Source organism: Pogona vitticeps, chromosome 2, assembly GCF_051106095.1.
Source record: "Pogona vitticeps strain Pit_001003342236 chromosome 2, PviZW2.1, whole genome shotgun sequence".
Taxonomy (NCBI): domain Eukaryota; kingdom Metazoa; phylum Chordata; class Lepidosauria; order Squamata; family Agamidae; genus Pogona; species Pogona vitticeps.
Window position 1 is genome coordinate 212,267,203 of NC_135784.1, and position 144,179 is coordinate 212,411,381.

At 42.8% G+C, this 144,179-nt stretch overlaps 1 long non-coding RNA gene across 1 annotated transcript; it reads right to left on the reverse strand.

The window, feature by feature from the left end:
• Nucleotides 1-25,290: 25,290 nt before the first annotated feature.
• LOC140704820 (uncharacterized) lies at nucleotides 25,291-92,971 on the reverse strand. Its single transcript, XR_012084264.2, has 2 exons — nucleotides 91,964-92,971; nucleotides 25,291-25,987 (listed from the first exon to the last, which is right to left on the reverse strand). It is a non-coding gene; the product is annotated as an uncharacterized LOC140704820 (long non-coding RNA).
• Between the last annotated feature and the right edge of the window lie 51,208 nt (nucleotides 92,972-144,179).

The window sequence follows — 144,179 nt, forward strand, 5'->3', positions numbered from 1 at the left end:
TACATTTTCCTATATTGAAACACATTTGCCATTTTGCTGCCCATTCTCCCAGTTTGGAGAGATCCTTCTGCAGTTCTTCACAATCCCTTCTGGTCTTCACCAACCGGAAAATTTTTGTGTCATCTGCAAACTTGGCCACCTCACTATTTATCCCTGTCTCTAGGTCATTTATGAACACGTTGAAAATCACTGGTCCCAGGACATACCCCTGGGGCACACCACTTTTCAGCTCTCTCCATTGGGAAAATTGTCCATTGACACCTACTCTCTGTTTCCTGGTTCTCAACCAATTCTCAGTCCATAACAGGACCTGCCCTCTTATCCCGACTGGAGTTTTCTCAGCACCCTTTGGTGAGGGAAAGCATCAGACGCCTTCAGAGAGACAGTATCCACTGGTTCGCTCACATCCACACTCTAACCATTCCCTAATGCAGATAAATGGGACATAACCTTATCAGCAAGCTTGAACACGCTGGACAAATTTGCAATCCCCATCTCCATCAGGGGCCCTTCAACTGTGGAGAGCATTCACATACATGAACACACAGACAGAATAGAAGGGGAAGCAAGTCATAGTTCCAGTTTTCCTCTACCATTCACTGCCACCAAGGCCCATCCCTGCAGAAGTGGCTATGAGTACTGATACTGAACTGATGTCTTCCAATACTGGAGCCCAATTAATTGGGATAGTGGAATGCACACAGATCCCTACCAATTATATCTTAGGTCTGTTCTCCTCAGTCCCCTAAGAAGAGGCTGCTTTTGAGCCCACTAGACCCAGCCTAGATAACCCCCTTGACTCCTGCAGCTGTGCTGCCATTCGTTACCCTCACAGGACCACTAAGCAGCCCATAAGAAGGCTATAGAAGACTTCCTCATGGCCAAGCTGTTCCCTGTCACACAGCCAAGCAGCCCCAAAAGAAATATTGTGACCTTGCTGCTGAATAGCTACATGTCACTTGTTGAAGCACCATCAACCACAGTCCCCCTCCCCCCTCAGTTCATTGCTCATTCAACTAGTTACCCCTCTGTAAGAGTTACCAGTCCCAAACAATTCCAGCAGTACTTGGTGCACACTTTCAATACCACACACCAACAAGGCAGGGCCTGACTCATAAGCTCTCCTCTCTTCACTTCAAAAGATGGGTAGAGAAGGAGGCCGTCCCCTACCTGGCAGCTGGCCAGATGTGCAATGTCAACAAAGATAGCTATTGTTTCTGTTTTGTTTTTGTTTTTTGCCTCTGTTTGCAGCACAAGGTATTAATACTAGACACTGCCTGTGTACTGAAAGCCAGGAGCTTTTGGCGTTGTTTGTTTTGCTAACCTCATCTTCCCCTAATGGCTCAGAATTTGCCTGCACACGAAAACAGTCACAACAAAATCCTCCACATGCCCCCAGCTTCCGTACACATCAGAGGTACGCATATGCATAATCTCATTATTCTTCAAGACACAGAGTTTTTTTTCCCTGCCACTGGTTGGTAGAATTTAGTGTAAATTATACTTAATACGAACTCCCTACCGTGTGATGGTGACTTAAGAAAAGTAATGAAGCTCATAATTCCATGTAAATATAGGTAACCGTGGATACTGCTGACACAAACGGCGGTGGGGAAAATGAGGGAAAGAAGCTATCCGGCCCAACAATGCCAGCAGAGCATCTAATGAATTGCTCTGCCGTTCCTTTTTCGCCAGGGTTTAGAAGTGTATTTGCAATCATATGGCCAGCTCCAATTAAAGGTCTGTGATTAATTTAATCCTTAGAAAAGATTAGGGGATTCTCAATCTAAAAGACAGAGAAAGAGAAAAGGATGAATCCCTCGCCCCATATGGCATATTTTGCCAGCAAACAGCTTTCAGGACTGGCAGGGTTCCTGCATTTTAGAGAGATGAAAGTATTTCATCGGTGTGTCGCTTAATACACAGGTTTCTGATGCTGAGCATATTATTTTTAATCCAGGAGAAAGTATTTGAATCTACTTATTCCCACTATCTATAGCACCTCCAGAATTTTGATGCAGAAAAAGAAAATCAAGAGACACAGCATTTACAAACTTTGGCAAGGGCACCGGCATACCTGCAAGAAAAGAGAAACCAAAGCCGGGGGGGGGGGGGGAAGGAGAGGGAAAGCAATAGATTTCTCATCAGTAGAGGACAGTGAGGAATTTCTTGGCACACTCATGGACTTTCTGTATCAATGCACATCTGTTGCGAATTTTGCACAACACCATCCATTTTTATAAGAAAATGATGAAACGCAAGCCATGTTGTGAATCATGTGCGCTGCATGTATTTCCGTAAACTAGGACAATATTTAACTTGGGTGGGTTGTTTGCATCTTTCTTAGCGAGCAGACTTTCTGTGCTTTCTGCCTGTGCATTTTGCTTCCCAGTGGGAAAGGGCACAGGAGATATTTTTATTGTGACACTTTAAAAATTCAGGTCAAGGCATCTCATCATGCCAAGACAGCCTAAATAAAAGCCAGTGAGGGATGAATATCAAACATGGATGGATCTTGAAGCTCAAGCAGAATTCTTCCATTTTCGATGGGTTCTGGTTCTTCCCAAGGCAAAGTGAGCTTTCTTCTTCAACTGCTAGAACTGATGCTGGATGCAGTCTGAGGGTAACATGGAGGAGGGGGGCTACTGATACTGAGGTTTAGAGATTCAGGCATTTTGAGATGACCCTAGTCATGCATGGATTCAGTCTGTGCAATGTTGACAGAAGTCTCCCACTCTGGACAACATGAAAAAAGATATGTGGAGAGCAACGGTTACAGCCAGGGAACGTCCCTCAGAGAGACTCAGAGACAGCTATCAGTCCACTCCTTTGGACAGGGCTAGCTTCTTCCTTATAAGGTATTGATGTTTCTGATACTGTTGAGTCCCTTTCCCTTGTGATGGCAGGATAGGATTTACATGAAAGATGGGTGGGTGCTTTTTATACTGCCTTGTGATTGCCTTAGAGATGCTCAGAGAAGCCCTGTTCAGTCTGTATTTACACATTTGTCTGGAGGCAGTGCAGGTCCTTAGTATTTGCAATTTTCTTATTATTGAAGAGACTCAGGGAGCTGATAAAAGAGGAGATCATCCTAAGCCGAGGGTGAACAGAAGCCTGGTTCACTTCTTGTTCATTTGGCCTCTGCAATGAGTGTGTAAACATAGCCCTATGTTTCGGAGGTGCTAAATCCATTAATGTCGAATTGCCTCTTCATCCTTGCTTACCCTCCATCTGTACCTATTTAATTGCTATGCACACCAGATGCTCCTGTAACTAATACAGAGTCATCAGAGGAAAGCCACAAAAACAGGCAAAATTTCACTGCTCTTCCAAAGTTTGTTCACTTCATCTGAGGCCTGTCTTCAATTATCAGACTTTTGTTTGCTTGTTTTTGTGTTTTTAATTGTTTGTGGGAAATAGAGACTCTTCCTGTCTATCCTGTGTTAACTCATTTGCAGGCACATGAAGACTAATCTGTGAGGCATTCCCAAGGTAAACTTTGATGTATGTCAGCAGAATTTTGATTTCTAGGAAATAATATGGAATAGCATTGCAAGTTGCACCATATGACTTACCCCTACACCCACCCTGCTGAACTGATTCATGTTATGGGGTTTGCTCCCAAGATAACCTTGAGGGTGTTTTATCCCCCTCCCCTGATGAGGTCATGTCAAGTTATATTGTATACCTGGCCAGATACTAGATAGTGCAGAGTACTGAGGGGTTTTGTAAGTTTTGACCATATGGGAGATGGTATCCTGTAATCAAATGTAGGTACAAAAAGAGGTGTTTGGGACAGGGAGGAACCTTTGCATTCCTTGCTTCTGTGATGTCAGCAACATGCAAACAGAAGTTGGATTATATAAGAGGTAAGACCTCTTGAAAACATAAGGAGACCGAGATGCCCTCTAAGTAACAGTACTTGGCACACAGTATAACCATATATATGCCTGGCTTCTCTAGTGTAAAGACTCACTGAATGAAATAAATAGCATTTGCTTCTGTACTGGGGTTTCAGACCTCAGTACATGGCAGAATGCCAGCTTTATTTATTTATTTATTTATTTATTTATTTATTTATTTATTTATTTATTTATTTATTTATTTATTTATTTATTTATTTATACCCCGCCTATCTGGACTACTCATCCACTCTAGGCAGCTAACTGGTTCTGCCCATCCTGCTTATGTAACGCAGGCAGGATGGCTGAGGATGCTAATTCTGAGGGAAGTCAGGAAAGAGAGAACAAAGAACTGGGCCTTCTCAGTCATTATTCCTCAGCCCTGGAATGAATTACCATCGGAAATCCGCTTGGCTCCTTCCCTGGCCATTTTCAAGAATTTAATGTTTTAACTCTGCCATTCCGACAGGGTTTCCAACATATCTTACCTGAGGAGACCACTGTATCTACCAGCTATTAACTTGTTTTAAGTGCCACCTGCCTCTTTATGTTTCTTAATATATTTAATTGCATTGTTAGTTTTGATTTTACTTTAATGTTTGGTTTATTGCTTTTGTGTGTTACTGTTACTATGGTTACTTTTATTTTTTGGTTTGGTGTAAACCACCCAGAGTGACCACTGGCCAGATGGACAGTATAGAAAATGAATGAATGAATGAATGAATGAATTTTAGGATATCATCCTGATCCCCTTGAGCTTCTGTTGCATGAAGAAATGCATTGTCCATGGACATATTGTCCAAGCATAAGCCTCACAATTCATTTCAATTTTTCCTTCAGATAGTTCTTGGTTTAGTGAGATAAAATGACTAAAATATTTTGCATATATGATGAGAAGATAACGCTCACAGGAAAAGACAATGATGCCAGGAAAAATAGAAGGCAGTGGGGAAAGAAGAAAACCAAACAGGAGATGGATTCACTCATTAAAGGAAGTTGTGGCTTCAGTTTTTCAAAACCTGAGAAGGGCAAGTAATGACAGGGCCTCCCAGAGGACATTAGTTCATAGAGTCACCATATGCTGGAAGTGACTTGATAAAACATAACAAACAACATTCTTTGATGCAATTTTTTCTAGGAAATGTAGCTGGGTTAGTAGCATCTATAGAGGAAATCATGAGACAAATTCTTCCCTCAAGGAAGAGTTGCCTTTCTCTCCTTTAGACAACTAATAAATTTCTCTGGCAGATCCAGGAGGAGCATGGAATGAAAATCTCAGTGATGACATGTATCAATTTTGTTAAAGCAAAATATCCTCATAGCCGAGTTTTAAATCTTAATTAGATGTAGATATCTATCTTCTCTGGAACTACTTATTCATTATCTATTAGATGTTTATTAAGTCCTTGCTCCATACAGAGCTTGGAAAAATTATTTTGTTTAGACTACAACTCCCAGAAACGCTCACCCAACATGGCCCGTGGGTGTCATAGTCCAAAATATAATGCTCCCAAACTCTGCCAAAGTGATTAAGATGCCTGTCTTCTAAACTTATGGCAGGCCCACAAGGCAGGTTACACCACAGTGGTGGCTGGTCCAAGGTCACTGAATGGGTGTTCAGTCTAAAAGCAGTTGAATTCCATTTCCAGTATTTTCCCACCTCCATCTCACTGGCGATTAGTGTTAAGAAAAATGGCCTGGTTGGAAAGTCTTCAGTAAAATAAACTCCCCCCCTCCTCTATGGATCAAAGTATAATTAATTTAAAGTGACTCTGAAGATTATTTCAGAAGGTCATTGCAAAAAATATGATTCCGATGGTTTCATCTTTTTCCAAGCTGACGTTCTCGAGAAGGCAAGGGGTTTGCGGCTTTCTGATAAAACTGTGTGGAAATGTTATCTCTAAGCCAGTCTTTCCACACTAATCTCAGTGGGCACACTGTGGAAAAAAAACACACATCTTTTATTTCATGCTGACAGTCCTCGTCAAAAGCACAGTCGAGTTTCTTTTATTAACAGATGAGAAAATAAGGATTCCTGTTCATGTTTGTGTCTGTCTTGTCAGCTTTTCTGAAAGCCTTCTTTGCCTCAGAATCTGTTCTAATAGATTTTTAAATGCAGATATAAACATGTCTGGCTTTAGACAGAGAAGGGCCTCTCAAGCATTTAAGACTAGAAATTTCTAAAGCATAGTTTAACATACTGATAAATGACAGCAGCAGCAGCACTTTGATTTTTAAATGCCTAATTTGCTTCTGACAACTAGAGTTTCGGCAACCAGATTTGTTTGTTTGTTTTTGACATGATAAAATAAAATAAAAAGTAAGCAAATACAGTACATGCCTTAAAATCCCAATAAGCTAGAATGACAATAGGAATAGCTTCACATCTCGGGAACATTGCAACGAAACAAAGTAAAACATGGGGAGGTTCAGGCCCAAATCTCAAGTCCAAGTCCGAATCTTTGGGCCCAGTCCTGAGTCCCAAGCCTTGAGTCTCAAGTTGTTTGCCCCACCCCGAGGCTTAGGACTCTGACCTAAAAACTTGAACTGCACATGTGCTGCTCAGCTCATAGGCCAACTTCCATTCCCAGAGTCAGCCCCTGCCTCTGCGCATGCACCAACCTATCAGCTAGGAGGCAGATGTGTGGACAGAGGCAGGAGCTGGCTCTTGGAAGGAAAGCCAGGCCTAATGCCTCTGAAGATGATGGCAATGATGGTGGTGGCGGCACAGGCAGTAAGTAGGGAAGCCCATTCCTTAGGGATTCAAAACATGATTTGGAAAAATGGTTCCAAGTTGCAAATCGAGTCTGAGTTTGCCCCCCAATCCCCCTCCCCCACATCAAGTCTGAGTTGAGTCACTAAGGTGATTTAAGTTGGACTCAACAATGAATGACGACATGCAAGTCCCCGTCCCTGGTAAAACAGACTACGTTTCCATTGAAACATCATTCCCAATGTCCCCTCCCCCTATCCACGATTCTAACTTCTGATAAGAAAGAGGTTTTGACCCCTTGGATACACTTAGAGCTCATATAGCAAATTGTACTTTGGTCAGTCTTCTGAAGCCACACTATTCGTTTCTTCCTTCCCTTTGTCTTTGCTCTCATGCTGCTAAAATAACAATAACTGTGTGCTGTCAAGTCAATTCTAACATATGGCAAGCTTCTTCAGGGTTTTCTAACTGGAGAGTACTCAGAAGTGGTTTGCCATTCCCTTCTTCTGGGGCTGTGGAGCTTGCCCAAGGCTATACAGGCTGAATATTCTGGGATGTTCACTGGAGAACAGGAACTCCCAAACTTTGTCTCTGCAGCCAGATGTCTAACTCACTGAGCTATCCAGCCTGTTAAAGGTAAAGGTTCCCCTTGACATTTTAGTCAGTCATGTTCGACTCTAGGGGACGGTGCTCATGCCCGTTTCCAAGCCATAGAGCCAGCGTTTGTCTGAATACAGTTTCCGTTGTCACATGGCCAGTGCAGCTATACATGGAACGCTGTTTACCTTCCCACCGAGGTGGTACCTATTTATCTACTCGCATTTACATGCTTTCGAACTGCTAGGTTGGCGAGGAGCTGGGACAAAGCGACAGGAGCTCGCTCCGTCACGTGGATTCGCTCTTACGACTGCTGGTCTTCTCACCCTGCAGCACACAAAGGCTTCTGCGGTTTAGCCCACAGCGCCACCACATCCAGCCTGAGCATCCCATTAATGTGTATATAAACTTGCAGCCATTACTTTTCTATAGGCACTTACAACACTGCCTGCAGATACATCAGCTCACTCTCTCTTCATTTTCAGGAACTAAGTCCTTCAAAAGAACATGTCATCAGGGAACAGGTAACTCAAATATGCTAATGGCACAATGTCTCACTGTAGTTGCTAAATGTATCCCCCATTTGCAGGGGAGAAGGTTCTCTCTGAGGTAGAACCAGCCATGAAACTTGCAAGTCTTCCAAACGTACAGAAGTACAACGTGAGGAATTTAAAATAATGCTTTGGGGGCAGCTACACTGGCCATTTCCTTTGCATTGGATCTGGCAGAGATTAAGTTGAATTAAAAATCAGCAACAACATGGTGCATAAGGCAAAGCAAGGAAGCCCAATGAAGATAGTTTCTTTTCAGTGGAGAATTGCCTTCTGTTTGGCCAGCAGAGGTGGTTTAATTGTGCTCTGATGGGCTGGCACTGCTTTTCTCTGCTTTCTGTGATGTGTGATCACCTGATCCAAAAGCAAGGGGACCCTTGTGGGGAGGTCAGTTCCCTTCAACTGGATGCCTCTGGAATCCAAACAGCATTGACTCTCATAGACAGTATGTCAGCTTGGAATAAAAGAAAGGCAAAGGGAAGGGGTGTTGTATGTTCTTGGACTACAACTCCCAGAAATTCTGGACAGCACAGCTGGTGGTGAAGGCTTCTGGGAGTTTTAGTCCAGGAACATCTACAGAGCCAAGGCTGGGAACCACTGGTTTAGCAGAAACAAGTTCAGGTCTCCACTGGATGCCTTCAACAGCTTTTACCTGTGGAAACCAGCAGGGGACTCAATTTAAAAACGTCATGTCAAAGCAGGTTTCCGCTTGCTGTGTAATCACACCCTTAGGGAAGGTACTGGAGTACAGTACACTCATAAGATACCTGAGAGAGTAACCAAGCTTACAACTTTTGCAGGAAGGGAATGTTCTGTAGAGAGCAAATAAAAATAGGCATGTCCCCTAAACCCTCTCTCCCTTCTCCCCACCAAAAAAAGTGATTGAGAATTACAGCATTTTAGAGGGAGCGCCGGGCAGGTAGATGGCGACTGGGTCTCTCAGTGGCTGCTGGGCATGACAGTTGGCTGGAATCTGGGAACATACAACTCTCACACTGAACTAGGAAGAGAGGGGGAGAGAAAGATTCTGGTCTGAGCCAGCAGGGCTATTTTGTGCTAAAGAACATGACCTCACTCTCAGCTGCGGATCACTAATGGAGGAAATGGTGGTATTCTTTCTGAGGGCCTTCTAGATTTCAGCCCTTCTTATTATTCAGCCAGCTTGTGGTATATGATTACTGTATCACTGAGTGTTTTAGAAGTTAATTAAAAAGGGCTCTGTGTTGGCTTTCAAGAAAGGCAGTAAGGAGCTTTCACTGGCAATATTGCTAAATAGTCCAGAACAATCTCTGGGATATCATTTTTTTACACCTAGTTCTAAACAATTAGACTCCCCCCCCCCTTTGTTGATCTTCCCAGTGTTGAAACATCCCAATTAATGTTTCAACTTTACACCCAGGTCCTTTGTTACCTCTCATTGCTGTCAGAGCAATATTTAGATAATGCACACCCTGCATGTTATCCTGCCCTGACAAAATTCAAGCAAGGAGCCATCTATTTCAAAGCATCAACGTTTGCAAAGGGTGTGTGTGTGTGTGTCAGACTGGTTTGTGCTGTCATGAGCAAGGCCGATAAGACAACTGGGCAGCTTTTTCCTAGCTATGCTGCCGTTTTGGTGCAGATGGTCAGTAGGAAAACAAAGCCAAACAAAAGAAAGACTAAAATCTCATAATCAACTGCATTTTACTAAAAGTTTATAATGTGCTAAAAGCTTATATTCATTGATGATGTATATCTTTCCTCTTTAGAAGAGCTCAAAACAATGACCTATAGTGTTTAGCTTTCTTTTCACCACCAGGTCTGCAGAACAGTCTCCTTACAGGTGGTAGATGGGGCAGCACTATATGATTTTCTCTGCCTCCCATCTTCAGTACAGGGGAATAATAGCAGACCTCACAAATACTTTGCACAGATTACCGTTAGTTACATGAAGGTCTTGAAGTGCTTGAAATATACCGGTATTATGCAGGTGCTGAGTGTCAATATGGGCTACAGTGACATTTTGCTTCAATTTTTCCCCACCATGGAAAGTGTTGGTAAAGGGCAGAGGAAGGAATGGCAACATAACTAAGACTGGATGGAAGTACATTTTGGTTCATATAACACAAGGGTATGGTTCTAAGAGCCAGGAGCTAGGAGATGTGCCCCCCAAGAGAAAAGCCAGCCCAGATCACTCCGAATGTGTGTTGCTGATGGGGTTCCATGGAATGCACTCCCCCCTCCCTTCTTTAGTGGGATAAAAAAGCTTGCTTTTAATAGAGACTCAGACTTGGGACTTAGTACCAAAGACTTGCCAACAACCAAGCAGTGGAGGGGGTGGCTAAGGTAGGGAGAGGAAGGGGGCGGGGGATAGGCTGTGGGGGGTGGTGGCTGCCTATTGACTCGCCCATCAGCTTATTGGTGGCCAGTAGGCAAAATGGGAAAGCCATAGGAAGAGAGGGAAGTCTAGCCTTGTATGGGGGATGATAAAAATTGGGAAATATTCATCCCTTCATATTCGTGGGGGTCTCTGGAACCCACAAATATGAAGTGATGAATATTTAAGAAATCAGTGATTTCTGACAAATATCACGATCCATTTTTTTAATTCCTTCCCATGTCTACTCACATGTGCTTTGCCTTCTACAGCTGCCTCATACTCTGTGGTAGATGGTGGGGTGATAACAAGGTGGACAGGAAACATGTTTTCTATCATAGGCAAGCAGTTTCCTTGTAAGAAGAATGCCAACAAGCTAGAGCAAGTTCAGAGGAGGGCAACAAAGTTTATTAGGGGCTTGGAAACCAAGCCCTATGAGGAAAGACTGAAAGAATTGGGCATATGTAGCTTTGAGAAAAGACTGAAGGGAGATACGACAGCATTTTTCAAATACTTGAAAAGTAGCCATACAGAGGAGGAGTGGGATCTGTTCTGGATCATCCCAGAGTGCAGGTACCCAATAATGGAGCTCAAGCTATAGGAACCCAGATTTTGGCTGAATATCAGGAAAAAACATCTTAACTGTTATAGAAGTATGACAATGGAACCAATTGCCTTGGGAGGTGGTGAGCATTCCAGTGCTGGAAAAATTCAAAAGAAAATTGATCATCTGTTGGATCTGCTTTGATTTAGAACTTGAATTTGTGCCTTAAGAAGGGGTGGACTTGATGGCCTTATAGGCTCCTTCCAATTATTCCATGATTCTATAACATTTGGATTTTTAAAAAGGATCTAAATCGGAGCTGTTTTAGTTACCTTTTGGAAACATGGAAGTGATGTCTGACTGATGGTTGTTGTGGGTTTTTCAGGCTCTTTGGCCATGTTCTGAAGGTTGTTTTTCCAGTCTCTGTGGCCAGCATCTTCAGAGGACAGCACTCTGTGCTCTGGTGTCTGACTGTTTAAAAGCAGTAACTGAAATGGATGAGTGAGAACCATGTGGCTTTCATGCAGAGCCCAAGCTTGTTTTCACACCCAGTATATCCTTTTTCAGTGAGGAAAAATGATTCAGGTGGAAAATTATAGAGCCTTCTGGAATGGCAATTTGCTTTTTGAACAAGTTGCAGACCCCCCCCCCCTTTTATCTTTAAAAAAGAAAATGAAACAAAAAAATCAGGACCAAACTCTGCGACCAGAGACTGTGCCCTGACTCAGCTTGAAATGTTTTTGCACACATACTTGTTTAGGAGATAGTTTGGGAAATCCATGCTGTTTGTCTGCCTGTCTCTACCTCTTTCTGATACACACATCCATTATTCTGCAATTGTCACACAAAAGCCCCTTCTAGTGACATCACAAGGGTTTCTATCTTTGAAATCACAAGGGCACAGTGATTGCTCTCAGAGCTGGTCTTGAAATCTTGAGGAATGGAAGCTGCTCACCTTACTAAGTGGATGCTTTAGAAAGGACCATTTTAGAAGCTACCGTTAGTGGTCTACTTGTTGCTTCTACTCTGAATTTGCTGTATCAGTAACATAATTGTATAATATAAAACTTCAAGCTATCTGATTCCAGTGGACTGTCTGTGCCATCACTGCATGAAATAGCAACCATGTCTTTCGATCTCTTGATCACAATTCGTAGCCATAAATAAAGCTTACTTTCTCCCTTGTACTTGATCGATTTTTTTAGATTTATATGGTGTGCTCCATGTAGCAAGGACAAAGCTCACATATGAGAAACACTTTGCATCTTTGGCCTCTTTCTTGGCTGGGGCCTCTGAGCAGTTACTTCAAAAATATGGGATTGTAAACAGCTTGATGGCTCTTGGAGTACCTGTTGTGATTTTCCAAAAGTCACCTTGCAAATAAACCACCAAAACCTGTGTATACATTGTGGGAAATAAATACAACTTCATTATAGCTGTGCCAGATGCATTAGCATCCCCCATAAGAATTCTTCTGTTATTTTAAACAGACAATGTATACTTTCAATAAACTCTTTTGAGTTGTAAAATGCCTCATTTACAGGGAAGAAATCAATAGTCCTCGCTTTCCATTTCTTTAAATGTCTCAATTTAAATGCAGATTGTGACTACAGTACCACCAACAGGGACCAGTATGACATTCCCTGTAGAGGGAGTTAGTAGACAACAACTGTAACTTAGGGAAAGTGTGGCAGGGAAGGAAAATATATTCACACTACCACTCCCTAAATTTGGATCCATACAAAGGAAATGAAACTCTAGCTGCCTAAAAAGATTAATTTGCCAGAAATAAAAAATAGTTTTCTGCTTCAGATTACGACTTTGGGAGAGGAAAGAAAAACAGATCAAGATTGATTTTCTTCTGTGGAAGATTCTTCTGCAGTAGTAAAGTTGCAAAGTTTTATGCAGTCAGAGAAAGGTCTCACTGAATAGACTACCATTATTAGGGTATTGTGGGAAACCTTTTTCTTGAAGAGAAACAGAAAAACTATGAACTTGTTTTCATGGTCTCAGAGGAACAGACTGGAGCAGATTAATAGGGTTGCTTGGAGGTTCAGCATGTCTTTTGGTGCAATTCCCATGTCCAAGTGGCATGTGGACTTCCAATTATTTGGTCTTCAGCAGCCTGCTGTCAAATTGCTAATAGCTTAAGAAGAGAGCCACTTCAGGATATAGGCAGATTAAGCACTTCCTGGGCTCCATGGAGGGGACAAGGAAGTTAATTATTTTTAAAAAAGGCAAAGTGGGATGAAATAGAAGAGAGCAAAGGGGAGGATTTATCTTTTCTCTTAAATGTCCAGTCAATAATCTGTCCAATTCAGCTGTGGGAAGGCTTTCAAGCAGATCTTGAAGAGAGAAGGAAAGGAAAAAACCCTCCTTGCCCCCCCTTGTCTCTTCCCACTTTGGTTTTCATTTTTTTAAAGTGGTGCAGTGCACCACTTAATTCACTTTTCCCCCCAGCCCCTCTGTCGAGCCAAGGAAGATTTGAATTTCCCAGTATCCTGAAGTGGCTCTCTTCTTCAGCTACTTCAGAATACAGTGGTGCCTCGACTTACAAACTTAATTGGTTCAGGAAGATGGGCATAAGTTGAAATGGTCGTAAGTCGAAACACCATTTCCCATTGAAATGCACTGATCACAAAAAAATCACTGCAAGACCCATTGGAAACACGATTAATCCCTTCCAGCTGAAGGGGAGGGAGGAAGGAAAGCAAGCAGAGCATGCAAGACAGATGGAAATGGGGAAAAAGCAATGCAAAAAGCAAACAAAGCATGAAAGACAGATTGGAAATGGGGAAAAACACTCCAGAAAGCAACCACCACCCCAAGACCCATCAGAAATGGGAGGGACAAAAAACAACGAAACCCCCAAGACCCATTGGAAATGGGGGAAAAACCAACAAACAAACAAACCCCCAAGACCCATCACAGCACAGAAACATAATCCCCCCAGCCCAAAACCACGCTGCAAAAACATCCAGAACAGTTTTTTAAAAGCAGAAAACAACACCTTACCTTACCAGGCAGCCTCTTTTGATCGCAATCTCTCTAACTGCTGGGGCAAAAGAGATACAAAGAAGCAGCCTTGTCACCACCTACAGTTAGAAATTTGAATTTCCTGCCTTTCCCCCCTGCCTTTTTCTGTTTGTAAGTGGAAGCTCCGGTCGCAAGTAGAAGCAAAATTTTGCAGCCAGAGATGGTTATAACTTGAAATGGTCATAAGTAGGGATGTTTGTAAGTCGAGGCACCACTGTACTGGCAAACTGAAAGCAACAGACTTGCTCTGGATCATTTCCAGTGATCGTCCATGCTGGAAACAATCTAAACCAGAGTGATACTTTGTTCTTGTGTGCCCTCAAGTCAGTTCTGACTTATGGTGATCCTTTTTGGGGTTTTCTAGGTAGAGAGTACTCAGAAGTGGTTTACCATTCCTTTCTTCTAGAGGCATTCTGAGACCGTGTTGCTTGGCCAAAACCACATAGGCTGGCTCTACTGGGATGCACAGTGTGAATCTGCTGCCATATCCCGATTGGTCTCCTGGAGACTTCTGCCTCAGGAGAGGAGATAGCAAGTATCAGAGAACTCAGGTAGAGGAAATGCAAAACAGGGGACAGAAATAACTCTTGCAGGGCTAAAAGAAGAGCACTTAAAGTAATTGCCACTTCCCAATACCTTCTGCTCTATGGGAAGGAGACCAGGGAGGCAGCTATGCACTATTTCACCGAAAAGAAGACTCCATCCTCCAAGTTCTCTAATTACAGTGGTGCCTCAATTTACGACCATAATCCGTTCCAGAAGATGGATGTAACTCGAAATGGTCATAAGTCGAAGCAACCATTTCCCATAAGAATGCATTGAAATGCAATTAATCCATTCCAGCTGAAGGAAAAAAATTACACACAAGAAAAAAATCACTGCAAGACTCATTGGAAACACGATTAATCTCTTCCAGCCGAAGGGGGAGGGAACAATCAAGCATGCAAGACCCAGTGGAAATGAACAGAAAACAAATGGAGCAGATCGGAAATGCACAGAGAACAAAGGGGGCAAATCAGAAATGCAAAGAAAACAAAGGATAAAGCAAGGGAAGCATGCAGGACCCATCGGAAATGGGGGACCCCCCAAAAGCAACCAAACCCCAAAGGTCCATCGGAAATGGGGAGGAAGCCAAAAAACAAACAACCCCCCCAAAACCCATCGGAAATGGGGGGAACCCAAAAAGCAACCCCCCCCCAAGATCCATCAGAAGTGGTGGGGAAGCCAAAAAATAAACAAACCCCCCAAGACCTATTGGAAATGGGGGGGGACAAAAAGCAAACAACTCCCCAAGACCCATCACAGCACAGAAATATAACCCCCCCAGCTTAAAACCACACTGCAAAAACACCCAGAACAGTTTTTAAGAAGCAAAAAACAGCACTTTACCTTACGAGGCAGCCTGAAGCCTCCCTGCAAACACACACACTCACTCACTCAGAAGCAGAAGCGAAGCAGTCCCAAGCCTCCTTCAACGCAGATTTTCTAACTGCTGAGGTGAACGAGCTACAAAGAAGCAGCCTCGTCGCCACCTACAGTTAGAAATTTGAATTTCCCACCTTTTTCCTTGCCTCTTTCTGTTTGTAAGTGGAAGCACTGGTCGCAAGTAAAAGCAAAATTTTGTGGCCTGAGCTGGTCATAACTTTAAATGGTCATAAGTAGGGACATTCGTAAGTCGAGGCACCACTGTATATTTATACCAGGCCCTATAGGATGAATGCCACTATTAGTTGCAAAAGCTGGGTTAGCTTTTATCTGCCACCATTCATACATATCAAACACTGAACAATGACAAGAAACAAGTTTGTTGTTTGACTCCGTGAAGTCGTTTCATTGGAATTTGTTTACATATGTATATCAAAAACTTTTTTACCCATTTGATTATGTGTTTGCATTGCTTTAGGCCTATCTGCGTAGGAAAGCAGCTGATCAAATAATTGACTGAAATTGCTGGAGAGATGCATTCCCCACTGCAATACTTTGCACAGGCACCCAAATAGGGGTGTTCTTGTTGCTTAAAAATTCTGCACAGAGTTTGGAAGTTAAGCACTCCTCCACAGAACCAGTTACCATGTTGACTGGAGGATTCTGGGAGCTGTAGTTCAAAATGTCACTTGTTCCACGTTCTGCTCCTGCACTGAATGCTTCTCTCATCCTAAATTACAGTCCCTTCCCCTAGAACAAAGTGCAGTATGTGAGGAATCTTAGGGGTGTGGTGCCAATAAATCCGTTCTGGCCAAAGGGGGGGAAAAATCCCAGGCTTCCAAAACTGCACCTGCTGCCCTCTGCCTCCTGTCCCCACTGCCCTCTGCCTCCCATCCCCATGGGGACAGGAGGCAGAGGGCAGCGGGGACAGGAGGGAGAGGGCAGCGGGTGCAGCTTTGGAAGCCCAGGAAGCTGAAAGCCACCCCAACCTCCATGCTGGGTGGCAGCTTCCTGGGAGTCAAAACCCCCTCTGTGGGGGCAGGAGGCAGAGGGCAATGGGGATGGCAGGCAGAGGACAGCGGAGTGGGTTTGGATGCCCGGGAAGCCGCCACCCAGCGCAGAGGTCAGGGCAGTGTTGGAAGCCTGGGAGGCTGAGCCTCCCTTTTCCTAACCGTTGGAGCAAAGTAGCAGCCTCTTCGCCACCAAAGGTTTGAATTCCCCGCCTTTTTCCCTTGCCTTTTTTCTCTTCATAACTGGAAACTCCGTCCACAAGTAAGAGCAAAATTTTGCAGCCGGAGCTTTTCGTAACTCAAAATTTTTGTAAGTATGGACATTCGTCAGTCAAGGCCCCACTGTAATTGTCATAAGCTACATATATTTCTTGTTTCACTCATCTCACTGTAAAGCATTACGCTGGCACTTTAACCTTTTGCAGTTCAACTTTAGTTTCCAGTGAGAAAACACCTCTATGTATTCTTCTATTCAGAATGAGCTGACTTTTCAGTACACTATTAATTGTGTATAGTTTTTAGACACATATTAGAGGCATTGAAGTAGTCATTTTTTTCTAGTAAACTTAGTTCAGCATAATCATTTAGTCTAGAAAATGACATATCCTCAGACAAAAAACATTGTTGTACAGTATTCTCCTTCACAAGGACAGTTGCCAAATTCCACCTAAAATAATGTTGTGATGGAATTTGGACTCCTGCACAGGTAATACATTTGAGTGATTTGAGGGAAACTTTAACAAAACTCCATAGAGCTAATGTAATTTCTCATGACATTTTTTTCTGCTTAATTTTCATCCTGTAAATAATTTGATCGAAGGAACCAAGAGAAAGAGAGAGCAATGTGTAATTTGATCCAAGATGGTAGATTGCCTGCTCTGTTAACAACATTATTTCATGTTGTATTATATGTATGTATGGGAGCAATGATTCTGTAAGCTTTGTAAAGGATTTGTAATCACCTATGGGAGAAATGGAGAGGAAAACTAAATTCCTGGTGGAACGAGAGGGAAGTTCAGTTCTGAAATAATCCAAGTCAGGAGTTACACTAAGGAGAAATTAATATCATCTTTCACTTCAGCCTCAGTGGGATAGGAAAGGTATAGGATAGGTTTGACTTGGTTTTTCAGTGTCAGTTACCTCAGGTAACTAGCTTCAGTGTGACAGATGACAGGACATTGTAGAGATTTGGGACTAGAGCCCTGAGCACTGTTTTTTGTCTATTTGTGGAAGGGGCACTATGAACACTGTGGCATTACTATGTCTCCTGCATAGTGGTCTATGTACTGTACATAAATTCCAACCGTGCTTTATGTATCCTGGACAAAGTGGTGGATGGGAGGCAGATTATATATTTGGGTATACATATAGAGATCACAATATCATCACAAAATTTCAGGCAATAGATGGATTTCATTGTCACTATTCCATTCAGGGTTAGCCCAAGATAACACACCTCTCCCATGGCACAAAAACATATGCAAAAATGAAGAAAATAAATATTTTTACAGGAAAAATGAAGCTTACATATTTTAAGTGCTTCTGAGAAAAAAAACAACACTGAAGAATTAATTTCATGGTTTGTCAAGTGTGATGGATTTGGGGCGGGGGGTGGGAATGGAACTGTCAGAAGAGGTTCTAAACCTAGAAGAATCAATACCTTTACAGCATGTTGTTTTGTGCCAATAATTTTCTGGGTTAGTTATCTTACACGATCCCCTTGGATCTCTCCTGGCCCCCTCCACACAAAAAAGTTTCAGAACTGCATATCCCTAGAGAGGACTGGGTGCTAGTTCTCCAGGGGAGCAAAGAGGGTTATTAAAATTCAAACTAATTAACAAATTTAATTGAATCTGGAAGAGGCAAGTCTCATGGTGATGCTTTCCAAATTGATTGCAATTATATTCTTTATAAAAATGTGGATGAATCCATGGGAAGTTGGTCCCCCTGCCCCATCATATATTTATATGTGGGTTTTTTTGTTTGTTTGTTTGTTTCAATATTACATGGAAGCACATGGCTTATTGAAATCAGTGAGTCATTCACATTTAAACTGTACATGGGATAGCAGCTCACCTCAGAATATTCCAGTGTTTTCTGAATAGGTCAAAAGCTAAAATACACAAGTAAAAATGTGTAATGATTCTTTTTTGATTCTGTTTTCTTCTTATGGAATAATGTTGGTTTACACAGAATATCCCAAGAAGCAGCCGAAATTAAAAGATGCCTGCTTCTTGGGGGAAAGCAATGACAAACCTCGATAGCATCTTAAAAAGCAGAGGCATCACCTTGCCAACAAAAGTCCGAATAGTCAAAGCTATGGTTTTCCCTGTAGTGATATACGGAAGTGAGAGTTGGACCATAAAGAAAGAAAGCTGACCGCCGAAGAATTGATGCTTTTGAATTGTGGTGTTGGAGGAGGCTCTTGAGAGTCCCCTGGACTGCAAGGAGAACAAACCTATTCATTCTAAAGGAAATCAAGCCTGAGTGCTCACTGGAAGGATAGATCCTGAAGCTGAGGCTCCAATACTTTGGCCATCTCATGAGAAGAGAAGACTCCCTGGAAAAGACACTGATGTTAGGAAAGTGTGAAGGCAGGAGGAGAAGGGGATGACAGAGGGTGAGATGGTTGGACAGTGTCATTGCAGCGACCAACATGAATTTAACCCAACTCCGGGAGGCAGTGGAAGACAGTAGGGCCTGGCGTGCTCTGGTCCATGGGGTTACAAAGAGTCGGACACGACTAAATGACTAAACAACAACAACACAGAATATTTAAATCCTGTTGTTTAGTTGACGCTTGATAACAAACTCCTGTAGCTCAAACAGATTTTTAAACTCTCCTTATATTTAAAAGAGTTTTCCCGTGTGACATGGGGTTGTGTGGTCATGGTATTTGAGATATACTGATAGAAATCTTGCTCCGGCAGTTGTAACTGGGTTATATAAGGGTTTTTAAATATCTAGATGAATAGTGTACATCCCACACGACAACCTTTGAGTCATTTGTGCAGAAATAGTGCCAGGTTGAAAAAAAACAAAAATAATGTAAGATATGCACATAATATCATTCTGCTGGCAGAGAGCAGTAATGGCTTCCAAGACTCCTGATGGAGGTGAAAGAAGGTGCCAAAGCAGGATTGCAGATGAACATTCAGAAGACAAACAAAACAAAACAAAACAAAACAAAAACAGCCCTCCTCCATGACAATGGTAGTACCATATAACCGTCATAAAAAAATTAAAATTGTTAAAGACTTTGTAAGCCTTGGTTCAATCATCAATCCAAATGGAGAGTGCAGCCAAGAAATTAGCAAACTTGAGACTTTAAAGGGCAAGTATGAAGGTACAAGAAAAGATCATCAAGTGTAAGGATGTGTTACTGGAGATCATGGGCAAGATCATCCACACTCTTGTATTTCCAATTGATGGTGCAGATGTGAGACACTGAGGAAATCCAACAGGAAATAAAAATTTATTCACTCGACAATATTACTGGGAAAAGATGAAGGTAGGAAGAAAAGAGGAACACCAAATATGAGACATATTGACTCAATAAAGGAATCCACAGCCTTGAATTTGCAGAATCTACAGAAGGCTGTTAATGATAGGACAATTTGAAGATCTCTAATTCATAGGGTCACCATAAGTTGGAGGTGACATGACAGCACCTAACAACGAAAACCACGAAGTGGGATACAAATTAGGGCTTTGACTGGATTTTTAGTACTACTTGTGTTTTCCATTTCTCAGAGTGGCATTGTTGTTTTTTTGGGGGGGATTTTTTTATTGTATGCTTATTGTTCTTGGCTTTAATATTGCCTTTTAATGATGTAAGATGCCACTTTACTCTTTGATCTTAGTTTTAATTATTGTCTTTTAGTAATGTTAACCACCATGTATACTCATTGTTTTCAACTTTAAATGTTGTCTTTTGTAACCCACCTTGGGTTCATTTCAAGGAGAAAGGTGGGGTAAAAATAGTTTAAATAAATAAATTCAGTACCGGTGCAGTAGCTGTAGAACGTAGACCATAAAAGTTGGCTGATGTTCCAGCATGTGTACCATTTGGAGGTGATTGATGGCAAACGTTTAAATGAGCCTTGCCTTTGTTGCGGAAGTGTGTTTGTCTGTGCTTTCAGGTAGGGATCCATTATGCCTGAATGGCCCCCCAAACCCGGAATAAAGATGTGAGACAAGTAGTATGGGTTAAAACACAGGCCACACTTTATTAATTATAATTCAACATTTTGCCAATCATTTGGCAAAGAGGGGCCTCTTTGTAGTGTGGGAACAGGTAAATCCATACACACATGGGCGAGTCCCCGCCCTCCTGTTCTCGTGGTCTTAAAGACTGCAGGGACCCGGCTGGCCACTAGATAAACACTCCCAGACCTCAAGTCATCTTTACTTGATGACTGTTGGTCCGGAAGTGGCCCAGTGCATGTTTCTCCCCCAGGTGCTGTAATCACACAATCTGCAGCCCTGGGGGGTCCAATGCGCTGTTAGCTTAACTGATGTTACAATGGGACTCACCGGAAAATACCTGTTATTTCTGCACTACCCACCAGTGTGACCAAATTTCCACCTTAAAATTGCTAACAACCCGTACTAGTGTGGGATAGGCAAAAAATTCCCCCATCCAAAGACCAATCAGGATGAGGGTCAAAAATTCCTCTCCGGGCCCAAAAGGTGACCAAAAAAACTCATACTAGAATATGGTGGGCAGGTGGGTGCCAGAAAAAGAAGAGGATGGTTAGAAGGGGAACACCCTTATATATCCAGCCTCATCTTCTCATCCTCAGACAATTCTCAGGAGACTTGTAAAGTCCCGTACCATCCATGGGAGGTGGCAAAGGGTGAGTCATGATGGTCAGAGCCTCGGCATGGCAGCGACTCCAGCATCTGCGTAAGACCAGGAAGGCTGTGGAGACAAGGCCTGCCCCAGGTCCCCCCTGCACATGGACATCTCTCAAATCTTTGTATGTTTAATAAAAAAAGTCTATAACAAGATTGCAACCTACATATGATGCCTTTAAGGAGCTTTAGCTCTGAGGGAACTTTCTGGACTGGGGTGGATGTCAATCAACTCAGTATAGCTGACTCTGCCCTCTCTACCTCAGATTCTTTTTCTCGCCTTTTTCCAGTCAGGTTTTGGTTAGATGTCAGTGTTAGCAATGGAATCTGTCAGGAGTGGACAGCTAGAGAGATGTGTTCTGTCCGTGATGTAACCGGCTAGTCAGTAATGGAGCTAGTCAATCTGTTAAGGTCAGTGATATAACTAGTTAAGATTTTTTTACATAATATGATGTTTGTTTTTATCTATGAAGAACTGTAAGTAAATGAAAACATTTTATTCTTTCTCATTACCAGAATCCCTAGGTGAATTTATTAAGACAGTAAATGCTGGCTGAGGTAAATTAAGAAATAAGGGGTGGTCTACTAGGAGAGACTAGAAACCAGTCTGCTCCATAGGTTCCTGCTTGAACCATATTATCTGCTGCTTAATTAAAGGCAGTTTATTTAGTTTTTAATTGAGCCACACTCAATTTCTTCACACACTCTGCACCAAAAATTTCTGACAGCATAAAGGTAAATGTTCCCTTTGACATTTAGTCCAGTCGTGTTCGACTCTAGGAGCCAGTGCTCATCCCCGTTTCCAAGCCATAGAACTAGCGTTTGTCCAGAGACAGTTTTCCGTGGTCACATGGCCAGGGTAACTAGACACGGAACACTGTTACCTTCCCACCGAGGTGGTACCTATTTATCTACAATACTTGCATTTTCATGCTTTCGAATTGCTAGGTTGGCAGGAGCTGGGACAAGTGACAGGAGCTCACTCTGTCATTGGATTCGATCGACTGCTGGTTTTCTGACCTTGCAGCACAGAGGCTTCTGCGGTTTAACCCACAGCACTACCACATCCCTATTTCTGACAGCTTAGTGGCTGTGAATCTGGGCTGAGAGGAGTTTGGATGTGGTGTAATCCAGCATTTCCTCTGTTCTTCCCCCTGTCCAACTCTTGGCTTCTCTACTAGTTAATGTCAAAATGAAGACTAACAAGTTGAAATTGAATCCTTATAAGATGGCGTTCCTGTTGCTGGGAGGCAATCCCTGATTGACTACAAAACTTCCTACCTGGGCATGCTCCCCCTGAAGGATCAGGTTTGTGATCTGAGTGTGCACCTGTATCTAGGATACTCAATGAATCAGATCTCCAAGTCTACCTTTTTTCAGAAATCATACACCTTCAACCCTGCCTTGACAGGAAATCTCTAACAACACTGACTCTTGTGCTCATAATCTTGATGATAGAGTATTGCAATACAGACAAAAGTATATGCATGCATGTACGTATGTATGTATGCGCGCGCGCGCACACACACACACACACACACACTTTTTTCCTTAGTTATTTTATTCTTAGAGATTTAGATTTCTGTGATGTTTTATTAGTTTATTACTGTAGTTATGTTCAATTAATGTTGTAATGTAAGCCATTCAGAGCAGTGGTAAAATAAACGTGAGGCTATGAAGTGATTACAAATCATGTTGCTTTTTAAAAGTTTCCCTATTGGGTATGTTTGAGAATGAAAGAGAGTCAATCAGCAACACCACAGAGTACATGAAGAGGATATCCCTGCTTTCCTGCCATGACTGAACTGCTGGCATCCAAGATGGCTGCTACGCATTCAGCTTACTCTCAGTGTTTGGTCTGGTTGAACTTCCCTTGTGCAGTAATATCATTGGCACCAGTGGGGAAAGGGAGTTAGAAGTCCAGAATCTTGAAATACCACATCATGAGTTTCTGGTAGAGATTACAGAAATTAACAGACAACCTATATCCTACTAGTGCATTATATGACTATGCTCCCCGCAACTCAATATTTTTCCTAGCTGCCAAAATAAATAAACAAACAAACAAACAATGGAAGGCCTCATTAATTTGAAACCACATTAAAATGTATAATTGTGTATATTACAGTTCCACTTCTAATATAGATTCACTGGGAAATGGAGAAAGGTATGAAAAGTACAGTTAAGAATGAGATCAAGTAGGCTGAAGTAGTCCACATAGAAGAAATATGGTCAAAAGGCTGGATCACCTTAGGTCAGTGGTCAAAGAACAGGGGTAAATTACCCCAAATGGGGTAAAAATGAAAATCCTGGGGGTAATGAGGATGAGCAGAGCCCCAATATTGATGCTCTCATATCCAGGATGAAGCAACATCATTTCTCCAAAACCTGAAGTTTTCAAGTAAGTTGAAGCTTTCAAAGTAATTTTGAATAGATTCAATAAGATTTTGAATTCAAATAATGTTTGATTTCCTTCCTTTCAAATCAAGGGGGTAATGTCGGTGTATATAAATTTTGGGGGGGGGGTAAGAGGTTAAAAAGTTCCCTCACCCCTGCCTTAGGTAAAATCATGTCTAAACAATGGAGACTAGACTTTATGAGATATCAGTAAAATGATAAAGGAGGGCAGAACACAAAGCGCCCAGTCATAACTAATCCATTTGTAGCCAGCTGTTCAGGACTATGAGGTGGCAGCCTTGGCCTGAACAGAAAGTTATGTGTAGAAATCAATGCTGTCACTTGCTAGAGTAAAACAAAAACCTTGACTGGCAAGTGGTGGGAGCAGAAATGCCTTGGCTGTTTTTCTTCAGTCTCAGGGTTGTTCTCCTCTCTCGAAGGACCCAACTACATGTACTGCATCAACTGCCCACTCCTCCTAATCTGGCGTACTGCTCTCTAGACATGGTGGAGGATGTTATCCCATCACTGATACAGCATTGAGATGAAACTGGGAGCCAGCTTCTATATGTGAAGTGAGGATGAGAACAGAAAGTGGTCCTTCACCTCAGGATCACAACGTATATTGGGCTGACCAAGGCAGTCTGACTCAGATCAGCCAGTAAGATTGCGACTTTTATTCCGTATCCTTGTGAGGAAGAGTGGGATAAAAATAAAATAAAATGCCCAGTGCCAAAAAAACAGGGCAAGGTCATACTCAAATCCCAAACTATCAGCCAATATTCGAAACTTAAAGACAAATTTTAAAACTTCTTTAGATTTTAGAAACAAGGCCATATCATTTCATGTCAAGTCTCATAATGTCTTTTTAAAAAGCATGACTCATGATTATTAAACATTTGTTTCACTCCTCAGGGAGTCAATTAGCGTGCGTTACAATTTGAAACCCAAACATCTAATGTGCCATTTAATTTTCAGGGCCACACAGAGCTCAGTACACTAATTACCTCTGATCTGCTTTAAATAAGTGAATTATTAATCATTAAACTGGTCTCTTTCATAATTCTGTGTAGCAGCAAAAGCATTTAATCATACTCTGCCTGGTGCATCTGTTTTTTAAGTTTCTTACTCTCAACTCCAGTGCCAATTGCTTATAGATTCCTCTCTAAAACCCTCCATTTATCAAAGCAATTAATGGCTGGTGTTTGCTTTCTGAAGATGCATAGGGAATTTGATTGATAATTAGGTGGAGAGCTTCCTTTTGCAAAGGAGAAAACATCAGCACAAGAGCGTGCCCACCCTTTTGGTGACCTTGAACGAAAGGCAAAGAAAAATGATGAGATTGTAATTATTAAATTAGGAGCTGTGCGGGGACTTCCCAAAACTCCCCAGCCTGTTGAACTCAGTAGCATGAGCTTAGCTCATGACTACATGTTTTAATGAATGAGGGACAATGTGTGTGAATGCAAGCTGCAAAGAAGCATATTGAAGTTTTTCAGGGTCACAGACCTTTACCTAGGGGATGCCACCACCTCTCTCTTTCAGACTTGGAGAAATCTTTAAACTTTCAGAGAAATGCTAATAAGGTTTTCAGGGTATATGAGATGTTGAAGGATTGGTTTACCATGACCACTCCCCAATGAGTTTCCATGGCTGACTGGGGATTTGAACCCTCATCTCCTAGTTCATCATCCAATCCACTCATTGTTAGAAGTGACAATTTCTTAAGTGTTGAATGCACTTGGTCATCAATCTGACAGTGTTTCTGATCTCCCACAGCCTGCTAATTATCTTGTTTTATTTTTGGAGTGGTTAAGCAAGAGTTAAACACTGCCTTAGTTTGCATTTCGACTGCTCAGAGCCATGGCTCAAACTACTAGTATGTTTTTTTTATTTTTATTATTATTTTTTTTTAACCACATCCCTCTAGTGGCCAAAGATAGTTTTCTTGCTTCCTCAGGAATTCTTGGTATTCGATCATCAAAGCTTGATTGCTGTCTCTTTGTTCATTATTGGCATGAAGGTTTTTCTGTCCACAGTCCTAAAGGGTAGATTCCCTTCCCCCTGGTCTTTCTACAGTCTATTGCTCAGCAGCCTACTAGTCCTGCAGACAAAACAAAGGTACTCATTTTCATAACCTATTGCTATCCTTAAAAAAGATATTAAATACATTCATAAGCTCATAAGGAATAAGGGATAATCACAATTCCTTACGATTCCCCACTGTGCCTCCTTGACAGGAGTTGATGATCCACAGGGTCCCTTCCAGCTCTCCAATTCTAAGATGATGATGATGATATAAAGGTTCCACTTGACATTTTCAGTCCATTCGTGTCCGACTTTAGGGGGCGGTGCTCATCCCATTTTCAAGCCGTAGAGCCAGCGCTTGTCCGAAGACAGTTTCCATTGCCACGTGGCCAGCGTGACTAGGGAACGCTGTTTTACCTTCCCACCGAGGTGGTACCTATTTATCTACTCGCATTCGCATGCTTTCCAATTGCTAGGTTGGCGAGGAGCTGGGACAAAGCGACGGGAGCTCACTCCGTTCCATGGATTCGATCTTACGACTGCTGGTCTTCTTACCCTGCAGCACAGGCTTCTGCAGTTTAGCCCAAAGCGCCACCACATGAAAGAAAATAAGACAAAACAATTGATATATGGAATTTGTTAGTTGTTTTGCTAAGTCAATATGACAGCTTATATCAATTATTACATGACCTTATTCATGTTCTGCAATGCAAGGGTTATGTAGACTTTGATTTACAGGCCACCTTCCTCTCCAAAACAGGTCTCAAGGCAAGTCACAGTAAACACACTATAATATCAAATATCAAAACATAATGACATTTAAAGAAAACTATTTTGAAAATGATAGCAGAGAAAGGAAGGAAGAAAAGAAATGGAAAGCTGCACCCACCTAGTTACGAGCCCATATCTCAGCAACTGTTCAGTTTCCAAATGGCTGCTCACAAATATCTTATCCAAAAGCGAAGAGACAAAAAGTTTTAGAAAGAAAGAAAGAAAGAAAGAAAGAAAGAAAGAAAGAAAGAAAGAAAGAAAGAAAGAAAGAAAGAAAGAAAGAAAGAAAGAAAGAAAGAAAGAAAGGTGAAGATACCATACATTTCTAAAGCAACTAAAATATAGGCAGGCACGTTCAAGAATGCCACTTTCAAATTCTCTGCTGCTCCTTAGGTAATTATCAACCACACTTTCCTTGTTAAATGACAGAACTTTAAGTAACTTCTCCTCGATTTCAATTTGTATATTTTAATAGGCCTGGGAATAACAATTAATTAGGTTAAACAGAGAAATCCTTCCAACTCTGGAACAGTTCAGCAATAGCAAAATCTAGCTATGGGAGCTGTATGATCTTCTCTTTGGAGGCTTTTATGAGGATTCTGGGAAATCTTCTGCAAATGCTGAGCTTCTTCTTTTTTAAGGTGCAGAAAAATGGAACCCTGGCAACTGCTCTAGGATGCTACATGGTTAACAAAGGTCAATCAGAGAGGGATCTGGAAAAGGGGAATAACTAAAAGAAACACATTTTAGATGTTAGGCTGAAAAACAGACATACCGCCTTACGATAAAGCAATTCTAGGAAATTAGATACTATTTATTACTTTTACTTGTCTAGCTAAGGATAAATACAGCCCTGTATGTATATGTACCTGTCATAGGTAATTAGTGTCAAATAATTTGTTACAAAGACTTTTATAGAATAATCATAGAATAATGGAGTTGGAAGGGGACTATAAGGTCATCGAGTCCAGTCCCCTGTTTAGTGCAGGAATCCAATTAATTAGTGTCAAATAATCCAATTAAATGTTGATCTGTCAGATGTACAAGAGTGAACTAATACCTGATCATTACAAGCCCACTTATTTCAATATTTTTATCTCAGCCCCTTCCCTTTGGCTTCATCACAAGAACATCGTGGCTGTGTGTGTAGGTCATCATCTGTTGAGTCTTTGAGTGTTGCCTCTGTGCTGCTAAGTCTTGCTTCTTGCTTAGCATGGTGCTACACTCTGTATATTTGTACTTTTCTCAGGTAAACAAGGAGATATTCACACACTTGGCTAGCAATCATTGTGATGGATAAAATGGAAATTCCAATGGAATTGGTCTGTAATGCAGAAAATGTTGATAACATTGTTTTGAAAACAAGAAAACAAGTTTGACCATTGAAGCAGGGATACAGAATTTTTTTGTGGTCTTTAGTAGAGAAACATATGATTTTTCCATGGATTCCACCAGGGTTGCAAACCCTTTTGTATTTCAGTGAGCTTTGGTGGTCTTGTGGAATCAATGGATTTTTACATGCATTCTGCCAAACTAGTGAATTTAGCTATTTGTCAATAATAATAATAATAATAATAATAATAATAATAATAATAATAATAATAATAATAATAATAATAATAATAATAATAATAATAATAATAATAATAATAATAATAATAATAATAATAATAACGACAACGACAACAACGACAACGACAACAATGACGGTGGTGGTGGTGGTGGTGATGATGATTATGATGATGATGGTGTGCTGTAAAGTTAATTCTTATGGCAACTCTTTTCAGGATTTTCTAGGTAGAGAATATGCAGAAGTGGTTTACCATTCCCTTCTTCTGGGGGCACCCTAGGACTGTGCAGCCTGCCCAAGGCCACACGGGGTGGCTCTATTCACAGGAGGCACAAGCGGGAATCAAACTCCCAGCCTCTCACTGAGCTATCTAGACAACTGTTGGCCCTTAAGTAACTGAAAGCATTCAGTATCTTGCTATTCAAAACTCTTTTATGGTAACACTTCACAGTTCCAGGGTTTTAATTATTCTACCCTCCCCTCAATATTTCAACACTTTGTTCATGCAAAATATCTAACGTTGACATCAACATAACAAGATACTCCACAGAAAAATGTGCAACCAAGGTGAGACCACACTACTTTTTTTTTCATTAGCACCAGCATTTAGAAAAGCCTGCAATTTCTTTGGTGCTAACATCTATGTTTTGGGTTAACAATCTTGTATTTCTCACAAAACATAAAGTTTTATGTGGAAAAACTCCAAGATTATCTGCACAGAAGTACAGAAAAAATGTTGGAAAATAAAACAAATGCACACATCTCTTGGAATGTAATTAGCAGGGAGAAAAATATTGGTTTTTTAATTATTCTTATCTATGAGGAAGAATGTGTAAGAATTTGACATCTTGTTTTCATCTACACGAACAACTATGGAAAGTTGTATTCTTGAAGGCTTTCATGGCCAGGATCCAATGGTTGCTGTGGGTTTTTTGGGCTGTTTGTCCATGTTCTTAAGGTTTTTCTTCCTAATGTTTTGCCAGTCTCTGTGGCCGGCAACTTCAGAGGACAGGAGTCAGAACTCTGTGCTCTGTTGCAGTTTGTTGAATAGTTGAATGGGATGAGCTTTTGTCCTTTTCAGGAGATTGGTTCAATATGGTGATCAGCGTGTTTTTGTTGTGGGTGTATTGCTGTGGTAAGCTGGAGAGATGATCTGTCAGTGTGATTGATGGGTGTCATTAGCTGGTCTTTTGTGTGCAGTGATCACCGGTCCTTGTGGCTAGGTAGAGTTCGTTGACCTTTTGCAGGCTGTATTTTTCAGTGCTAGGAGCCAGGCTTTGTTGAGTTTTAGACTTCTTTCTTTCTTTCTTTCTTTGAAGCTCTGCTGGTGTTTATGGATTTCAATGTCTTCCCTGTGCAGTCTAACATAATGACTGCCGGTGTTGTCCAACATTTAAGTATTTTGAAATAGAATTTCATGTCCAGCTTGTTTTAGGGCATGCTCATGTTTAGGGTATGTAAAGTTGCACAGACATGTGCAAATATTTTCACGATTCCTCCATTGTAACTTCACATGAATAAGAAAACCATAATATGTTGAAAAATAAAAGGTTTCAAAATCATTGGTTAAAATCCTGTTGCTTAGTATACTAAGTCACAACTAGAGTAAATCTGCTGAATCAGTTGGGATTTGATCAGTCAACTCCTCCAAAAATTCCATTGATCCAATAGAACTACTCTATTTGCAACTTACTATGCTAAGCAATAGGAAACCATCCATTGTGGTATAATGCAAAACCTCAAAACAAAATTTAAAAAACACAAAACCCAAGTATTGATGTTCATGGTCTAACATTTGCACAGCTGGTCAACCACATGCTTAGAAGATAAATTCCAAACTACATCTTCTCAAAGACATCTCACTGTCCCAAATGCCAGGACATGTATTGGACATAGAGGTTTGCAATCTGTTTGAATATTGCTCATGTAATAAACACCCCTAAGCCCATTTGAACTAAATTGATTCCCACTTGCTGTTTCTACTGCTTTGTAAATCCACTAACGAAGGGACAAATGCTTTCAGACAAGTAGAAAGTATGTTTATTTGAACTGCTGAGAATACAGGAGACCAGTGAGCTTAAATGGATTCCACTTAGAGCATGTTTAAGGCTTGCTTTTATCCCCCACACTGGAACTGGGTTATTTGCAAACTGGGCTATTACTAATCAGTAGGGCTGCAGCGATGCAGTAAAGAAATACAGCTGCTTACCATGAGGGCTGGTTTAAAATGGAATATTGGACTCCTTGCTCAATTACCATGGATTTAGCAGGTAAGGCAATTAGGTGTTACAGGTCAGTTGGGGTGGTTTTTCTTCATTGATTTAAATGGGAGCTGAGCCACAGGTAGAAAACAATAGAACCAGCTTCTCTCTTTGATTGTGAGAACTTCTGTGTATCTATGCCAAATATTTACTCTCTGTATGCGCATGATTCTGCTCCATGCATATGCAAGCCGATTAAATATCTAATAATGAACTTAGAAATGCAGAGCAATAAGACGATGATTCCCATGGCAATTTGCAACATGAGTTGGTCTAAATTCAAGCATAATAAGTTGCAAATAGAGTACATCAATTGGATCAGTGGGATTTTTGGAGGACTTGACTCAGCAAATCCCAGAACTGGCAAAATATGCCATGTGCTGGTCTCACAGGAATACTAGATGATGGCAGCAGGCTTCCTTCATATTAAATGATTGGGCCAAGTTGTACTTGAGAGCTCTAAGAGCTACAGCAGCCCCTAGTCAGAATGAAGCAGCTGCCTTAAAAAGGCAGCAAATGGTTAATTACTAAATTTCTTCTTCTAAACTGTGTATTGTTATGGAGAAAGAGAAGCCTCATGCATCAAAATAACTTGGTGTGCTTGAAGTTCTCAGATAGCTTGAAGTGGGTAAGTATGGTACCATTTGCTGCCTCTAGCCCTGGGCTAGAGATTCAGGCTGGTTTCTTTTTAAGTGGAAAAACAGGAATTTAGGCCAACTCATGTTGCAGATTGCCATGGGAATCATAGTCAAGCGATATGAAGCACGGCAATTTTATGCATTCCTCAGCTCTATTCACTTAATTTGAACTAAAATCCACACCTTTAATGAAGATTTTTCCATTATCTCAAGGTGATGGTTTCCTCCTTCCTCTTCATTTTAGGATTTTTGTCACCCGATAGTAATAGCTATTTCTCTGCCTCTGCAGCTTTCCTGTGCCAGCTTCCTCTCATACTATCCCAGAGTTAATTATTTCCTGTACTCTCCATGCTGCTTTCTGGAAAGGGTAAAATTTATGCTGAAATTTCTATTCAATGGAAATTCACAATCAGGGACTTTTTGATGCCAACTTGTGTTTATTGCTTCACTGTATTACTGTCCAAATTAGATAACTGGGGGAACTTATTTTGCTACCTCCCAAATGAGCATATTTTGCATAACAATTTTTCATATGTTCTTGAATCAGCAAACTGGCTGTTAATTGCTTGAAATACTCCCAAATTGTTTGGCTGTTCTCTTATAGCTGTGCTATAGTGCATCTATGTTATTGTGCAGCAGAGCACATCAACATTTTTCAAGGCAATTCTAAAACTGAGGGCAGCTTAAACAAATATATATCTGCATATATATATATAACTGGACTTCAGATCAACACTAAATTTCAGACAAGATACAGCAGTCAGTTCTTGCATTTGTGCCAAATCTGGGCAGATGGTTTTTGAGTTATGGTTTTTCAAAAAGTAGAACTGTTGTACCACCCATACAGAAACGTAATTCTAAAGATCTCCAGAGATAAAGGAGATCAAATGCATTGAAAAGACCAATATTACTGTCTTCAAAGATAATGGTTGGCCCAGCCCACCTTTTTTATTTGGAAAGAATCCAGGCTGAAGGGCTGGAATACTGATCCTCAAAAAAGGCCTTTCATAAGGGAAAAACAGTGATTTTGTTATAAGACTGAGCATGTGTGCAATAGGCTTACCAGCCAAAGTATTGCAAATTAGATACATTGTTACAGCTTTGCAGGTGGGAAAGGCTGTAGGGCAATGAAAGATCACAAAAACAGGGTCAAAAGATGTTTTCATAAAGGAGTAAAAAAAGTCTTGCTTCAAAGAAAGTAATGAAGTGACAATCTTCCAAAAAGGAGGACATTCTGCCATGTATCTACATACACATAGCATTAAATTTTGTAAGGCATATTCAAAGTATTTCTGCATTACAGAAGCACAGAGGAGCTGTGTTTGTCCCAACCCTGAGTGCTTTCAGCAAGCATTCTCTCAGGATTTCTGAGACCAGGCTCCTGATAGTAGTCTTCGAGTAGGAAATCAGTGCCAGGTCTGGGGCAATCTGAACCTTTGACCCTGTCAGTCAGGATTTAATTAATTGACTTCTAGGATAATAACTTTTTAACTACTTCTGGCCAAATAGGCATTGGTGCTGGGAAAGGGATTCTATGTCTGGATGTAAAAATATTTTATTAAAGGATATTAAAAATATTAGAGAACAAATAATCAGAAGCTCACTTGTTTAAACTGTAACATTACTGGTTTTTTTGCTTTGTGGGTGCAGATGGTCCTATTCAATGCAAGCAGAGCTTTGAAGCCTATATCCTTTCACAGTTTCAATCATTCCACCTGTCTTGTCACTATTAAATTGTCAGGAACTTTAAAAATTCCAAAGAAGGTATGTGCCATCAATTCACTTCTGATGTGTCCTGATGACTTAATGAACTCCAAAATGTCTTATCATTAACACTTTTGCTCAGATCAGGGAAACCACAGCATCTCATGTTAGGTTGTTCTCCTACTGTGCCCCCCCTTCCTGGTTTAAAAACCAGGGGAAAATATATATGTTGTTTTGTGAAAAATTGACCAAGGAGCCAGAAAAAAAGAAGGAAAATGACTCACAGAGTTCTGCAGAGCCAACAATCTGTTTACTGCAAATATTTGATTCAAACAAACAGACAGACATATGGATGTCACCGGATGATCAATATAGAATGCCCTCATCCCATAACATCAACATAAGATAACAAAACAATATGATGAACAACACAAGAAAACAACAAGCTACTAGAAGAATACCAAAATCCATAAAATCAATTTTATCCCCTTATCTGTTCGACCTGTATATAGGATCTATCATATGGAAAGACAGACTAAATTCAAATGAAGGAGGAAGGAAAAATGGCGGGAAAAACATAAATAGTTAAATATATACAGTCAACACCATCTTACTAGAAGAAAGCAGCAAAGATTCAAAACGACTTTTGATGATAAAAGAAAGTGCCAAAGCAGGACTGCAGTTGAACATCAAGAAGACAAAAATCATGATTACAGGAGACCTACGCAACTTTAATGCTGACAATGAATACATTGAAATAATTAAAGATTTTGTGTACTTTGGTTCAAACATCAATCCAAATGGAGACAACAGTCAGAAAATGAGAGGAAGACTGAGAGTCATAAGGGCAGAAATGAAATGAAAGAATTAGAAAAGATAATCAAGTGTAAGGATGAGTCATTTGAGACAAAGACCAAGATCACCCACATTCTTGTATTCCCGATCATCATGTATGGGTGTGGAAGCTGGGCAGTGAAGAAAGCTGATGGGGGGGAAATGATTCATTTGAAATATAGTGCTAGAGGACAGCTTTGTGGATACCCTGGATGGCCAGAAAGATGAACAAGTTGATCCTAGAGCAAATCAAGCCTGAACTATTTCTGGAAATAAAAATGATGAAACAGAAGCTGTTCTACTTTGGGCACATTATGAGAAGGCAGGATTTTTGGGAAAAGACAACATTGCTGGGAAAGGTGGAATACAGCAGGAAAAGATGAAGAGAAAATAAGAGATGGATTGACTTCTTAAAGGAAGCCATAAGCTTGAGTTTGCAAGAACTGAGCAGGGCTGTTGAAGACAAGACAGTCTGGTGACTGCTAATTCATAGGGTCACCAGACATCTATGTGTAGCAACAGCAACATACATGCATATGGTCTGGGTGAATATACACGAATGCATACAGAGAGAAATGGAGGCCAGAACACTATGGATTATTTACCCTGACATAAGGACAATAGCATAAATTAAAAATTATAGTGGCAAATTGCTGCTAGTTAATATTTGTATCATCATGCATCAGCTCACACACCTGCCTCCACCACAAGAGATGCAAGCAGCTACTTGTTAACGAGCCATCTATGTTATTGACACTATTGCACGTAATTGGTATAACTATCCAAGAAGATTTCTGGCCCATATATATCTGTGTATGTGCATATACCTATGTATGACATACGCATATATATACATGTGCACACAAATATAAATTAATTGTTTCCATTTTGAAAACAAGCCAAACACTACGTTTTCCCTCAGTGAATCTGTAAATGAACTAACATGCACCACTGAATTTTCCTAAAAACAACACCCATGTGTCAAGGTCTGCCCCAGCTCCCTGGTTAGCCTAAGAAAGCAGTGCTTCAGTTCGCTACTGATGAAGGCTCTTAAGCAGTCCACGTATAGACAGACTTCATAATTTAATAAGCTGTAGGTGAAATGGGGAAAGATCAGGAGTAGGGGAATGTGACTGCCTCTTGAGTAGGGGAAGAAGGAGAATTTTCTCATAATTCCTTCTCCCTCTGATGCCCTGATGTGCTTTCGATTGTGGGAAGGCTTCCAGAACACTGTCCCTTGGAACTTATTGCCATTCCAAAGCATACTGCAATTACAGAAAACTCCTCACATGCCTTGAAGGGACCCAGTAAGCATGGGGACTGTTTTGCTGCTGCTTTTCATTAAGAACATTGGAAATGTGTCAGGAACGTCAGAATTTCAGTCGCAGTTGGATCCCTGCTAATCCACGAAACACATCGAAGTAGATAGTAAGCTATCTAACAATGTGATCAGATGAACATTTGTCCCATTGTTTGGTCCACTGTGGGTATAGGCTGCTTCACTGCTTTTGCTGTCAATGTAATTTAGAGAGGGAATGAGCCTGTTCCCAGAGCATTCCCACCAGCACTTTTGTGCCTCCCTATCAGGGGCTACTGGTTTTATTTTATTTGGTGTGGGTAGGAATGCTCCATTTTGGTTTGTTTCCAGGACTTCTGATCACTGGAAACAAATCAAAGCAGAGCTTGTGGCTTTAAATTTCTCTTCTGCTTTCAATTTCCCAATATCGTTAAGCAACTTATGAAGGCAATGTAGCCACTTCACAATACTGGGAAATTAAACAGTTCCTCTGCTCCTCAACAGAGGAAGGAAACATAAGGTAATTTTTTCTTAAGTCTCTTTTAACAGCACTAATGTAATATACTACACAGAAAAAAAAATTCTCCGGGAAGTGGGAGGAGAGAGGAGAGAACAAGGAGGGTTATTTCTGTGGCTTTTGTTTTTCTCATAAGGGAGGCATACCAAATAGGAATGCTTGAGGTGTGTATGCCATTTAAATGCAAGAATCACATCAAATGACATACCAGACCTCTATTCAACCTTATGCAACCCATTTATCTTGCTCCAAATTAGCTGCTTCAAGCACATTGGAAGAAAGGTGGAATATAAATATAACTAATAAAATGAATATAGCATAAAGACTTTTTCATTTGCAGAGATAATGATGTCTTTTGCCACTCCCCTCAGTTTTTACTTCCCCTCTAAGACTAGATGAAATCTTCAAAGTTGTTTGTGTAGGGAGATGAGATTTGATTTATCTAGTAATTTATCTAGTTAAAAGGTATCTCAGTTGCAATCCACAATATGGGGGGGTGTGGCTTGATCTTGATTGAATGAAACCCACTAGCATTATAAAAGCCCTGCACTTCATGGAAAGTGAAGCTGCTAGAAGTACTTTCTTTATACGGATTAACACAGTTGCCTACATTTTTGGACTCCTCTTGGAGTTTGGCTTTGGTAGGCGGGCATCATGTGCCACCCCTCAATTTATGCATTTCCCAAGACTCCCTCAAATAAACCTTTTTTTTTAAAAAAAAAAGTGGAAGCATGAGTCCTAGTTTATTTGTAGCTATTGCACTTCATTCACTTTCTGTATAGTTATTTAATACAGTGGTGCCTCGCTAGACGATGATAATTCATTCCACTGAAATCACTGTTTAGCGAAATCATTGTCTAGCGAAAAGCATTTCCCCATTGGAATGCATTGAAACCTGTTTAATGCATTCCAATGGGGAAGAATCGTCGTTGTCTAGCGAAGATCGGCCATAGGAAAGCCACGTTGCGAACCGCTGATCAACTGTTTAAATAGCTGTCTTACGAAGATTAGATCCTGAAAACACCCATTTTGTGAGTGCGGAGGGAACTGTCAAAATCGTTGTCTAGTGAAAATCAGTTTGCGAAGCAGGGACCAAACACTGTCCAGCGAAATTCCCCCATAGGAATCACTGTTTTGCGAATCGCTATAGCGATCGCAAAAAGTCAATGTCTAGCAAAAAAACCGTCATGCGGGGTAACTGTCTAGCGAGGCCCCACTGTATTTACTTACTGCTTTTTAATCTAAAACTGTATATATTCTTCACCTTAATTGGCCAAATTGATTGAAGAAGTCTTTCCTTGTACCGACCTCTTGCCAGTTTCCAATTTGTGAAATCAACGTGGGTTAGTTTCATAAATGAACCCAGAAAAATTGAGTCTGATGGAAAATTGCCTGAATCAGCCAGGATAATTATGGTAAAGGGCTTCACTATTACAGAAAAAAATATTGCTGAAAACAACATTTTGTTGTTTAGTCATTAAGTCATGTCCGACTCTTCGTGACCCCATGGACCAGAGCACCCCAGGCCCTCCTGTCTTCCACTGCCTCCTGGAGTTGGGTCAAATTAATGTTGGTAGTTTCTATGACAATGTCCAACCATCTCGTCCTCTGTCGTCCCCTTCTCCTCTTGCCCTCAATATACTAAACAACTAAATAAGTGCAAACTAAGTGAGCTAAGTATTGAAAAGTTTCAAATCAATGTACAGAGAGTCACATATTTCCTCTTCTTGTGGAGCTAGCCTAGAGAGCAACATGAATCCTCAGGGCCCAGAACATTCCTCAGGAACAGAAAAGAAGAGGGAGAGGCTACCAATCATCAACCTTTGAAAGGTCTACTCTAGACTGTCCAGGGTTGCATTTGGACTGGCCACTGGGAGCCTGGCCACGGGCCTCCACTTGATCAACAAAGAAAAGGCCAGGTACCTATCTTTTTCCAGCCAATGTAACCACTCAAATGCAGCTGCTGCACTGACATTAGCAGAGTCTGAGTCAGAGAGTACATTTTCTAAACCTAGCCTTTGAAATGGTTTTGTTTCACTATGGTCTGGCCTTTTCAGATATTATTCTTGTGGCAAGGCTATAGCTTTCCTTTTAAAATGTTATCAGCAAAATTGATCTGTCACAATGGTAGCCTAGCACAATGTGTGCTTACAAGATGTTTTACAGTCACTTAAATGTTTTTTCATCAGCTGTCCACAATGCTTCTGTTTACCAGGGTAGAGTCTTTGTAGCTTACAAAGGAAGGGAGAGGGGATATCATAAGAGTGTCTCTTACAGTTCAGCTATAAAAAGAGGATTTTTTTAAAAAAATTATAGTTTGAGAATCCCCCTGTATCAGTCCCATGAAAACTGGACTTCGGAAATGTTAGCTACCATATATTGGTTCATTCACTTCTGTATTCCACTTTTTGTCCCTATGAACTCATGGGGGTGTCAATGGCTCTCTTTTTCACTACTTTATTTTCCCAACAACCATGCAGGCTGAGAATATCTAGTCCAAGCTCACCCAGTGAATTTCATGGCTCAGTGGAAGCTGGAACCAAATCTACCCATTCCAAGTCTAAGGGCTTATCTACACTACTGATTAACCCCGCAATATGCTGCCACCTCCCCCCCTCTGCTGTTTACTCAAAGAGGCCGACATAATGGGCCAGGGATGGTGAGTGAGGGGACAGGTAGGCAAGGAGCAGGGTGGTTAAGGGCAACTGGGCAGGGAGCAGTTTATGATGGGAGAGCAAGGCACATTGGGCAATTGCAATTCAGCCTCGAGCTAAAAAAAAGAGACTCTGCCAGGAGGAGGTTAAATGATATGCTTCCAAACAGAATAACCCCAGTCCAGGGGGGGACTAGATCCACTGTGCATTGTTGTGAGGCTGGGAGCACCTCCAAAGGGGCTCCACAGAGTGTGCCATCCGTCTCTTCAGGAAAAAGCACTGAGGGACCCCTGTTGGGCGTAATAGATGATTTACAAGGATTATGTGTAGGAGCAGGAATGACAGAGGGCGCTGTCTCGGTGGGAAAGGAGGAGGGTATAAAAGAAAGGGAGGAGGCCCAGTGGAAAGAACACAACCAGAGTTTAGAGAATCTTGAGAAACCCTGTGGAATCAGTCCATTTGGTTCCAAGTTGAGGCAAAACCGAGGCAAAATGGTATGGGAGCCACAGGTGAGCTGGATCTTTCGTGCCCCCCCCCACATACTAATACTGAGCATAGTAGCACCAGAGGTTTTGGGCACATCACCTAAATGATATGGTCAAGTTTGGAGTACTTCACCCTTCACATTAAAAGGGAATTTGTTAGAGTTTGAGGACAAGAAATGTTATGAAAGCCACTGAGGAACAAGAGACAAATATTTTTATTAAGAAATACTATGACAACATGTTACAGAATAAAGATGTTTTACTGGAGAATTACGAAGTGCATGACTCATCTGTACACTGCAACATCACAGAAAGAGAAATAGGGGCTGCACAGAATCACAGTCATGTACAGTGGTGCCCCGCATAGCGACGATAATCCGTGTAGCAAAAATCATCGCTATACGGATTTGTTGCTATGCGAAATAAAAAAAGCTCATAGGAATGCATTGAAACCCCTTCAATGTGTTCCTATGGGCTTAAAACTTACCTTTTAAGCAAAAATCCTCCATATGGCGGCCATTTTAGCTGCCTGGTAAGCAAGGAATCCATCCCTGTTTTACACGGCGGCCATTTTGGAACTGCCGATCAGCTGGGGAAAAATCATCGCTATGCAAAAATCAGTAAGCAAAACAGCTTACCAATCATCGCAAAGTGATTTTCCCCCATAGGAAACATCATTATGCGAGCGCAAAAGCGATTGCAAAAACATCGTCGCTAAGCGGATTCATCGTTAAACGGGGTGCCCGTTATGTGAGGCACCACTGTAATCAACTTTTTAAAACATTGATGCTATAGCAGCTAAATGTGGTTCATATATCCGTTCTTTTGCCAGTATAATCAGGACGTAGGATTTTAACCAATACATTGTAATGGCTTGCTTCTACTTGAATACCTAGTTAAATCTATAAAAAGGGTTTCTGAGTGGGTGAGCATTCCGGTACCTTATTGCCCACCTGAAGCACTGACGTCCAAGAAGAAGTGCTGGAGGACATGAAAAAGGCAACCCTTTATATGCTCTTGTACACTGTTCCGAGTACATAGAGACCTTGGATACAATTTCTTACAGCTCTTGTGTTTTCCTTTCTTTTCTGCTCTTGCCTGCTACCTCTTCTGTTGCCTGGCAGAGCTGAAGTTGGTCTCTCTTTTAATTTCTCTGTTATGCACAGATACAGTAATGCATGTACTGTACTCAACTGTCACTTTGCAAATACCGAGCTGTGTATATATCCACTAGAATCAAGGACACCCTTCTAGCAGTGGAGAGTTCTGCCGTATTGCCATTTATCTAATAGTTAAATGGAAATATTTCATTGTGCCTAGGATGCCACCCAAGTATTCTGGTGCACAATTATTTCTTTCAGATGCTGAAGTGGTTGTCAGGTTTGATTTTATAATTAAAACTCAAGTGTTCTAGGAAGGAAAGAGAATGTGAAAGGGATTATATAGTTGTGTACAATCTATGGTTCTGTGAACACTTGCTTATGAAGTCTGCTGTCTTGAATGGTCTACTTGGAGATTTTTTTTCTTTTTTTGCCCTCCACCCACACAAGTCTTCTTGAGGTGGTGACAGGGCCTGCCATGGCTAGAGAAGCTGAGGAAGAATCCATCCATCCATCTTAGAACTGCAGAGCTGGAAGGGACCTTATAGATCATGGAGTCCAGGCCCTGTAAAGGGTGGTGGTGGTGGTGTTAATGGTAGAGAATCAAACTCCTAGCCTCTGGCTCCGCAGCCAGAAGAGCAGCTGTTCCTCAGCACGCTGCTGTTGTTGAAGAAACCCTAGCAAAGTGTGGGGAGATGGTGGTATGTGCAACTCAGTATCAAGCAGAAGGTTGAACTGACTCCCTATTGTCTGTTGCACGGGAGATGTGCCAAAAAAAGTTGAGAAGGCGAGGGTGAGAAAAAGCAAACGTAATCCTCTGGCAGGGAGGGTAATAAAATATGGCTGGAAAGGCCCTTCAACCTGAACAGGGCTGCATTTCCTGGTTTGGAGGAAGATGGAAGAGAGGAGACTGAGAACCTGTTCTCAATGCCAGAATAAACCAGCAGAGGGATAATCTTTTGGATTCAGGCTAAAGGCATGTGGACTTGAGCATGAATTCAAAGTTTTTGTGTTTGTGTGTGTGTTCTTACACGACACTGCCACCACCAAGGTCAGTCACGTGCATTGGGCAAGCAGTGTGTGTGGGAGGGGGAGCAATCATGAAGGCAAAGTGGGGGTGATCAGGCAGGCAATTGCACTGGTGAAGGATGGGTGATTCGGCAGGCTCCGTTGCTTTTTTTTTTTAATCCCTATATATATATACAGAAATGATTTCAAGGAATTGATTTGCCATGGGCCTCAAAACACATGGACCTCTGGCAGAGGAGCAGTAATCTGCATGTGCACATGCATTGTGTGTACAATAATAAATTTTCAGCAGAACCTGGGTTTTATTGTCAGTGGGATTGATCCCCGAAAGAAGCCGGTAAGAACGAGGTGGAGGCGAGCCCCTTTTAGGAGAAAGCATCTGGTATCATCTGAGTAGAACTGAGTAAGTAGGCTGCCTCAAGGCTGGGGTGCCCCAGGCTGCCCAGGACCTATTGTTGCCCAGTAGAAGGCTTACAGAGGGGTTGGAGAAGCACGAGGCCAAAGTCCTGGAAAAGTGTCTCTGGATGGGAGCAGACACCAGCCTTGAAAGACCAATTACTACAGGCTCTAACTCTGAGAAGAAACAAGGGATGGAATGACAGAGGAAGATAAGGCAAAGAATGACTAACTAAACTTGTATTTACCTTGCCCTGGAAGGGAAATTCACAGTCTTGTAGTTATAGCTCTACAAATTAGAATAAAACTCACACATATCATGTAAATCCAGCAAAAGAGGACTGGTCCTTACAGTGCCACTAAAGGCTAACAGGGATAAGGGAACAGACAACCACTTTGCCAGTGACACAGCCTTGAAGTTCCAATGAAGTCTTTTTCCCCCTAATGTGCGGAGCTAAGCACACCCTTGGGGACCACAGGCCCAAATGGCAGATCTGTTAAAAATGTTGACGGGTTCTGTAGTGGAGCCAAAGCTCCCAGCAGTGAAAGATCAAATATTTTTACTGGCAGGAGCAACATCATCATCTGCTACCCCCTCAGGCTCCCCTGTTCCTTCAGGGTTTCGCTGCCATCCCCACTAGAACTGGGGTATGGGGGAGAGCACGGATAGTTTTACCCAAGTAGTAAGACAATGCTCTGACCCACTTGTAAGACTACTGGCAGATCAAATTGGTGGATCTGGATTAACACAGTTGCCTGAACGTTTGGACTGTGTGGCTCCAGGAATTGCCATTCTCACATTTCGAAATTTACCACTGCTCTGGGAAGTGTTGCCCTTTAACAGCTGCTGACTCTTCCCCATTTCTGGGCTGAAGTGAACTTGTGACACCTTTAACACAGCTTGTTCAGATAAAAACCTCTCTGTTCATAGAATATCGAAGGCAGGATATGACTTCCATCTCTTAGTTGTGCTAAATTTTGTGCACACTAAAATCTTCCCATGTAGATTGGGGGAATCGCATATAGAGTTATAGGGCATTTGAAAGTGGCCTGGTTTTTTTTAAAATTAGCTTGTATAATCATAGGATCTATCCTGCCCTCTCCCCTGAAGTTATCCTATTTGTTCTAAGCTGGACATTATTCTGGGGGATTCGGAGCCCTCACTTTTCTCTCCTGCCCTTGCTCCTCAGAGCTCAGGGTACTGTATATGGAAGTATACAGTACTGGATTCACTTCAGAACCTGATTTTGGTGATTTGGAACCTGCCCTCTCCATTGGTTCTAGACTAGTGTTTCCCAACCCTGGGTCCCCAGATATTCTGGATGACAACTCCCAGAAATCCTAGCCAGCATAACTAGGAAGGCTTCTGGAAGTTTTAGTTCAAGAACATTGGGAGAGCCAAGATTAAGAACCAATGTCCTAGACTGATTTTTCAGACCCAAGGAAGTATTTGAATCTAAATGTGGGAATCCAAATCTTTGTGCCTCCCATTTGCTTGCTGTTGTGTTAAAAAAGAAAAAAAAGCACACACACAAACACAAACATAAGCACATGAGATTTTGAGAGGTAGTAGCACATTCAGAACTGACTAACAGGGGCTCTGGGGGTTTTATTCTGGTCTTTTTAAAAGTTATTGGCTGCCTATTGGAAATGAAATGCCATTTTAAACAAAGCCTTTAGAGTCAGTGGAGTGTTCAATCCTGCCTATTTAAGCGGCTTCACAGCGACATATCTCCTCCAGGCTGAAGCCACCACAAATACCCCCAGTGTTGAAGCTTAGGCAATGTGCTGTAGTGAATGCTTAGCAAAAGGGAAAGTCAGGCTGTTCCTGCAGCAGTGGCCAGAGGATTGGAAAATATCAGTCTACATCCCAATCCCAACGAAGGGCAGTGCCAAAGAATGCTCCAACTACCAAACAATTGCACTCGTTTAACATGCTAGCAAGGTTATGCTCAAAATCCTACAAGGCAGGCTTCAGCAGTATGTGGACCGAGAACTCCCAGAAGTACAAGACAGATTTCGAAGGGGCAGAGGAACTAGAGACCAAATTGCTAACATGTGCTGGATTATGGAGAAAGCCAGAGAGTTCCAGAAAAACATCTACTTCTGCTTCATTGACTACGCAAATGCCTTTGACTGTGTGGACCACAGCAAACTATGGCAAGTTCTTAAAGAAATGGGAGAGCCTGACCACCTTATCTATCTCCTGAGAAATCTATATGGGGGACAGGAAGCAACAGTTAGAACTGGATATGGAACAACTGATTGGTTCAAAATTGGGAAAGGAGTACGACAAGGCTGTATATTGTTCCCCTGCTTATTCAGCTTATATGCAGAATACATCATGCGAAAGGCAGGACTGGAGGAATCCAAGCCAGAATTAGGATTGCCAGAAGAAGTATCAACAACCTCCAATATGCAGATGATACCACTCTGATGGCAGAAAGTGAGGAGGAATTAAAGAACCTCTTAATGATCTGAAGCTCAACATCAAAAAAACTAAGATCATGGCCACTAGTCCCATCACCTCCTGGCAAATAGAAGGGGAAGATATGGAGGCAGTGACAGAGTTTACCTTCTTGGGCTCAACTGGTGGCAGTGTGTCAGAAGGGGTGCTGAGATACTTTGTGAGCTCTGTGTTTGGGGAGACAAGCAGGGGCCACGGGGTAAACACCACACCAGTTAATAAAGCTAAACTGCATAAAAAGCACTGAGGCAAATATAAGCGGCATGACCAATGTGTTATAATGGACAGAGTAAGGCACAATTCCCCAGCTCTGCCATAGACGCTCACAGAAGGGTTGAAGTGGTAAAACCACTTCTTATATACCTCACTTGGTTTGAAAACCCAGTTAGGGCTGCTAAAAGTAGTCCAGACTTGACAGCACAGTGCAACAAACATACATGCAGATCTTATTCTTATTTCATACTGAAGCAAGAACACTAAACGAGCAAAGTCTATCTCTTCTTTCCATTTTCTTTCTGAGGTGACCACATAAAAAAGAGGACAGTTTTATACCACTTCATCATAAAAAAGAAATTTCGGCAGGTGTAGCCTGATCAATAGGTTTAGCTTCTCACCCTGCTGAAAATTATTCTCTCACAAAGATAGAGGGGATCTGTCCTCTCCTACTGATCGCTGACCTATTCTCACCACTCCCTGAGGTTATTTTTATATGGAGTTATTGGAGACAAACCGTAGCTTTCATGCTTTAACACAGTTGGAAGCCTCATTTGTGATTCAGCTGTTACTAACAAGTGTGGATCAACATGGTCTTTTTGATCTCCCTTTGAGGATACGCCTGTGAGGAATATTTTTAAAGAGAATCGGAAGCTCAAAATTTACTACCGATTACACAGCCTTCTCCATCCCCCAATGGTTTCTTTCACTTGCCTCCTCAGACCCAGGGAAGCGGCTTTCTGATTTCTTCATTCTTTCCATCGTTTATCGAGGCTTTTGGTGTTTCTCAGCAATGGGAGCTTATAGCTGGATCCCATTGACAAATAAAACCTGCTGTTGTACTAGGTGGTCCTAAAAATTGGGGGGGGGGGGAGGCTTAAATTTTAGCATATACATGAGGTACGTCCATGTGGGGGGGCACTGTACCAGGGGAGTGAGTTTTTCTACTCCCCTGCCAGAGGTCCATTTATTTTGAAGCACATATGGAACTGATTAATTGGAATCAATTCTGCATATGTGAACACTCCTACCACTTTTTTTTAATGCTGCTATTTGGTATAGCTCCAGAATGAAAATAATAATAATAAAAGCACCATAGTCCACTTGCCTTGATCATTTGCTTGCTCGCTCACCCAGCCGCCAATTGCCCAACAATTGCCTGATCGCTAGTTCACCTCCCCAAACCTCAGATTGCTTGCTCGCCTTCCCATCAACCCATTGCTGAACTGATTACTCGCTCACCCCCCTGTTCACTTGGTCACCCCCTGCCTGCCTGATGGTCGCCTGTCCTCCCACTGCTTGCTCCTAGAATGAAGCACCGGGCTTCACTCCCTGGATCAGCTGGGTGGCGCGGTGCTCTCTCAGAGGCAACGACGGGCTGTGCTGCTGTGGCTCCTCTCAGCTGGCTTCTTTGTAGCAGGGAAATGAGGTCTCTGGTTCTGAGCAAGCTCTCTCATCAACCTTTAGGACTGGAATGTATAATGAACCCTCTGGGTTGGCTAGAACAGGTATGAGCCTGCCTTCTCTTCCTTTCTTAGCAGAGAGTTTCAGCAATCAAGAGAAGAAACCTGATTTGAAAAAGGGTGCCTGCCATACTCAATTCCAGATGTGGCTTCCCACAAGTCTGACTTGATAGTGATACGTTTATTAATTGGTTTTATTTCTATTCCATCTTCCCTCCAATGATATGGTTTTCTTACCCATATACACTCAGAGGGAGTGTAAGTACTGTATAAACTAGAGATGGGCACAAACTTTGGTTTGGAGGTTTTTGCTGATTTGTCAATGCATATTTTCCCCCACCTCCTCTGCATGCTCACCCACTCCCCAGATGATGGATATGTCCCTCTCTGCCTCATCCATGCAGCTGCCCACTCAAACTTTGCAGCCATGTTTTCCTTCTCTGCCTCCTTCAGCAACTGCCCACCTAGACAAGGAGGTGGGGCAGGGATTTCTGCAGGGATTCCTTGGAGTGAGCGGCTGCTGGCAAAGGTGGAGGAGGGAAGCATGGCTGCAAATGGTTAGTGGGCAGTCATGCTGAGGAGGCAGGGGGAAGCACGTATCACCTGGGAAATGGATGAGCATGCAGAGGAGGTGGGAGGGGGAAGTATGAAGCACCTACATAACACTTGTGTGGGCATGGCTCTAAACCAACACAAACCTATGAACTGAGGATCATGCCCATCTGTAGTATAAATCTATAGTTGTTGTAGGCCCTGTAGTTAGTACACCAGCCATGATGAATTAGCCGGAGGATTAATAAATAAAAGCCACTGTTCTCCCCTATAAAGTAAAAAAGTTCTTCTAAAGCTTCCAGTCATACAGATTACAGGGATCACCAAGGAAGAAAAGGTGTTTGAAAGGGAAAGCAATACTAATTCTGAATTATTTTCTGCTATGCTACACTAAATCCTTCCTACCACTTCTGTCAAAGTTGGTGGGAGCAAAAGTCAATGGATTTCTAATACATGGACTAGAGGGCCAAAAGGGTATAAGCAATTTTCCATTCTCCTTTATGTTATGCCCCTGATAATTCTAAGTCCTTTATTTGCATAAAATTTCATTACAAAGCAAAACATTTTTTTTACTCTTTGCCTTCTACCAACTCTGAGTTCAAATAAATGTGAAATGCAATGAAATTCCCCTTCCGAACATGCCAGATTAAAAAAAAAGAAGAAGAAAAAAAGAAAATACATTCTCTCTTGCTTTATCCACTTTTATGAAACCTATTAAGTAAATACCTGGGATTTTGTTTATCGTAGTTTTCATCTGCATTTTAAAGCCAATCAGATGTTGGGATTTAAATTCATTGAAATTATGGCTATATCCGTTAACATCATTCATTCAGTCCCACAAGTGGGTGAGTACGGAATTGTTGGTAAAAGTTGCAAGGACGTAACTGGTCACCTTGAACAAGCAGCACAGCATGACTCTGTAGCTGTTTCTAATCATAATCGTAAAGCATCTCCCAGGCTACATAAGGACCCTGTCTGACTGCACAGAAGCTCATCTGAACAACATTTTATATACATGTCTCCAACAACGCTGGGGTTGGAGTGCTGGGCCTAGCTGCCACACATGGAGCTGCCATGCCAGGAGAGGGGGCCAGCTGCACCACCGACAATGGGGGCCTCAGACTTACTGTCTGACCCTCTCCCCCTCCTACCCCGCCATTCTCAGGCCTCTTCCTGGAGACAAATAGCAGCACAGTATTGATCAAACATTCATTTATTTATTGAAAAAAAATACGAGTATAACCAAAACCTTGCTGCTTGGGTCCATGAAATTCAAGGGAGAAGAGCTGTGTTTTGCTTCATTTTTTTGCCCCAGACTATTGGCGTTCTTTCTTTATGCAGACTGATCAGTACCTAATACTTTCCCCAATTTCCAGAACATAGACCAAGACTTCTTGACAACTTTGCTATTGTGAGCTCAGTGGTAATTTGGGTTCAGAACTTGTTTCACTTTTTAATGGGGCACTGCATAGTTTTAACATGTTCTTACAAGAGTTATTGGTCCCTGCAGCTACATCAAGGGTAAGCAGATTTAAATATCTGTCAAAACCACTATTGTTACAGCTGCCCGGTGGGGCAGAAAGACTAGATTGGCTCCTTTCTTTCTCCTCTGCCACCCGGCTTCTCCGCTGCTAAAACCACCATCGGGGCAGCCCTTTGGGAGAAGGCGGGTGGTGGGGAAGAAAGGCAGGAGCCGATCCGGCCTTTCTCCCCCACTGGGTGTCCAGAGCCCTGGCCCGGCAGCGGGGGTTAGAGTCTGGGAGGCCTCCTGGCAGCAGTGGTCACGGCGGTGCAGGTAAGATGCTGCTTTTTGCTTTTTTAAAAACTTTTTTTTTTGTCTTTTGCAGTGTAGGATTGGGCTGGTGGAGTTGTGTTTGTGTTTTGTTTTTTGCAGCCCCCAAGGGCTTGCAGTGTTTTAGTTTTATTTGGGTAGGTATTTTTTCTCGGGCTGGAGCGGATTAATGGGTTTTCAATGCATTCCTATGGGGAATGCTTTTTCGACCTACGGGCTTTTCGACCTACAGACACCATTCCAATACGGATTAAGTCTGTAGGTCGAGACTCCGCTGTACTCGTATGATGCCCGGTTAAAAGGGCACAGCATTTTGTATCCTCTAAAGCAGTGGTCCCCAATCTTTTTGATAGTACGGACTGGTTGGGGAGTTGACGGGGGTCTGTGGGGGGCAGGGCAGCCCCCACACTCACGTGCATGCGCAAAGGGGTGGTGCTCACTCACACAGGTACGTGGGCACACACACATGTGTAAAGGGGTGGGGGGCACTCGCATGGTGTGCACACACGTACACATGCACAAAGGGGTAGGGGTGCTTGCACACTGCACACAGACTTGTGCACATGCGAGAAGGGCCAGGAGATGCTTATGGGGCACTTGCACATTCATGCACATATGCGAAGGAACTGTGCGGGTGAGTTTGGGTGGCATGCATTGGGGGGTGGGAGATCTGTCTCCGCAGCCCGGTCTGGCCAAGGCCTGGCACTGGACCATGGACCGGGGGTCGGGGACCCCGCTGTAATGAAGAAGCCCCTGTTGAGCCTCGGCTTAAGCAGCATGGCTTACCTTTGCCGTCTTCCCCAGAGGACTCAATATCTCTTTCAAGTCTTGCATGAGCAGCTTTAGAAGAGGGAGGAACCATAGGCTATTTAAGGGCTGTCCCCCCCTCTTTGCTTCCTCTTTCTTACTGGTATTGGATAAGGAAGAGACTGTGGCTCGGAGCTTTACCAATTCTTTAATCGGTATCAGGTCCTCGCAGCTTTTGGAGTGGAGTGAGAGGGTAGCATCAGCTTTCCCCCTTTGGTTTGGTTTTCATTTGCATATTTGTTATTGCTTACATAACCATTTCATTATATTTAATGTTTATTATTGGTTGGGTTGAGTGCATGTTGAGAAGGGGGGATGCGACAGCAGCAGCCGCACGAGCCACGCAGTCGCATGAGCATTATTCTGGGGAAGAAGCATTCCAATTACTGTTTGTAAAGAGGAGGGAATTGCGGTCATCAGGCAGGAAATAAAATTTGAGAAGTAAAACATTAAGTGAACGAATCTTAGTGATTGCAGTGGTGGTTGAGGAGGAGCGTGCTTAGTTGTTAGGCTTTTCGAGAGCTGCGCACCCTTTTTTCTCCCCCCCTTCTCCTTTCCTTGCTTCAGCCCAAGCATCTATGGGCTGCCTGTTTGAATCTGATAGTAGGTGGTTGGATATAAACGAATGCAGGGGGAGTGGTTAGAGCCAATTTAATTTATTGGAGGCTTTTCTGTATAGAGTTAAATTTACCTGTGGTGACTGAGTTTTAGTCATTCATTTCAAGCCAGGTTGTTTTGGTTTATCTAATTAAGCACTGAATCAGCAGATAATAATTGGAAATAATTAATTCATTAGATTAATTCAGGTAATCAACTAAAGTGCTGGGATAATAAATAGAGTATTGATTTGATTTAATTTAGTAGTTGAATTTAATAATAGTAGAATAAATAGATAATAGTAGAATAAATTAATTTGAGTTTCAGGATTGGGGTCTTAGAGGCTTATACTTATAGCAAAAAACAGAGAGGCAATATTAATAGTATTAATAAATAACAACAATAATAAAATAATAATAGAAAGAGGATTTAATTATAAGATTAATCCTACTGGTATAGGACTCCAAAAGAGTGCCACAGCTGCAAGTCCCAGGTTCTTAGATTCAATTCTGAGCACTGGTTTGGTAAGCCTGAGGTCGCTTCACAAGTAAGGGGCCTGGTTACTGAGGTTTGGCCTTTTCTGTGGCCAGGGGTGAACTTTGGTTGCAAAATGATATTGAGAATGGGTCAGGGAACCAAGAAGGGAAAACAGAGGATCCAGAGTTTTCTGGGCGGTGAAGGCACTGGATCAAGCTATGAACACTATATGACTCATTACCATCCCTCAGCTGGTATGGAGGGATTTGAGGCATTTTTGGCCCACAAAAGCTGCATGAAGTAGTGTTGGCAAGGTAGGCTGCAGGGCTGATTGCAGCGGCCTGGATTGGTGATTAGTCACCAGAGGATCTGCATGGATAGGCCAGAGTTTTTCCCATCAGATGGTGTGCATCAGTCCCAAACAAGGTTTGGATGTCTTCCTGGAAGACATCAAGGGGGGGGGGGGGACAGCTGCTGGAGCTTGGTAAACTCTATGGTGGGCATGGGACTTAGCTTGGCTAGTCCCTATGCTGTGGTGGTTACTGTGGATTAAACAGGTATTTTGGGGAGTCCCATAGCAATAGTAGGTAATTACAGCTCATCTGAACTCCCAGCACTGCAGATCGGGTGATTACAGTGCTTGGGGAGGGGGAAGATGTGCTGGGGACACACCCGGATCAACAGTCAAGAAGGAGAGACTGGCTCAAGGTCCGAGGTGGTCAAATTTGGGCTGGCAGAGTTTCTCACTGTCTTCATGGCTGGAAGAACTTGGGCCAGGGACTTGCACATTGGTTGGTTAGAAGGGTCCATTTAGTCATACATTTTGAAACCTGAATCGGCACTATGGCAGGACCCCCCCTTTGCCAAATGATTGGCAACCATGATTATATTCAATAAAGTGTTGCCCTGTGTTTAATCCATATTTCTGGTCTTGCGTATTTATTCCAGGGTAAGGGGGCAAAGAACATCTGCAGCAGAAAACCCATTGTGAACTTCCACACCCATCTTCCTTGTAACCTTTAAAATTATCTTCATCTTCTGAGTGTTGAAAAAAATAGTCCTATGCATGTTTTCTAAGGACAGTGAGTGCATTCGTCCTTAGTTAATATCAAGAAAGTGGTAGTACGACTGCAATCTAATTCTCTAATAATAAAGGATAGCACTATGTGAAAAATTCACTTTGTGTTTCCCCCCCAAAAAATGGATTTAATCAGTTAACATCTCAGAGTCAACATAGATTGAGACACAACATGCAGCTGGAAATACATATGTGTTTGAGTTGTCATGTTTTCCATGAAATAAAAGAGAAAAAGTGCATTTATCAGCAGTCAAACATTCAAAGATTGTAAGAAAGCACTGTTTATATGTTTAAAATGTGCATGGATCTCAGGTAGTCATGCACCCCCTAATGCATAGTTAATATGTGGGAGATGTCCTGAACATATATGTGATTTATTTTTATTTTTTTTAAATGACATGGAATGGATGGGAAGCAGACTTGGCATCAGAACAAAAGGAAATCCACAGAAATTGTCTTCTTTTCATGTCTACTTAGCCCTAGGAGTTCTAACCGGCTGGTCCTTTATTTAAACCACCTTCATATGCCATACCTCATAGCTCCTAGTGGATCAAACTTGCTTCACATGACCTTATGTATTAACCTAAGAAAAATGAAACCTCCACATTCTTAACTGTTATGAGATCAGGAAGAACAATGCAATGGATTGTCTATGCATTTATTCATAGAAGCACCTGATTTTTTTTTACTTTGCATTCTTCATGTTTATATTAACTTACTTTAAACTCAACATATTTTTCCACTGCATTAAAATAAGATGACACATTTTATTTTACAGCGTGAGACTGCCTGCTACCCAGATTTAAAGTTTCTGCAAACAGTTATATTCATTGAAAGGAAGGGATGATTCAACAAAGTCAATTTAACAGCAGGTGTTGTTAAAATTTCAAAACATGAATGGAAAACATAACCCTCTAGAATCAATCTAATTGCAAAGTGCTATTGGGGACGGGGGAAAGTGTACACACATCCAGCAGAAATAATGAAATGGCAGAATAAGGAACGTGTTTGTGAGACAAAAGGCAGGAGGGACACCCCACTCGCTGGGGAGCTGGCCCTCCCCCAAAACAAGGATAAGGAGGTAAGACCCCAGCCAGCACCAGAGCCTACGGTGGAAGCTCAGCAAGGGACAGAAATAGAGGAACTTACTGAAGAGATGCAAAAAGTAACAATGGGGGAGGTTCAGGAGGAAAAGGAGAGAAAGGAGAGGAAAAAGAGGGTGGAGTTTGAGGCAGGAACAGGGGAGGTAAAAAGGAGAGAGAGTCAGTTGCTGCCTGGTTGGGAATGGGTGCTGCCTGGACAGGACTGTGGGAGAGACTGAGAGTGCCTAAGGAGGAGGCAGATTACAGAAGGAGAAGAGAGATTTCTCCCCCCCCCCCCACCCTCTTACTGGGGAGAAGCCGGAGAAGGAGATTGAAAGAAGAGAAAGAGAGAAAGGCAAGAAAGGCTTGAATGGAGAATAAGAGAGATGAGGAAGAAGAGTTACAGGGAGGACCCTGGGAGGATCGAGACCCCAGGAGACAAGCCCTGTGGAATGGCAATGGGGATGACGAGACCGTGCCCTTGCTGGAAGGTTCGACGGGGCAGACTGTGAGAGACTAGGTCCCCACCGATTTACCAGGATTATGGGATAATAGTTATGGTAACCCGTTCTTGTTTGACAATTGGAAGCCCCTTCTGGACCCATAGGCAGAAGGAGAAAAGACTCACAATTATGTTACAGACACTTGTTCATTGTTAAATGCACCAATAAATCTTTCACCTGTTTTGAAGCAACAAAAATCTACTGATTTCTTTGAACTGAATGTGGTGCCATAATTCAAACCCTCACAATGTTGAAAAAAGAAAAATTAGGAGCCTAGGGATATTAAAGGGCTTTACAGTCTTAACATATTTTATGTCAGGCGGTTGTTGTGGTGGCTTTTTTACATACATATGATCCTACAAAGCTTAGGAAACTACCCTGTGACAGGAATTTAGTATTTCAGTTACAGAGATGAAAAATGAACAGATGGGAATAAAACCCAATTATTAGTGTTTGGAAATCTGTTTCGCAATTCCACACACACATAAAGGCTGATGACATCATCAGTTGTAGATTTTAATCTTTAATTTATAGTTTTCTGTGGCCCCTCAGAGTCTGAGACTCCTAAGGATCCCTTTCAACCTGAAGAGGACTTGAGGGGTCTAAAGATGAGGGCTGTTTGCCTATAAAGTCGTGCCTCAACTTATGACTGTCCTGACTTATGACAATTTCGAGTTACAACCAGTTTTGGCCACAAATTTTTGCTTCTACTTGCGACAGGAGCTTCGAGTTACATCCAGAAAAAAGGCAGGGGAAAAGGTGGGGAATTCAAATTGCTAACCGTTGGTGGTGAAGAGACTGCTTCTTTGTAGCTCCTTTTGCCCCAGTGGTTAGAAAGTGTGTGTTTGGAGGAGGCTTCGGACTGCCTGATGCGGTGCTGCTTTCTACTTTTTAAAAACTGGCTGTTCTGGGTGGGTTTTGCAGCGTGGATTTGGGCTGGGTGGTGAGCATTGTGGCCCACCTGGTCTCCTACTGGAACTGCTTTATGAAAAATATGACCTTGATTTTAAACCAAGAAAGAGGCAGAGAAAATATTGCTGTTACTTCCAACCGTAAACCTTTGAATTTCAGGAAGTTTTGCAAATATCTTCTCTCCCCTTTCCAACACTTTTATTTGCCTTTTCCTCACCTGCTTGTCTCTAGCAATTTACAGATTGGATAGTGATAATTCCTCAATTGCTTCAGTGTATTTGGGTTTTTTTCCTCATACCACTGATAGGTAACATGAAAGAGGACACAAAGATACTCACTGTTAGAGATGAGCTTGAATCCAAAAACGAATCAGGAAGTTCATTAAAAATTGCTGGCTTGTTGATTTGGGTCTCCAAACCAGAGAACCAATATTTTTCCTGAGCCAATGAATTTTTCCCTATTTAACCACCTTCCTGGTTTGTTTCTCTACCCCATAGCCTTCCCCCCTTCCCATTACCCCCATTGCCTCCCTACCTTGGCCTGCTGCTGCTACCATCTAGGGAGGTAGTGGCCTGGCTTCCCTTCCAGGAGTCTGGCCTGGTATTTCTGCATACACCCTGAAACATGGGCTATACATTTATGGTTATATCCCGTCCTCCCTTTACTCAAACTTTCATGGCAGCTGATGATATTTATGTAAAGTCCAATCAGAAGTAACCCAAGCGGCCTTAGAGCTAGAAGTCAAAGAAGAAGCACCTGACCTCCATGGTTTTTTTTTTTTTTTTTGCCCCCACTACTTTTTTGGTCACTATCCACCATCTTCCTCCTCAGTCACCTGCCTTGCCACCTCCTGTCTTCCCTCACTGCAGCCAACGTCTGATGTTTTTGCAGATCAAGGCTACCCACGTAAATTGGACAGCTAATGTGGCAGCTTTTGAGCATTAAAGAGTTCTTTCCCCCATTCTGCAGCTGACAACATCTTTCCCAGGATGAAGGGAGATTCCTAGAGATTCACAGAACCTATGGGTAGGAAGATTTTAATTCCCCTGTCCATAGCCATAGCTGATTATATCATCAAAGTTCTGCAGCATTAATTTGCACAGGAGGATTCTAGACATAGCCTGTCAGGTCCCCAGAATAGCTGTTCATTGTCAAAGTGCCTCTGGACATCCCTCAACATTGTCTCTTAGTTCACCAACCAATATATAGGAAATGAATACAGTTATAATGCAGTGGCTCTGCCAAAGCCAAACTAGAATCCCTAGATTTCCTTGTGCAAAATAGACAGAAAACCCCATCAGAGCAAGTCATTAATAAGCCAAACATTCGTTCATAGCTCCCAATGACAACTGGCTCATTCATGCATAGAACTGGAGGGATAACTTTGCAGTATGTAAAGAGGCCAGCTGGTCATGTCAGGCAGTGACAAAGTTGGCCTATATCACTTAAGCCACACCCCGTTATGCATGTGTTGACTTTTCCCTGACTCGTCCTCATGGCTGATACAACCTCAGTCTCCTTCTGGCCAAAGCTGGCTAGTGTGGGTGAGGGACAGGGCGAGTTTACAAAAAAACATGATCTTGGTGGAAATGAAAAATGGGTCAGACTCATTTGCTGCTATGCTACCTGCATGGTTTGACTCTGCTTGGGGGATTGTTGTGATGAATGGCTCAATTTCAAAATCTACTGTTGTCCCACTGCTCCTACTATTAAATACACAGTTGTGTTGATGATTAATGTCCTGACTTCAGTCATTTCCTCCCCTCCCCATTTTGGAATGCTATTTTTGTTTAAATATCATCAAGAAATTTAGACTTCTTTATTCCTCATTTAGTCTCCTGCGCACTGTGGGAAACAAAATACTGGCATGGTATGATTCAGCCCCTTCTTCATGGATTGCTGCCTTGTCGTGGCGAAGGGGCTTGAGTAACTCAGAGAAACTATGGGCTATGCCGTGCAGGGACACCCAAGACGGACAGGACATAGTGGAGAGTTCCGACTAAACGCAATCCACCTGGAGTAGGAAATGGCAAGCCACTCCAGTATCTTTGCCAAGAACGCCCCATGATCAGAAACAAAAGGCTAAAAGATATGACGCTGGAAGATGGGCCCCTCAGGTCGGAAGGCGTCCAACATGCTACTGAGGAAGAGCGGAGGACAAGTACAAGTAGCTCCAGAGCTAATGAAGTGGTTGGGCCAAAGCCGAAAGGACGCTCAGCTGTGGACGTGCCTGGAAGTGAAAGGAAAATCCAATGCTGCAAAGAAAAATACTGCATAGGAACCTGGAATGTAAGATCTATGAACACTGGGAAGCTGGAGGTGGTCAAACAGGAGATGGCAAGAATAAACATCGACATCCTGGGCATCAGTGAACTAAAATGGACAGGAATGGGCGAATTCAGCTCAGATGATTATCATATCTACTATTGTGGACAAGAATCCCGTAGAAGGAATGGAGTAGCCGTCATAGTCAACAAAAGAGTGGGAAAAGCTGTAATGGGATACAATCTCAAAAATGATAGAATGATGTCAATACGAATCCAAGGCAGACCATTCAACATCACAATAATCCAAGTTTATGCACCAACCAGCATTGCTGAGGAGACTGAAATTGAACAATTCTATGAAGATCTACAACACCTTCTAGAACTGACACCAAAGAAAGATGTTCTTCTCATTCTAGGGGACTGGAATGCTAAAGTAGGGAGCCAAGAGATAAAAGGAACAACAGGGAAGTTTGGCCTTGGAGTTCAGAACGAAGCAGGACAAAGGCTAATAGAGTTTTGTCAAGAGAATAAGCTGGTCATCACAAACACTCTTTTCCAACAACACAAGAGGCGACTCTATACATGGAAATCACCAGATGGGCAATATCGAAATCAGATTGATTATATTCTCTGCAGCCAAAGATGGAGAAGCTCTATACAGTCAGCAAAAACAAGACCTGGAGCTGACTGCGGTTCTGATCATCAGCTTCTCATAGCAAAATTCAAGCTTAGACTGAAGAGATTAGGAAAAACCACTGGGCCACTCAGGTATAATCTAAACCAAATCCCTTATGAATACACAGTGGAAGTAAAGAACAGATTTAAGGAACTAGATTTGGTGGACAGAGTGCCTGAAGAACTTTGGATAGAGGCTCGTAACATTGTCCAGGAGGCAGCAACGAAAACCATCCCAAAGAAAAGGAAATGCAAGAAAGCAAAGTGGCTGTCCAACGAGGCCTTAGAAATAGCAGAGAGGAGAAGGGAAGCAAAATGCAAGGGAGATAGGGAAAGTTACAGAAACTTGAATGCAGACTTCCAAAGAATAGCAAGGAGAGACAAGAGGGCCTTCTTAAATGAACAATGCAAAGAAATAGAGGAAGATAACAGAAAAGGAAAGACCAGAGATCTGTTCAGGAAAATTGGACATATTAGAGGAACATTTTGCGCAAAGATGAACATGATAAAAGACAAAAATGGGAGGGACCTAACAGAAGCAGAAGACGTCAAGAAGAGGTGGCAAGAATACACGGAGGAATTATATCAGAAAGATGTGGATATCCCGGACAACCCAGACAATGTAGTTGCTGACCTTGAGCCAGACATCCTGGAGAGCGAAGTCAAGTGGGCCTTAGAAAGCCTGGCTAACAACAAGGCCAGTGGAGGTGATGGCATTCCAGTTGAACTATTTAAAATCTTGAAAGATGATGCTGTTAAGGTGCTACATTCAATATGCCAGCAAGTTTGGAAAACTCAACAGTGGCCAGAGGATTGGAAAAGATCAGTCTACATCCCAATCCCAAAGAAAGGCAGTGCCAAAGAATGCTCCAACTACCGTACAATTGCACTCATTTCGCACGCTAGCAAGGTTATGCTCAAAATCCTCCAAGGTAGGCTTCAGCAGTATGTGGACCGAGAACTCCCAGAAGTACAAGCTGGATTCCGAAGAGGCAGAGGAACTCGAGACCAAATTGCTAACTTGCGCTGGATTATGGAGAAAGCCAGAGAGTTCCAGAAAAATATCTACTTCTGCTTCATTGACTATGCGAAAGCCTTTGACTGTGTGGACCACAGCAAACTATGGCAAGTTCTTAAAGAAATGGGAGTGCCTGACCACTTTATCTGTCTCCTGAGAAACCTATATGTGGGACAGGAAGCAACAGTTAGAACTGGTCATGGAACAACTGAGTGGTTCAAAATTGGGAAAGGAGTACGGCAAGGCTGTATATTGTCCCCCAGCTTATTTAACTTATATGCAGAATACATCATGCGGAAGGCTGGACTGGAAGAAACCCAAGCCGGAATTAAGATTGCCGGAAGAAATATCAACAACCTCCGATATGCAGATGATACCACTCTGATGGCAGAAAGTGAGGAGGAATTAAAGAACCTTGTAATGAGAGTGAAAGAGGAGAGTGCAAAAAACGGTCTGAAACTCAACATCAAAAAAACTAAGATCATGGCCACTGGTCCCATCACCTCCTGGGAAATAGAAGGGGAAGATATGGAGGCAGTGTCAAATTTTATCTTCCTGGGCTCCATGATCACTGCAGATGGAGACAGCAGCCCTGAAATTAAAAGGCGCCTTCTTCTTGGGAGGAAAGCGATGACAAATCTGGACAGCATCTTGAAAAGCAGAGACATCACCTTGCCAACAAAAGTCCGAATAGTCAAAGCTATGGTTTTTCCTGTCGTGATGTATGGAAGTGAGAGCTGGACCATAAAGAAAGCAGACCGCCGAAGAATTGATGCCTTTGAATTGTGGTGCTGGAGGAGGCTCTTGAGAATCCCCTGGACTGCAAGGAGAACAAACCTATCAGTTCTAAAGGAAATCAACCCTGAGTGCTCACTGGAAGGACAGATCCTGAAGCTGAGGCTCCAGTACTTTGGCCATCTCACGAGAAGAAAAGAGTCCTTGGAAAAAACCTTGATGTTAGGAAGGTGTGATGGCAAGAGGAGAAGGGGACGACCGAGGATGAGATGGCTGGACAGTGTCTGCGAAGCAACCAACATGAATTTGAGTCAACTCCGGGAGGCAGTAGAAGATAGGAGGGCCTGGCGTGCTCTGGTCCATGGGGTCACGAAGAGTCGGACACGACTAAACGACTAAACACACATGATTCAGCCCAGCTACTTGTATGTTGGTAAATCGTACAGTCCTGAAATAGCATACTATGGAATTAAAGCATACACTTCTATACATGTTACAGCAGGGCACATCATTTCCCTTTGTATGAATATAGCAAGAGAGAAGAATATCAATAGATAGACTATTCATTCTAGGGTGTACTCTTTTGCCTTTTAGCTCATTCTGAAACTCCACAGATCCATCTGTTGTCTCAGCTACATTTTGCAATATTCTTTTGTTAGCTCTCTCCTTCAATAATCATCGTCTTCTTTTCTTCTTTTTGTGGTGTAACCCTTTCTTCTTTTGCCTGAAAACATTTCGCTTTGGTGGTAGCGGACTTCCCTCCAGTAACAAATTCAGGCTTTTCAATATGAAACTCCCTTATCAGCAGCCAAACAATTTCTAAAGATGTTTGGGGCTCAACCCCAGCAGCCACTTATCAAGACCAAAAATTTCATTCTTACATATTTTTCAACAGGTTTTAGCAGGCTAAATGAAGAATAAAGAAGTCTTAATTTGTTGATGATATTTAAAGGAAAACATCCCAAAATGAGAGGGGGGGAAATGACTGAATAATTATTATAATCAACACAAGTGTGTCTTTAATAGTGGGTACCGTATTTTTTGCTCCATAAGACACACCTGACTATAAAACACACCTAATTTTAGAGGGAGGAAAACAGGAAAAAAACTTCTGTCATGCCTGCCTGTCTGGGTGGCACTGCAGCGACTCTCCAATGGCCTGGGTGGCAGCGGGAACCATAGCCCAAGTAGTAATCGTGGGCTCCCCACTCTCGTTTATTGTTACCTGGTTCCCCCACACACACACCCTTATTTTTGGGGGACTGCAGAAGAGACACGTCAGCCAGTCCCTGACGGGCATCCTGAAAGACAGAAGAGAGAAAGAGAGAGAGAGGAGGGAGGCGGGAAGAGGAGAGGAAGGAAGGGAGAAATGTGAAGAGCAGGAGCCGCCACGTGAGTGAAGGAAGGGCTGGCAGAGCGAAAAGCAAGGCGAGGGCAAGAAGAAAGCTGAGATGAACGAGCAGAAGAGAGGAAAGCTATGGAGGGGAGGGGGAGGAGGAGGAGGAGTAACTCTTTGCGCTTCCCCATTTTGAGTTTCCTCTCACACTGCATTCCGCTAGTGGCAGTGGCGTGGGGCTCTGATGTTCAGGTCCTGGTCTAGTGAGGGGGACACAGAGAGACAAGAGAAACCTGGAGTGGGGGATTGATGGAAGACGAGGAGTACAGTGGCATGGGCTCTGGGGGGGGGGGGTCTGCACCATTTTTTTACAGTATTCGCTCCATAAGATGCACACACTCCCCCCTCCTTTTTTGGGGGAAGTGTGTCTTATGAAGTGAAAAATACGGTATATTTAGTAGGTTTTTGCAGTAAGCCTTTCAAAAGAAGGAATGATGAGAAGGAAATTTTCATGAATTCAGCCAAGCCTCAAAGCTATTTTGCAAAGAAAAGATGCTGTGCCACTCCTGGGTAACCTGGCAGTGCTCTCAGTCATGGAATTGTTGCAACTCCATGGCATTCATGATAGACTGCAATGCCCTGCATCCCTACACAGGCATCCAGCGACCATTTACATACACACATCCTTGTATTAAAAATGAGTTGTTGCCGAGATGATTTTTCACCAAAGGTATGATTTCAATTTGATATGGGCATGAATGAGAAAAAAATGTGACTTGTTTTGATTTGTGATTCGTCAAGGTCGATGAATCACAAATTATGAATCTATGATTTTTTTCCTGACAATTAATTTATCAATTTTTTAAACTTTAAACCCCTATAAAACACCTCAAGCACCAAAAAAAAAAAAAAAAAAAATCACACGAGAGCTTCCTCTGTCTCCCCTCTGAGTCCTGCAAGTTTGGTAAAGTTTGGGTGTCAGGAGTTATACACCCACAAGGAGGGCCCTCCAAGAAAGTTCAACCTTGGTATCTACAGTATATCACACAAGTGAGTACACCCCCTCCCATTTCATAAATATTTTAATATATCTTCTCATGTGACAAAACTGAAGAAATGACACTTGGCTACAATATAAAGCAGTGAGTGTACAGCTTGTATAACAGTATAAATGTGCTCTCCCCTCAAAATAATGCAATGCGCAGCCATTAATGTCCAAGCTGCTGGCAACAAAAGTGATTACACCCCTAAGTGACAATGTCCAAATTGGGCCCAAGTAGTCGCTTTCCCTCCCTGGTGTCATGAGACCCGTTAGTATCACAAGTCTCAGGTGTGAAGGGGGAGCAGGTGTTCTTGCTCTCATCCTCTCAGACTGGTCACTGAAAGTTCCACATGGCACCTCATGGTACTGAACTATCTGAGGAGCTGAAAAAACAGTTGTTGCACTACATAAAAATGGCCTAGGCTATAAGAAGATTGCCAAAACCCTGAAACCACTGTATGGCCAAGACCATACAGCAGTTTAACAGGACAGGTTCCACTGAGAACAGGCCTCGACATGGGCGACCAAAGAAGTTGAGGTTTGCTTTGGGAAATAGACAGATGAGTGCTGCCAGCATTGCTGCAGATGTTGAAAGGTTGTGAGGGTGTCAGCCTGTCAGTTCTCAGACCATACACCACACACTGCATCAAATTGATCTCCAGGGCTGTCGTCCCAGAAGGAAGCCTCTTCTAAAGATGATGCACAAGAAAGACTGCATATGGTTTCCTAAAGACAAGCAGACTAAGGACATGGATTTCTGGAACCATGTCCTGTGGTCTGATGAAACCATTATAAACTTATTTGGTTTGGATGGTGTCAAGTTGTGTGGCACAATTAGGTGAGGGAGTACAAAGACAAGTGTGTCGTGTCTACAGTCATGCATAGTGGTGGGAGTGTCATGGTCTGGGGCTGCATGAGTGCTGCCGGCAGTGGGGAACTACAGTTCATTGAGAGAACCATGAATGCCAACATGTACTGTGACATACTGAAGCACAGCATGATCCCCTCCCTTTGGAGACTGGGCCACAGGGCAGTATTCCAACATGATAATGATCCCAAACATACCTCCAAAACGAACACTGTCTTGCTAGAGAAGCTGAGGGTAAAGATGATGGACTGACCAAGCATGTCTCCAGACCTAAACCCTATTGAGCATCTCTGGGGAATCCTGAAGTGGAAGGTGGAGGTGCTCAAGGTCTCTAACATCCACCAGCTCTGTGATGTTGTCATGGAGGAGTGGAAGAGGACTCCAGTGGCAACCTGTGTAGCTCTGGTGAACTCTATGCCCAAGAGGGTTAAGGCAGTGCTGGAAAATAATGGTGGACACACACAATATTGACACTTTGTGCCCAATTTGGACATTGTCATTTAAGGGTGTACTCACTTTTGTTGCCAGTGGTTTACACAATGGCTGTGTGTTGCGTCATTTTGAGGGGACAGCATATTTACACTGTTATGCAAGCTGTATACTCACTGCTTTACATTGCAGCCAAGTGTCATTTCTTCAGTGTTGTCACATGAAAAGATATACTAAAATATTTATAAAATGTGAGGGGGTGTACTCACTTCTGTAATATACTGCAGATACATCAACATCACAGGGAAGCTTCCCCTAGCTCCCCTCTACAATGTCTCCACATTTGGTGAAGATTGGGTTTCAGGCATCCATGGTATACACTTACAAAGTGGGTCTCTTCAGGAAAGTGCCCTTTAGCAGCTGGCTAGGGGAAACCCAATCTTCACCAGACTTGGAGGGTCATGGAAAGCTGTGATTTTCATGTCTCTAGGTGACTTGGGGAGAACTTTCCTGGGGGGGGCTTTTTTATTGGTGTATACCTCTGACATCTGACTCCCAATCTTCACCAAACTTGGTAGATTGCAGAGGGGAGTCTGAGGAAGCTTCCCAGCAATTTTAGTGTCTCTAGGAGCCTTGGTCCCCATTTATAGCCCAATGAACTGACAAATCAAAAATCACTAAATTCATTTATTTGTATTCATCGGGGCAGTGATTTGTATGAATACGAATTGACAAATTAGCGATTTTTGAATGAATTTGGTGATTGAGTTTTTAATTTGTGCCCATATCTAATTTCAATGCAAATCTAAAGAATTGTGCTTGATTAAATAACAGAACAAAACATCAGAAGACTGTATCAGGGAAATGAAGAGGATTTTCTAAAAATAAAATAAAATAGTTACTATTTACAAAATCCAATTAAACATTGTGGATGTGCAATCAGATTCAGGGAAGGAACTGTGCTGGACTGTGCTAAATATTAGCAGAATGTTTAGTGCACCCATCACTTATCCACAGGCAATATCTACCTATAGTAGATCTATCTATACATATTAAGTGTCCACTGTTATCCGTACTTAGATGTCTACCTTAGGATCTCGATGTGACCTTCCTATCTCTAATGTCTACATCATTAAAAAGAGTATAACTGTTTGAGCTTTATATTATTTCCATTCATTTGAAGATATAATTCCAGTCTCATTGTATAGCAAAGTATTGTTCCTCTACAACGCTAGCTTTTTCCTCAAAGAAGAAAAAATATTGGAATTACCACAAGATTCCATTTCATTTTTCATTTTTTGCAACCTCATAATCTGCCTTTAATAAGTTTGGCTGGTTGGGACCTTTCTGGGCTGAGGTGACTGTCAATCTATCCAGCGTTAACCAGTTGTTCCTTCCCTGTCTCTAAATTCAATGAGAACCCCACATTTGTGCTCTGTGGCTTTCCCCCTCTCTAGAGTCTGTTGAAGTTTGTTAAAAGCAATCCAGTTTGTCAGTTGGCTGTTTGATCTGTCCACAACTGTAAGTAAAAAACAACAACATGTTTTTATTCTATTTCCTACTAATGTCTCAGAGTGAATTATGAGGACTATAAGTGCCAGTTAATGGGAAAAGGAGTGGACTACTTTGAGGAACTTGAAGCTATCTGTGAATCCCTGCACTTCTGCTGCCAGCTAAAGGAATTTAACAAAACATCCAAAATTCTACAACAAGGACATTCATATCAGCCCATGGACATTCTATAAAGAATGGACCACTACTGAAAAGGTCTTGTTTCTGGTGCTTGTTGGTATGATACTTCTTAATAGAAGCACATCTGTAACAAGCACTTCCAGGGTAATTTCAAATGAGGGCGGACAAGCCCTTCAGATAAATAGGTCCCAAACCACTTATAACTTTAAGGTTAACAACTTGCACGTTGTTTTAAGCCTTGAACAGTGACACGCAACATATCTATTGTGAGCTGTGCTCAGCTACCCAGAGGCCAAAATCCAACCCCTCCCCTCCAGAACCCATGCTCCCTCCCAGGAACGTCTCAGATCCCCAAAGTTTTTGTTTTAGTTGGTAAAAATACCTCCTTGTGCCCTATATGGGGTATGGAAGCTATTGGGTCATATCTTGAGGCTCTGCCAGTCCTCACTACACCCCCAACATTTTTAATTTTAAAATGTGCCACTGGGAGGTACAAAGGGGCTTTTTATTTTTTTTAAAGCACAGCATTTTTTTTTAAAAAAAACTGATGTTGGCAGGAGCAGTTGTAGCCCTCGGAGGTCGAGAAACGAGCCCATGTGGGACCCAAACCTCTGGAGGTTCTCATATCTGTTCTAGGACCAAGCAGATAACCAGAAGCGGTAACATTCTTTCCTGGGGGAAACAATGCAGTTTGCATCTCTGGGTGCTCTACCACCTGAAGCAGCTGCCTCACTTAGTCTAATGGATGGGCTGTTTCTGACAGTGTCTTCATCCCATTTGAATTCAGTCTCCACTTGTTTGTTCACAATCAACTCCAAAATGCTTCCAGAGACTGTTCACAGTTTCTACTGTTCCCTTGGGACTTGTAAATAGAAAAGAGAATCGGTTTTGTGTGTTTTCAGCATAATTATGGATTTTACCTTTAGTTCTAGGATGATTTCATCCAGTGATTTCATATTGATGTTAATACAGGAGACAGGACTGTACCCTCTGGCATCCCAAACACCAGGCCATGATGTACACCAATAATCCATCAGAACTATGTTTGGGGTCTCTTCCTTCAATAAGTACTGCAGCCACTATAACCATTAGCTGAAATCCTGTTGGTCAGCATTATAAGTAACCATTAAGGAGGCCCATTGAATCTATGGAACTAACAGAGAAACTGATTCACCAAACCACCAGTGACTCAATGGGTTTACTCTAGTTGCAACTTGCTGTGCTAAACAATAGGATTTTATATTCATGAAGGCTTTCACGGCCGGGATCTAATGGTTGTTGTGGGTTTTTCGGGCTCTTTGGCCGTGTTCTGAAGGTTGTTCTTCCTAACATTTCGCCAGTCTCTGTGGCCGGCATCTTCAGAGGTCAGCACTCCCAAAGCCAACTACACCAGAGCACAAGAGCGCTGTCCTCTGAAGATGCCGGCCACAGAGACTGGTGAAACGTTAGGAAGAACAACCTTCAGAACATGGCCAAAGAGCCCGAAAAACCCACAACAACCAATAGGATTTTAGCCACTCAAAAATACTTTCCAGATCTCATGGTACTGAAAACCACTAGGATGTAACAAAACCAATGGACTTGGCTGAACGTTCTGTTATCTTGCAGCCTGCTTAATTAACTCAATATTTTTGTGCCCGGACAGGACAAACATCAACTCCACGGAATTCAGAAACTGAAGTTTTCCTTTTTCTTTCTTTTCTTTTTAGAGAGAAGGGCTAACTTGCCTTTGTCACCCCTACTGCCTTTTTAAATTACTCTCCATTGATTCTTGTAGCATTCTGGTGAGGAAAGAAATCATTTAGAAGTTCATGTCCTCAGGAATAAGAAATTATTTCAGGACGTTTCTCAGGAAATTTTCAGCCTCAGCAGAAACGGGACTGTTGTGCAGAAAAGGGAATTTCTGCAGATGCAGCTTTTCGTAGGAGATGCACTTCTCAGGATTCCTTCTTCTGTGCAACTCTTCAAGGCAATAGAGCCCTGCCCTCTCTTTCATGTGGCCACCCTACTCCAACCAAATTATAAGCTCAGCAAGCATAATTGGCTTGTGACTGAAAAAAATGGGGTGCAGCCTACTCCAACCCAAAGAAAAGGTGAGGGGAAACCATGAATGGCAAAAGATATGAGCAAATGCAGTTTGGTTGTAATTTATCTCACTGGAGTTTTGAATAAAACCCCTTGTGAACCACCCCAGCTGCCCCTTCCATGATGACAGACTGAGTCTTTGAAGACGTAGCAGCTTTATTAAGGGGAGAAAACAACTAGCACCAATTTTTTTTTTCACAGAATCAGGTCTGGACATAACCCTGAACAGAAACAGGCTTTGACAGATTTAGGCTCTGACATAAAGTGGGTACACAGTCCTTTGCAGACTCAGGAATTTCTGGGCTAAGAACTACATAGTCCTTAGCAGGATTTGGGCCCTTTCAGGCTGGGCACAAGACATTTTTTGTCAGATGCAGATTCTGTCAAGCTGTGGAAGGAAAAAGTTCTTGTGGAGTCAGACCCCTTTAGGCCGGTAGCAGAGAAGCCCCATCAAGGTCCAGCTCCTGTAATGAACCACAGACCCCAGTCCAGCAGGGCTGCCAAGGAGTCATTTCACTCCCAAAGTCCACTTGGTCAGAATGTCTCTTAAAGAAAACCGCCAGGGGCTTCTGCAGACAGGAGGCACACTGCCCTTCTGAGGCTACACCCCCTTAGTCCTTGGTCCCTGACAGGAGGAACATTCATACACACACCCTCCTGGGGTGGCAGAAAAGGAGGCAGAGCAGAAACGGCTTCAGGAGATGGCTGGAGGCAGGCCATGGAGGCAGAAATCACGAAGAGTGTGGTAGCTGGAGAATCAGGGCCAAGGCAGGAGGGCAGGGGGACCAGCCACCTGCCTGCTTTGTCTCTGGCAGCACCTGGAGTCTCTCTCTAGCTTTCCAGGAGCCTTGGCTCATGGAGCTTTGCTCTGTCTCATCTTACCCTGGCAGTTGCTTCAGGCATTGCAGCCAGCTCCCTTCACAGCAGCGTCTCAGCACAGAGCAGTCTTCAACTCCTTGCCAGTGTTCTCCCTCAGAGTCTTCCAGTTTGCCTTTTATCTTTAACTCAACCACCCCCCACAGCTGTGCCTGCAAGGGCGGTGGTGGGCATTCTCTCCTGCCTCACCCCAGGATCCAGGTGTAGCATGCTGAGAAAGTGTACCTGCTGTGCCCGACGAGGTGGTCTGCTCACTACGCCAGCCGGCTGCAGGTAAAGGCAGGTTCATACTGCTGTATATAAAAATATAGCTGGCTGGATAGCTCAGTGGTTTAGGTATCTGACTGCAGAGCCACAGGTTGGGAGTTCGATTCCCCTCCATGCTTCCTGCAAGTAGAGCCAGCCTGTGTGGCCCTGGGCAAGCTGCATATTCCCAGGACACCCTCAGAAGAAGGACAGGAAGGGTGCTGTTTAGCTCCACACAAACCATCCTTATTCATTTATTACTTTCATTTTTCCCCCTAGCTCAGGGCTTAGGAGAGTTCCTTTTGGTGCAAATGTTAGAAGATAACTTTTTGGAGCACCAGCCTAGAATCCTGTCAGAAGGTCAACATGGGGAGATTTAACAATCAGAGGTATTGGTCACAAGGGATACATTAATAGACCACAAATTTAAAAAGAAAATCATGCAAAATGCAAGCTTTTGTGGATGAATCACATGATCAGAGGGACTGTTGACATCATCTTCAGGACTCAGCCAATCCTGAGGGTGCTGCTGCTGCTGCCTTGGGAACCCAACCCCACTCTCCTGGGTCTTTGTGACCTCACAGGGGCCCCACCTCTCTGCTGGCAGATAAAAGGGGCTTGTTGGGCAGGTCAGGAGACCAGAAGGGAGGCCTGTGGCCAGACGGCAGTCCGGCAGAGAGAGTGGCAGCGTCTGCAGGGGACCCAGCCCTTCTGCCCAAGGCAAGTTCTCTTGGGAAAGCAGATGGACTTGCTAAGTGGGCTTGCGAGTTAACAGCTCGAGGCTGGTGGAGATCCGTGGCTTGAAGCTGGCTGATGTCGGTGATGGACCCAGGGGGAAGTCGGTGGACATTGGCAGACAGAAGCTGGTGGAATGTCCCTGAGGAAGCTGGCTGAGGCAGAGGTTGGTGGATTAAGTTGGGGGATGTTAGCCTCCTGAAACTAGCTCAAGGCTGGCAGAGATCCGTGTCTTGAAGCTGGCTGATGTCAGTGATAGACCGGGAGGAAGTCGGTGGACATCGGCAGACAGAAGCTGGTGGAATCTCCCCGAGGATGCTGGCTGAGGCTGCAAGGCAGAGGCCGGCAGAGGTTGGTGGATTAAGTCGGGGGATGTTAGCCTCCTGAAACTAGCTGGCGGAAGCCTTTGTGTAAATGGCTGGTGGAGTGAAGGGGTGTGTGTGTCGGAGGTGGCTGGTGTGTGTCTGAATGGGAATGTGAATGGGCTGGCTGGCATTCCGTGGGGATTATCGCCAGGGGGTGGGTCTTTGTGAAGTCATGGTGTGGGGCCTTGTGATGTCACAGGAATTGGGGACATAATCTTTCTCCACGCATGTGTGAGGGAGTGAGCTAGGCATTGTGGGTTCCCTGTCTGAGCTCCTAAGCAAGTATATTATGTGTCGTGTTGGACAGACACAGGAAGCCAGTGAGCCCTGGTGCCATTCGGAGGGGGTTGGAGTTGGGTACCCAAACACTATGGCCACCCTGTAACAACAAATGCGACTCGTTCCTTCCCTTCCACCACTGCTCCTCACATTTGTTTGCCTGGCCTGGAGATTCAGGGGAGCCCAGCCATTGCCCGGCACAGCAGCTCATTCTCTGAGAGCTGGCAAGCCTCATCTTCATCATCAACACCATGAGCACTCCATGGACAGCTCCTTCCAGAGTACAAGTGGGGAGAAAATATGCCACTTCGAAGAAGCTTCCAGTCCAACCTCTCACGCCAGTGCCACAACCAAGGAAACGGAGATGGGCAATGATTTGGAGATGAGCGTACATTAAAATTCATGTGGATCCATGCCATGGATAGATGGCAAAAATACACTGATACTGCAAAAATCTGCTATTTGAGGGCAGTGGCTGCCTCTGAGTGCCTAGTGCAGTGATGGTGAATCTTTTTTAAGTTCAAGTGCCCAAACTGCATCACAAAATCAACTTCTTTATTTCAAAGTGCCAATACTGCAATTAAAACCTGAATGCTGAAGTTTTAGTTTAGAAAAAACAACTGTTCCTCTACTGCAAGGGTTAAATGCTTGTTCCCCCCCCCCATGGGTGGTATTAACAAATAAATACTTACTGGTCCTCCAATCCTCCATTGGACTAGACTGGTAATGGTCGCCATTGCACCCCTCCAACGGACCACTGCACCAGCAGAGGGGAGTGCCGAAATCTGGGATCGGAGGATGGGTAAGTATTTCTCTATGGCGACATGGCTCCTGTGCCCACAGAGAGGGCTCTGTGTGCCAGCTGTGGCACGCATGTCATAGGTTCACCATCACTGCCCTAAAAGATGCTAAAATTGAGGAAAACCTTTCTGCACACAGCTCAGGCTTAAATATTAAACCAGAAGAGGCTAGGCTAAACCCATGGAGAAAAAAAAAACACCTTTTTGAATTGATGAATGCCCAAGAGTGTTTCCCACCAAGAAAGGCCTCTAGCTGGACCATCTAGCAGTCACTTAATAGACTTAGAAGCAAAGTAGGAAGATGAAAGAATAAACAAGTAAAACAGGGCTACTTGGATTCAGGTCAAATTTTCTGTGACTGTGGAGAAATTCGATCAATGCAGCATTCGATCAATGCAGCACACAATGCATGCCATCAACCCCCCATTAACATGTACAAATGGTTAATGGGATGCACGTCATGTACAAAAGGACGTGGTGGCACTGTGGGCTAAACCACAGAAGCCTGTGCTGCAGGGTCAGAAGACCAAGCAGTCATAAGATCGAATCCACGCGACGGAGTGAGCGCCCGTTGCTTGTCCCAGCTCCCGCCAACCTAGCGGTTTGAAAGCATGCAAATGCGAGTAGATAAATAGGTACCATCTTGGTGGGAAGGTAAACAGCGTTCCGTGTCTAAATCACACTGGCCATGTGACCACGGAAAGATTGTCTTCGGACAAACGCTGGCTCTATGGCTTGAAGAGCGGGATGAGCGCCGCCCCCTAGAGTCGGACACGACTGGACAAAAATTGTCAAGGGGAACCTTTACCTTTTTAACATGTACAAAATAAGATCTAGTCAAGATAATGCAACTGAAGTAGCCCACATCTGGTTGAAAATTGTCTAATTATCTTAACATTTTAATTTGTTTTAATTTTAGCTATATTTCATATTTGTTCATGATTTTAAATTGTGTAATGGTCTGATACAAATAAAGAAAGAAAGACCTTTACAAGAACTCCTTGCGGCATAGCTATACCTGAAAATCTTTGGTAGTGTTCAACCTAACCACTGCACAGGGGGCTGTAAAATGTTTATCACCGGCTAATAAACCTAATCCCCAGGCCAAGAGCCTTTAATACTGCAAAACAAATACTACTAAACCATCCTGCCAAAATCGTTCCTGCTATATTGCTTATACTAGTTCTGTGAGTAGGTCTCACTGGTATTGCATTTCTGAAATGAATTATGGCACTTTTGTTTTTCTTGGAAATGGTGTGCCTCCATAAACTGCAATTCTTGAGCAATGACCCCTGTGGATGCTGTATCTACAAAAGCCAACACAACTTCACCAGGAAAAAAAACGAATGAAATAAATGTTTGCTAGCAGAGATCCAACTTTTATGCCACTGAAAGATGTCATAAAAACTCTCTAATCGAAATTTCCCACTCACTCTCAGAGTGATTGTGGCTGCATCCTCTGTTGGAGAAGCTCTTATATCTTTTCTAAAACATTTTATTTTGCATGAGACAAGCTTCAGCTGTACAGTCACTGGAACGCTATTAAAGATTTTGACAAGGGGGGGCATCCCAAATATGAAGAACCCCGTGGATGTTGTGATGTTATTTAAAATCAAGGTGGATCACAATTCTCTTTCATTGCCCCTCAACCCTGGAATAAAGACACAAGACAAGTGATATGGATTAAAACATGGGCCACACTTTATTGATAATCATTCCAAAAAATTTTGCCAATCAATTAGCAAAGGGGGGCCTGCTGTAGTGCAGAAACAGATAAATCAGTAATCATATGGCTGAATCCCTGGCCCCAGGTTCTTGCGGTCTTAAGGACAGCAGGAACATGGCTGGTCACTAATAAACACCCCCAGACCTTGAGCCATCTTTATTTGATGACTGTCGATCTAGTGGTGGCCCAGGGCATCTCCCCCCCCCCCAAGTGCTGTAATTGCACAATCTTCAACCCTGGGAGGTTTGATGTGCTGTTAGCTTACCTGATCTTACAGTGGGACTCACCGAGAAATACCTGTTTTTACACACTACCCACCACAGCATAGGGACTAGCCACACTATGTCCCATGCCCGCCATAGAGCCACTCAAGCTCAACAAGCAGACCCCCCGGATGTCTTCCAGGAAGACATCCAAACCCAAATCAGACAGATGGACTCCATTGTTCTGAAAAAACTCAGGCCTATCCATCTGGATCCTTTGGTGACCAATTACCGATCCAATGTCACTGCAGATTGCTCTGGAAATCTCACAGTTAACACTCCTACGAGCCGTGTTAATGTTGAGGGAAAAACCTGTCGTCTCTCCACACCAGTTGTGGAATGATCATGGACCACACGATCTGCATAACAGTGTACCTGGCCTTCAACTAATTCAGGTCCCAAATTATGTCCAAAATCAAAGCCTTACTGGGATGCCTGGCTAAGTCATCACCACCAAGGTGCACAACCAATATATCTAGAGGGCACTGGCGAAAGGCTGCCAACCTGCACAGTTGGTTTCATTGCATGCCTTGCAGTCCTTTCCTTGTAACTTGTGGGCTGGCCCCGAGGCCCAGGTTGTTTCCCCATGGGGATGCAGCGGCATAAAGACCTGCCCAATGAATATAACTGTGTCCGATTATTGCAATGTGTCTTCATCTCACCCACCTTAAAGGACATGTGGAGACATAATCAGACCAGGCTCCTGCCTATATGTTAGGTAATGTTCTCACTTATCTGCGATAACTGGAGGATGACCACTGGCCCAGTCTCTTAATTTCTTCTGAACTGTAACCCATAGCAGCCACTGTAGAAGCTGCACCTATTCTAAAAGAGTGGGTATTAAATCTCATACTTTGAATACCCACTCTGTCTAAGGCTGGGTCAGTTAATTTCCAAAACTGATATTTCATCAGACGCAACCTATCAGTATGTTGGAAAAAATATCCTGGGTAGTGTCCTCTGACTCTCAGATATGTCTGTGTGGCTTTAACAGGGATATGTTGCTTACACTGCACTGTCCTAATGTGATTTGTGTCTAATTGATTGGCTTTGGATCGTCGAATGAGGATTTGTACCTTTCCCTCTTCCACCTTAATGTCCTGCCATTGAAGGGCTAACCTAGACTTATCCTGCTTTCCTGATGCAGCCACCTCACTAATAATAATTTGTAATTATTATTATAAACTACAACATAAAATACATAAACCGAAATACAAATCAATTGTGTTCTACACCACCCTAGTCGGGACCTCTTGCAATAGTCTTCTTCTATTGTCTTTATTCTTCTTCTTCCTTTATTGTCTTCTCCATAACTGCATTGATTCCTGATTTGGAACTTTCCCTTTTCCTTTTGTTAGTGCATATTCCATAAATCTTCCATTCTTTAGAGTCTATCATCCTCACTAAATTTCATGTACACCAATGCAAAAAGAAAAAAAAAGGTTGCAGATGTTTTTGTTCTCCAATGCAGGGGTCCCCAACCTTGGGCCTCCAGATGTTCTTGGGCTTCAACTCCCAGAAATCCTGGCCAGCAGAGATAGTGGTGAAGGCTTCTGGGAGTTGTAGTCCAAGAACATCTGGAAGCCCAAGGTTGGGGATCACTGCTCCAATGCATTGACTTTGCAAATTGATTTGTATTTGCAGTACAAATTGATTTAGATGGGGAAAACATTGCTCTGGACTCAATTGGGATTAGAGATGGGGGTATCCAAATACCCATACACAGCTGGACTTTTTCTGCTCACCTAGCCACTGGGCAGCTGCTCAGGGAGACTCATCTTCCCTCCCCTGCCTGGAGTTGGCTAGATGAGCAAAAAGAGGGCAGTGCTCCAGGAGCGATTGGAAAGCTCATCGAGGCTTCTGCTGCCACTGGACACATGAGTGGATGGTCTGGCCCCAGGGGCTGGATCCTCGTTAAGTCCAGCTGTGCGAGGGTATTCGTATTCATATATGAATACCCCCATCTCTAATTGGGATACATCCTGAAACCTTTAATTGGTCCCCAAATCAGGTCAGGGAGCCCGAATCACCATCATCACAGTAAGGTAACCTTGAAAATACCCCACAGGGAACTCCAGACCACCTGAAATATTGGAGGAAATATGAATACCTTTATCATGAGAGAAGAACATTTGGGCAACTGGAAATCAGACGACCAAATGTGAGAGACATATTGGAGGACTCTGGGCAGAGAATGGAAATAACCGGCTTAAAGTAGCAGTTGCTCTTAAGTACTGGTAGTGAAAATCTACTGCCTGCTTATTTCCAAACAGGTTTTAGTTCAGCAATTTAAAAGGTTTTAAATTGGCAAATCCAAACGATTAACTGATTGGGAATTGTACTCCTAATTCTCAGTGAGTGTGTGTATGTGTGTGAGTTAGTGTGAGAGAGAATCAGAATGGGAGGGCCTAGTTTCCATAACAGAGACTCAGAAGCTTGTGGTTGTTTTTGTTTATGGTTTTTGTGTGTGTGTGTGTGTGTGTGTGTGTGTGTGTGTGTGTGTGTGTGTGTGTGTGTGTGTGTGTGTGTGTGTGTGTTGAGTATGCTGGTCACAAGAAGAGCCACCCTCAGCCACTTTCTTCCCCTAAAAAAGTTCAGTCTTCTTTTGCATTACTTATTGTTAGATGGTGCACAGTCAGGGCACTGTATTTTAGCCAAGCCCTTGGGTGTTTTCTGCTAGATCTGTCAAATTCCCCCAAATATTACACTTGTCACAGTCCCAACAAAGGCAAAACATTGCCCTGTGGCCGCTGTCTCAGAGATGAGTGTATTGAACATTAGACCTTTTAAAACAAAGAAGACCTATGAGTTGGTTTCTCAACGTCTCAGTTCATAAGACCGTCTACAGAACTAAACCATACATATGCCACCAGCCGTGTATGGCAGTCATTAAACCTCTTTCTGGTTAGCTGTCTATGTGGAACTGCACAAGAAGAAGCTATCAAACACCTAGCAGGCCACAATAATTGAGGGGATTATTTTAATTTGTGAGGAGAGCCAAGTAAGCTACCTTGAGCTCACTGGAGCTCACATTTATACAGGGCATAAATGTGAACAAATAAATAAAAGATCCAAAATTGACTGTACACAGAGTAAGCTTAATGCCACTGAAATAAATTCACTTTCATTAGTTGTGACTAACAATTACAATTGGTTTCACTGGGTCTACTCTAAATAGATCTATACTGGATTTAGCCCATAACCTTGAAATGGCTGGCTTTAATTACAAATTTTAATAAGAGGGTGTGTTTTCCCTCCTCAGTCATTGAAGATTTGTTGGTGAGGACAACTGAGTTTCACGCGGAGTACATAAAGCATGTAATTCCCTTGATCTATATGGAAGAGAATATTCTCTGTCAGCTTGCTGCTGCCTCAGAATTATTTGAGGGAGGGAGGAATGAGGAAAAAAGGAAATAACTTTGTCTGTTTCATGAGCGTTTAAAACCCATGACAAGTTATATCTTCTTTTGGCTGATGGGAAGTGAAATAAATGGTAGTATATCCATGGTTATGAGGACTGATGGGCTACTGTTGAGAGCTAATAACAATGAAACCTTTACAACAAGGAAATTCTTCTTTTCCTTCCCCACTACCCATCCCAGATGCAAGTGTATACAAGGTTTTGGTACGTTAAAAATTGATAGAGTCATTTGTGAAAGGATTTCACATCAATGCTTTTCTTTTCTTTTTTTAGCAAGAGAAAATGAGATACACATCGGTCAGATATACTTTGATCTGGATTCCTGTGCAGAACAAGGGTTTGGACTTGATAGCCTTACAGGCCCCTTCCACCTCCTTTATTCTATGATTCTATTTTATTATTTATTTTATTATTTATTTATTTTATTTATATCCCGCCTATCTAGTCGCGAAGACTACTCTAGGCGGCTTACAACAACGTTAAAATACAATAAGAATACACAACAAATACAAAAACAGATAAAAGAAAAGACAATAAAGAGATAAGAAAATCAAAAAATAGTCTTATGAGAAGGCCTGCCGAAACATCCAGGTCTTTAATAGATTCTTGAAAGTGCCCAGCGAGGGAGCTCCGCGAATGTCAGGAGGTAAGTTATTCCACAGGCGAGGAGCCACCGCCGAGAAGGCCCTATTTCTTGTTTTCTCTTTCCGGGCCTCCCTCGGGGTTAGGCTCCTCAGCCTCACCTCCTGGCTCGCCCGTGTGACCCGGGTAGAACTTGGTGGGAGTAGGCGTTCCGCCAAGTATCGAGGCCCTAAACCGTTTAGGGCTTTATACGTAAGCATTAGCACTTTGAAGTCGATGCGGAACCTGATGGGCAGCCAATGCAATGCGGCCAGAGTGGGCGAAATATGTTGGAATTTTTTCACTCCACTAAGTAATCTGGCCGCCGCATTCTGCACCACCTGTAATTTCCGCAGCAGCCTCAAAGGAAGCCCCACGTAGAGCGCATTACAGTGGTCTAATCTTGAGATTACGAGCGCATGTACTAAGGTGGTGAGCGCCCCCACTTCCAGGTAGGGCCGCAGCTGGGCTATCCGCCTAAGGTGAAAAAAGGCGGTGCGGACCACCGATGCCACCTGTGACTCCATGGAGAGCACCGGGTCCAGATGGATCCCCAAGCTGCGTACCCCATCCCTAACAGGGAGAGTCACCCCCCCAAAAGAGAGGGAGTTACCCAAGTCCCCGACTGTGGGGGGGCCCACCCTCAGCACTTCCGTCTTGTCCGGGTTCAGCCTGAGCCCGTTCTCCTGCATCCATTCCAGTATAGTCCCCAGGCAGCGCTGGAGGCACAGGACGGCTTCTCCTGCGGTTGGCAAAAAGGAGATGTAGAGCTGCGTGTCATCCGCATACTGGTGGCACGAAGCACCACACCCCCTGATGACCCCACCCAGTGGCCTCATATAGATGTTAAATAGCATTGGGGAGATAATCGACCCCTGTGGAACCCCACAATTGAGGCTCCACGGGGCCGAGACCCTCTCCCCAAGCTGGACTCTCTGGGGACGGTCCTCCAAGAAGGAACGGAGCCAGGACAATGCCAGGCCACCTATTCCCAACTCGGAGAGCCTCCCCAGGAGGATACCGTGGTCAATGGTATCAAAGGCCGCTGAGATGTCGAGGAGGACCAACAGGGACACTTTACCCCTGTCGGCCTCCCTCAGTAGGTCATCACACAGGGCGACCAAAGCCGTTTCTGTGCCGTGGCGCGGCCTGAAGCCCGACTGGAATGGATCCAGGGCATCTGTTTCTTCCAAGAGCGCCTGAAGCTGGTCGGCCACCACCCTCTAGACTACCTTGCTAAGGAAGGAAACATTGGCGACGGGCCTGTAGTTGCCAATTTCGTCCGCCGCCAAACTAGGTTTCTTCCTAATGGGCCTAATGAGTGTGTCCTTCAGGGCAGATGGAAATCTGCCCTCAAGGAGAGACCCATTTATAATAGCCGTGGCCCACTCCGTTGTTAACGGCCTGGCTGCTTTGATTAGCCAGGCCGGGCAAGGGTCCAAAGAGGAGGTGGTGGCACGACAGCGATCAAGCGCCCTGGAGACAGTATCAGGCGTAACAGGCTGAAAGGTGTCCAAAGTCACCGGGCAAGACGGAGCGCTGGACATCTCAGCTCGACTCACTGTACTCAAAAAAGGAGAGAGGTCCCGGCGGATGGCCTCCACTTTTGATTTAAAAAATGCTGCAAATTGGTCCGGCGAAAAACTAGGGGGAGGCCCATCACCCGGACCAACTCCGGAAAGGTCGCGTACTATACGGAATAACTCCGCCTGCTGGTTGGACGCCTCGCTTATCCGGTTAGCGAGGTATGATCTACTAGCAGCCTTTACCTTAGCAAGATAAAGGTTAGTAGCGACCCTGACAGCTATCCTATTAAGATCCGTCGGGGCCCCTCTCCACCTGCGCTCTAGCCGTCTCCTGACCCGCTTCCTCGCCCGGAGGTCCCGGTTAAACCAGGGTGCCGGGCGGTCTCTGCGCCGGAGAGGGCGTTTAGGTGCGATCATGTCAGCAGCCCTAGTCGCGGCAGCAAACCAGCCATCCACCAGAGCCTCGACAGGAGCGCCAGCCAGGTCAGCCGTAACACCTCTCATGGCATCCTGGAATCCAACAGGATCCAGTAGCCTTCGAGGGCGGACCATAACAATAGATCCCTGCTCCCTGCAGGGGGGGAGAGCCATTTTAATGGTACACTTTATTAGGTGGTGATCCGACCATGACAAGGGTACCGACTCAAGGTCAGTCACCATCGGACCACTCTCGCTCCCATTGGTAGAAAAAACCAGGTCGAGTGTATGACCCCCCACGTGAGTGGGGCCGTTGACATGTTGGGACATGTTCAAGAAGGCCATGGTCTCCAAGAACTCAAGAGCTGGACCAGATGTCTCCGCCCCCGCGCGCACGTTGAAATCCCCCAGCACCAATAGGTTCGGGGAACCCAACAGTGTCGCGGAGACGAAGTCCACCAGCTCCGGTAGGGAGGTGGCTGGGTCGCGGGGAGCACGGTAGCCCAGCAAGATCCCAATACCGTCCCTGGCCCCAACAGACACGTGGAGGGCCTCAAGACCCGGCTTTATCACCGAGGAGCGCCTAGTGACCTCCAAGCTGGACTTATGGACAATGGCTACTCCCCCCCCCCCGACCCTCCAGTCTGCCCTGGTGTTGGACAGCATAACCGGGCGGACAGATGAGAGCTAGAGGGGGACCCCCCTCTCCGCCGATCCAAGTTTCGGTTATGCAAGCCAGGTCTGTATCCTCCTCCAGAATAAGGTCTTGAATTACCTGGGCCTTATTGGATACAGACCTGGCGTTCAACAACACCAGGCGCAGAGTGGAAGGCAGGCTGGTCTGGCTACCTCGATACTGGAGGCTGGTCTCCGTCTCAGAACAAGGAACAGCCTTTAAACATCTGACCCTAGTTCTTCTAACACGAGCAGGGACGGAGCCAACGCCATATCTCCCCCTACCCGTAATCACAGAAATATTCTGGGGCCCCTCGCTGGGAAGGCAGGCCTTCCAGACCATATCAAAAAAAAAAAAAAAAAAAACAGGTAAGTGCAAACAATCAAATTAACCCAAAATAAATTACATATACAGTTATGAAATATACAAAAGTAATCTAACAAAGAACAAAAAAAATATTGACAATATCAATTAAACGACATTTAGCATTAAAGAAAAGAAAAAAAGTCATTTGTGACTTTTTCTATGGAAAAAAAATCTTGCCTGTAAATATTAATCAAATAAATGTGATTCACTCTTGAAACAATCTCACTACCAAATAAGCAATAAGCCAATGCTATTCTTTTCGACAACAGTACTTTTAAACCATGGGGGAGGCATAATATGCTGAGTCACAAGACAAAAAAACCGTATTTTTCGCTCCATAAGACGCACCAAATTTTTAGCAGAAGAAAACAGGGAAAAATAATCTGTTTTCTTCACTCCATAAGACACACAGACTTTCCACCACCCCACCACCCTTTTTGTGGAAAAAAGTGCATCTTATAGTGCAAAAAATACAGTAATTCATTCATCTTGTGAGGTTCCCATAGGAATGCATTGCAATGGATTCCTATGGGAAACTGCTTTTCGCAAGATGAAAATTTGGCAAGACAGCGATACTCACGGAGCGAATTACTTTCATCTTGCGAGGCACCACTGTATATTATAGGCCACAAAATCTTGAGAATGGGTGTATCGACTGAGGGCAATATCCTTTGTTTGCTTCAGAGTTATTGCTTGGGTGGCTCATATGTAAGCATGCACATCATGAAACATGGTCTTTCTGAGATTGTTGACTGCAATCCCAGAATTCCTCACTGTTAACTGTGCTGACTAGTGCTGCCGGGAGATGTAATCCAACAACATCTGAAGGGCCACACTTTGCCCACTCTACACCTACAAACTATAGGCTTAAATAACATTTTGTTGGGGGTAAAACATTTGAGAAAGCCAAGGGTTTCAATCCATTTTCAGTTTTTTTCAGGTAGTTCCACACAAAATAGATAAAGGAAATAGGTGTATAAGGATCTTCTTTTATTTATATATATAAAAGTAGACCCATGAAATGAATGTGTTATGTATTATTTATCACTAACAGTTCCATTCTCTTCAACAAGCGTCCTCTAGTTGGGACCACCACTGGATTTAGATCGTGGAGCTTCCAAGGATAAACAGACACAAAACATGGGATTGAGGGTTAATATATATTAACCAAACTCCATGGAGCTTCTCCAATATTTTTTGGCTTGACTTGAACATTTTCCTCCTGTAAAACCAATCTTTTTTACTTGTGCAATAATTTGAGCATCCAGCTGTCAGTTCTGGAGAGTTTAATGCTGCTAAAGCATTACCTATTCCACATGTTCAAAGGCTCAGAAAAATTCGAAGGGGCCGCTGATGTTGACGGGCTGACAGGATGGAGCTCTTCTATGTCATAGACGTATGACTGGAGGCTCTCTCTTTTACTTTTTAATCCTTGCATTTCCGATGACATTTGTGACGACTCTGAAGAGCCTCACCCTCACAAGCTGCCTCGCTCTTTGGTGCCTAATTCTGATGAGCTTTCAAATGGAGATGTTCAGCTGAAAGGCATTTGGAGATGGCTGAGTAGGTGGACCTCCCAGCGCCATGGGGCTGAATTTGTTGCCCTTCTGATCCACTGCTTGAGGCAAGGGACTAAACAGTTTTGTGGGAGACCCAGTCCTGACTTGCATAATATACCAATATCATAACATTGCCTGAAGGAATCTGTAACTATAGTAACAGTCAACCACCTTCTAACAGCCCAGATTCTAGTATCTCACAACTGACAATATGGCTGCTTGTAGATAAATGTGGTTGTATCCTGATTAATGCTCTGGAAGCCTGGATATCCTGCTTTGAATCCTGAGATGGTTGGGATCCTATCAGCAGAACTCTGTAGACAGGATGTTTCTCTAAGCAGAAGGAAGGGGTAATGCTGTTAATGTTGATGATATTGTTACAATTGCTATTATTTTCTTTATCTGGAAAAGAATCTTCACCTGAACATCTTTTTTACAGGGATAGGGGGAACTTGAAAATATTGTCAGAAGTTACAGTGTGTGAGGATACAAAAAAACCATCCAGTTTCTACCTGTGATTTTTGGCCATTGAATATCCCAGGGGAGCTATAGGTCTGAACTCTACTTTCTCATTTGGAAACCCTTAATTACAAAGGGCATGTGACAGTGCAGAAAGGTATGTGCACCAATGCTCACAGAAAGATGTGAGCATTGATGGAAGGCCTAAGTTAACAATGGCTTGATTTAATATTTTTATATTTCATTGTATTACATTGTACATATTTGTTAGTAAAATTAGCTTTATAGGCTGTTATGTCATTATTGGCATGCTCCTGCCTCTAACGTTTGTGACCTATGGGATATTCTGTTGCTCAGAAGTTCATAAATACTTAAGAATATCACATACACATGCAAATATCACCAACATTATTGAAGCATTAAACCAAATGTAGTTCATACTCTAATTTGGTAATTTGATCTTCACCGAAAGTGTCTGAGTTATGTTAGAGGTAATTCGTTTAATTGGTCTGTAATAATAATTTTTATGGGGTAAAAGAAATGAGTGACATTTCTATACCATCTCAAATGTGCTAACAAATTGTATTTGCTCTTTTGACATCTCCTTAAATTCTTAGTTATCTGGGATCCAATATGCCTCCTAAAACATTTGCCTCCTGTTCTTTAAAAGAACCTAAATGTGTTGCCATTTTGGGGAGGCTTTGCCCGCCTGCACGGACGCCAGCATCACAGCCTTTTGTGGGTGGATGGACAGCGCCTTTAAGAAGGCTGGGTCCCTCCACGGCAGCCTCAGTGCTCTTATTGTCTTATTGAAGAGGTCCGGGTGCTTCATTTGATCAACCAGTTTTGATTTTGCCTGTGTGGCTCCCTTTCTCCTGCACTTGATTGGAGCACTCACCAGTTGATTGACAAAGTTTTAATTTTTCATTGTTGCATTAAGCTTGTTCTTTAACTGTTAATGGGGTGTTGTTGTTTGGGGTGGGGGGTTCCCTGTCGATCCTGTCCCCTCCCCCTTTACCTATTTTGCTTCTGTGGACGCTTGGGGTTCTTTCCGCATTGCTGTTTTTCACTGTGCTTGATTAATATTTCATTGGGTATTGGTTAAAGATGGCTTTAGTTCATAATTCAAGTTTGTTTGTTTTTTGGATTTAAATTCATTATACTTTTTAATTAATTAAGTAGTTAATCAAGGGGATTTAATTCAAGTGGGGAAGTGTAAAGTGTGATTGCTGTTTTACCTCTCTCCCTACTCCCCCTCCCATTCCCCCTGGTTCTTCTTGTTTGGGGGCTTGTTTGGTTTTCCTTAAAAAGAGAGAGAAAGAGAGATTTATTTTAATTCATAGGGAGCCAGTATCTCATTGGTGGGCAGAGTAACCTGTTGGCTGGTTGTCAGATTTAATAATAATAATTTTTAAAAAGCAAAAGCAGATATTAGACCAGAAGCCATCTGCAGTGCCCCCTGCTGGGAGTGCAAGGGAACTGCAAGCAGATGAATCATCGATTTTAAAAAAAGAGAGACAAAGATAAAATAAATTAAAATAAAGTAGTTAAAATAAATAAAATAATATAATTAAGAGTGGCAATAATGTTTCAACAGAAAATGAATAAATTAAGGTAAGTTGATAGCTAAATTCATTTGGCTTATTGCAAGCAGCAGCTCTTAAATTTAAAGATTACTAGCTAATATGGCTTTGAGGAAAGGTCAGGAGGGAAAAAAGGGCGCCTGCCAGGGTGACCCCCGCACTTTCTTCATCTGATGACGAAGAATGGCTGGATTATAGCGCTATCCTAGCTAAATTAAGTGAACTGGAAAGGAAGAGGGCATTAGCAAGGAAGACAGCTAGCACTGCTATGCCTAGGAGGTCAAGCAGGGAGTCCAAGGCACGGAGATTGGCTGACCTGAGACAATTGGGTGACTTAATGCTATCACGTATTACTCTTTTGGAGAAAGACTGTTCTGCAGCTTCTGCTGCCAGGACCACATCATCTGCACAAGGTGACTTGGCGTATGCACCCATGGTGATTGAAGTGGAAGGCACGCAGGAGGCAGCAACAGATGACAGGGGGAAAAAGAGAGAGCAGCCGGCTGAGGAGGCCCCTGACCCAGGACTAAGCAGGCAACTTGGAAGGCAGATGGGTGCAGAAGCAGCTGGCCTGGGTTCCAGCCAGAGTGCTTGTGAGTTATCTGCTACTGTAGAAAAAAAAATCTGTCGAAGCAGATATTTTGATGTATTTGAGCTTTTAAATAGTAATATAGAGGAGAAGAAAAGCAGCAAGGAGGAGGAGCGAGACAAAGAGTGTTTTCGGAAGAAAAAGGCAGATAGGTGCTGGGCTAACTGGCTGCCCGGTTTCTCAATTTATGCCGACACTAAAGTAAAGGCGTATCCAGATCGGGCTTTTGTCCTTCTGCAATACCTAGACCTCATTTATTGAGCTTACATGGACTTCCCAGGCCCCGCTTGGCTTCTTTACAATGAAGGATTTAGGATGAGGGCTGCAATTAACCCCCAGATGTGATGGGATGTTCACCATCAGGGACTCTGGCTACAGCTAATGACTCCATCTAGACCCATGTCAGGCGAGCGTTTTGACAGTGGGCATTTGGTTCAAAGGTCAGCTAACTTTAAATCTCCCAGTGAGCCAGCGGGGTTCAACCCTACCTGGTTTGCTGGGAGTTTAACATGAAGGGCTTCTGCAGTCATAAGCCGTGCAAATTCTGGCATGTGTGCTCCTCAATCACAGTAACTTATCTTGCTTCCAAGGTTATCTTGGGGCAAGTGGAGGTAAGGATGGTGGCAGACTAAAGAGGCCAGCAGCAGATCCAGCAACAACTGCAAAGGAGCCGCAGTCCAATTAAAGTGTCAGTTCGAGAGGAATGGCTGCAACTTTACCCCAATCATGAGACCGCCAGTTATTTGTTAAATGGCTTTACAATGGGATTTAGAATACCTGTCCAGGGTATTAGATATGCAACTTCAGTGAGAAATTTAAAATATGTCATAGTTATGGAAGACGTAGTGAGAAGGAAAATTCAGAAAGAGGTACCTGAAGGGAGGGTAGTAGGCCCATTTTTGGAACCTCCAGTCACAAATTTGCATATCACCCCTTTGGGGGTCATACCTAAAAAGACACCAGGTGAATTTCATTTAATTCACCATTTATTGTACCTGGAAGGGGAATCTGTTAATGACATGATTCTGCAGGAGCTGTGTATGGTCCGGTACACATCTTTCGATGCAGCAATACATATGGTTCATGCCTGCAGCTGTGGGGCTGAGCTGGGGAAGGCTGACATTAAATCAGCTTTTCGTTTGCTGACTTTGAGTTATTGGGTTTCTAATTTCAGGGCCATTTTTTAATATGGATAGGGTACTGCCCATGGGATGTTCAATTTCCTGTGCTGCTTTTGAGCACTTTAGTTTATTTTTGGAGTGGGCTCTGCGGCAAAGGGCAGGCTTGACCCATGTCGTCCATTATTTGGATGATTTTTTATTTTCTGGGAAACCGGGATCAGAGCAATGTGTTTTCCTTATGAGAACCTTTCAGACCCTCGCAAGGGAGCTGGGTGTTCCCTTGGCGGAATGAGAAGACTGAGGGACCTTCAACGGTCATTACTTTTTTGGGGAGTGAGCTAGATACAGTGCAGCAATCCAGCAGGTTGCCTGAGTGTAAATTAAAGGATTTGCGTATCTGAATCAAAAGCTTATTACAATGTAAAAAAGTTACGCTGAAGGAATTGCAAGAGGTGGTTGGCCACCTCAATTTTGCCTGTAGGGTTATCGCCCCGGCAGGGCTTTTCTGAGGAGGCTCAGCGGAGTTGTGAGCGGCTTAAAAGGCCACATCATAAGAGAAAACTGTCAGCGAACATGAAGGATGACCTTTGTACATGCTTGCGTTTCTTGGAGCAGTTTAATAGTATTTCATTTTGGAGGGATGAAATCTGCTTACGAGCTGACTTTCAAGTTCACTCAGATGCTGCCGAATCTTTTGGCTATGGCATTTACTTTAGAGGCCATTGGTGTGCCGATCTGTGGCCTGAGACATGGCTTGACTCCGAAGCCATCCGTGATCTCACATTTTTAGAGTTCTTTCCCACTTTGGAGGCTCTTTGGCTGTGGGCCAAGGTATGGGCCAATTCCTCAGTCACCTTCTGGTGTGACAATATGGCTGTTGTTCATGTAGTAAATAACCTCTCGTCTAAGTCGCAGAGGGTTATGAGACTCGTGAGAGCCTTCACTTTACATTGTCTGGAATACAATATAGTGCTTCAGGCTCGTCATGTACTTGGTGTGATGATTTGTGTTTTTATGTGTATTAGAATGGGATATGTAGTCCTAAGATTGTCCCAATAGCATCCATTTTGATTTAAAGTCTGTTCTGTAGTAGGAAAGTTTTACATGCTGTTTCAGAGAAGCTTCGCTCTCTGGTTATCTCATTGCTAAGCTGAGTAGAGAGCAGAGACTTTCGTAGTCAAAATAATTCTGCCACAAAGTATGATAACAACTGAAGCTCCATGAGAAAGTTAGGCGGAACAACAAGACCCAGGAGGGGGTGTTCCTTATGAAGCCTTCTGGGAAGAAGAAGGAAGTGAGTTAGGAGTTGGAAAAAGATGGAGATGGTCTGAGAAAGGGCAGACACGTGCTTTTCCCATAATGGACTATTTTTCCTACCTTGGACTGATGGAAGTCAACAGGTTTTCATCTAGCATCAGCCTATGAAGACTCAAGACACGTGAGATGGACTATGTTACCCTTTATATTAGTTAGCATAGTTTCATTTCTTTATTTTTCCAGCTGGAGTGGGGGGAGTGGAGTGTTCCGTTGGTCTTGAATGAAAATGTACCTACTGAACTATTTTACTATCAACTGAAACCTTTTCTAAAGCAATTCTTTTCAATAAAGCAGTAATGTCTAAATCTGCATGTATTAGTTCTTGAACAGACTAGCTGAATGTCTAATTGGCCACGTGGGTTTGCTACCAAACTTTCAGAGCCAAATCATTCTGAGTATAACTCAAGGATGTGTCTGTGTGTGTTGCTTTCTTTAAAAAGGGGATTGGCTTTTGAGGAAGAAATTTAGACAAGACCTGGCTGGGAACTAATTGGCTCGTCTCAGCAGTTAGAGGTTTGTCTGGATTTCGTACTCATCCCAGTTTCCGGCACCCCCATAAATCTCTTTGGAGATAAGGGGCTGCTTACACTTGGCGTTGAGAATGAGCTGGCTGATGCCCTGTCCCATCAACTGATTGACTAGTTCAGGGCATTGGCCCTGGATGCTCAACTTCAACCAGAGATATTGCCTCAAGAGGTGTGGAGTCTTGAAAAATGGAAGCCAACAGGGCCGTAAGTTTAACCATCACTCCAAGTACCTGGCACAGCTATGCAGCGGCATGTGACATTTTTTTGTTTTTTTGTTTTGCATTTTGTGCAAATGAAGGCATGGGCAGACTATGGCAACAATTTGCGGTTCACCTACATTTTAAAGGTTTGGCTCCACACGCTATTCAAGGAAAGATGTCAGCCTTAGCATTTTATACTAAGTCTCATGGTTGCCTGGATCTGGCCAACAATTTCAGGGTTAAAAAGATGATTGAAGGTTGGTCTTAGGAGAGGGGTATGAGCATGGATGTGTGCACTCCCATGTCCCCCAGGATACTGGTCTGGTTGGGCGAAGCTTGGAAAGTTGTCTGTGCTGACCCATTTGAAGAGTGTTTGTTCAAGGCAGCTATGCTCTGCGCATTCTTTGGGGCCTTTCAGATTAGCGAGTGTGAGGCCATCAAAATTAGATAATTCCTGTTTGGCATTGCTTATTGAAGACCTGCTAGCCTCCGAAGATGGGGTTTTGTTGCATCTCTGCCCATCAAAAACTGATCAGTATGGAAAGGGTCACATTATTAGGCTGGGGCCTTGTTCTGTAAAAGAGCTCCGCCCTGTTACTGCCCTCACCGGATTTGTGCAGAAGAGAGCGGAATCCAGTGGTGATTTATTTTGTCACAGTGACGGTTCTCCCCTGACAAGGTATCAATTTTGAGCTTTCACTTCCTGAGGCCTTCGTGAAGCAGGCATTGTTGGATGGAAATTTGGAACCCATTCATTCCGCATAGGTGCAGCCTCTATGACTGCTGCCTTGGGCTATGTTGAGGAACAAATTAAGAAGTTAGGGAGGTGGTCTTCTCACAGGTTTAAAGCTTATGTGCATTCGCTCCCAGAATAGATGTGACTCTGCTTTTCTCTTACAGGACCTATGGCAGCTATTTTTCAGCTACGAGTCATGGTATATGGCCATAGCTATGTTCATTGGGCCTTGAAGCATGCCTTGAGGACAGGTTGAGGATGTAATCTTGGTTTAGGGGTGTTTGCCACTCTCGATTGGAAAGGAAAGAGGGGCATGTTATGATCAGAGCTATTGGGAGCAGCCCTATCAAATTTTGAGCTCACGCCTCCCAATTTGATGGTGGTTCATTTGGGTGGGAACGACTTGACAGTTAGAAAGGGCAAGTCGTTGATTTTGGACGTCATCCATGACCTGCAGACATTTAAGGATCGCTTTCCTTCATTGAGAATACTTTGGTCTAATGTTATTCCTTGGCTTGTCTGGAGAGCTGACTGTGAGCGAAGTCAGATAGATCACTCCAGGCGGGGAGTGAACTGGGAGATAGGCCAGGCAGTACGGTCAGAACTGGGTGCAGTGATCCAACAACCGGACATAACCATTCACCAGCTCAAGACGTTCAGGGTTGATGGAGTTCATATGTCTGACCTAGGGATGGACATTTTTCTGAGGGACCTGCAACGGGGCCTCCAAGCTGAAATTTTCGGCTTGGGTGGTGGGCATGGGGCATATAAATAGCCCCATGCTGTGGGGGGTAGTGCAATTTTAAAAAAGCTTGGATGAGTTCAGGATTGTCATGTGGTGACAACATTTTGGCCATCTCTCTGTCAGTTTCTGACAAGTTTGTAAGATGAGAGTGTTATTTTGTGTGTGTTTAAGCTTTCCTGGATTGCAGCTTACATTTTCCAATACAGAATTAGGCCTAAGAAACCAAGGCCACAAAGACACTGAATTTGGTGTCATTCCATAGATACAGGAAATCCAAAATTCTGTTTAATTGTTTTTCATGAGAGTGGGTGTGTGTACTTGAAGGACTCAAGGACAAATGGTTAACTGCTCCATAGGAAAAATGTTGTCTAGAACACCAAGGGATGAATAGGATAGTAAAAGCAGCTTAATTGACCTCTGGAATATTTCAAATCATATCGTAGTCCACAGAGTGCTGTTTCAGGCCTTGGATCTATGGTGTTAGCTCAAGAAACTAACATACCTGCAGGCTAAGTCATCATCAAGAAAGATTTCGATATTTTTCAGGTCTAAGTAATTGGGTCAGAAGAACTTGCCATGCAGTTGTATGAACAAGATGCAGTACAGAGTCACACTGTGATGGGGTCCAGTTCTGCTTCAGCTGCAACTCAGGAAACGTCTCTTCATTTTTATCCACACTTAAACCAGGAATTGCTTTGCTGAATTGTAGGTTTTATAAAAGAAAGAAAAACCCCTTTTCTGCTTCTTTGTTTGGTTCTTCTTATATATTAGTACCTATTTTATGGCAGCCCTGAGGCAAAACCAGTAAAACCCACTGGAGGATTTCAAGCTGCAGGTAAAAAATACAGGGAAAAATGAAACAGTTGCACCACCTTCACAGGTACATTTGGTGTGGACACAGGAGAGGGCCTTCTCTGCTGCTCCCAAACTCTGGAACTCCCTCCCACAGTAGGCTAAGGTGGTCCCATCTTTGCTGTCTTTCTGTAAGCAGGTGAAGACCTTTATCTTCAGGCAAGCTTTCTCTGGCTGCCTGAACGGGGTTTTTAAATAGATGGTTGTGCCTTACCACTTTGAATGGGTTTTTGTGTTGTTTATGTTTTATAATATGGTATTTGTTTTATCCTTTTTAAATATTTGTATACTCACTGTTGTTAAAAACCTCTGCGCTATGATGATGTAAACTCTAGAAAAGCCTGTCTAAGCAGCCATGTCTTCAAAGATCATTTGAAAATTCCCAGTGAAGGGGTCAGGTGAATTTTGAGTGGAACATTGTTCCAGAGGTGGGGGAAGCCTGTCAAGAAAGCCTGCTTTCTGGTCTTCTCTTTCTGGGCCTTGCTCGGGGTCAATAATCTCAACCACCCAGCCTGGAAAGATAGGGTAGGTCAGGGAGATTTCACTGGAAGAAGGCATTCTTTCAGGTATCGAGGTCCCAGACCATTTAGGGCTTTGTATTTCAGCATCATCACCTTGAAGCTTGCACAGAAATGAACAGATAACCAGTGCAAGGCAGCTGGGGTAGGGGAGATATGATGGTATTTCTTCAATTTGCTCAATAATCTAGCCACCATATTCTAGGCCTGCTGAAGTTTTCGTAGCAACCCACATTGTCAGCCCCATGTAACGGACATTACAGTAGGCTATTCATGAGTCTTCTAGTACATGGACCAGCGTGGTGAGGGACCTGGTGTCAAGGTAGGGACACAGCTGAGTAATCCGCCTCAGATGGAAAAGGCAGAATGGACTACAGATGCTACCAGGACTCTATTAATAGTGCTGGGTCCAAGAGTACACCCAAACCGTAAACCTCATCCTTAGAGGAGACAGTAAACCCCCCCCCCCAAATAGGAAGGCTCCCAAACTGCAGACACTTGGGGCACCCACCCGGAGGACTTCCATCTTGTCTGGGTTCATCCTCAGTCTGTAGTTCCTCATCTACCTGAGCATGGTGTCCAGGCACCACTCAAGGCACAGGATGGCATCCACTGCAGAAGGGTGGAAGGACAGATAAAGCTGGGTGTCATCTACATATTGGTGGCATGAAACTCCAAAACATCTGATGACCTCCCCACCCCCCGGAGACCTCATATAGATATTAAATAGCAATGGGGAGATGATTGACGGCTATGGGACTCCACAATGAAGAGTCCAAGGGGTGGACTTCATCTTCCCAAGCTGCACTCTGTGAGGACTAGATTGGAGCCAGAACAAAGGCAGGCTGCTGATCCCCAACTCAGAGAACCTCCCTGGGAGGATACCATGGTTGACAATATCAAAGGCCTTTGAGAGGTTGAGGAGGACCAGTAGGGACATTTTGTCCCTTTTTTGTCTCCCTCAAAAGGGTTCAGGCTGCCTCGTGCCATCTCTGTGCCACGAGGCAGCCTGAACGCAAACTGGAATGGGTAGAAGGCCTGAAGTGCCTAAAGCTGATTGTCCACCACCCTCTCCACCAACATGCTTTAAAAAGGAACATTGGCAATGGGTCTGTAATGATTAATGCCATCCACCACCAAGCTTGTTTTTTTTTACTTTTAAAAAGAAAGGATATATAGACATGCTGAAGCTATCCATAATGGAGATGAGGTATAATGATGCTTTGAGATCCAGAGTGACATCATACCACTGTTCTGCTATGGACGGCTTCAGCACATCATTATAGGCATTCTTCTTAAAGACATATTTCCCTTTATTTTCTCTTCCTCCTTAATACTGGGCAACCACATGCTGCCCCACAATTGGTCTAATACCCATCATACCATTGCTCAAATCTCCTTAGTAGAAACAAAATTTTGATATATTCTAATAGAACTCGTTTTATAGCTCATATGCAAATCCCTTAGGGAAACATCTTTCTCTTCCACTCATACCAGCCAGTGGCCCCTTGAGCAATCTCTAATATGCTTTTGTAGGGGTAAAATATAACCTGTCTCGAGCAGCAGAATTCATTAGGGTCCTGCGAGCCTCTGCCGTTAACAGAGAAATCCGTTATTGTGCTTTATGATAGGAAATGCCACTGTGAAATGGCTTCATTTGTTTTTACTGCATTGTTTATTTCCAGATGAACACAAAATAATACATATCGGAGTCACAGATGATACGGCTTTCCTATGCGGCAAAAATATTTATAGGAAAACATTCCGTCTCCATTTGCATCCAGTACATCTTTAATGTGAATGACTTTTATCAGGGGAGAGAGACAGCTGATAATGAATGTACATCTTTGGTTGTCTTGTTTCACCTTCCCACACAGAGTCCCGTGAAATTAGCTGCATGAACAACCAGAGCGGAACTCCACGGTGCTAATTTTAAAAGTACAAAATAGCATTGTGTGCTTGGTAAATGTAACAATAAAGAACAAAAATCTACGGCCACACTTGGCTGGGGATGAACGTTGCTGACGTGCCACAGAACTCAACAGCCTCACCGAACAACAACATTGCCCCTCTTTGCACTGACCCTATCCAGGCTGCAATTCTCATCCAAGTTTGGAGTTTGACACACAGAGAGAAATCAGACAACACATCTCATCAACTCATCAAAGAGTGACCTGCGTGCCTTTGGCCTTAGGAGGTGATGGATCTCCGAGCAGGTGGGAGAAAAATCCATCGGCTTCCATCCCTCCTACATTTAGAAGCTTATTTTTAAATTTCAGAAATTTGACAAAGCTGGATTCTCCCTCCCCCCCAAAGCCAAACTGAAACAAAAGTCTTGCCTGACTCCTAAAATTTGGAAGAGACGTTTATTTCTATTGTAGAGTAGTAGCAAGATGGAGATCCCTGGGGCAAAGGGGGAGCATGACCTTTATTTTCCATCTTTCCAACAGACTTCCAACCCTAAAGAGTTTTTAGTGTTTAAGAAATGATGTAAACTAGTGGCAGGAAGCATCCAAACTTGCCAGTCTACATTCCACGGATATAATGCAAGGATTAAAGCAGGACATCATCACCATCACCACTGTCATCATCTTAGAACTGCAGAACTAGAAGGGACCCTATGGATCATCGAGTCCAGCCCTGGTCAAGGAGGCACAGCGGGGAATTGAACCCCCAACCCTTGGCTCCACAGTCAGATGCCTAAACTGCTGAGCTATCCAGCAGCTCTTAATAGAGATGGGCACCAACCACTGATTTGGTGGTTCCATCCTGTTTGTATACCAGCTGAACAGGTGTTTGGCACTTCAAAGCCCTGCCTCCTCTGGTAGACACCCACTCAGAGACAGTGCCCTGAGGAGGTGCAGCAGAGAAGCCAGGCCACTGCCTCTAAGTGGCATCCACCAGAGGCAGTGGGTATCTGAAGCACCAAACACCTGTTCAGACAGTAAACAAACCTGCTGTTCATGCCCATCTCTAGTTCTTAATATTATTACCTTAAAAACATGTTACAAGTTATTTGAAGCATATAGTTCCTACCTGCCTTTCCTGTTCTGAGAGCTTTTCCCCCCCATTCCTCCTTGTTACCCTTTTCTTGTTGCTGCCTCCTTTCAAATACTAGATTGGTGGAAGTGTGTCTGTGTTATGTTATTCATGCAATACAAGCTGAGGACAATGAAATTTCTGCTACAAGGGAGAGGGAAGTACATGCTCTGGGCTTTTGAGGTTATTGGCTTTATGTTGGATTCTTTCCCCCCCTGCCATGTGAAGAGCCCTTTGTGTTCGCTGCATTAGCCATTTCTGTCTGTGCTTTCTTTTATAAACTGTTTTCATTTAAAAAAACAACAGAAAGACAAAAACCTGACCCTTTTGGCTCCTCTCCTACATTTGCATTCTTGTGACTTGTGTTCAAGATGCTGTCCTTTCAACCTTATGCTAGTCACTGCTAATGTTTTAGCTTGAATTATGCATTAATGGCCCTCCTTTCCCTTTGCTCCCCCTCCTTGTAGCTGTGTCTTCATCTTCAGCCATCCAATCATGCCGTTGACTTTCATCAGATTATGGGAACCGCTTCCTTAGACAAAAGGGAGAAATCTAACAAGCAAAGCAAATATCCCCCTGCCAAAAAGCCACTGGATTTCTTGAGGGCCCAAATAAGAAGCCGATTAATGTGGAAGCTATTCTGTTCCTACTTAGTCATCTGTATTGAACAATGGATTTATATTTAAACACGGCAATACTCTGTCAGTGTAAAAATGCCTACACATTCAAAGTCTTTCAAAATAAAATACATGTTAAAATACAGCAAATGATACATCCACGTTAATGCAAACCTGCATCGCACCCCATTACTACCTCATAATGGTAATTTTCCTTCTAACTCAGACCTACAAACCCTTTCTATAAGAGACAGGAAATCACTTGAATCTTGAACGTATTTTTAACGGATCAATGCACATCTGTATAGATATGAATGAACTACTACATACTGCAATAGTTTAGGTATCTGGCTGTGGAGGCCAGAGGTTGGGAGTTCGATTCTCTGCTGTGCCTCCTTGACAGGGGCTGGACTTCTAATATTAGCACCCAGCAAAGAACATGCCTTGTAGCCTTCTGGACCTAACTATGATTACACTGAAGTCAGCATATGTAACATTTATTTATTTATTTATTTATTTATTTATTTATTTATTTATTTATTTATTTATTTATTTATTTATTCATCCATCCATCCATCCATCCATCCATCCATCCATCCATCCATCCATCCATCCATCCATCCATTCATTCTATTTATACCCCACCTATCTGGTTATTTCAGCATTGCAGCATGAGTATCAAGAACGCCCACGGTTAATTTTATTACGGTAAAAAGATACTTTTCTGAATATCACCATCTCCATTCCACTTTCTAACTTTTTTAAAAAAAAGCCAGACAGTTGAGATAAAGTATAAATTGGAAACAGCTGAATGTGTCCATGATTCATGAACAGCCAGTTGGGGGGCTGCTGAAAAGAAGCAGTTGAAGCTAGTCTGACAAAACAGATTCATCAAAACAGAGCACGCCAAAGCTGGTTGTGTCCAGCTTCTTCAGATACTAGCCTCCATTTCTGCTATAAAATTTAAAAATAGATGAAAGCCTCCACCCAAGCTCCCCTGTGACACCAGTCGCTACTTTTACCTGAATCTTCAGTAGCTTTACAAGTTGTCCTGTTGAGGCTCAGAACCACTTGTCCTGCATAATTGATCAACTTGGTGTGTCAGCTTGAAAGGATCGGGTGGCACATGCGATCTCTCTCAACAGCCAGTGGCAGCGGGTGGCAGGGAGGGAAGGGGGAGGAAAGGACAGGCTTTAGGTATGCTTGCTGTGAGTTATTCAGGAGATGAGGGAAGTTCACCCATTAATCTCTTGGCAGTGATAATGAGCCTTGATCATTTTTGGACTCAGCCTTCTTTCTCCTGGGTCATTTACACTTGACCTTGAACAGTGCAATCAACTCAATCAAGTTGCTGTGACCCAGAGCAATCTCCAAGGCCTACTCCAATTAGTTATTTGAAGGAGTGCAAAATACCACTGTGCTCTGCTACAGAAGCTATTTCTCCCCTTTTGCGAAAGATAATCACAGATAATTATGAACAGATGGCATGCCCATGACTAAACACCACATGCACGGGGCTGGAAAAAGAAGCTGATCAATAGTTCTTTTGAGACCTCTCACTGGAGCCACCAATTGAGAGGAGAGTTGCTTTCAAGTCAGCTGTGGAATAAGATAGAACTTGGTCTCAGTGCAAAAGATGCAGGAATTTTTCCAGCGGTAAGGAGAAACGTGGCCGTGAGCATGATATGTCCACATAGTAAGCATTGCTGTAAGACTGTGTGGCTGTCTATATTCATTAAAAGAATAAATGCATTCAGGATGTGGGGAGGCATGCTTCCTTCTCCCCTGGGGACAAGCATGTGTGAAATAGTTAGTCATTATTTTTTATTGTTTTTATTGTTTATTTTATGTGAAGACCATTTCAACAGTCAGCATCATCAACATTACTGATGGCGGTATACCTCCAAAGATGAAATAAGCAATATTCCTCCAGAACAGGAATTATCTGAGGGCAAGTAAAGAACGCAGCAACACCACCAATTAAACAGGAACAAATTTCCTGTTTTGAAAACTGGTACATGGAAAATTAGAAATAAACCGAAGCCATCATGAACAGGTCTAACTTTTGAATGAAGTTGTGGTGGCATCTTGTCCATGAAGTGTGTTCTTCCAGAGGTTTATGGGGACAGCATTATATTAAGGACTATACAGAACCACTATTTAATTTCTGCTACTAGCCGGAAAGGGAAAACAAACACTCTTCAGCATTTACATATCTCACTACAGAATGGACACTGAGGCCATGGTCACCTGAGCCAAACGTTGCTTTCCTATCCCCCCATTGAGTTTGCATCGTAAATTAGCAGTCACACAACACACAGCCATTGGTAAATAATTTACCTGACAAGCATGCTAATTTCTCACTTGGCCAGAGGGTTCTATGATAGCATAACTTTTTTGAACTACTGACATTGTGCATGTCCTTTTAAAATGTCCATTTCCCCCCTGCATGTCTATATGTCAGTTAACTTCTGTCAAATGGTCTCAAGATGGTTTCAAGCAACACACATAGACTTGCAGACCCCTTCATTTCACCTACCTAGAGAAGGGTCTACTTTCGACAGTACATCAATTTCTGCTGCCTGTTCTTCTTTGGTTAATTTCTAAAAAAGGAAATCTGCCACTTATTTTCCTTTTTGGGAGTCATAGTCCTTTGGGAGGTGTATTTTACAGAACTTATTCAGAGAAATACTATGACTTCCAGTGTATACTGTTGAGAAATGCACAGCTGATTACCACATTTGAAGGTACCAAAACTTTCCAAACATGTGGACTGATACTGAAAGTAGTGCCTCACATACAGAATTCTGCAGCAATATAGTGCCCTGAGGGGAATGGATTACAAGTGCTGTTTCATACTTTGAGTGAGGGGTGGGGAGAAGGGGGGGATGGATGAGGATTCCGTGGTGCCCCCAGGTGGATTTCCCAGCACCCCACAGGGCCATGCTCCACAGTTTGTGAAACACTGCCCTAGAGCCTTGTCACTGCCAGGCAGCATCAGATAAGTTTCTTGAAAGGAAGAAAAAAAAAGACAGCAGAGGCTAATGGGTTATTAAGGAAAGCTTTGGTGCATCATTTTGCCTGGGTGACCCAACGTTGGAAACCACGGGTCGATTGAATCCAAACAAGATTCTTTTCCATCTCTAATGCCAATGCCTTTGTCTATATAAAGGTAGATCAAAACCGTTGGGGAAATAATCTCATGCAAGTTCTCAGTTCTGGTGAGATTTTTTGTTGTTCCCTTTCATTCAGATCAGCACCAATTAGGCTGCAGATTCTCCTGCAAAAAGAGAGGCGAAACACTGTTGTTGGTGAGAATGCGGTCTTGTAGACATTAGACTGCAATTGTGCTGATTTCCCCTAAAGGCTCTTAGGAAAGCTATGTTCAGACAGGCAGTCTATAGGGCCTATTTGCATTCTCCCTCCCTATGAGTTCAGGTTGCACCAGGAAGAAAGCAAGACAAGTTGATTTTGCTGATTCCCTTGCATTTGTTGGTGCTCGTGTCTTCAAAAAGATGAGGAACAAGCAATCAGGCGAAGGAAGAACAGAGACAGTGATCTGAGGATTGACATGGCCCTTGCTTGGTACAAGTCCCAAATGGCAACTCCTGATACCAGCCCTGGTATTGTTACCACTAGAGCTGGTATTGTTACCATCACCCTCACCTCCCCCCCCTTCTGAGGCTGCTACTGGGGAGGAGGAGAGAGGGGAAGTCCCGATGTTTCTCCTGTTGTTGAATGTGGCAAGGTTTTTTTCTCACTTGTTTTGTCTTTTTCTCTTTCCTTATCTTTGTTAGGATCTGCCACTAAAACTTTTATACTGACAGGTTGGTTGGGGGGGGGGGGGCTACATAATCCATAGAACCATAAAGGATGTTGTTGATCTCAGAGGGACTAACTTTAAGTTTCCCTTGTATTTTTTTCCAGGCTGGGCTGCTACTGAAGCAAAACAGCCTACATATCTCAGATGACCAGGTCTCTGAGTGCAGGTTTGGAAAAATTTATCTTTCGGCCATGCAGGAATTGGCTAAAGGCCATACTTTCGTGCATAATTTAAACGATGCCCCTCTTTTTGAACCCAGATATCCTGCCCACCAGGCTTTTCCAATTATCTTTCACACGACTCAGTGGCGTCCCACACTATCGTCATGCCCCGACTGCAGGCTCAGTAGGTTTTAACCCTTTGCTTTGCCAAGCCTATTTGTCCTATTCCTTTCCTGAGAACCCAGGAGCAGTCTCGCTTCCCTTCTTTCAATCCCTCTTTTCGAACACTCAGCTCACATGCGCACAACCATTCAAGTTCTATCTGCCATGCACTTGCTTTCACCCTAAGAACGTCGGTAGCCGAAACCTCAGTTCAGGGATGGGGCGTCTTCACTGAGGAGAGTAGCTGTCACAATCACACTTTCCCCGGGTCCTCAGGAGTTCCATGAAACGCATCCCATGAAACTCCCCAGGAGCCCACAGACTCCCCTTTGGAAAACTTCAGTGGAGCTTCCGGAAGTTTAATGAAGAGCGTCCAGAAATCGCCGTTCTGGCACTCACCATGGAAAAAGGCTGGTGGGCCCCATCAGAGATCTGGGTATTCAATAATCTGTTTTTCCCTCGTTGTGGACGCTAAGTCACCGGAGAATTCCTGGCCAATGCACCAGATGTTACCACCCAATTCTTGGTCCCAATTCTCTGGCAGGGAATAACAGATAAAGACAGTGCATTAATCAGTCTATATGTAAATCAATTTTATTCAAACACATATAGCTGGGCCCCATTCCTAAAGCGGATCAGGAGTGCACCCATCATCCATCGGTAAAGCATTTTATAAGTTTTTTTTACACAAAGGACAGTACAGCGCAGCATCTCCATTGGTCTCCTGAATCCTATGGGTGCCTGTTGGGTCATCCTATTGGCCGTGATGGAAGAAAATATCCAATTTGTCCCCCCCCCCTTTGGACCTGTGGGTTAGTGGCTGCCAAGTTTGTGAATTTGTGTGACCCATTGTGCAGCTTATCTTTAAATATGTTAATGATGGATTATGAGCCATCTATGTTAGTCTTTGCTTGAAGCGCTGTGAAAAGGAGTTATTCTGAGCTGGCCTTGAAGGGGAGGTGGTTCTCACAAAGCTGTGTGGTAATGTAGGAATGTTTCTGTGAGCGCCAAGCAGGAGGGATCAGGAGCACCAAGGGAGATTTCAATACTTTGAGATGAAATGAGGATTCAAAATACATTGACTATAGAAAATGCATATAAAGTGCAGATACAAAATGTATATAGACTAACATTATAGTAAGGAAATAGTAAGAACTCATATTTCAATTACAGGTACAAGGTATGGTTACTTGTGTAAAATGCTGTTTATGAATGTTAAGTACATGTGAATCAAATAGCATGTGTTGTCTTAAATTGTAAAGTTCAAAACAGTATGGGTGCAGAATCCCCATACTTATTTTTTTAAAAAAGAATTAAGCAGGCATACATTTTAAGAGCAAGACTAATCAGCCATGGCATACTTATTTAAGTGAATATGGGCTAAATCCAAGGGTTAGACCCACAATGTGCATGGGGGCCTTGTTTAGTCAACTTTTGTTCTATGCAACATTCTTTCAATAGGTTTGCTTTAGCTGGGAGGACTAAACAGTGGATTTACCCCTATGTACGTATAGCTCTGTGAGGTAGGAGCCAGAGTTCGGGAGTTCAGCTTTCCACTGTGTGCCCAGGAGAAGAGCCAGCCTGTGTAACCTAGGGTAATCACACAGTCCCAGGGTACCCCTGCCCTGAAAAAGAGAATGGTAAATGGGTTCTCAGTAGACACGGGGACAGATATAAAAACTAATCGGGATATTCGTTGAATATCCCTGATTCATCAGATATTCATTGCTTCCTATTCTTGGGGTCCAGAGACCCCAATGAATACAAAGCAACAAATACAGCCCTTTAATATTCGTCCCTTTGTTCCCTATCAGCTTATGCCCCCGTGGATCAGTTGTTCTTTGGCAGAAAAAGTGGGTTAGTTATAGAGGTTGCAACGTGCCCCCCTCCCCGAACAAGCTGGGCACTCGCTTTACCAACCTTGGAAGACTGGAAGGCCTGATCTCATCAGGATCAAATTCAGGTCACGAGCAGAGTCCTCAATGCAGTACTGCAGTTTAACCACTGTGCCACAAGCCTCTATTTGTGTACAGGCAGAAATTGGGAATGTGACAATTGAATTTTCATGTGTTTTCTTCTTCTTCTTCAACAACGTGCTATCAATTCTGACTCATGGCAACCCTTTCTAGGATTTTCTAGTGGTTTACCATTCCCTTCTTCTGGGACTGTGCAGCTTGTCCAAGGCTACACAGGCTGGCTCTTCTCCCAGGAGGCACAGCGGAGAATTGAATTTTCAACCAGATATCTAAACTACTGAGTTAAATATTCAAATATTGTGTAACTTGCCATAGCTAATTGTGGTTGATGAAGATCTAGGGCATATCTGTGTTATGCAGCTGGCTAAATGACCAGGCATATGGTTGCCCATAGCACATAATAAATTAGGTATCATTAGCTGCAAGAAATTACATAAAACCTATGCCAACACCAGTAGTATTTCAATGATAAATGAAAATTCACACATATATATCTAGAACAGTAATGTGCTCTGTCTTTGGACAAATATGTACTGTAAATATCAGGTGAATCAGATGTATCTATATATTCCCTGGGCAGTAATAGGTGGAGCAAAGAACCCATAGGCACCCACATGGATTCCTCATGTTGAATCTGGCATGTGTGGGTTTTAAAAAATGTTAAAACAAAAAGTACATGATGGGATTGCAAGAGGGGAAACTAAGAAAGAGAAACTAAGAAAGATGCTGAGTTGGCACCAATTGAGAATGAGAGTATGCTTTTTACCTTAGAAAAGGACTTTCCTTGCTTTTCTTGCTGCAAAGTAAGTGCTTAAATTGCACTTGTTTCTGCAGATGTTGTAATCCCTGAGCAGCAGGAACAGAAGACCACAGTGCCACTAATTTCAGATCCAGGGAAGAGAATGAAGGGGAAAGAGAAATGATGGAAAGTGTAGAGATAGAATAGAAAGGTTTCTTCTACCTTTCTTTTTTCATGGGAAATAAACTTTGTTTGCTTTCTTGAATAAATCGATTTGCTATGCTGATGGACAAGATCAGAAAGGGTTGAGAAAGGAAATGACATGAAATTCCAGGTGGAATGAAGAAAGAGCATGAGCTTGATGTAAATACCAAAATGCACAAAGACTTGGACAAGGACTGGATCAGCATGTCTCCGAAAGGATCCAAGGTGGTTCAGAGACCCATCTGTGTGTCTTTACTTTGCTACAAATTAGGTTGGGGGACCAGTGCACATCTTTAATAAAGATGCTGGGAAGCTACAGTACGCAAGCAGTTACCTAATGCTCTCAAATAAATTCAGAGATTAAAATAGTGATGCACACTAGCTTCAATGGCTTGAAAGACAGATTAGACAAATTTATAAAGAAGATTGTTAATCATTAGTGAGCATCCTTGCAATATCAGAAATGAGGACTGGTCAGATGAATATCTTGACATGCAACTCATATAATCCCTTTTCATGGGCCATGCCGATAGCAGCTTCTGGGGAACTAAAGGCCATAACTGGAGGACCAAAGATTTGTCATTCCCAGTTGTCACTGTATCTGCAAGTTCGGAGAAAGCATTAACTTTCAATTACCAATTGCTAGGAGGAACTACATACTGCTGTGCAAGTAAACAGATGGAGACAATGGGCAGAACCACTGAGTGTTGAGACCAAGTGGCATACAGCAGGATGTTTAATGCTTGTTACTACATGATGGGGAATATTCATGAACACAGGCCTGGAAGAGGAGTGTAGCCCTATGAGCCAGGCAACCTTATGACAAGGCCATACAACTTTACTGCGCTCTAATGTAATGGAGGATGCTATTCTGATACAGCTGCTAAAGCGAGATTCAACTGTTGGTCCAGCTGGTTTCTCTCTCTGTGTGAGGACTACCATTTTCCCACTTTAATGCAGACACCATACCTTGGGTTGGTCTCATGAGAGTGCCGGTTTTATTAATCCAAATGGTAAAATAGAGATTGTGAAGACAGAGATATTAGAGCCTAAAGCAGTGTCAGCGGCCAAGCTCTCTTTAAAGGGTAGATTGTATAACTGTCGGTGAAAGCACCTCACAACTCAAATCATTCCACATAGTAAACATGAATGTGAGTGAGAAGGATTCTAGCCGGCTAGAGTGGTCCGGTGGTCCAGATAGGCGGGATATAAATCAAATAAATAAATAAATAAATAAATAAATAAATAAATAAATAAATAAATAAATAAATAAATAAATAAATAAATTCTAGCCCACCTCTTTTTTCCCAGAAGCTATATACTGCTAGATCTACTATAAATAAATCCACCATCTGGAAGAAAGTCCATATTTATGTTCGACTAGATACAAACTTTGTCCTAATTCAGAGTAGATCAATGCAAGCCAGTGGGACAGGCAGGTCCTAACGCCCTTAAGTGAAATCATGACCTAACCACTCAAATACTGGCATTGATCCACATCCTCAGTCCCAATATTGTAATACATTATAATAAAGTTAAATGGAAAAAAGGCATTTTGGGAACATAAGGCAATGGATGTAGTATGTAGGTTCTTTGATGCAAATCCCTCTCTTTGTACTTCGGCTATGCCAAATGGGAGGGTGGCTGCTGGATATTGCCTAATAACCTCATTCCAGGATCCTCCTCCATGTCTCAGAAACTACAGTCCACAGGAAAAGTCTTGGACTTCATTAATGTGTTTGTGTGTGTGTGTGTGTGTGTGTGAAGCTCTCAGTCTCCTTCTGCATTGGCATGGACACTTTCCCTTTCCCTACTTTTAATCCGGTCATGATTTTTTTTTTTAATTTCAAGGTTTTTAACCACACAAAGTGCTGAATTGTTCATGAGGGATCTGTTGGGGTGGGTGTTGCTCCACCCTGTGAGCAGTTTGTGGCATAATCAGCCCAGAAATGCACAAACAGCCCACGTTTCATTACCTTTCTGGCACAGTGGTTAAACTACAGTACTGCAGCCAAAACTCTGCTCAAAGCCCAGGTTCAATCCCAAATAGCTGGCTCAAAGTTCACTCCGCCTTCCATCCTTCCAAGGTCAGTAAACTGAGTACTCAGTTTGCTCTGGGGGTAATGTGCACCCTGCATGATTAAATTGTAAACTGCCCAGGAAGTGGTTTGCTTTTCTAGTCGTTTCAGCTTTTGGTTGAAAGGTGTACAAGAAACTTATATTTATTCATGAGTTCTTCAATGAAGATGTGTTGGAAATTTACAATTTTTAAAAAAATGGTTCAGTTTGAGGTGGTTCCTGGACTCTATAATGAGGCAAGTGGATTAGAACCTCAATCTAGTACTAGTATCTTAGATCACAAGTGTTTGTTTATATATTAATTTACATCCCACTTTTCATCACATCAGAGGCCCTCAAGGCAGCGCTGTTGTCAAGTAAATGTATCTTTAAACATGCCCATTTCATTTTCATTGCAGTCTCTTTTAAAAAGTGACAAACATTTCTAAAAATGCCTTGGCGTGCTAGAAACTGAGATGCCATATGCTGGCTATCTTGGAAGTATGATATTGTGATGTATGACTGCATGAAAAGAACCCTGGGGATGCATAACACCTTCTGAATATATTGTATTTATCTCTTCATCTGAATGGTGTCAGTTCATGTACGATGGAAGTTTTTTTTCCATTTGTTAAACCTTTAAAAGTTCTGCAAGCTTGCTCAGGCGGCATCATATTTTAAAGCTTCCATTTTGCAGAAATGTACCTATAATGGCCGGAATATAGAATACAGCAGCTATCCTTAAATATTTGCTCCCTTCCTTGTGTTCAGCAAAACCTGCCAAGGAGAAATGAGACATAAATTGTGACCTGGTTCATTCTTGTGCACTAAGCAATGCATTAGAGTTATGCATGTGTCCCCTAATTTGGTGTGAGTGCTGATTTATGTCCCCCAAATGGGATCTGACTTGATCTGGCGCTGCTCAGAATCCCTCCCCCCCCCAACCAACCATGGACACAGATTCATCACAATATTGTCAATTTCTGATATTTAGAATACCTACATTCAGTTGAACGGGGACAAGTAAACAGAACTTTATGATTATACACAGAGCTGTGAAACTCGACGTTCAAAGGAAGATGACACTGAAATACTCCTTAGGTTATGTCAGATTTAGTGCACTTGAAGTTGATTTTTAAATATCCATTTACTCAACATACAGTTGAGCCCCATCCCTTTTTTGCCAGGAAGCCTGTTTTGTTGTTTTTCTTGGATAGTTAGGTATTTTAAACAGCCTCAAGGAAGTTGTTTATTTTAACTTGATTGTGGACATGATTTATTTTTAATCATGTTGGCATGTGTGCTCACCTGTATCAAAGTAAATTGTGTCTGTGGGGTTTGTCAAGTAGTGGATGCCAGGATCTGATCTGCTATATTTTAAAAAGTTCTGAACTAGTGCTGTGTTCATTTGAAAGAAATAAAAGAATAGAACAAAATTTAAAAGTAACACTGTCAGTGCGAAGGTGTGCAGGCACAAATGCAACACGTTTCTGGAACCTGCCTGCCTTCACATTGGCTGTCTTTCACAGCCACTCACCACTGCCATCACCAGTATTATTTTCAATATTTGTTTTGCTTTTTAATTTCTTTCAAACAATGATAACACTAGTTCAGTATTATAGGTCTGTGTGTGTGTGTGTGTGTGGGGAAACTCTGGACTACAAGACTTCCCTGCAGGCTGAAAACCATGATCCTGGCATCCATTATTTGGCAAATACACAGGTGGATGGGTGCAGAACCAATCCTCAAGTACTGTACAATGATTTTAAAGGCCTATGTAGCCCCTTCGATCGAGATAAAACACAGTTTAAAAACAGGTTAAAAGTTTTCCCAAGAAGATGCACACACCAATCCAGGTACCATGTGACTAATATGTGATTCTAAATTGACCGAAATAATCCCGATCCAACACCCAATTTATTTCAATTGTGTAACTGTGCCCAAAGAGAACCTGGCAATCTCATCTTCCAAGATGTGCAAGGAACGACACTGGTTTCCAGTGAATTTTTCTAATCTGGCTTTCTATTTTCAAATTAATTGCAATCTCACTTGTTCTTGTGAGCTTTAGGATTGGGTTATTTTTGTGTGTGTGTGCAAAACTGAAATTTTATTTACAGTGGGGTCTCTACTTAAGAACGTCCCTACTTAAGAACAATTCTACTTGAGAACAGCTCCATTTGCTAAATTTTGCTTCTACTTGAGAACAGAAATCCTAGATAAGAACAGGAAAAAAAAACCTTTCCTGCTCTTTTTTTAATCTTAGGTCATCTTAGGTTAAAAAAAATTCTCCCCCAGTGGTAGAGTACGTATTAACCAGCTTTGCATTAGTTCCTATGGGAACTAATGCTTCAATGTACAAACGCACCTCTACATAACAAAAAAACAGCCAGAACGGATTAATTGGTTTTCAGTCCATTGCTTCAAAACTAGCTTCGTCAGAAGTGCTTTTAACACTGTTCCCTGACCTAAGAAAAAAAAGAAAAAATATCCCCCTCTAGTGGCAGAAGGTGGAATAGCAGCTTCCCATTAGTTTCTATGGACGGAAAAGAGCAGATACGGATTAAATGGTTTTCAATGCATTCCTATGGGAAATGCAGATTCTACATAAGAACTTTTCCACTTGAGAACCACCTTCCAATACGGATTAAGTTCTTAAGTAGAGACCCCACTGTATTTATTTGTTTGTTTGTTTGTTTGTTTGTTTGTTTGTTTGTTTGTTTGTTTGTTTATTTATACCCCACCTATCTGGACTACTACTACTTTTCTAGGGCAACGTTGTTTTGCTGCAGGGCAGGTGTGGTTAACTATGCTTAACTAAGCATTTAAAACTCATACAAGAACACAATCACCCAGTTTGTGCTCGCTTGCATGCATGCATACATGCACACACACACACAAAAGTCCTAAAAATAAAGTATTGGAGAACAGCCAATAGAGCGGCTAAACTGAAAATTAAAAAATGCAACATGGAAGAAAACATAAGCCTCCAGTGACATTGTTCAGGGAACTTCCCCACACATTGAGCAATTGGAAAGTATACGAGAAGTCCAATAACTTCATTAGTGGGGTGAAGTTGTTAACCTCCTCCTCTGTTTCTACCATCTGGTGCCCCCTCAGCATCTGGCTTCTTGTATTGCTAACTTTCTGAAATTTGGGGGAACAGACGATTGTAGGGGAGAAGCCACAGTGGTTCACAGTTAGACTTTCAGCCTATATATTGGACAGAAGAATCCAAAAGATCATAGTCTAGTTAATGTCATCTCTAATGTTTATTCTCCTCTTATAATGACAGGCCTGCAGACTGTGAGATACAAATGCAATTCAGGGACCCTAGTGGAAGATGGCTGATTGATTTGTCTTAAAGGGCAGTAGGGATTTCCCAGATCAGTGCACTCTGAGTAGTCAGTGGAAATAACTCAGGCAAGGGAAGAGATGGAGGGACCAATAGCAGGATGTAAGCAAAGACTGGCAGAATGGAAAGAAGACAAAAACCCAGTGGGCCAGTGGGAAACCAAGATACCTGTGGGTGTTCCGCAGCAAAGATTTCTGCAACAGTGATGGCAGAAGCAGTCAGGAAAACAAGAAGGTTTCTTGGGAGGTCCCCATGTGACAGCTTAGCTTGGTCATATTATAAAACTCCAAAGCAGAAAAGAGGCTGTGGAAGAAGCTGAACATTTTTCTTCTTTTTTCCTCCTCTGTCCTGTTAACTGAGGAAGTCCTCCCCAAAAGCTTCCCTTTGAAGCTTCATTTTTAGAAGCTTCTTAAAGGTACAGAAGTAGGGTGCCTGACATATTTTCTGTGGGAGGACGTTCCACATGGAAGGTGCCACTGCTGAGAAGAAACTGATTTTTGTTGTATTTTGGGCTTCTTGAGGTGTCAACACTAGAGATTGAATGAATAAAAAAATGGTGATGATCATCAAGGTTAACGAACCAACAAATACGAATATACCAATATTCTTTGACAAACTGGTGAATTGATTTGTTCATTCATCTGCACTTTAAACGGCTATGACACTGGCCCCCGATGACGAAGAGACATGACATTTGCAGGGAAGTTTCCTAAGACACTTTTCTTACAACTCCTGAAAACTTGGTGAGCATTGGATCATGGACCTCTGAGTTATATATATAGTCACAAAGAGGACCCCCCAGGAAAGCTCCCCCCAGGTACTTAGAGACTCCAGAATCACAACGGAGCTTACTATGTATTTCCCCAACAAACCTGCCAACTTTGGTGAAGACTGGATATTGGAACTCTGAGTTATTCACCCACAAATTGGGTCCCCTTGGGAGTGTTTACCACACGGCACAGAAGCCCATGGCATTTAGGGAGTTATATTTAGCCCCAGCAGAATGAGAGGTCCCTTTGGCAGAGGCATGCGTGAGGCATCGAGTTTGTTTTCAGCTCAGCACAACATTACATTTGCCAGTGAAGTAGAGTTTGCCCTCAGGAGGACTGGAGGCAGGGAGGTATTTGGCAGCACAGCAGGCTTTTTGGCTCCATTGGGCACTGAGGAAGTTGGCAGCAGGAAAACAGGCTCTTTTGGCCCCATCGTGGCACTGAGGTAAGTTGGCAGCAGCAAAATAGAGTGTGTTGCCCCATCGGGCACTCAGGCACACGGCAGCCGGAAAGCAAACTCTCTTATCCCCGTTCGGGCACTGAGGGAAAAGGCAGCAGGAAAGCAGGCGAGATGAGTGGCTGCCTGCTGGGCCTTGTCCTTCGACTGCAGGCTGAGGATAATGGCTGACCCAACGGGTGCCACTTTGAGCAGCATGGCCTGCCTCATGTTCACGGCCCCAGAAACCCCTGTGGCTGCCCTTTTGAAAGGAGGTGCCTCCTTCTGCCTCCCCTGGAGCTGCTCTTTTCTCTCTCCCAGAAGGCACAGATGAAGTGCCTTCCCTGGACAGGAGCCTTGGGTGGTGCCTCTCCAGATGTTGGCAGAGGGTGGTGGAGGACAGATGCCTCAGGTCTGACCCCCTCCGGACCACCCCAAGGCAGGTATTGCAGCATGCCAGCTGTGGGTCATTGCTGAGCGCCATGAAATGATCCCTCATGGCCCCTCTGCCATGTTTGCCCAAATGAGGATGGACTGACTGCCCCAACTGCTGGCCTGGGAAGAACTCTGTGTCCCAGGGGTGCTGCTGGTCTGGGAGGAGGGAACAGATGATTCTGGGGACAAGGGTTGGGAGGCTGTGAAGCCTGCCCTGCCGTTACTGGTTCTAAAACAGACTGGGGATCTTTGGAAACCAGTAACTCCTCAGATTCCTCTAGGAAGCAGAACAGCAGTTCTTTTGGCACCTCTGGAAGCTTTGCTTGCCTGCCTGCCTGCAAGGCCACCAGAGGAGGAACAGTGGCAGCACTGATGGTTATCATAGATGTAGTTGTGCATGTGATGGTTGCGATGATGGGGCTGCTACCTAGCCTGGGTAGCTTCACAGCCTTCTTCCCCTTTGATTGCCCCGGAATAAATCCCTTCATTTTCTACTGCCTGCCTAACAAAACCAACTAAACAAATAAAGCAATGGAGATTGAGGAAGAAACGAATAGAGATTGTGTATAAATTTTATTTTTAGAATGATGGTGGTGTGATTCTTTTACTAAAATGTGACCTGCTTGCCAAAACAACCCCCCCCCCCCGCAGTATAATGTAATTTGGAAAATTCCACCCCCCAACCCACTGTGGCAGAGAAGCCAAAAAAGTCCAAAAAGCTTTGATAACAGAACCTTGCTGGGTTTTAGAAGGAGGAATAAACTTTCGGAAGCAAGAAAACGGACTGTGAATCATCAGCGAGACAAACGCAACTGAATAGACTGAGGAGCTAGGAAAACCAGGACAGGAGTTTGACGGATTATAAGAATATCTATTGGAGAGACTGACTTGCTGTGTCTGCTGTTTAGTCTGGACTTTTTCTTGGCTGGACTATGTGGGACTCTGATAATACTGCCATGGTTTTAATTTAAATTGTTGGGCTAAAAGTTGATCTATATACTATAATATCTGGGTAAGGAGGGGAGGAAGTACCTAGGGGAGGTTTATGGTGATGGGTTTGGTTTGTTGATAAAATAGTGGAAATTAAAGAGTATTATTTATACAGACCATACTAATTGGAAAGATGGAAGTGGCCTCTGAAAAATTAAAATATCAACTGTTGGGGACTTAGTCAGATAAAGAATGGCAGGTTATCATGCAAATGATAATAATTACAGGATTTCAGCAGGTAAATGAGTGTCTCGGCCAGATGGAAGATCTGATGAAAGAGAAGTCATCAGATGTTAAACAATAGTTAAATGAAACTGCACTAACTCCAGAACTCCTTTAGTTGAGTGCGATGCTAGGTAACATAGATGGGATTAAGAGTTACCCAGTGAGCTATTTAGCTATAACAGTCAGAAAAAAATGTTAAAAAGATTTTAAAAATCTGAAAAGATGTTAAAAATTTGATTACTGTCCTGGATTCATCCTTCTCTTCCAAAAACTGGAAGAAAACAGAGCCACAGAAACAAGAGAAGCATACTGAGAAAATATGGGAAGTGACAGAAATGGATACTTTTTAGGCGTGCTGAATGTATGTCCAAAACAGAAGGAAATTGAAAGAGGGGATGTATTTTACAATTGGTCTCAGTTTCCTGATAGTGTTGGAGTACCTTAGATTTAAACTAAAACATAAATGTAAGTTGATAGCTAGAGGGTAATCGAACAGTTTAAAAAAGTAGAAAGTTGATTTTTTTAAATTGAAAAATAAATAGATTGGATGCTTATATACTTAATATGAATAGATTGGATGATTGTATATTCTGTGCTCTCCTATCCTTAAAACCTTTTTCCCATCCCTCCCACTTCCTTTTACCTTTTGTATTCCCTACCCTATTCCTAGTAGTTTAAAAATAAAAGATTAAAAAAGTCCAAAAAGAAAAGCCCTGCCAGCTAAGTCTCAGTCAGAGACACCTCTCCCCCCAAATAAGTACTTTTGGAAGGAAAAGGAAGGGTGGATCCAGCCACCCACAAAATTCCTTGAGAGACACAAGCCTCTCTAAAATGAGCTTTTTGAAACTGAATAATCCTCCCACCTACACCCTGCCCCCCCCATGAGTACTTTTGGAAAGAAAAGGAATGATGGATCCAGCCACCCACCAAATTCCTTGAGACAAGCCTCTCTAAAATGAACTTTTGAAAAATGAATATAAAGGAAAAGAGATTCCACAGTCAGACCCCACTGGACATTACACACACACACACACACACACGAGCCTCCAGGAAAAAAAGGTTTGATTGATTTGATGTTGAAATAAAATCAGGCCCTTCCAAAGAAGTAGCCTAAGCTACCTGAAATCCCTCCCCAAATTCCCAGTAAAGTTGATGATGATTGATGTATGATGAATGATGATGATGAATGATGATGATGATGAAAAAGAAAAATATGAGTCTTTGCTTTGAAACCACAAGAGCACCAGCAAGCCAGTGAGCAGCAACTGTTCTCACTCCGGAAAGCATGAACAGAAGTGCGCAATGCCTGGAGGGGAAAAGCTTATATACAGCCTCTCTGCACCTTTTAGCAGCGCTATTGGCTGCTGGACATGCCAATCCAGGATCTCTGTCCCGATTCACCAGAGCTTAGAACTGGCGCCAGCAAGCCCAAAGGGGTAATGGATATAGATGAATATGAATAGATAGACGAATAAAACCAAGGAAATATTCGTCAAGCCATATTCGTCCTGATTTAAAATTTTACAAATACAGATCGACGAATATATGACGAATCGGCTATATTCGTCAGAAAAACTGATCCATTTTTATATTCGTCCCCATCTCTAGTTAACACTCATAGGCATGAGGTCTGTGTCAGGATTAGGTAAGACAGGCGCTGCACTCGGAAGAAGACATTCAGACAAGTAGTGAGGTCCCAAACCTTTTAGGACTTTATATGTTAGTATCAGGACCTTGAACCTGGCAGAGAAATGAACCGTTAGCCAGTGCAGGCAGATCACAATTGGAGTGATATGACTCAAAATTGTCTACAGTAGGGGTTTTAAAAACACTCAGGTTCATCAGTCTTGTCAATTTAGCCTGAGTCTTTATGGTAAGACACTTCAAAGAGGTATTTTGTAGCCTTGTAATATTCCCTGCCTCAATCTGAGAGGAATACAAAGAGCTTTTCCTTGACTCTCATAAGGGTCTGTAATTTCCCAAAATATCTCAAGTGCCCTCTCTTTTTGAGAAGCAAAGCACACATACCAATCATGGATATAGTGGTTAACTGTCAAGAAAGATGCATTTGGAACATCAGATTTTTTTAGTTTTTGGAAATTCACAGTTGTGAGAATTGTGCAGTTCTGTGCAAACATAGTCAATTCTGAAGAAAATCAGGCTCTGTTTGTGCCAAACAGTGTTCTGACCCATACAAGAAATGTACAAAAGTGCCAGGAAATTCTTCGCCGTGCTTATAGGATAGGAGAATGAAGGATAAGAGAGGTAAGTATTTTTATTTGGAATCTGCTGTATCAGTCTAAACCCTAAGGAAAAGAGCAAGAGATGATGGAAGGTGTCGTTTCCTGGTCTACACTGAGGGTCTTCAATCAAGCTCCTCTCAGTGGAAAATCTCCAACAGTGAGTCTACGTCCTTTGTTGCTGCTGCTTTGCTTCTTTCTCATCACTGCTACAGCTTGCTTGATTGCTTGACTGAGAGGCATAAGGATGGGGGTATTCTTATTTGTATATGAATACCCCTGCACAGGTGGATATATTGAGGGTCCAGCCCCCTGGGCTGGACTATCCACTCATCTTCCACTGTTGCTACGAGCTCTACTCACCCTTCCTGTCACTCCAGAATTTGTGGTCTATGAGCCACTCCAGGCGGGAGGCGGAAGGACAAGCCTCACTGCCAGGTCAAAGAGTGGCTCACAGACCGCGAGCTCCAGAGAGATAGGAAGGGAGCGCCAAGCCCACAACAACAGCAGGAGGTGAGTGGACGGTCTGGCTCCAGGGGGCTCAGAGCAAGAGGCTGGTGAACAAGCAAGCTGCCATACTGAAGAGGAAGAGTCCATTTCTCAACTCTTCCTGGCCTGGATTGAAGAGGTTAAGGTGGTGTCTGCTAAGGAGAGGGTTGGGCTTTGGATCTGTCCCCCAAAACAGAACTTGCCTAGTGCCTTACTCGCTGTCCATTATACGACAAGAAGGTCTATACTCAGGTGTTTGTTGGGTAAATTGCTTTCTTGTCTACGTATGTCCCACTTTTGACAATCCTGATCCCAGGGGCCATCCAGTGGCAAGTTCTGACAATTAAAAGCTTCCCTTTCCATGTCCTGAGGCTCTCCTTTTGCCTCAGCTTCTGAAGCTGAAACTGGGTTGGTGGTAGTCAGGAAGATATAAATTAATTTAAATTAATTATTTCCAGCACCTCAGTCTGGTTTATGTTGATTTAAAATGGCACCAACATGATTCTGTCCATTCTCTAGCTACTACTTTCTGATCTCGTTCATTTTGCAATAGTAGTTATGTTTTAATGTTATTTTCAAGCTGTTTTGAGTGCCAGCTCTGACAATGAGACAGTACAGATTTCAGATAAACAAACAAGCAAAGTGGACTATTTTAATCTCCTGGAGAAAAGGAGAATAGGCTTAAAAACATAACGAATATAATGGTTGTTGTGGGTTTTTCGGGCTCTTTGGCCATGTTCTGAAGGTTGCTCTTCCTAACGTTTCGCCAGTCTCTGTGGCCGGCATCTTCAGAGGACAGCACTCATTCACCAGAGCACAGAGTGCTGTCCTCTGAAGATGTTGGCCACAGAGACTGGTGAAACGTCAGGAAGAAGAACCTTCAGGACATGGCCAAAGAGCCTGAAAAACCCACAACAACCATTAGATCCCAGCCGTGAAAGCCTTCGCGAATACATAACCAATATAATTTATAATATGGAGGGAAAAAAGGCATGATAGACCCACGGATCTATCAACTAGTTCATTTTAGCAAAAGTGCTTTCTTTGATATGTACATGTGTATGAGAGAGACTGTGTGCATGTTGGCCCCAGAGCCAACTCAAATTCTCTACAGAGGTTTTTCATTAAGTCTATGGGTTTTCTTTTATAAAAAAGTAATAAAATCATATCCAAGGGAATACTTTATTAATGTAGTAAATTGCATTCACTTGAGTACTCAAGACTGCTTCTAACAAAATAGAAAACATTTTTTACTGGCAGATAACTTTTAATTTTTTATGATGGTGCAGCGAGATCAATATCAGAAGGGTTTATCTTGCTTGATTTTACATGTTGGAACACTACAAAGCAAGAGATGAACCACTCCTCTGAAGCTGCCTCAGTGTCAGCAGTCTGTTTTATATGTTTCTGTAATTTTATTACATCCACTTACACACATCCTACACGATTCCATTCAAAGAATCAGTCAAAGGAAGTATTTAGACAGCAGCCATTTGAGGCATAAACAGATTTGTCAGGTCTAAATTGCAAGTCAGCAAATATGACAGGAAAAAAGAGTTTGAAAAACACAGTCCTCCCCCGCCCGTTAGCCAAGGTTTCTTTGAAAACAGGAATAGTTACAGTTCTTGTATTGCTGTGCAATTGTTCAAAAGGACTATAAAAAGTAAATAATTGGACACTGATTAGGAAGGGCAGTAATGAAGGAATTAGAAATGTTCATCAAATGTAAGGATGTGTCACTAGAGACCAAGACCAAGATCATCCAGTCTTGCATTTCCAATCACCATGTATGGGGTCTGAAAGCTGGACAGTTAAGAAAGCTGACAAGAAAAACAAAACATGTTTCTTTTGAAATACGGTGCTAGAGGAGACTTTTGTGGATACCTTGGAAGCACCCCGACTTTGTCTGCAAACTGAAGAAAGGCCTTTATGGACTGAAACAGGCAGCCAGAGCCTGGAATGAGAAGTTAAACAAAATGCTACTTCAGCAAGGCTTCAGGCAAGGAAGAGCAGATCAGTGCCTGTATACTAGGAACAGGAATGGACACTACACATATGTCCTAGCCTATGTTGATGACCTCATAGTAGCAACCCATGAAGAAGGGGAGTACAGAGGTATAGTACACAATCTGAGCAAAGAGGTAGAAATAAAGGAGTTGGGAAATGCAACATATTATTTGGGTATTCAAATTGAGAAAGCAGCAGATGGCTCATATTTATTGAGTCAGAAACAAAAGATACTCGAACTGTTAGATATGGTGGCGCTGTGGGCTAAACCGCAGAAGCCTGTGCTGCAGGGTCAGAAGACCAAGCAGTCGTAAGATCGAATCCACGCGACAGAGTGAGCGCCCGTCGCTTGTCCCAGCTCCCGCCAACCTAGCGGTTCGAAAGCATGCAAATGCAAGTAGATCAATAGGGACCACCTCGGTGGGAAGGTAACAGCGTTCCGTGTCTAAGTCGCACTGGCCATGTGACCACAGAAGATTGTCTTCGGACAAACGCTGGCTATATGGCTTGGAAATGGGGATGAGCACCGCCCCCTAGAGTCGGACACGACTGGACAAAAATTGTCAAGGGGACAATTTACCTTAACCTTTACCTTAACCTTAACCTTTACCTTGGACTGATAGAAAGACAAACAAGTGGGTCCTTGTTTGGTCAAATCAAGCCTGAACTATCTCGGGAGGCAAAAATGTTGAAACTGAGGCTTTCTTAACTTGGGCACATCATGAGAAGGCAGGATTTTCTAGAAAAGTCAATAATGATGGAAAAGATGGAAGACAGCAGGAAAAGAAGAAGACCAAATGTGAGATGGACTGACTCCTACAGACTTGAGCTAACAATAGCTAAGGAGGGATGTTGAAGACAGGGCATTTTGGAGATCACTCATTCACAGATTCACTATAAGTCGGAGACGACTTAACAGCACATAACAACAACCAATTCTGCCCATTTTCCTTAAAGCAACCTACAAGCTTGAGTTTGCAAGGGTTGAGCAGGGAAGCTGAGGACAGGATATTTTGGTAATCATTCATTCATAGGGTTGCCAGAAGTTTGAGGTGATTTGACAATACATAGCAACCACATCTAGACACTACAGGCCCAAATACAAATGTGCTCGTTTCATCCAGACACAGAGAGTGCTGGCAGTTTATTCTTATTGGCATTCTGCGTTTGTGTTTTTCCTGCTCACATGCTGCGTGAGTTTCTCCTTCCATTAATGACAAGAGCCTTTCAGAGAGCCAAACAATACAATTAGCAGTCTCATTGTGGTTAGCTATTGCTAGACTTTATTATTTCAAATTGAACAAATGTTTAACTAGTCACTGATGTAAATTATTTTAGATTCTGGATTCATGGTCTTAAAAGGTTCCCTCTTTTTGTAGGGTGCTCCATTATTTCACAATGTAGTAAGCCAAATATGTTATGTTTTTGGGCCCTGCTGCTCCTTGGATGTCCTTCCACTGTATTTGAATGCTTTTTCCAACACAAAAACTCACTGAATGTACCAGATTATAAGCATTCCTGTCATCAGTGCGAAGCCAAGCTTGGAAATATACTTTTAAATGAATAAAATAGTTACTATCATATACTTAAAATTAACATTCCATGCTTTAAAAATAATAATTTACTTCTGTTTTTCAAAAATAATTAAATCTGTTCCTCTTTTAGTTATTTTCTAAAATGCCTGAATGTTACAAGCCATTGACATGTATGATTAAACATATTCTCTTGCTACCTTGTTGGTACCTCATCACCCACAACAAACCATGAGGAGAAGTATGAGTTGTATAATATTCTTCCTCCATCATTCCACGAGGGCACATTCCTCATGACTATAAAGATAACTAAATACTGCAGTTACATCCTAAGCAAGTGAATATATTCCTCATTAAATTACACCAGGTATTCATTTGTTGCTGAATAAAGCTATTAACTACAAGTAACTAGTAATTTGTAGCTAATGATTTCCAATCTGTCATCATATGTGGCTCTGTCCTGCACTAAATAACATCACACAAAGTTAATTGTTTCTTCCAGATCTTACTCAACAAAGGAAAGTTTCAGTACATTGGCAGTAAACAGTTGATCAAGAGGACAACATGTGCATGGTGTCCTTTTTGAATCACTCGTAGCACAATGCATCAATCAGTTCGCTCGCACAAGCACTGTTGAAATTAAAGGATGTGATTCTTCAGCATTAACACTCAATATTCCTCCTGACTGTGCCACCCCATTTAGCTGCAGCGCAATGTTGGACACATGTTCTGTAGGGAATGTGCTGCTAAATACATTCACATTAGTGAAACATGGACAGGATAAGGGAAAGCTAGAAAAGGCTCCAGAGATTGACAGAGGGCTACACCAGTGATCAAAAAATGGTTGATCAGGATCTACTGCTAGGTGTCTCAGTGATCATTCTGCAATAGGTCAACACGGATTTCTTGTTCCCTGTTTTTTAACAACAGGAGCAACAAAACTACTCTTGTTGTCCCTAAACAATGCCATCAAAGTGATAAAAAAGTGAGGTTAACCAGGGGTGGCTTCCCGTGCGCAAGAACTGGGAGCACAATTTAGCTCTGGTATCACCAAATGTTATCTATTGGAGTCTGAATTTTTGAATTTTCAGTAGCTGTTTCCTGTACCTGCTTCTGGATGGTAGATCATGGAATTCAGGAGGGGAGCCAGAGCACGTTTCAGAAAGTCTGTCTACCATTAGACTCTATGACTTTTTCAAGGTGTGCCCGCCACCCAATGTCTCACTTGCCCACAGAAACATATTCCAAATCTCAGTGACCACTGGGTGGGTGGGGGGACTTGTTTTGGTCAATGAAGAATGCAGAATGCAGAGCATTACTGTGCCTGTAAACAGCTCCCTTTTTTTCCAGTGGGTTTTGCACAGGAAAACTCCTTCTCCTGACCTGTGGTGGAAGAGGTACTTGGTGCAAGGTACCCTTAGATGTAGCTAAAAGCCTATCGCATTGCCTCAGGAGTAGGGGAAGTTCACCATGGATGAGATTTTTAGTCTTCTCCAAGTGGTGATCCTTCACTAAGAAGGTGCCAAATTGAAATAACTGAAAGGAAGACAAAGGAAGACATTAAGCAAACTGCTGGATAGCTGAGTAGTTCTGGTATCTGAGTGAGGAGCCAGAGGTTGGAAGTTCGATTCCCCACTGTGCCTCCTTCACAAGGGCTGGATGTGATGATCCATAGGATCTGATCCAGCTCTCCAGTTCTATGATGATGATCACTGTTCTCTCAAGAATTTCTTAATGAATGTGACTGAATCTCTCTTGTATATTTGTTGCCCTATGCTGATGGTTTGGGGTTTATTACACATGCCTTATTGTACTATTTTAATATAATTAATTGTATTTTATTTCTGGTTCTTAAAACAATTCTTCCTACATGGCATTGGAAAGAAAACAAATGGAGTAGTGGATATAGGCTGCAGCTTCCCAGGCCCACCAAGCTATTTTCTTATTTAAACGTGTTTTTTTTAAATCAAAAGACCAGTGCTGGAACTTTACTTGCGAGAGTTTGTGATATTTTAATGAAAAGTCAGGAAGATCAGGAACTAATGTTTCTGTTAAGCCTTTCAGCTTTGAATATTGCAATATTAAACTGCCAATTTTCTCTTTGTTTATTCCTGTTTCCACTCCCCTTGCAAATTAGGTTGCTTAATATAATCCAAATTAGGCTCAGAAAGGGAAGGAGATAATTCAGTGCATGTGAAATAGCCTTAAGCATGGTCTTTAGTAGAGTATTTGTGTCACACGCTATCCCTAGAGTACAACAGATTTAAAGAACATGTACAGGGAAATATGAATAGTTGTGGATGCATCACATATCTCTGTTTCTGTTCTGCAGTTAGGTTCCAAGTCCAACTATTGTCGGAGCCTTTCCAGCCTTGCATGCTGCCTCTAGTAGGTGTGGCTGCGAGGAACCTTTATGGGCTGGGGTGACTGTCAGTCTGTCCAGCATTAACTAATCATTCCTTCCCTGCTTTTGAATTAAGAACTATGACTCTCTGGGGAATTCTTTCCTTCCCTCTTTTTAGTCTGTTGAAATCAGTTTTTTGTTTGTTTGTTTGCTGTCAGTCTGTTCATACCTGTAAGTAATGAAATAATGTTTTTATTCTTTCTCCTACAAATGTCTCAGAGTGAGTTATGGAGACCTTAAGTGCCAGTTAATGAGAAAGGTGTGGGTTGTAGTTATTCTCCTCTGTAAATCTCTGTACTTCTCTCTTTGCTACTATTTAACCAGAAATTCAAAACTGTGTCACAACTATAACAACAAAGTTCCAAAGATTACTGTAGACTTGCAGTCACACAAGGAATTAGGTATACTCATTGCACCAGAAGTTATGTAGTTAGATCAACTGGGCAAAGCACAACTGCAATCCAATTCACAGCTGAATAAAGAACCATATGCACATGACTGGTCTTTGCTTTGAATTGGCAGCATGATGGACGTGTCTCATTGACATAGGGAGCCTGGTGGCTCAGTAGGGGGCCAACTTCAACCGTAGGGCCATGTGTGGTCTTTAGCCTGATATTATGTGATTCTTAAATGGATTTCAAAAAGCTCTCTAGAAAGAATACATTCAGTCTACAAGAGCAGAAGTCTGTTTCTTTCCTAAAGTCCCACTCTGTGGGAAGGAAGAGGGAGACAGAAAGAGAGGGAAGTGGTGAATCTGTCTATTTTTGGCTCTGCCCTCTTCCACAGCTGCTTCTGTAAGTGTGAAGCTGTATGTTTTTAGAGAGCCGTGCTGCCTGGAGAATTGCGGGGAGCTGCAGGCCAAAAACACAAAACTGCATACCACTTATGCTTCAGTTCTACCCATCTCCAGCATATTGCTCTAACAGTTTACCCCTCTGGGAATGTAACCCTCAAAAGAAGAAAGGTTGTCCACCCTTGGCATAGGCAAAGCAATGACTGAAGAAAGACTTCAGTGTGAAGACATGTCTAAGCCCATTTAGAATGAGGCAGGAATTCTTGTCCTTGTTAGGTCTTTAAGCAGAAGAACAATTGGTTAGTGCAGGTGGAGTTATTTAGTCACTGCCTGTGTGAGAAGAAGGACACAGCCATATGGAATTAACTACCATGAGGTGAACCACTAATTTGATTGGTTGGAGATAGTATAGATTAAGAGGCTGGTTAGTGTGCCCTTCACAGTTCTATTTTGACTGTCATGCTTATGTTCTGTCCGTTTGACTGCTAAACGCCTATGTATATGTTTCCTGTGAGCACTATGTAAATATATACAGCAAGTAAATATTCTCTGCACTTATTCCTGGTGTCTTCCTGTGTGCCTTAGTACACTGGAGCTTCTGGTCCAAACCTTCATAAGGAGAAAATATTCTGCTGTGATTTTAAATGCTAACAGTCCTCACTCTGTATGGCTACTCTTTTCTCAGGCCCCTGTCCCAATCACCATTCAAAACACCGTATTTTTGAAGAGAACACAAATACTGAGGAAGAGAAGTTTAACACAACTCAGGATACAACCAATACTGCCCCGTGGCTGAACCTTACAGGGAAAGTTTAGCACTGGACAAATCTACCTTTCATGGACATTTGTCTTTCATTACTACAAATTCTGCTGCAGAAGTCAAGAATCTAGAGGACCCTAGGAGCCTTTTGTATATAATTTGAAGACATTCATTATTAACAATGCCTACAAAATATTTATTGTTACAATATTGTGCTGGTAGAACAGATCAACATTCTATAAGGCAATTCTGAAAATGTTGTTGTTGTTTAGTCGTTAAGTCGCGTCCGACTCTTTGTGACCCCATTGACCAGAGCACCCCAGGCCCTCCTGTCTTCTATTGCCTCTTGGAGTTGGTTCAAATTCATGTTGGTAGCTTTGATGACACTGTCCAACCGTCTCATCCTCTGTCGTCCCCTTTTCCTCTTGCCTTCACACTTTCTCAACATCAGGGTCTTTTCCAAGGAGTCTTCTCTTCTCATGAGATGGCTAAAGTAGTGGAGCTCAGCTTCAGGATCTGTCCTTCCAGTGAGCACTCAGGGTTGATTTCCTTTAGAATGGATAGGTTTGTTCTCCTTGCAGTCCAGGGGACTCTCAAGAGCCTCCTCCAGCACCACAATTCAAAGGCATCAATTCTTTGGCGGTCTGCTTTCTTTATGGTCCAGCTCTCACTTCCATACATCGCTACAGGGAAAACCATAGGTTTGACTATGTGGACTTTTGTTGGCAAGGTAATGTCTCTGCTTTTTAAGATGCTGTCTAGGTTTGTCATCACTTTCCTCCCAAGAAGCAGGCATCTTTTAATTTTGTGGCTGCTGTCCCAATCTGTAGTGATCATGGAGCCCAAGAAAGTAAAATGTGTCACTGCCTCCATCTCTTCCCCTTCAATTTGCCAGGAGGTGATGGGACCAGTGGCTATGATCTTAGTTTTTTTTTGATGTTGAGCTTCAGACCGTTTTTTGCACTCTCCTCTTTCACCCTCATTAAGAGGTTATTTAAATCCTCTTGACTTTCTGCCATCAGAGTGGTATCATCTGCATATCGGATGCTGTTGATATTTCTTCCGGCAATCTTAAATCCGGCTTGGGATTCCTCCAGTCCAGCCTTTCACATGATGTATTCTGCATATAAGTTAAATAAGCCGGGGGACCATATACAGCCTTGTCGTACTCCTTTCCCGATTTTGAACCAATCAGTTGTTCCATATCCAGTTCTAACTGTTGCTTCCTGTCCCATGTATAGGTTTATCAGGAGATAGATAAGGTGGTCAGGCACTCCCATTTCTTTAAGGACTTGCCATAGTTTGCTGTGGTCCACACAGTCAAAGGATTTTGCATAGTCAATGGAGCAGAAGTAGATGTTTTTCTGGAATTCTCTGGCTTTCTCCATAATCCAGCGGATATTAGCAATTTAGTCTCTAGTTCCTCCGCCCCTTCAAAATCCAGCTTGTATTTCTGGGAGTTCTCAGTCCACATACTGCTGAAGCCTACCTTGTAGGATTTTGAGCATAAACTTGCTAGCGTGCACAATGCATGCAATTGTAATTGGAGCATTCTTTGGCACTGCCTTTCTTTGGGATTGGGATGTAGACTGATCTTTTCCAATCCTCTGGCCACTGATGAGTTTTCAAAACTTGCTGGCATATTGAGTGTAGCACCTTAACAGTGTCATGGTTTAAGATTTGAAATAGTTCAACTGGAATGCCATCACCTCCACTGGCCTTGTTGTTAGACAAGCTTTCTAAGGCCCACTTGACTTCACTCTCCAGAATGTCTGGCTCAAGGTCAGCAACCACATTATCTGGATTGTCCGGGATATCCAAATCTTTCTGGTATAATTCCTCTGTGTATTCTTGCCACCTCTTCTTGATGTCTTCTGCTTCTGTTAGGTCCCTCCCATTTTTGTGGTTTTGGTAGCTGGCTGCAAAATCAGATGTTGAGTGTTCAGTTCCCTCCTGTGCCTCTTGGTGGAAGAGCTAGCCTGTGAGCCTTGGTCAAGCTGCACCGTCCTGTGGTGCCCCCAGAAGAAAGGAATAGTAAACCACGTCTGAGTACTCTCCATCTGGAAAACCCTAGAATGGGTTGCCGTAAGTCAAAATCGACTTGATGGCACAAAATTGACTTGATGCTAATTTTATCATGTTTTACCCACTGTGTTACAATCAGATGTAGAGAGGATTCACCAGAGATGTTACAATGAAAACAACTTTTAACTGCTGAAAATCACTGGGGTACATCTTCTGTGGAGAGTATCTCATGAGAAGGCAGAAGGTGTGCCTGTGGGTCCCACAATTCATGGCGTCACTCCTGCTGGATGAAAACTGTTTTCTACTTTGGCAGCTGCATAACATTAGAATAGCCTTTGCAGGTGCTTCATATCACCCTGCAAGGTAAAGGTAAAGGTTCCCCTTGACAATTTTTGTCCAGTCATGTTCAACTCTAGGGAGCGGTGCTCATCCCCGTTTCCAAGCCATAGAACCAGCGTTTGTCCGAAGACAATCTTCCGTGGTCACATGGCCAGTGCGACTTAGACACGGAACGCTGTTACCTTGCCACTGAGGTGGTCCCTATTGATCTACTTGCATTTGCATGCTTTCAAACTGCTAGGTTGGCAGGAGCTGGGACAAGCGACAGGAGCTCACTCCGTCGCGTGGATTCGATCTTACGACTGCTGGTCTTCTGACCCTGCAGCACAGGCTTCTGCGGTTTAGCCCACAGCGCCACCACGTCCCTGCAAAGGCTATGCTAATCCATGCAAAGCCAGGTACTTTCACTAGTATATCTCCCACTGGTTGGAGAATCGTGATCACAATTTTTACTCAACTTGCAAAAGTGAAGGTTAGAGGGCAGTGACCTACATTTCCTCTGGCTACCTAGGAAAAAAGAGATACTATGTCTCCCTGCTACTTCCTTTTTTCCTGTGGAAAATATCCTTCCAGACCACAGGACTTTTATAGTCTGCAACCCTCCCCCAGATTTATGGCCCTAATTATAGTAACGTTCTTACTTGTCTTTTGTGAATTAAAAGAAAGGGACTAAATCAGCTCTGATATGATGACTTTAATTGTCTTTGGATGAAGTTTGAAGAAAAGTAATAAATATCCAGTCTTTTCTCTCAGCACTAGCAGAACTTAAAAGTTTACTGCCTACCTTTCTTTTGCTATGGCAAGAGATGAGAGATTGTCCAGAATGGTATAATACATTTATGTACTCAAACAGATCTAAGAACCTGTATGTACTCAGAAAGCCAGTGTGAGCTCTGGAAAAACTGGGTGGAATTTGCTGCAACTTCTGTTGTTAAACATAACACAAGCCCTATTTCAGTTTTTTAAAAAATGGCACCCAATCTGCACCTTTAAAAACTGCAATAGGTTTTCATGGATCCCCATGAAGGGATGCTGAGTTAGCTGGAAACCCTCCCAGCACTGGCCTGCTGGCATGTCCTGCTTTAATGATAGGAATAACATTAAAAGAGGATGTGTTTTGCAAGTGGGTTAATGCCTGTGCACAGCTCAAGGTAAAGGGTAAAGGTTCCCCTTGACATTTAGTCCAGTTGTGTCTGACTCTAGGCAGTGGTGCTCATCCCCGTTTCCAAGCCGTAATGCCAGCGTTTGTTTGAAGACAGTTTCCATGGTCACGTGGCCAGTGCAACTAGACACAGAACACCGTTACCTTCCCACCGAGGTGGTACCTGTTTATCTACTCGCATTTCCATGCTTTTGAACTGCAAGGTTGGTGAGGAGCTGGGACAAGCGACGGGCGCTCACTCTGTTGTGTGGATTCAATCTTATGACTGCTGGTCTTCTGACCCTGCAGCACAGAGGCTTCTGCAGTTTAACCCGCAGAGCCACCATGTTCCCCTGTGCACAGCTAACTTGCAGTAAATACCTTTGCAGCAGATTATTGCAAAGGTGTAGCTCCAGTTCCTGTTTTCATTTAAAGGGGGTTTTAAATAGTTATCTGTCTGTCTCTGACTCTTGGGTTCAGGTTTGCTCTGACCTACAGTGGACCCTTGACTTACAGACGGCTTGACTTACAGACTTCTTGAGTTACAGACTTCTCTGGCCGCAAAATTTAGGTTTGACTTGCAGACTGAGATTTGACTTACAGACCAGAAAAAAACCAAAATGGAACAAAAACGGCCTGTTACGGGATTAATCGGTTTTCAATGCGCTGTAGGTCAATGGAGACTTGATCTACAGACTTTTTGACTTGAGAACCGCCTTCCAATACGGATTAAGTTCTCAAGTCAAGACCCCACTGTACATAATTCACCATCCACCCTGTGGTATCTAACTGCTGACCTATATAGGACTACACTTTTTGCATTGTCTATAGACAAGAAATGGCATGCACAAGATTTTTAGAACTTTTTGTAAGACTGATGTTGAATTATTCTTTTCAGTTATAATCAGAGACACATCTACTTGGCAAGGCTGAGGAAACATGGTTGGTCTCATTGTGGAGCAGACATGCAGAAAATTGCACTGTTTGTGAGTTTGGGAGTGAAACACCCTAGACAGTTTACAGATGAAACTACTATGAAACATGTGTGGTTTTCCAGAGGTTCTTGGACTACAGTTTCCATCATCCCACTTTTGATTGTAACAGTGCCACTTAGAGTTGATGGGACTTGCAATCCAACAATCTCTGGAAAGCCACGTGTTTGTTACTGCTCCCCACCCCTCACCAGGAATACAAGTAATTCAAAATTGTGCTGATAGGTTTCTTTGTGATCTGATCCTAGGCTGGCTTGGAGTGTCAAATCCCACTCAGCCTTCAGCCATTTAAGCTAGTAATTTCGTAGGTTTTGCACTTGGTCACAAATTTTGCTGCCAAAAAGAAAGAGACAGCACCTACTTGAAAAAAAAAAGTCTCACAATCTCTGGATATTTTTCCTGATCCCTGTCACATAATCCTAATTGATAATGCTGTAGATATTGGATTGTGCCATGATGTCTGGATTGTGCCACAACAACCATCGGATCCCGACCATGAAAGCCTTTGAGAATACATGTTGGGTAGACTTCATACTCCTAATTTCCCCTTCAATTTTAGCCTTGTCCCCTTGAGAAGCCTTTGAACAGCTTGATCAGTCAGAAATCTGACCTGTGCTCCTGCTGAATTTGCCCAGCCCTGCAGTAACACCTGAACAGTGCCTCTGACTTCTTTGGTTTATAAATTACCTAGCTGGTACCTTTGACCAATTATGTTCCTCATGAAACATCTGACAGCTCATACCGTTTGTTGATTTCCTTGACTAGTCTTGATCACCATGGTGTGGTAGTTCAACTGCAGTACTGCAGTCAAAACTCTACTCATGACCTGTATTCGATCCCCAAGGGCTCAAGTAGCTGGGTCAAGGTTGACTCAGCCTTCCATCCTCCCGAGGTTGGTAAATTGAGGACCCAGCTCACTGGTTGGGCAATGTGTAGCCTGCATAATCAAATCGTAACATGCCGAGAGGGCGCTTGAAGTACGATGAGGTGGTGTTTAAGCAGCATGATTCGCTTTGCCTCCCTTCAGATTTTTGAATAGCCCCGTTTGAAACTTCTTGCCTTGGCGATTACAATAATCCATTTGACCCCTCTTATCTTCGCCGGTAGCTGAAGAGCTAGATTTTTTTTTTAAGCCTACATGATCATGTTGTCACCTGATTCGGAAACCACTGACAGAACTCAAGCATGAAGATAGGATAAACAACACATCCAAAGTCCATTGTTTCTTGACAAAAGTCTCAGTGGCAACGCTTCCCAGCAAATCCTGTGCCAAAGAAAGCTTAGCAGGAGATTCAGTCCTTTTCAATTCCAGGTGTTACAATCTCCTTCCTGCTTACCTTTATTGAAAGCTGACCTGGTGTAATGAGATCCTCTCCGGCTCTTTCGGCGGGCTAGCAGGGTTACTGCCTATTTAGACGGCGTTTTATTGTGACATTGCCAATGTATTTTTTGCCAGGACTCAATTTTGCAGAATATTAGAATAAGTTGCACACATTTAGAATTGATATTAGTCCTGAAGCAGAGAGCACGTGGTTGGTGCACATGCTTTACATTACAGCTGTGCCTCGGATTTTGACAAAGGACAAATTCAGAACCAAACTGACCTGTTTCAGACCATTTTGGTATGGAATTTGAGTTAGTGGAAAATTCAGATATCTTTCCCTTGAATGTACAGATTGTTTTGTGTCTGACACGCAAATGGAATACATATCGGCCTTTTCCTTTATCTTGAAAACAGCACATTATAAAGGCACATGTCACGTTGGGCATGTGGAACGGATTATGAGAGGAGGCACACACCTGATTGGTGTGTGTTTGTGTGTTCTGTGCTATCCACTCAGAACTGGCTTAGAGCAACCCTAATGGGGCTTTCAAGGTAAGTGAGATATTTAAAGAGTGGTTTTACTGGTTCCACTCCCCCCAGTGAGTTTACATGGCTGAGCTGGGATTCGAACTCAGGCCATCTTACTCCATCACTAAATCTTCTATATCATGCTGGGTATCCCTCACATGATTGGTACCAGATCGTATGACCATGAAAACTTTCATAGGTGGGCACCTATACATTGAGCAGGACGCTGGCCCCCCAAAGTAACTTATCCCATCTCTACTGAGACTGTAGTCTGAAGGGGTGGGGACCTGACTTTTTCACTGGTAAAATTGATCTGAGACCAGTTTTAAGGGGAGAATGGTAGAAGATCAGATGTATAGAATGAATTTTTTCTCTGAGGAAATTGTACTACAGCAGTGCTAGCTGCCGTAGTACAACATAACAGGAGGCTGAGGCAGGCTCTGTTTGGGAGCACATTTGATTTATTTGGGGAGGTGTTTTTTTTCTAGGCTGACCTTTGCTCTCCCTGACTGCATGGTCTGATGGGGCAGGGGTTTAGCTTTAAATGAGCGTGAGCAGAAGTTTCTCTGATTCTGTTTTTGACTCTAATCTGGTAAATAGGATAGCCAAATAGCATTGCATACACCTGGGGGGCAGGAAAGTTCTAGGGGTCAGATCATACTTCCACACTATTAGGGAGCAGGCTGGGTAGGTGGGGCTTGTCAGCCTTAGAAGGCAGCCCATCTAGGAGAAGGAAAACTCAGATTCCAAACCTCCACTGCCTCGTGGCTATATCCACTGATGGAAAAGGCTTCAGGAGTTAACCTTGAGGAAAAATCCGGAGCTGGAGTCCCGAAGGCAGCATGTGTCGTTCTGCCAACTCCTGCGACATTGCTGGAACCAGTTGTATTGGCTCTTGCCTTTCCATTGGACTATTTCAGTGATGTGGAGAGGGGGAATTTGCTGCTTGGGTAACAGCCTATCCTCCATATTATTTTATTCAGGCTTTGTGCTCTGGAGAGAACACTCATACAGAGCATGTTATCACAGTCTCTCGAGACTGAAGGATGCCTAACCTAACCACCATAGCCAACACACGTCTTTCCTTCTCCTTCCTTTGAGAGAGTTGTGTTAGCCACTGCTATATTTGATGACACTGAGTGCTTGGTCTAAGAACCCAGGTGACAGTGGACTCCTCAGTGGAAGCCCCTGGAAATGTGCCCATCCCGGGTCCAGTCAATTAGATGGCTTGTACTCCCTTTGAGTGCTGTGCTGTGCAGTACTGTGGGAAGCAAAATGTGAGAAGTAAAAGATCCGTCTCCCTACTGCTTAAGAAAAGAGTTGTGGGGGAAAGTCGTTCTGTTCACATCTCACTTAAATGTACATAGTTCACCCATCTCAAACATAACATGTCTCAAAACATAGTTATATTTCCCAGAGCTACTCTTTGATAAGCATGAGTGAGGCAGTTGACTTGCGCAATGGGCCTCAGGGGATTTGTCACTCTTAATTGTTGCAAATGCATCAACAATGCTTTGAAAGGGCTTTCTAAAAAAACAGCTCTTTCAAAGCATCACTGATGAGCTGGGTTGGTTAGCAACAATTAAAAAAAACTGAGAACTTCTTTTCCCTCCCCCTTCTCAGGTGAGTGGCAAGGAAGCTTCCCATTTCTCAAGATTGTTAAGCAGTTTAGGTAAAGGAGGAGACAGGAAGGACAGGAAGAAGATCAGTCTCAATTGTGCCAAACAGAGTTGCTGGAGGTGTGGTGTGTTACTGATCCTTGCACAGGGATGCAAGGATTGACCCAACTGTCATATTGCACATCAAAGCAACTCTGCTTAGCGCACTCTAGAAAGACCCAGGTCAGCATAATTGACTTTTTGTCACATCAAAAATAGTACTGCAGTGGTGTAATGTGAAGGTGGCACTTCACACTGTAGGAAATCTAAAGCCACGCCTATAGATCCCCACTAGTGAGTGTCTGAGGTCTGGGAAGCATCACCTTACACCATCATAAATAGCTTTTTACTTTGGTTGCAGAAAGGTATTAAGCTAATTTCTCCTTTAATCATGCTGCCTTCTGTTGGTTGGTCCACTGGAAGTCACCTTTTAAGTTAACTGTCATAGTTTTGCAGTCTTAATGATATCCCTAATGTCTATTCACCTGAATTTTCATCTTCCCACCCACCTTCCTTCTTACATGCAGCCATTAAAAAAAGACGGGGGAAGAGAAAGAATATGCTAAGAGGAAAAATTCTGTGCAAGCATTTCTAAGCTCACTAATTTGAAGGTGAAAAAACCCTAGCACATTATGCTGCCTTATTATTTTTGCATATAATTCTTTTTAAATAGGCCTATGTTTAGTTCTGCTCTGAAACAAGAGTCCTTGGAAACTCCCCAAACCAGATGTCAGCTCAGCAGGTCTCCAAGGGAACAATTACAGGAATCACACAGAGAGCTGGTATAGTAGGGGATACATGAAAGATTAGTTCTCTGCCGTGAATTGGCAGCCTGCATTTTGCAAACTGTGGTAGGGCTCTGATCTTAATCTCTCAAAATAACAAAGGTTCCTAATTCTAACCGCAGTCTTTTTCACTCCTTGCATGTGGTGTTTTCCTCCCTTTCTCTTCTTGTTACAGAAGGTCCCTTCTTTTTCCTTTTTCTCTTTTCAGTTTATGTCATCTACCCTCTCTGTTCTTTGTGTTCAAAATACCTGTGGTCACAGTTTCAGCACAAGATGTCGGAGGTAAACCAACAGCGTTCAAGAAGAAGACTAGGAGGAAATGGAAGGTGGTGCTTGGTAAATGCTTGCCTATTTGGTAAGCTCACCTCATTTCAAATTATTTCCTGGGCATAAACAGCTTTATTTTCCAGTATTCAAATTTTTTGTTGGCTTTCCTAGGGTAAAAACAGCAGTTCCCATCAAAGTGATGTGGTGCTATATGTAATTGATGCTAATGAGATAAAATGGTTATGAGAACAGCGGGAGGTTTCTGTGTGTTACATCGTAGAACTGATGGAAGGCAAGGAACCTCTGCTGCAAAATTGTGTGTCTCCTAAACAAATGCCAGCACAACTAAGGGATGTTTCTAATTATGGAAGAATGCAAAAATGGTGTCCAGCATGTGAGATCTTTGATTTCTTTATTTTATTACTCAGCTTAGTGCATAAAGCATGCAGATGTGTCCAAAAATATAGTTATTTTTTCACACACCAAATCAACATACCCTCTAATTTTTCAACACTGCTGGACGGGGTTCTGCCTCAATCACACACAACTTCTCCCCTGCATACATGCACAACTCCACCCCCATCTGCATGTGGGTTTCCATCACAACTAGAACCAAAGAAGCTGCACAGAGTAAAAGGAAAACTGTGTGGAGGATGATGGAATTGTGCACCTTAGAGGGATCCTTGCACCAAAGTATAATCCAGCTAAAGTTGACCTTCACTATGTTTCACTGAGTTCAGTGGGAATTAATCATGTGCTCAATGACACCAGTTTTCCTTCTCATTATACATTGTCTGTGTGACACTGTGGCAGTGCAACTACTTCTGCAAAATGTAATCTATCCAGTCCAGGCCGACAGGTGGAGCTTATGGGATCTCATGTCAAGGTCATTCCTGTCAGAAATTTGGTGGTAAACGTCATTCAGGGAAAAATTACCAAATGGAAAAATGGCTCAGAGCTTTCTCCCTAACTTTTGTGGCAGAGGAAGGAGCTCTTTTCAAGAAGGCCTAAGTTTAGGCATGTGAGAAAGAGCTTATGGTAGCTTTGGCTAGAACTTGCCCCTATTTTTAAACAGAACCATACAGCTAGATGGTACTTAGGTACATATATTTGGATGCACCCGTTTTCTGCTGGCACCATCAAGGACTGTGGTTCTGATGGGTCACATTCATACTTAATACTGCAACATTTCATAAAGCATATTCGTGTGCCCCACTGATTTGTTTTGTTTTTCCTCACATCTCAGTGGCATTTGTAGGCAACTATCATACCAATACACTTCAGCTGTCTTCTACTTAACTTTTACATGGTTGAATTCTGTTGGCTCAAAGCTTGGAAAAATGACTTTTGAAGCTCTCTGAAGGCCTCAGTGGAAGGCCCCTGTCCCTGTTTGCTGTCTTTGAGAACCTTTCCGAGAGGTCTGAGGAGGCACCTTTTCCTCACTAGTGATATGAGCACACACAAGATACTTCCTTTCCCATCACTGCACTTCATTGCACTGCAATGCTGATCTTTTAAACAAGCAAACAAAAAAGGCTCCTATTGCATATTAGAATTGTTACTATGGAGAAGATAAGTTTCTTAAAGGAAAGGGCAAAAGTTGTACATAGACTTCTCCCAGAGAAATTTGTATAAATTGAAGAGAAGAGAAGAAATTGCTGAATTTGACTCCTTGTCTCATCCTCACTCTTGAGGTAAACAATTTTGTGAGCCCTGAAAATTCCTTGCTAAGGGGTGATCAATAATCAGTGTGAGGTTTATCCATGTTGAGGCGTCCCAATCAATGAGAACAAGGAATTTCTTAAGTATTATTTCCATTATATGGTATTATTGATGGATATAGCTAAGACCTTTTTGTAGTGCATTTCGTAAAGTCACATGGGTTTTTAAACACAAACCTGGAATGCACAGAAGAAAGAAACAGAAAGTGCTAAGTGGCGTTATCTCTCCTGGCAAGTACCGTAGATAGGAGAGAGATTAAAGCATATAATAACTGGTGTGCACTGAACTGTATAAAATATTGATTTCCTGGCAATTGCAGAGAACTTTATTATGAACTATGGAGAGAAAAAGTGGGAATTAGGCATAAAACTATTGATATTCAAGCTCAGTAAATATACATATGTGACTAAACACCCCTAGAATAAGTCTTTCTTATGTTACCTGTTCAGGTGATTTTATCAGAATAAGGTTATTTTTGCAAGAGAAACTGAGCCACACATTTGGAATGTGTGGAGGCTCTGATTTTGTTTATGTCTGAAGAAGGGCACACAGATTGGTTCCCACCACAAGCCCTTTATGAGGTACACTGTCCCACTCTCTGTGTATATACTGGTATGTGTGCATTTCTGGATCTCTACAGAATTTTTTTCCTGCAGATTAGGACTAAAAAAGGGTTACGACTTGGGGTGGAAGGATGCACAGAATTATTTGCCTGCCTCCAGGCTGGGGAGCACAAGAAAGATGGAATCAGGAAACAGTGCTTATGATATTTGACAGCAACACTACAAGAAAACAAAACTAAAATTGGGGGGTGGGGTGGGCCTTAATTCATTTTTTTAATTAATGTATTTATTTGATTTGATTTGATTTATATACCACCCATTTAGCAAATTGCTACTCTGGGTGGTGTACAACAGAAATTAAGAGACATAAATTATATAAAAATAACTATAATAAACTGAATCCCTCATTACAAGTAACAAGACGAGCAGCAGAATAAATATTGCTCTATATAATCTGTATCCCTCCGTCTTCCCCCTCTATCCCAATTAATTGGGGAGAACATCCCCAAAAGCTTCTCTAAAAAGCTCTGTTTTGAGAAGCTTTTTTTAAAGGCAGAAAGGGAGGGTGCCTGATGTACAGGAACTCCTGGGGTATCACATTGCATAAGGAGGGCACCACAGATGAGAAGAGACAGCTTCGATTTGATGAGGTGCTGCACTGAATTACCTTGCCAAGTACTCAATTTAGCTCTAGATTCAAAGGCTTAAAAAAAAAAAAAACACCACCCAACCGTTCACTTCCTCTTCTGTCCCCCCCCCCCCCCAAGCAGGAGTGTGGAAGGAAGTTTTCCTAATAAGGAAATAGCCTAAGTTAAGTGACAGGTTAAGCCCCCCACTTTCCTTTCCATCAAAAATACTCGAACCAAACCAAAACAGTGATCTTAACCAAACCAAAGGAATGGTAGTCCCTCACAGGGAGCAGAAAGGTCCAGATAGGCACAAGGCAGGGATGGGCTTGTTCACAATAGCCCACATGTTTTGTAGTGTGACTAGTCAAAGGAGGGAACCAAGATGTCCCCAGAGCAAACCAAACTTCAGGACAAATCCTCATGCAGTTGCACTCTCAGTATTGCAACATTTGGCACAACATGGTGCAAATCCTTACGGGGGGGGGGATTAGTGCAATTAAAATTAAATGTGTGTTTAGAATGATGTTTTGATAGCATGTAGAAAACAATATGAACAAGATCCAAGAATGTGCTCCATACTGTACACCAAGGGGCCCTGCGGTTGCTGTTTCTTAAACAGCAAACTAATGCTTCAGGGCAACCTCTTGTAAAACTACTTGGAAGGTGGTTGATCATATGAGATGGGAGTCTTTTTTTCCCCAAAGAGGAGGAATAAATACATTCATATATACACACAGCATGCATAATCCATTGGGCCCCTTCCAAAATACAGCAACAGCTGAGAAATTCCACTCCCAATTCAATTAAAATGCAAGCAAGAAGTGAAGAGGGAAGTGCTAATTTCACTCTGACGGTAAACATTACAGGTTTTGGAGATTCATATCCCAAGCCAAGGAATTATACTTTTGAGCAATCATTAATTAGCATAATATAAGAGCTTGGTGTATATTTATCTATATATCAAAGCACATTCAAATCTGTACCCACATTCCCTTATAAACACACATACTGTATGTTGTTTACAAATAAAAAAGGAGGTTCAGAGAAAGAAGACCCCATTTCGAACTGATGAGATGAAAAAAGCACCATGATTTTAAAAAGCAGGTATTACTTGTGGCATTTATGCTATCAAGAGACCAAATGACTCCTTAAAGAACTGAACTGTACAGTATGGTATATATCTGTTCAGAAATAACTCCTACACAGTTTTAGATTTTTTTATTACTTTAAAAGTTTCATATGCCAAGTTGGTTGCTAGGTCTAAGGGGTGGAGAATGCAGGTAAGGCCAGTGGATTTCCTAAACTGGTCACCTGGTTCTGGTCTTACATTTTAACAATTACAGTCTGTATTGCAGTGAGTGGTGTCAGTGGGTGACAGTGACAGCTAGTTTCATTTGACTGGAGAGATAGCCCTATGGTGCCTCAAATGGCAGATTCTGAGAGGTGGAAGCAATGCTTTGTAGAACAGAACTTTGAGTTACACAGCCCAGACTCACCTGCTGCTTTAAAGTGCCTCCAAGTGTTTCACTGCACCTGAAAGTAGGGTCACAATTGTTCCTCCGAAATTATTTATTTTGTATCAGTTCCCTCCCCCATGCCAGGGCATTGCTGATTTGTGATCTTGCCACACTAGGCACCCCTTTTATAAGACCTCTTATGATTGGGTCTACATCGCCAGCAGAATGAGGCGCAATGTCCTGAGGTGGTGGTAGAGCAGATTCTACTACTTCAGATGGCACCTGAATTGTGCCATTTTTGAACATTCATCTACATACAGTGGTGCCTCCACTTACAACCACAATCAGTTCCAGAAGATGGACATAACTCGAAATGGTCATAAGTCAAAGCACCATTTCCCATAGGAATAAATTGAAATGGAATTAATCTGTTCCAGCCAAAGGAAAAAATCACACACACACAAAAAATCACTGCAAGACTCATTGGAAATGCAATTAATCCTTTATGGCTGAAGGGGTGAAAAAGAAGAAAAGCAATCAAGTGTGCAAGACCCATTGGAAATGCACAGAAAACAAACGGAGCAGATCGGAAATGCACAGAGAACAAAGGGGGCAGGTCAAAAATTCAAAGAAAACAAAGGAAAAAGCAAAGGGAAGCATGCAAGACCCATTGGAAATGGGGGGGAAACCCAAAAAAGAAACCAAACCCCCCAAGACCCATTGGAAATGGGGGGAAGACAAAAAACAAACAAAACCCCCAAGACCCATCAGAAATGGGGAGACCACCCCAAAAAAGCAACCAACCCCCACGACCCATGGGAAAAGAGGGAAAAAAAACCCAACAAACAAACAAACCCCCAAGGCCCATCAGAAATGGGGAAAAACACTCCAAAAAGCAACAAAAAACCCCCAAGACCCATCGGAAATGGGGAAAAACAACAAACAACCCTCCAGGACCCATCACAGCATAGAAACATAACCCCCCAGCTCAAAATCACACTGCAAAAACACCCAGAACAGTTTTTAAAAAGCAGAAAACAGCACCTTACTTTACTAGGCAGCCCGAAGCCTCCCTGCAAACACACACACACTCTCTCAGAAGCAGAAGGAGGCAGTCCCAAGCCTCTGACAACAATACACACTCTCTAACTGCTGGGGCGAAAGAGCTACAAAGAAGCAGCCTCGTCACCACCTACAGTTAGCAATTTGAATTTCCCGTCTTTTCCCCCTGCCTTTTTCTGTTTGTAAGTGGAAGTTCCAGTAGCAAGTAGGAGCAACATTTTGCAGCTGGAGCTGGTCGTAACTTGAAATGGTTGTAAGTAGGGACGTTCATAAGTCGAGGCACCACTGTATGTGGAAAAAAAAAGAAGCAACCTTTTCAGGAACAAACATTCTCTTCTTCACACTCCTACCTGTGGCACTGTTATTCTTCTTGTTGTACTTGTTATTTGTTACATTCACATGCCCACTTTTCTCCAGTAAACTCAAAGCAACATAAGAGGAATAAAATTTTACATTCCAGTAACTCTTCCATCTCTGGTAGATTTGTGAGATGCTACATTGGTGTTGCTTTTGAGAGATAGAGGCTGACTATATTGGGTGCACTCTTTAGGAATCAGATCAGATGATAATTTTGCTAGAGTGAACCAGCCTGCCCCCATGGCATTCCTACTTGCACCTTTCTTTCAAGGCTCATTTTACATTTATGGTGTGGGTAGGATTGCTTTAGTTTGGATTGGTTCCAGCATATGTGATCTCTGAAACTGATCCAAATTAAGACTTCCCTTTTCAATTTGCCAATACCATGAAGTGGCTTAATAAGCAAGGCGCTTTGGGACACTGGCAAAATAATCACTTTCCCTGCTTGCAAGGAAGGCAGGGGAAGTGATAAAATAAGTAGATTATCACTGAGGCACTACATCAGTTATACATTTTTTAAAGAAAAAACAATGTTTTCTTTCCCTTGCCTTAAAGGGCCAGTTGGGGAAGTACCCACTGTCAGCTGCAGGCTCTTTAAGAGAAATCTTGACCATTCCAAAGTGGCCCGCAATAGTTTGCTTCCTGCTGCTAATGTAGCCATACTCTTACTGTTAGCAGTTTCTGGCAACTAGATGCTATTTCTTGTTTGTCATGTGGAAACATACTTCCAGGGGTACAAGCAATGATTCAGTGTTGAAATACCAGCTTATTTTCAAGGAGATCTTGGAACCTGGCTGCCCTTCATGGCTCTTTAAAACCCTGGAGCTCAATAACTTTTCATAGGAATTAAGTGCTTAGCTGCCATCTGTTTCACCAAAACCAGTTTTTTTTCCAAGAGGTTTACTCCTATTATGTCTACTTCCTTATTATGACATGAAACACGTTTTCGAAGGCAAATGCAGCATGGAACACAGTTGTTAGAGTTTTAAGTATCATACTCATGCTAAGTATGCTTTGAAAGCATGCAATTATACTATCAAAATTTTCCTTAAAGATAATTCTGCAGTACTGTTGTAAGGAGCATATGGTTGTTATCTTAATTGCTCTGTCCATATCTTCCAGCTTAGACTTCTTTTTTATTTGATTTTAACAGGCTGCCTGGGTTTTCCAAGTAAAACTGTTGATGGCTGTATTACTGGCATAGATCCTCAGCTAGAACAACTGTTTTTCTCCCAATAGCAATCCAGAGCAATGGTGTGACCCTTACCAGCAGCACATCATCTTCTCTCATAGAGGTCAATGACTGCCATTCATTATTAGAGAGAAAGTATAGGATGATAGATTTGAAGACACACTTTGGATAGTAGATGTCAATGTTAAGAGGTGGCTACACAGCAATTTTATCCCCTGTTTGGATGGCTGACAGCATCAAGAAGTTTGATCTAATTTTAAGAGATCATAGAATCATGGAGTTGGAAAGGGTCTATAGGGCCATCGAGTCCAACCCCCTGCTTAATGCAGGAATCCAAATCAAAGCAGATCTGACAGATGGTTGTCCACTTATCCCTTGAATGCCTCCAGGATTGGAGTGCTCACATGATGCAAAGCTAAACTGAAACCATACTACTCATACCCTTTCCCACTCTTTATTCATCTTGATCCATATGTTGCTGGTGCATAGGGAAGGGATGCTTTTTTTGATGCAAGAGGAAAAATCTCCGTTTTCATTTTCAGTAATCATTTATTCTATCATGAATCATGCTCCAAAGTCACAGCGTATGTGAATGAAATATTGGTTTCTAGAATGAACAGAAAGTTCATTGTTATGGGAACTGAGCCAATTTAACCCAACACAATCCAGTAGAGCTTTCCAGTCTAGGAAAACCCTTAGTTATTTTGACACCAATAATGCATATTCCTTACAATGTACATATTCCCCACACATGCTAGAGTCTGTGTCCTGCTTGCTTTAGTTTGCATAGCTCACGTGATACCTCCATGATATTTCAGGAATATCTGAGGGGGCAGCAGATGTATTGCTCCTGACCAATACATTTGGCATCATTGTATAAGGAGCATCTTTATGTCTGCTTCAGTGTAAGCAAGCAAGCAAGCAAGTAAGCAAGTAAGCAAGCAAGCAAGCAAGCAAGCAAGCAAGCAAGCAAGTAATGGGGAGCAATGAGGGCATTATGTATTACGCACAGTGCTATGGTCAATGGAGGGAGAACTAGTGTCAGGGCAAAGTAGCCACATATGGAGGTGACCCCGTATTACACAGGAGAGGAAACACAAAGCCAGTCACTTGAAAGGGATCAGCAGCAGTTCTCTCCAGTAAGTTTACATATGATCTGCTTGAATCGAAAGAGACTCTGGCTATCCAGGAGAGATCTTTTCTTTAGACCTGCAGTCCCAGGCAAAACCACACACCCAGTCTCAGAAGCTGCTGTTAGAGGGAGGAGGAGAAACCCTCAGAAAACATGATGAGAAATGTCATCCCTCATGAAAGGTCCTTTGCAGTTTTATGGATGGAGACTAGTTAGCACAGGAGGAAATGGCGAAGCCAGGAGCAAGAACGGGGGTCCTCCGAATGTTGTTCTGGGATGGCAGCTCCCATCAGCCCTGATCAGCAGCAATGGCCAACAGGATAATGGAAGTTGCAGTCCAATGGCATCTGGAGGACTGTGCGGTCATTCCCATTCTAGCTGTAAGTCCACAATCACTCTGGATCTGTACACCATGCATCAGGTCAAATAGTAAACAAAACACTAGTGGGGCTTGTAGAGAAGAAGCTGGGCTTGATCTTGCTCACAGGCTGATTGTGTGTAGACTAAAAGAAGAGCGGTTGCTGCTGCAGAACCACAGGGATATATTTGTAAAGACACTACTCTGTCATGTCTTTGCTAGCCTTAATAAAGAACTGTACCACCTTCTGAACATTCCTGAGTAGTGTCTGGATTTTTTTTTTTCTAAGCAAACAATATCGCAACCTACAGTTTCAATATACCCTTGGCTGGCACCATGCCCAAAGTCAGAGAACCTTTGACAATGTCCAGCCTCCAACAAGAGCAGTACGACTAACTGGACTGTCTGTTGTCACAACATTGATCACCAGCAGGCAAATGAGCTCCAAATGGATACTTCATGTGCTCTCCCTCATGCCACAACAAGCAGAATGCCAGCAAAGAAAAACTACAGCTTGCTGCTGGTGACTTGGAGGCCAGCTTTATGGTTTACTGTAATGCTGCCGGACCTATTGTTCTTAAATGTCTGCACATGGGGAACAATTATGGGATGGAGCAATCAAGGCTTCAAGACTGACTCTTCAGAAAGTTGGCAATTGTGCTTTTATTTTTTAAAGGTAAACGCTATATTACTTTTTGCTGTGTTTTTTTAAATGCACTTCTGAATTGTGTTAATTTTGTTCTATTGAGTGAGCTTATTTGATAGTGTTCAAATTAATCTGTTGCAGAATTTTTTAGATGTGTCTTTTTAAAAGCCTATACTATAAGCTGCCCTAGGTTGTGCAAGGAGAAAGGGAGGTTAAAAATTAAATCAACAAATAATTAATAATTTAATGGATAGATATATGGATACATCGCAAGAAGAGCAAGGAGATGCACAAGCTGCATTGGGTGTAAGCAAAGACATTGCAGGACTCGAACCCCATCCTGAAACCCAGGATGGCCTTTTGTGATTTTTTGCGCAACGCAAGCAGGTGAAATGCAAAACCTGAGAGAATGCAAACTTAAGACCTGGCTCTTTAGGCAGGCCTTCCCTCCTGTCAATACTTGATTTTTACTTTTCTATTTTAATTTTCATCTATACTTTTTTCATCTTTAATGATACTAATATTACTAATTTAAATTGTTGTTTTTAATATATCGCCCATTTAGACCACATCTACTCTGGGCGGCTTACAATAGGAATATCATAAAGCAATAGGAATATCATAAAACAAAAATGTATATAAAATGTATATAAAAATGTAAGAGTGTTCTCGCAGGAAAATAAAAACCTTGCAAAGATGCAATGACATCTGCTCCATAAATCTTCCACTTCTGACCACTCACTTATTTCAACCTGAAAGAGCCTTAGCCTTGCAAACAAAGCTACCACAGGCAAAGAAGAGGTAACTGTCCCCTAGCCACACATATCCCATAATCATAATGCATAAATGGCTTACTATATTTAAGAAAGTACTTTTTAGCTTGTGCTGGTTAAAATATTTGTGCCTCCCACATAGCAATAATAATCACTATTTTCTTTGGAAATTCAGACCTTTTCATAGTTACAGTCTGTCAGCTGCTCTGTCAATTAATTAAGGACATGGACCATGGTTACCAGAATATTATTGGTTGCTGGGTTTTTCCTGCCAACGAAGAACTACTCTAAGACTCCTTACACAGCTGTGCACTGCAGAGGCGGGAGCTCTATGTCCACCTACCTGGATGAGTGCACAGGAAGGATGCTGGTGGCCTGATAGGGTAGAGGCTGATCTCCCTTGCTTCAGCCTCTTCTTCTTTGAATCAGTGAGTGGGGAAGACATTCGATCTGGAGTGTGAGATGGTTTCAATTTTGCCTCGTGTTGGGACCTGCAGAGTGGGCTCAGGAGGGGGTGGCACAATGGCATGATTGGCAGAGAAAGATTGGCAGTGGGGTTGACCTCTAAGTTCTATCCCACAGCATCTTTAAGAAAAAAAAGGAAAACAGGCAGGCCGGCAGGAAGACAGGAAGGAAGGCAGGAAGGCGAGCAGAAAGAGAAAAGGGGGGAAAAGAAGTGCAATCACTGGCATTAGTGGGGGTGTTATGTGTCCCAAGAGGGCCCAAGGGGGGAAAAAGGGGGGGGAAGCAGCCAGTGAAGTATACAGCAACACTTCAGCCACCAGCAGTGCCCTCTTCTGTGGACAAGAAAGATTGGCCTGACTATGGCAACATAATGACCAAGTTCAGTATATTGGGGATGTGTGCTCTGGCAAGGGTTATGTAAGTGCTGGCAGGTTATGTAGGTCCAGTAAATAATCTAAAGCTTGTAAAATGGTGGAGTTGACGCAACCGGCTGACATTATGTTGTCTCAAATTGCAGTTTTGGGAAAGCGAGTGCACAGATTCTTCTGAAGTGGTGATAGCTGGAGGGTCCAAGGAGCAGAGTGGGCAAGAGTGGCAGCATATGGTGAAAGTGGTCATGGGGTCAGTAGTTGGTACCTAGACAATGGTGGCTGAGTCTGAGACGCAGATGGAAGACAATGCAGCACCGAAGCCAGTCAAGCAGAGTTGGAGCAGCAACCAGGTGGTGCGTCCTGGTTCCCGGGATGAGGCCAGGACTAATGGAAGAGCAGTAAGGAGCAGCAGTGCAGGAGCAGCAGTGCAAGGTGAGTCTGCCACTACACTGGACAACTTGTTTGCTCCAGGCATTCAGCCATGGGGCCTGATTAGTCTGCCAGGTTCATCCCCATTCAATAGGGTGCTGGCCACTGTTCCCAACAATGACTGGTATGCCCACTTCAGCAGGCTTAGGCCCATCACCACATGCTTGGATTGCGCCGTACCCATACAAGGTGGTGCTCTGACCAAGAGTGGATTTCCTCACAAAATGCCCCTCTGCATAATGGACTGTATTGCACTGGTGTACCCGGTGGCTTGTACCCCATTTCATGAGGGTGTGGAGACCCATGCAACCAGTTGTACCTCGGCATCAGTGGTGCATGGTGTACCCTTCCCTGAGATCTGCACAAGCAGCGAGCAGGTTCCAATCCTCAATGTTCATCCTTCATTATCACTATGTGGTTAATCCAGAGCTGAGTAGGGAGTGAACCAGTGCAGGGGAATCCTTGCTGGAAAAGAAAGATCCCTAAAGTAGAAGTGCAAACTTACAATGAACTTTGTTTGAAGCCCTCATCTTTCTGTGGACCAGGGTCACTGGTCCAGTGTCTTCACCCTGAGGAGGAAGAAGACTCCCATCCAGTTTGCAAAAGACCAGATATTTTGCTCTCCTTCGCTGAAGCAAAGGTTTGGAGTGGATTTCCAGTTCCTTCCAGCAAAGTGGAAGGAGGCAGGAGATCTGCTCCAGATCTTTTCTTCAGCCAAGGAGGGCAAATATCTCGTCTCCTTCCTTTTGCAAACCCTGTGAGGGCCTCCCTTCCCTTGCAGCCCTAACCACATACTTATTTTTCTTAATGGTTAATTCAGACACTTTTACAGATGTTTGCAGAAAAAGTAATGTTTCCCAATATGAATTTTAATAAAATTAACTATTGTTAAAATTATTATATTTTTGTATGGGGGGGGGATCCTTCTGGCAGGGGTCCCTGGGGCAATTGCTCCCTTTGCCACCTTATAAATCTAGCACGGCATGTGGGTGCATGTGTAGCTATGAAGAATATTTAACAGACTGTCATTGTGGTATCATCTCGGCTTCGCCTTTTCAGTGCAGTGTCTCTGCTTTTTCTGTGCCTCCACATGCTAAGATCTGATTGTTTCATTTCTTTTTCTAATTTAAAATCATCATCATGCAAGTGCAGGCACCAGTCCTTTCTGAATGTCTGTGGTCCACTGCACTAAATCAGCCAGGTCAGGTTTAGAACGTTCCTCCCTAAAGTGCCTGAAGGTGGAGGGCTATTTTGAGATTGTTGTTTCCCTTGTCCTTCACTTCTGATTTGCATTTTGATTTGCTGCAAGCCTGCTGCCTCTGTGCTCCTCGGCTACTTCAGGCCGCCGAGCCACAGAGTCGAAGAGAATCACGCCAAGAAATGGAAGGAATCAATCTTTGCATCGGGAGCGGAATATATTAAGAAGGATGCCAGGAGACCTATTCTTGCCATCTTGGTTGCTTGATGAAAGTGACCATGAATACACCTACTTGTTAGTGAAGGATGAATTACTTCTGAACGTTTCTGAGAGAAGTGGTTAAGGTAGAGAATATATGCTGAGCACCCACAAAGAATTCAGATATCTTGTTTTGGTACCTTGGAAGTTGTTTCCTCCTGCATTTCTCAGAATATTTCAAGGAATGCGTGGAACAAACTGATTTTTTAAAAAAATCCTTTCTCTACTATCAATTCCAGCCTGGCATTTGGGCCATGTTTAATATTCCTTGCTGCATACTTCTTTATGCTTGTAGTGAGACAAAGTTTTGTTGATTTTTTTTAAATAATTTTTTTTAACATAAGTGGTGACAAAGGAAAAAGGGAGTTGGGATTTATGAGGAAGAGGGTAGACAATTGCATACTAATATCCAATCTATACCTATTGCCATGTCAAATTTTGAGTCCTTCTATTTACTCTTTTCTGCCTTGTATATAAAGTTCTCATTTCCATATTCAGCTACTGCCTGTTGATTCAGTCCATTTGTTGAATAAGTCCCATCTTTCTGTTGCCTTTTGCAAGGGTTGATCCTTCATGGCTTCTGATAACTTTACATGAAATATCTCAGCAAAACTGAAACCAGAGATGCTTCTCATCCCTCTTCCATGCTCCAGAAGTCAGAACAAGACAGATCTCAAAGATGTTTTGGACCTCAAATTGCATCAGAGCCCTCCAGAATGACCAAGGCTAAGGGCTTGTGGGAGTTGAAATCCAAAACATTTGAAGATCTCCCCTCTCCTGCTTATGTAGACCACGGAAAATTGGTCTCAAGGAACTGTAGCCCTTGGACTGAAAAAAAATGTTTTCTATGCTTGATCTATGGGAAAGAGGGAAAGTGAGCTGGGTAGTGATCTCTAGCACAAGTGCTGATAACAGCCGTGGCTCTTTGGGGCCATTTATGCAAAGGTTTGACATTCCGGGAATGGCTTTGTATGTTTTACAAACAAACAATGTAACTTGATTACATAATCAGCCCAGTGTTCTAGTTTCTGGCGCGTGCACACACCCTTCCCTGACTTTGTGTGTATAATCATGAGTAAGAAAATTGAGCAAGTACAACCTTTGCAATATCCCTAACTGGATATTATGAACAAGTACCATCAACCAAAAATGGAACAAATAAGGTTGTTGTCTGGCACAGAATATCCTTCTGTTACTTTTTATGTATAGGTGCAGATTTAGAAATAATTACCTGGATCGTATTGTATATTTCAGCTGGTGTAACTTCATCAGTGTAATTTTTACCGGTCAACTTCTACAAGTTAAGAAGACATGGAGGCACTTCCTACCATACACAGAATCACACAACTTGTGTCCGACAGAAAATTCTGACACCAGTTTCTTAATTTGCTGCAGCTCACAACTGAAGGTTACACGAACAGGTTTCTGGTTTGCTGCTAACAAATTACATCTATCTCATCATGGTGTAGAAGACTGTGATCAGGTGACCTTTGCCCCTGCTCAAGTGCAGTTTGATAGCAGCTTCAAGGCTTTTGCTTCTCTGCCTGTTTACGGGTCCTTAAGTCTTAGGGACGTGGTGGCGCTGCGGGCTAAACTGCAGAAGCCTGTGCTGCAGGGTCAGAAGACCAGCAGTGGTAAGTTCAAATCCACGCGACGGAGTGAGCGCCCATCACCTGTCCCAGCTCCCGCCAACCTAGCAGTTCGAAAGCATGCAAATGCAAGTAGATCAATAGGGACCACCTCGGTGGGAAGGTAACAGCGTTCCGTGTCTAAGTCGCACGGAAACTGTTTTCAGACAAATGCTGGCTCTACGGCTTGAAAAACGGGATGAGCACTGCCCCCTAGAGTCGAACACGACTGGACAAAAATTGTCAAGGGGAACCTTTACCTTTACTAAGTTTTAAACAGGATGTGGACTGGGCAGCCTTTTCAATGGGACAATTTATTAAACAAATATCCTTTATAAAAAGATAGTGGAATTATAGTTTAGTGGTAGAACACACTGTATTATGAAGGATTGGAAAATCCAAAATATGTGATTTACAAATACTGGTGGATTCTTTTAGAACAATGGAAACAAAACTCTCGCAAAAATATCAAAACTCTTTCCCTTTTGTATTTGTTAAATGCAAAGAGTACAGCTGTTCTCCTCATGGAGAGGACCATGCTGTGCCTAGCAACCTAAACATTCAAGAGGAAGAGCCCCATAGAAGAGCAAGGTGGGAAGCAGAATTGAGCACTAATAGGCTGAGTATGTTGGAAGTGGCTGGATCCAACTCAGCTTACACTCAAGAAGACATATACCACTGCATGGGGAAGGGAAGAGTATGGACGATCTCCTCAGGTTTTTAGACTGTCCTTACCTGCTCTGACCTATGGTGACTTTCCTTTGACCTTATATTGCCATTCTTAGGGTTGTTGGCGTTACCTTCTTTCTCTTGTCCTTCTAAGGAGAAGACATCTTGCCATTGTTCTCTACAGATGAAAAGGAAAACCATGGTTCCTGTCATCATTGACTTAGCTAGAATTTGGACTTCTCTCCCCTTTCCTGTTACCATTGTATTTCTGTACTAAAGCACAGGCTTTCTCGTTTTGTTAGAAAAAAATGTGGATATGATTCTTTTACAAAAGGGGAGGTGTGCTCAGGTTACCTTTCTGAGTCCCAAAGAGCTGAAAAACCGTAAGTTAACTTTGCTCCAATGCCGCTGTTTCCAACAGAAATATTAAAAACATGACTTTTATAAATTAAAGCTACAAAGTCCTGAGCTTGGATGGACAACTCACTCTAGTCCTAGTCAGGAATTATAAAGCATGTGGAATACTCATGTTCTAGGCCTGCCACTCTATTGTCACTTCCAACGTCCTCCTGCATGTTCAGGACAGTGAAGTCTGAAGAGGGACAACCTGTGCTATTGGTAGAGGCTCTACATACGAATAGGGCCCCTGAAAATTAGGATCCCAAGTTACAAGGAGAGCTCTCACGGGCAGCAGCATTGGCCCTGTTCAGGCTTGCCACCCTCCATGTGCAGAAGGAGATGGAGAAAGGCAAGGCTAGAATACTAGCTCTATGCCCAATCATGCTACACTCTTTTGGATGCCCAAATAGAAAAAGTCAAATGGAATCCTGCATTTGAGTTTGTTTTAATCTCAAAACCGTCTTCATACCAACCGTGAAAGGGTTTGTGGAGTTTGCTAAATTAGTATTAAAATTGAACTGAAACAATGTGTTCATGCTTCCCTAATGCAGAAAATCCTACATCTGGTTTCTGGCATCACCAGATGAAAAACAAACCTTGGGCAGCAGGTTGGCCTGAGACCTGCTGCTGGTCAGGGAGAGAGGATATGACCGGATGGATTAAGGATCTCTCCCTGATATAATGCAGGGTCGCACATTTGTCTGTGTTCAGAACTGAGTGAGCAACATAAACACCAGTGTTCCCATATAACCAGGTTTCTCCCAAAACCCAAATGCTTCTTTACCCGTACATCTGGCTCCTCTGTTATTTACTTTTTTTATAGAGGCCAAAGATTTGCCTTTAATCTTATTGCAGTCTGACAGCAGATTTATCACCAGAAAATATTGGTCCTTGCCCTTTGCTGGGAAGTAATGTAAGGCTTACGGGTTGTTTCTTTTGTTGGTCCCAGAAGACAATTCTGGAATATTGCCTGTCTTGTAATAAAACATTGTTTCATGTTTCTCACTTCCTTGAGTGGTAGAAAGTTCTAGTGGGAGCATTTTATAGGATTCGTTTCCTTGAGAGGGGAAGGTCTTAGAGACTTAAAGTGTTTTCGTCTTTTTCATTTTGTATTATCTGTTGATTTACAAATACCCAACTTGAAGAGGGAGGAGGAGCTCGCTATCGAAGCAGCCTCACTTCTCGCAAAGCAAGTGGCATAATCCCTGGAGTCTGTTCCAAAGTCGCAGGCCAGTGGCAAAACCCCAGATTTCCACCTTTGCAGACCTGCTTTCAACTGCTAAGTCCTTTCCGTGTACAGAGGAACCATCGACTATTAAAAGCAACAATCATTCATTTAAACATGCAGCCCTCAGTGCTAGTAAAGAGGATCACCTTTCCTGTTTAGTTCAAGTCTTGGATCAAGTTCATTTCTTCCCTTGATACCTGTAGCCCTTGAATATTTCGTTTCCCAGTCTCACATGTCAAGAGAATGTGCCTTCTTGCTTGGTCAGACAGTTTGGCCCGTTGGAATGTTGGCCCAGGCTGGCACATATTAGAGTAGGCTTTCGTTTTCCAGAGTGGTAGAGATACATTCGCCTTTTGTAGCATAAGGAGTGGAATGTCTTGCAGTAGTGTAGAATTAATCAACATATTATGACATACATTGTCACGAGGTACACTTCCTCTGGTGTACAAAGTGTTTGCCTGAGTGACAAGCATATGGATACACATGGTTAGGGTGGAAAACTGCAGACAGTAAGGTCTGAGGGAAGTGCAGACTGGAAGGTACAGACAAGGACCATTGCATTATATTATTAATGGTGGCCCGTTATAAAACAGTTGGTGGTAAAAGTGACACCTGGGCATTGGTGGACTAATATAGGGATAGCATGATTAAGGATGTGAGCAATTCTCAGTGTTGCTGCCATTTCCTCGATCCTGCCTGCATTCTTTGGCCCATCTTCTGTTTTGGTATCAGATTGTGTAACTTAGTTTTAACTCTTGCATGAAAATTAAACCTTTTCCCATTTGCATTTTTCTCAAAAAAAATTAGTAAATATTTTCCTTATGTATGCATTCATAAACTTATCGTACATTTTGATGGATAACTGACGTTGTGCATTGTTTTCCTTGTAGTATATTTTTTAACTATTCAAAGTTTTAAAATCTACACATTTTTATGTACATTTTCATTTATCCAAAATGCACCGCATGTCTATTAAATCTGTGGACTTCTGATCCAGATTATATTTTGTTTTCACTTGGTGCAAAATGGATTCTTTCACTGTATATCAGCTCCAACAAAATTCTCTTCCATCCCTGAAAATTATTAAAACATAGACACTTGTTTATTCTGAAGTAAGGCAAAGGTAGTAGAAGTGAACCTCTAGCTATTTCATAATTTAGGAACTTCATGTCAAGTGTCCATCTAAAGTCTGCCTTGCTGCCTTGCCCCTAGGAAATACTGTGTTAAGGCCATTTAGAACGTTCTAGGAAGTTAAAAATCCTCTGTTTCTTGTTTCTGAATATTGTTGTTTCAGGTGTCAGATTTATGTCAAACTGTTCTTTCTGCAGAGAATGGACTCTTTATTTTCTGCAGAAGGTGGAAGGATATTGCTTGCCGTTCTCACACTGAAAGATAAAACTGGTGAGTCATCACCTGGTATTATAGATAATGTTATTGAGATGCTGGAATTATGTTGCCAAAGTAGACCTGGCGAGAGAACTAGCATATAGGTCTGATTTCTGTGACTGTTATCTTTGTTACAGATGGGCTATAACTCATTGATGATACATGGCAGTGGTTTTATAATTGGCAGCTATTAGTTGAACTATTTAAAATCTTAAAAGATGACACTGTTAAGGTGCTACACCCAATATGCCAGCAAGTTTGGAAAACTCAGCAGAGGCCAGAGGATTGGAAAAGATCAGTCTACATCCCAATCCCAAAGAAGGGCAGGGCCAAAGAATGCTCCAATTGCACTCATTTCACATGTTAGCAAGCCCTACAAGGTGGACTTCAGCAGTATGTGGACTGAGAACTCCCAGAAGTACGAGCTGAATTCCGAAGGGGCAGAGGAACTAGAGACCAAATTACTAACATGCGCTGGAATATGGAGAAAGCCAGAGAGTTCCAGAAAAATATCTACTTCTGCGTCATTGACTATGCAAAAGCCTTTGACTCTGTGGACCACAGCAAACTATGGCAAGTCCTTAAAGAAATGGGAGTGCCTGACCACCTTATCCATCTCCTGAGAAACCTATATGTGGGACAGGAAGCAAAAGTTAGAACTGGATATGGAACAACTGATTGGTTCAAAATTGGGAAAGGAG